General features: G+C 37.2%; 2 protein-coding genes across 2 annotated transcripts in view; one reads left to right on the top strand and one right to left on the bottom strand.

The window, feature by feature from the left end:
- Positions 1-1,689, top strand: part of LOC135711975 (adipokinetic hormone/corazonin-related peptide-like) — a 4,800-nt gene extending 3,111 nt beyond the window's left edge. Inside the window, exons 2-3 of the mRNA XM_065234950.1 lie at positions 1,205-1,397; positions 1,478-1,689. Of these exons, the coding sequence (XP_065091022.1) occupies positions 1,205-1,397; positions 1,478-1,603 (319 nt within the window). The 3' untranslated portion in view covers positions 1,604-1,689. The remainder of the gene's footprint in view (positions 1-1,204; positions 1,398-1,477) is intronic.
- A 71,094-nt stretch (positions 1,690-72,783) lies between these two features.
- On the bottom strand, positions 72,784-137,887 carry HGTX (the record flags this gene model as incomplete). The annotated part of the gene is made up of 2 exons (XM_065234949.1): positions 72,784-73,470; positions 137,700-137,887. Coding segments are annotated over 2 exons (392 nt in total), but the record flags the coding sequence as incomplete, so codon positions are not given.
- Between the last annotated feature and the right edge of the window lie 6,292 nt (positions 137,888-144,179).

Raw genomic sequence — 144,179 nt, 5'->3', positions numbered from 1 at the left:
TATAGATTTCTCTTAGTTTTTTCGACCAAAGAAACTTGAGCAGAAAATGAAGGTTCAACAATAAGATTAGTCAAATATTGACTAAGAAAAATAACAAACCAATCAAAATTTTCATCTGAAGACGTTAAAAGTTTAAAATTTGAAGTAGCCGATTTTTCCTTCTATGAAATATGAGCAGTTTCTTCGAGATTCAATAATTTTCATCTCCAGATATGGCAGTCTCATAACATCTCTGATCACACCTTCCGGGAAGTAAAGCCGTTGGTCCATGTGTTGATGGGCCGATAGGTAGGGTCCAGGTGTGGGAGCTGCATCCCTGGAGTTGGTAGAATTGGTACTCAGTACCCGGCGGCGCCGACTGTGATTGAACCCAGGCCTGCTGGGGTGAGAGGTAATCACGCTTACCACAACACCACCGGCGCCGCTGTGACAGATACGTATTTCGACTACAATGTGCAGTCTTCATCAATGTCATTCCCACTAATGACATTGATACCAAAAATATTTAAGTGGAATTAAATTGAAGATAACATTTTTTTTTTGCTGTTTTATTTAAGCATTCCACTAACAACCCAATTTAATTACTTCATTATGATGGCTATCAAACCTTTGGAAATGTTTCCTTACAAGAGGGTTTTTATAGATTTTTCCCCTTTCCTTCCGAATGCCAATACCTTATTTTTCATGTGGTTTGAAGTGCCTCCTCTTTGATGAGATTGTAATTTTTGGTTTTGCTGTGTATGGGAAAATAAGCAAATTTAGAATCATTCTAGTTTGTTGCTCAAATCCGTCGAATAATAGAGGTAAAGCTTAATAGAACGGAAATTAGATCTAAATCCAGTAAATGACTTAATTCTGTTCAGATTACAATAACATGAATTCACAGTATGTTCCATCTTTACAAATCCTGACGTGGAATGCTAAAGATTTGAATAAAATGCTGAAATATGTGATGAGTGTGAATCATAGGAATTTAGATTATTTTCCGAATGATGTCAGAAATTTATCCAACTGTGCTCTACCATATTACTTTTGAAGCCTAATCTGATCCACTACCTCACGAACACTGAGAAGCATTTTTTTTTTCTTAATTACCGTGATTTTTAGCCGTAGGCTAGTTCATCATTTGAAAACTTCACCTCCCTTAAACGAACATGTCGCCAATATATACAACTTTTTCCATAATTTCCACATATTATTGCAGAAGCCAACTGCTGGAAAAGCTTATCTGCGTCATCGTGCTTTGTGTGGTGCTGACATCGTCGCTTTCGTACGCACAAGTCACCTTCTCGCGCGATTGGAATGCAGGCAAGCGGTCACTGGCGGAAGCGGTCCAACCGACAAGCGAATGTGCTGTCATCTGGCGCTCGATGACGAACTTATGTGCTGCCGTGACGGTAAGTTTAGGAAACTTCAGCGCATTGCCGTTCGTGGGATATTTTTCTAAAATTAATCTCATTCAAATAAATTGTTTCAGAAAAACATTCAACACCTTACGTTGTGTGAGGCTAGAGCACTGATCAAGAATATACAGAATGATGATTCTTCTATGGAAAACAACAGCGGGAATAATCTTCCAATGTTTGCGAATGGGCACCTGTAACTTGAGCATAACTTGTAAAATTTACCACCGAAAAGACGACTGGATGGATTTGAAAATGTCTAAAATAGCATCGACTGTTAGAAAGTCAATAAAGTAGCAAAATTGCTAAAACAACTGGCGGGCATATTTTTAAATGATGACTTATATATAATGCTGACGGATATCTGATTAATTTCAGTCAATGGATCATTGAAGATGCTGAGGTTTTGACAGCACCGTACTGTGGCTACCACAGTATTTTACATTGGTTCGTCCGTATACAGTAGCGCCAAATGAAAGCTGTGGTGGGTTCAAAACTCAGCTATCTAAAATGATCCATTCTATTTACAAAACCTCCTATAGGTTAAACCAAGGTGACTAGATGTAGGTGTTCTAATGTGTCAAATTCATGATTCAGCCATGTTGAATTTTTGTATGGGACAGCGACCGAGTTTGTTTAAAATTTGCTATAAAACCGCATCCGCATCTTCAACAAACACCCCACCCCCCCCCCCCTCCCGCAATCTTATCGACCATATAGTGAAAAAGCTGAATCACAATGTACCCACCATGGGTTTAACAAGTCCCCGTCAAGGTGACAGATAACCTTAGTTTCACGTATCCACTTGCAAATGGATCACTTTAGATGCTCCAGTTTAGAACCCACTACGGCATGCTTTTGGTGCTACTGTATATGAACGATCATATGTAAAATACTGTGGTAGCCACAGCATAGTTCTGTCAAAACCTCAGCATTTTCATTGATCCATTCAAGAGCTAATTTTCATTACGTCGAAAGTAACAAAGGTAAACAAAGTCGAGCTATCAATGTCAATCGATGCTCCTGCTATTACACTATATAGGGGAAATTGATGTAATGTCGGCCTAAATGCCCCTAATTTGGGCCCATGCATAAATTCAGCAATCGACTAAATTTTCAATAGTGACCAAAAATATCCATTAGTACCGTTCCAATAACGCGTTCATCTAGATAAAATTGATAAATAGCAGGTTTTTAGCGATGGGCCCAATCTTAGATCCATAGGCCAACATTAAAAGCATTTCCCCTATTGTTCAAATATAGGTTCACATCCTATTTTTAAATTTATTTACCAGTCAAATTGCTTTTTGAGGTAATCACGTTCCGATCAAAATATTTTTGGATGATACTTAAGTCACCCGATTTCTATGGAGATGCCGTTTGTCTTAAGTAACAGTGCAGAGAAACCTATGAAACGTGTACATTCGTCGTTTCGCTTTATCATTATTAAAGTGAATAAATCGAACAGTGTATTGCTAAGATGATTTCATTTTTTAAAATGTAAGCTAGCATTTTGCTTTGTATGATTAAAACCCTGCTTAATACGTTAAATATTGCTATCGATATGAGATTATATGTGTTTAATTGGAATTAGGAATAACTTTTGGGTCCTCAAAACAAAACTTTATTTTTCTCGGATCAGAGCGAATGTTACTTTCGACATAATGAAAATTTGCCCTTGAAATAGGGGAATTTACGTATTCTCGGCAACCTAAGCAGCGACCTTCTTTCTATAGCCTTTTTCTCTATGGAACGCACACATATGCAGTATTGGTTTGTTTACAATCTTTTGCTGCCAGCTGCTCTAACAATTTCAGTCGAAAGAATTGTCAAAAACTGTTTTGAAACGCTTTTACAAAGCTCCAATCTTCTCTAGTGAGAGCGAGTATTGTCGGCAACCGGTTTTTCTTCGGCAACCGTTCCATTTGAACTGCATGTAAATCTGCTGTTCTATTATCGGCAACTCGAAATCAGCTACAATTTGAAGTGCGTGTGTTGCATTTCAAGAAAACCTTGCTAGATTGCTTTTTCTCAGTGGTAAAAGTATAGTCAAATTGAAGCTGAAAGCATAAAGAATCGTTTGCATACATTCAGCGAAATGTTTTCGTAAGAAAATCCAGTGAAAATAGTGTTTCAATTTGGGTTGCCGAAAATAGTCTGTCATGCCGAAGCCGTCATTTCCCCTAGTAGTTGTAGCCACCAGGGGTCAAATACGAACAATCGTCACTTACCTCGAATAAGTGGTTCCAAACGTAAACAAGCCATAAGATACCTACATGGTTTGCCTACGTTTGGAACGAATTTCATACAAGAATGATCAGTAGGCTGATTTGACAGCACGTCCCCTCCAGGTAGCCACACAACGTAAACAAAGGGAGTGTCCTTCAACGCTGCAATGGTATTTATCTATAATAAACCAACTTTTTGTTTCACCATGTGTCGATGACAAACAACAGGCAATAATGCTATATGAAAAGAGCGAATTTATGACTTTCATGGTGAAATTAAATAAATCCAAACGAATTGAAACCGATTGATGGAGCCATCATGGAGGTTCATTTTCTTATACAATCAAATGGCAATAAAAATACTTTGCTGTTTTCTATTTTATTTTGCTATTGAATATAATCAGCCTTTAGAATAGTCGTGCTATGAAGGCTTGTCATGGACCGTATGAATAAAAAGAGTTTCCTTTCACATTTTTCTATGTTCTTCTGATATGCAATATATCTGGAACTGAACTGAAAATACCCATTAATCACCACACAAATTTCAACGTTGGGAAATTAATCAAACGGTTTGAAAATAGCATCTGCAGCATTTATCAACATGTTTTTTTTTTGCTACTTTCAGGATATATTTTGGAGCAGGATGCAGGTATCAATTATCGCAATATCATGCTAAAATTGTGTATCGATGTTTTATTTAAAACTCCGGCTTGAGGAATATGCCAAACACTTTAGAGGCATTAAGAATTCCATCCGCAAACAATTTTCAAAAATTATTCTATCTTGAGGTGAGTAGCAGTTTTGCTGGGTAAAGACGAAAATGTTGTACATCCATTTAAAATTGAAGAAATAAATAAAATTAAATAAACTAGTCATATGAGGGTCTCTACACAATTAGTCTAGATTACCGAAATTAGTTAAAATTTACTGGGTTTTTGAATTGCGGATCACCCAGTAACCGCCACAGCAATAATTTTCGTTAACAGTTCGGTAACTTAAGTCAAACTGTCAAAAACGACTGTAAGTTCAGTATCCATTCGAGATGTATTTGACTATATTAACTGATTAGCATAGTTAATGTGAGCGTTATTTTGTTGGCATTTGGCTGACTAGGGATTTTTTTTTCTTGGAGAGTACCGTGTAAGCCAGTTAAAAACAATATTTTTGTTTGTGTTAGGAGAGAAATACTCATTTAAATCATCATTAATTGCGCAGAATAAAACACGTTTAACGAATTATATTTTTCTACAGTCAATTATGAATAGTGATATTCATCTAGGAAATAAACACCATCAGTGTTGTCTTCGTATAATTTCCCACGCAAAGGGCTAAGGTTTTAATGTTTACTGTTGGGATTAGATCGCAATATTGAAAAAGAAATATTAAATTTTTTAGCACGTTTTCAATTTCTCCGTCGAGGTTACTCAAATCCGTAATTACAAAACACATTTTTCTCAATTTTTTACTTACACGAAAAAAAAAACAGGGTTGTGGAGTCGGGTCGGAGTCGGTGGCATTTTTGTTAGGTTTGGGGCTCGGAGTCACTGTCAATGGTATTTTATCAGTGTAATAGAAAGAATACCTTTGATTTGAATATCAGATACCTCCAAAATGCCTCCGGTCTAGTCGGTGTGACCCCGCTGCCGTGGAAAAACACTTGCTTCTGGATTTTCACTAAAGCTAAAATGACGGTTGCATAAAAATGACAGCTTAGAATTTAACAATTATTGGTCAGTAAAATAATATACCAGTTTGACGAATGTTCAGTAAACATCTATAATTACTATGTGTACAGTAATTATTACTGACTTTTCGTACAATACAGAAAATTTAGAAATTTCTGACTTTCTCAGTAATTATAAACTCTGTGTTCAGTATTTTACAATAAACGCTACCGAAGTTTGGTATGGATTTACTAAATGTCAGTAATTCCACTTATTTGAACTGAATGTTCAGTTAAAATTTTAATTTACGCCTAAGCCCGGTTGAAAAAAAAATACCGAAAAACTAAATACTGGATTAGTGTGAATGTTCACGCAACAGATGGTAGTAGTATTTTGTGGGTACAAGGTTCCTAAAGATGGGGGAGAATTTATCATAAAATGGTAGCTTTAACAACATTTCGAACATTTTTCCCGCACGGTATCTCTGGAAAGACAGTATAATTATAAAAAAAAAATCAGTAAGGTACACCGGGGCAAGTTGAAACGGTATGTGTATCTCTTAAAGGAAGTGCATATTCAATGTAATTATTTTTGAGAGACATTGTGTACAACCGCAAATTGCTTGATCTCAGTGATTATTCACTTCCGCTAACAGATACACCAACCATTTAAACTTCCCCACGTGTTTCAACTTGTCCCGGTGTGCTTTATCGCTGAAACAGTTTTAACATAATTTATGGGGGTCATTTGTTAATATATTTGACGGGCTTAAATTGGTTTAAAAAATAATGTTTGGGCGTGATTTAAAATTGTTCGATGTATGTATGTTGTGTATGAACGATACTGATTTTTTTTTATATTGAGGTTCTCTTTCAGAAACACCGTGACCCTTAGCATTGTCCTTTAGTTTTCATTTGACTCTCATTTGTAGTCTTTGCATTATCATTGAAATTTATCCGTTAGTCCCCGGTTCATCTCTGATCACGCCTTCCTTCGGAAGGGAAGTAAAACCGTTGGTCCTTGGTCCATGAGTTGATGGGTGGATAGAAGTAGGGCCCAGGTGTGGGGGCTGCATCCCTGACTACTACTAACATTTACTAAGCTTATATTAGCGGTTATAATGTCAGCGTTCAGATAGATTCTGATTCGTAGGAATAGGGAAATAGAGTAAATTAAGACCTGGCAATATTGAAAGTCAAATAATATCAAACTTTTGGCTGATTTTGAATTTAACTTTATAGCAATTATATTTTTTATCTTCTTTTAACTATTACGTTCCAATTGGAACTTGGCGCAAGCTTTAAACTGTTTTTAAAGCACTTTCAAAATTTTTAAATGTGGACTTTCTTAGACAACTACCATTATATTGTATGCTCAAAACAAATTAAAGCCATACATTCTTGGTCCAGATTGCAAATTGAACCCAGCCCCCTTTTATAATTGCTCCTTTACCAACTGATCTTCGGGATCTTTTTATATGAATTTCTCAGAATTCAGAACGAGATAGTGCCCAACTAACAATTTCCAAAATGTACACCCTTTACTCATTTAATTTATACAGCCTCAAGCTGTATTCAAATGTTATTCGATATAAGGCAGCCTTTACTCAGTCTCTATACAAGCCAATCTGCTGAACTAAGTCAGCTACTTATGGCTGTTGGGACGGTTGGGGACAAGCTCTTATTACATATCCATTTACGCTTCCATAGAGCTGTTATCCTGCTGCTTAGTTATCTGAGAAGTTTTTATGGCTCTTATTCAACCTTTTTCCGTTTATACAATAATCAATACACAGCTCTCCCTTAATTATTTAATTTATTGAGTTTATTTTGTTTGGATCCCTTAAGGAATTTAATTTATTGAGTTTATTTACCCTGCACTGGAACCTGGAATCGTACTCGAGATTTGCGCATTAGCAAACCTTGATACTACCGACTCAGCTACTTCAATACTTTGAACTGTTGTAAAAAACTCTACATGCCCTTCTACAACAAGATCGCTGAGTCAAGGCTTTATAATAGTGCAGATGAATCACTTTTCTTGATTAGCTATTCAGCTTTGTAAAGGAGCAGAGTAAAAGCTGAAAAACTGTAAACCTAGTTGACAGTAAACATGCTTCCAAAGTAGCTGTTTCGGATTGGTAGAGAAAAGCGTCCCGATAGCAGGTTGTACCCAGCTTCAAAGCTGTAATATATTAAATACGTAAATTATATCGTTGATCGAGTTCAAATAAATTCATCTTATGATTCCGTGTTCTCCTCTAATCTAACCCGAAACTATCTTCCGAATTTGGAAATTATTTAATCTCGTACTAGTAACAAGCTGTGATAATAGTTTAAATAGATAGTTTAGCATTTTAAATTCACATTATATCGTATGTACTTACTATTAAGTTTATAATTTTAGGTAAAACGTCACCCAGTGTAAAGTTGAAGTAATTGCCATCTATATCCAATTTAGGATAAGTATTTTTTATAGAAAGTAAGATAAACAATAATTTACCTAGTCACTTTGCTTTTACTGGATCGTAAATTTATCTAATTAGCCTGATTAGAATATAATTGAGCGTTACTTTTAAGAATTTAACTTTAATTTCCCTTGGGTTTATTCGTTTATCCACGTTTGTGTTAAACGATTTTTATGCTGCCTGTGACGTTTGAGAGCCACGTCACCCGTTGTACTCTCCCTGACGTTTTCGCTGACAGGTCTTGGGTGATACGGAACTCTGTGGTCAGAGTTTTATCAGTAGTGATGCACCAAATAGTGCGAATATTCGGCTATGTATTCGGAATTTACACAAACATGTTAACTAATATTCGGCCATTTCCCACCACAAGTGGCCGACAAGGCGTTTGAGCAAAATTTGGAGGCTGTATTTGACCAAATATTCGGTGCATTGCTTATTATAATTATAATTCTAGTATACTCTAAACAAAACCAAAAATAGAACTCTAAGGAAATTTGGAGTCTTCCATCACGGTGAACTAATCATGACACATTACTATTATGCTACAATCCTGAAACTACGCTGAATATCTCAATCAATAAGAGAAAGTTTGAGGAGGACTGCATCGAAATATGGATAGTAATTCCATAAAAATGCTAGTGCCGGTGGTGTAGTGGATAGCGTGACTGCTTCTCACCCCAGTAGGTCTGGGTTCAATCCCAGTCGAGGGCACAACATATCAAAAAGTTTAGTTTATTGCATTTCAAGGAAATAAGGTTAGCTCTAACTTTTTATATTCTCATCCAAATGAGCCCAATACTGTACCAATAATTGATAAACGTATGATGAGTCAGTAAAATTCAGAAACGTGTGTTTCTAAATTGTGCATTTAGAGCTGTTTCCTCAAAATGTAACGACATCTGTACGGTCAATTTTTAGATACGTCGTAACCTGATCGGTAAAAATAAAATCGGTAAAAAATATGATACTCCAAAATGTCTGAACCTATGAACTTCTCCTATGATTCTGAACTAGGAAAAATTAAGTCATTGAGCTTATTTTCACACCTCTGAAAAGTGAAATGAGAATAGTTTAAATTGAAAGAACTTCGTTGTTTTATTAATTCTATCATTCTGACAGCTTGTGAGTGCCATGGAGAAAGGATTTACTTCACACTTCATATGTTGGAAATTGTATTACTTCAGAAATGTGTTATTGTTGATTTTGAGAAATAGTACAAACGAAGATGAAAATAAGGATAATAGCATGTTTATGAATCATTGATCCCTAGTACCAGAAGCCATGCCAATAGCATATCTACAAAGATCTACTCATGTTTCTTGTAAAATGTATTTGAATAATTTATCGTGCATACACATAATTTTAGTTCGTTTTGAACAATTTTCTTCATAATCCTATAAAACATCAGAATTGTGAATAGTCAAGGATCATGAATATTTCTCAAAGACTCAGTTCGTGGAATTCCAGTTTGTTTAGGATCTGAAAACACAACATTTCTTAATTTCAATGATGAATGGCATTTGGCCAAACGACAATCGGTCAAATGGCTTTCGGCCAAATAGTCGAACACCACTAAAATGCACCACATTTCTAGGGTACCAATAGATTCAATGTCTCCACGGCAAGTAAAGTTCAAACTATAATAAAGTGCGGCATCTTTCAGCTTGTTTAGTCATAACGCCTTGAAAAAGGACTAGTTTTGGCAAACAAATCGTTATATCGCTCATAAATAGCAATGGATCATATCATCCGAGAAGTTTAAAATGACATATCATATCACTCCGTAATGGCCAAAAACCATTTGGTCGAATGAGTCACTAGGCCGAATGGGTTATTGTATGTATGTAAAGGATACCACTCATTGTTGCAGGGTACAACCATTAGACAGTGGACCGATCAAGTACGATACCTGGTCGTATTAAATTTACCATTGTATGAAGGGCCAAAACTGGAGAGTGGACCAGTAAGCAAGTTTCCAATGATATTCAAACCCGATACAGAACAAGCCATCAAACGAGGGGATGTCCAGTGGGGAGAAGAGACCATCTCCATGTCACGAAATGTTAACAACAAAGAGTTGGCAATTCCACTCTCCCCATCAAAATCGCTTCAAGCAGGCCCTGCCCAAGTAACAATTCAGTAACCATTTAGCATCCACTCTGATTTATGATGGTTTTATAACGGCAATGAACAATCCATTTAGTTTAAATGTTGCATTTTAAAGTGTAAAACATTCCTGCTTAGTAATTCAGATTTTTGCTGTTTTAAAAACCTTTTATAGTCTGGCAAGAAAGTCAAAAACTGTCTTGTTTTAAAAATAAATTTAAAACAGTTATCAATCCCTCCTTAAAACTGTTCTGTAATTCAAGCATAAACGTCATTAGCAGTTGCTTATTAATGTCACGATAAAATACTTTATAAACGTGTTCTATCATTATAAAAGCAACCATAAAACAATTAGGTTTTGCATTAGAGAAAAAAAAACATTTATTATTGCTTTTTAGCCTTTTTAAAGTACATCATTAACTCTCTAATTACTTTGTTTACAAATTGAGCTTAAAAGATGGTTTCTCATAGATAATAAATGCCAAATTTATGGCAAGGAAATCTCGAAGGATAGACGAAGTAGGATGAAAAAATCAAGTCAATTTCAGATAAATTTACTCCTTTAAAAGAACCAGCACACCACCAACGACTGACCATCTGTTGGAGAAGAGTAATGTGAGCGGGTCCCTCGAACTCATAAAACATTGCCTAAAGTTGAAAAAAATACCAGCCTTCTCCAGATTTTGCGATGACAATCGAAATAACAACCGACAGCAAACCACTGAAACTGTTAGTTAGCGGAGATTAGCTGGTTTCCGATCCAAAGCAGCTATTTTATTCGCCGAAAGACTCTTCGAAAATTTCATTCAACCGTACATCTCTGCATCATTGGATGGTGCACTTTTGTAACCATCCGGAAGAAGGGGATCTTTTTCGGGAACGATTGCGCTTCCAGCTGTTCGAAATGCGAAATGTTGTAAAACAGTATCGCAAACTATCTGAGTAACTGCTCCCAATCCATCGGGAGAAAATCGCCTGGAAGAATCCTGGATCTCACAGCGCAACTATCGAAAGATAAACAAACTTTGACGTTTAACTTTTTGCAGGCAACTTTGCCTCCATAAATGCTGCCATAAATCTGAACGGGTTAGGATCAAGCAAAATGGCTTTAGATAAATATAATTCAGCCTGCAAGTTTTCTTCATAAAAGCCATTATTAATTTGTTAAGGAATTCTTGAAAGCAAAACAACTTTTTCACAAATGACCCATGAAAATCAACCTTTATGCCACCGCATGTTACAAATAGTTTGCTTGTTTTTTACAATCTTCGATTTTCAATCTATTTTTCCTTAGATATAACTATATTTTGGTAAATTTAGCAATGAGCAAACATTTAAATGCAAAAATAATAAAAAAAAAATCTCGGCCAAGCTAGATCTGAAGAATATATTTTTTTTTTTCAATGTTAAATAATTAGTCAAATCGACGTTTTACGAGGGTGGACTTAATTTTTTCGATGTTTTCACATACATTTCACATAAAATTTATAATGGCACTTAAAACTAGGCCACTTAATGAGAACTATTGTAATAAATTTGGATATTCAACAAGATTTTTATACCATCAGTTTCTATTTTAATTATTTCGATAAGATTGGATTCATAAATCCTTTTCTATCTTGATTGATGCTTTCCTAGTGGATTCAGCATGCGGCTAGGGGAAATGGCTCGGAAAGGGTTTTTATTGTTGCTAAATAGCTTTTATTGTAGCTTTCAAATGGTTCTCAATGCGTTCGTCATACAACTTTTTGCAGTAAATCACGCTTGAAGAGCTTCGAGAATACACCCTTCAGAACCTTCTCCAGGGTGGGCCAACTAGACATATTCTAGTCTTAATGAGGTTTTGATGGATGCATTAATGACAAAATAGCCTTGATCAGGGTTTTATGATTGTTGTTTTATAGTTGCTTTGTAGTATTTCATAAAACTTAAAATGTTACTTGGGTGATGACCCCATCCCTACCCAATGAATTTATAAATATATAGAATATAATACTACCCATAATTATCTGCTCAATAAGCAAAAACGATCTCTTCAGGTTAATCGAGCATCTTAAAACCACAAATCTCCCCGACAAAATGTAATGAGCAACAGAGATACACGATAACTCTTATAGTTTCTGCGGTTGTTGTTTAATTATAAATATTCGAATGGTACCATGACTACCATAACGACAACAGCGAACTTTGAACTTACTATTTGTCTAGGATATAACACCTTTGCTTGGAACATCCACTGGATCTTCATGTCCACCATCTGTCACTGTCTGCAAACATATCTAATAGCAATTACCTGTGTTGTGATACCTCCCTCAACGAAAACAATTTTTCTTGCATTACCATGACCTTTTGGTCCACCGATTACTTTGAATGAGCGGTCCGTATATCATTGAATCAATGTAGAGATTAGTATGAGATGGTTTTATGTGCAAAATGCGAAAAGAGAATGAGAGAAATACGAAAGGGATTAGTTTCAAGAAGTTACAGTTTCATCGGATTCCCCAACTAACCATACTCTCGCAAGTACACTCAGGTATTTTTTTTTCACGGGGGATACGTACGGTATAAAAGTTGTTTTAAAAACTGTTTTTTTTTCGCTCAGTCCAATAAATATTAATATTTGCCATTTCAATTTATGAAAGTGCTTCATTTTAAAATAGAGTTTATCGACAAGTGGTAATATAACATTGATAATTATAAATTTGTATTTATTATAAATTAATTTGAATGAAATCTTGAGGGATTATTTTTAGAACAGCAGTCGATTTTGGTGCGAAATGCACAATAATCAATCTTATTACATATACAGGAATTGTATACATTGAATGTTTAACAACATGTGATAACAGCGGCTTGGCTATGGAATGCATGTAGCCTTATAGCTTTTCTAATAAGTGGTAATGGCCTCAATAATCAAAGGTAATGAAACCAAGTGAATGAAGAATGCTTGTTACTGAAACCACACACTACTAAAAAGTCATGTGAATTTCGGTTTCCTGAGACCGACACATGTAAGCGGGCCTTTTGACATAAAAATCAGTTGAAAGAAACGTGAAAATCAATTCAATCAAACGTTCTCTTCGTCGACTAGCTGATGCTTTGGTTTGAGAACACTTAATTTTACATGAAATGTTTGTTTACGTTCTATGATTTACGTCCAATATGGATTACGTCTCGTGTAAAAGTAGTTATTTTTAGCCAATTGAACAACGTTAAGTATAAACTTTTCAACTACACAGATAAAAATTCTGAATTTTAATTGTGATGTAAACATTCATTCACGTAGACTTGTATTTCATTTCACGCAACCGAGCAACTTGCAAACAATGTTGTTTATAAAGATGGGCTTTTGTATACAATATTTGCTACATTGCACAATAGGGAAAAATTGACGGAAAAATACATTTAATTGTGTATCACTGAAATTCGCTGGATCAAAAATATAATTCTTATCATTTCTGTAGGTAAACAACTTCCGGGATCGAATGGAAATGGTTTCATCCTGGGGAGAATGCAGGATGTTTGTGTTTTTTGCTTTTTCAACCTAAAAAAAAATTTCCCTTGTGAATAAAAAAGCAAATAAATCACACTTTCTGTATTCTCCCCAGGATGAAACCATTTCCATTCGATTCCGCAAGTTGTTTACCTACAGAAATGATATGAACAATATTTTTGTTTCATCGAGTTTCGGAAATGCTACAAAATAAAATGTAGTTTTCGTTCATTTTTCCCCATTGTGCATTGCATGAAATGTCTCAGAACTTTACATGATTTATAATGTAAACTTATATGATATGTGACGCTCCATTTATGTGCATCATATTGAACAGAAATTTACACTACTTTTTCGAACTGTGTGTCTATATGCGAGATTTCAGACATATTTTAAAGTCTCAGTTCTTAAAATATCTTCTACGCCCATTTTTTAAATTTTCCAGGTTCAATTTTTTTTACCAAGTTAATTAGGATTTTAAAAATTTAAAAGAAATCTAATACCTTCAAAAAAGTAACATTTAAGATTTTGCTATGTTTTCAATATCCCTTCTCAGACAGAAGCTATGAAAATTCGTAAAAAAATCCAAGAAATACTATGCGTTTGTGGCATTCGGCTTAATGACATTAGCCAAATGGGTTATTAAGCCGATAGCCATTAGGCTAAAGAGGTCATTAGGTTGAATTTTTCAGTGAAAGACACAACTTCTTTGGAATAATTTACAACACTCTGGAACTTCGAAAAAGATCCAAAATCTCTGTCTGAGAAAGGGCGTATATTCATGAATTCAACTTGAATTATACAAGAAATGCCTTTCAGGATCTTTGAAAAAATATCAAAACCACACTTTTGAAAACCTAAATCTTTGGGAACAACTTTCTCAATTCTGTGCACTTGAATCATTTTAACAATCTCATTCTACGGTTTTAAACTTATTTTCTTTTTTATTTGAAGATTATAAATAAATTAGGAATCCAAGATTGTAAATCTTTGCACAGAATATTGAAAATGTTTGATGAATTTTAACTTTAAAAATATTTGAGAGATTTTACAAATAGGAACTTTTTCAGATGAGGAATTTTTAGCCTTTGATTTAGTAGATAGTAGATTTCTCCGTCTTTCAAACATGAGCAGCTCATCCGAGTTTCAAGATTTTCATCTGATGATATTTATGGCTTTCTTTTGAAGCTTTTTGACATATAAGGTCTGTTATGGCCTTATTTCTGATGAATCCCACTTTCACTTTAAAAAAAATTAAGAGCACAAATATCAGCTCCAACAATAACAATTTTAAAATGGATTCCATAATATGCTACAAATATCGAGCTGCATTTGAAACGCGTGATGTTGATGTAATTTCCGAGATTTGTACTTTAGAAAATTTGAAGTTATACTGCAAGCCCGTCATCATGTCGGCTATATTTGGATTCCATCAAGTGGTACCTAAAATTGGAACAACGCAGATGTCGTATGACGAAAGGTGAACAACTATAACAATTTCGGCTTAATGACCCATTCGGCCTAGTGACTCATTTGAACCATCACCCAACAGATCAAATCATTGGTTACATTGGTCATACCCAGCCATGTCTCGGAAGCCCCATTAAAATTCAAGTACATGTATGTAGACATTTGCGATCATTTTGAGCGCCGAAAGTCGCATTGGCCAAACCCGGCAGGTTCCGAGTGCTCTCTGACCAAAATCTGCACTGAGTCAAAACGTATCGCCGGAAAAGTTTCATTGAGAAATTACTTTTGTTCCCTGAATGAGGACTAAAGGAGCAATTTTTACGGAATTTAAATAAGTAAGAAGGGTCGGACTTCACCATAGATGTAAATTCATGTTGTTAATTTCTTCATTGTTATAAATTGTATATCACGACATCATGACCAACGATTTGACGAAGCACTTCGCCGTTTGTTAAGTAAACGTCATGTGTAAAATGTTCTCACGTTCCAAAATCTTTACATTTTTTCAAGAATACATACTCAAATTTGCTTGACGTGTCAAGTAGCCAGTCAGTCTGTACTCCTCCCCCAACAGACGCTGCTGCATATCACCATCAGCCAAGACCAATAATTGAATAGTTTCCAAAGTGAAAATATTTATTTTTCCAAGACATTTATTATTTAAGAAAACACAGCGGGCGATAATGATGAATGAGTGTGATGAGCATTAATGATGGTTATATATGCTTTCGAGTCGCAGCGCTACCCGCTACGCATTCAAATTGCCGTCTTCATCCATTCCGAAGGTGCTCCATGGATGATGCAGAAGAGGAATATTTAGTGGATGCTGATGAGCATGATGACTACATATAGTTATCGCATGAAGCTTCAATCTTCGGCAACCGTGAACAATGAACTGCCGGTACTGAGTGATCGCGGCCATAGGATGATGTAGTCAAGTGCCAAACCGAGAAGCAAAACAAGAGATATAAGCAGTGGCCGTGAATCGACAAAAATCAAAGTTTCAAAATCTCATCATCGAATCGCTAGAAGCCGCCGATTTTAACTGGCGAAAGGAACGGGAACGGGAAGGTAACAAACAGAGTATTCAAAATGGCGGCATTTTCCAAAGTTGAAATGACTCTTCATGATTAACCAGTAGTCAATCATCTGTCCGCCTTTTCACGGAAGATCAATCATTGTATACGTGAACAATAATAAATTCGGCCCGGAGCTCTTGGGAATGTACAGTTGAACATCATTTGCATTCGGCATCGCTTTTTAGTTGTGCGGGTTGAGCATTGATTTGAAGTGGTGCTTTGCTGATTTTTTGAGCAATTAATATTTATTTTATATAGCTTTATATGCCGACAAAGGGATTTGCATGATAAATTACGTGTTTGTGTGGGCGTCTCTTATCGATCGAGTGAGAAAGTTTACTATATAGATTATATCTATCAGACACACACTGGTGTGTTCTATTGTGGTATGACATAATAGGAACACATCACAAAAACCAATACCCAACCCGAGGAGTAATTCGATCTGACCGGGATTCGAACCCGTCGCATGCTATACCACATTTTTACTGACAATGCTGATTCTAGTAAAAATCGCACAAAAGGCATTCAAAGACTTATTGTTTACTGTCATTTATTAGGATTTTTAATCGAACAAGAAAACCTCAAATTTCCCTCCAACGGGATTTTTCCCTTCCAACGTTTACTTTTACCAACAGATACCTGCTTCCAAAGATGAGATTATGGCTACCTTTCATCTTTCATTCATCATCAGTCAAAGTTCCCTGGCCAGACATAGGGCGAAGCGAGAATGGAAAAACTTAAGCCTTGCTGTATAGAACCTGGACCTGGAAGACGAGATCAGTTTCATTGACTTTCTACTTTCTGTCGGATAAATATTTGTGTACCAGCCAGCTGCGGAAATTGATTTCGGAAATTCCGGCTTCTCGGTACCTTATTTTTCGACAAATCTTATTTTCTCTATTCTATGCCTGCTGTCGGATGTGATTATCCTTTTTGAGGGCGGTTATTGGATTTGCTATTGATACCATCGGTGTTGAATCGGCTTGTCAGCTCGTGACTCCAAATGAGCTGCAGATTATTCAAATTAGTTGGGTTTTGATTTATTCTCCCGTTCTCGCTCTGTGTCCTATGTTGTTGGTTTGAGCAATAATTCCACGTTCCACTGGTTTGTAATGAAATCAAAACGATTGAGGCACTTGTGGCAACAGGATCACTAACTAAACGAAAATAAACCAAAACTCGGTCAGTGATCCTAAAACAACAATTGCTTCTGGCAGTTTGCTTTGATGTTAGACGAAGCATTTTTTTATCACAGAAAACGATGCTCTAATATTTGAAGTGGCCACTCTTGACGGGAGTAGCGAAATGCTCAAATCATTGAAGGCCGTACAGAACGTGAGAAAATGTACGAATTTGTCGGGATGTCTTTGATGGTTGAACGGCGAATCGGAAATTGTACGCCTACGGAAAATTTTAAGTAAGCGTTGGTTATCTTGATTATGTATGGAATAAATTGTTTGAATAGATTATTTGTGTAACGAACCTTGTTTTCAAAATTTTCATTTAAGTGAGCTCCAGTTTTGCGTGCGTGAAACATGCAAGGATTCAATTGTTAATTATTCCAAGAAAGTACCACCGACAATTAAGAAGCTTAACACAATTTGATATGTTGTGTTATGTTAATATCACCAAAATGTCGTGTGCCACCAAACACCACATCCCGATACCCTGGCTTTAGCGGAACTCGGTAGCTCAGTTCATTATCGTTATTTTTTCTTCACATCACATTCTATGCGTAGAAGATTAAGCTCACACCCAACTAGAAGTAATAAATTAAACTATTGATTTTGTTCAAACGACTTCACAGTGGAAAATATCGGTGACATTCTTTTCAACACAAAGACTTAAGCCGGCTTGCTCTACCGCATGTTGACGATGCATAGTTAATATTTCGTAAATTATGTGTCACAAAATAAGGAATCTCAGCAGTAGGTCAAAATAGTGGCTTTTAGAAAGAGCGTGTTTAAATACTCTTAATGAACCTAATGAAGACAAACAGTTAAGAAAAGTATGATAATGAGAAGCAGCTATTTTTCAAAGGTAATCACATACAATCTATAAAACGTTAGCAGAAAGATGCTGAAAGTTGCTCGTCAAAAATAAAACAAGTTGAACAAAGTAGCTAAGGTTTCACAGACTACATTTTGTATTTTTGTGTTTATATTTTAACCATAGGCAGTAAGCTTATACTTAAAACTCGACACAATATACATGATTCACAGATTACACATTTAGCTGGTTTCTTAAATATAGTCTAAGTCTACTTCGAATCACTTCTGGGGTCATTTTTGAAGAAATTACCTCCGATCATAAATCTGCTTGTAGGCTCGTGCTGCGCTCGGTGCTGCGTGTAGTTTCTAAACCTCAATGGAGGATTAAACACAAAGAGAAACCGGGCTACACACTTAATCTAGCTCGGTAAAATCTCCAACAGCCGATTACCTCGGTATTTACTTTTGCTGATATCTCTGCAAAATATCTGTTTGTTAGCTGATATTTCAGCAAATAGTTATTTGTTAGGTGAGTCTCGGCAATTGTTTTACTGAATTTCAGCAAAATAAATTGCAGAACTACTCGGCTGTTGGAATCGCGTCGAAAAATTTTAAGTGTGTAGTATTGAAGCTGAGCCGATCGTAGAAGAGTGGACTCCTTATCCGTCCGCTCAGTATGTTGGCGATCTTGTGTCTATTACTGACTGTGTCAAGGTCCACCAGACAGCAGAGGGCTTCGTATGCTGGCAATTGTTCTCCAATCCATCCAAGGTTTCTCAAAGTAAATTTCAGGAACTTTTTATGGACTAGCCTTTGTATATGCACTTAATACTGTGGTTGCAAAGCCGAGTTTGAACCTTCCGAGGCTAATGTAGATGCATCAGTCAATTCTTCATTTATCGATATTGAAAGGACCATCGAGATATAGAGGGATCGATATATGGAGAGATCGAGATATAGAACAAGAAAGGCCTACTAGACCTTTTGAAGGGTCCGAGATAACCATCGACAAATAGGAAAAAGTGGTCACCATGGTTGGCAAAGTTCGCGATATTTCACGAAGTTCACGAGTCATAGTGAGATTTGATGAATATTTTCAACACTGGTGGTCACATATCGGGATATTGATCATCAAGATATGGAGAGTTGACTGAGCCTTTAAAGACGTTCAGGGTGATACGGTCTGGAAGCTACCAGCAAACCAGCTATTATGGAAAAGTAAATGTCATGCTTGAAATCGCAATAGTATACGAGATTTACATCCTAGAAAATTTGATGTAGCAGTGTAAGTCAGTTATACTGCCGGTGATTTGTGGGTGCTGTATTGTATCACCTTAAGACAATATCATTTGATTTAAGATAACTTCGTAAAAGTTCAAGAACGTTCAAGTCTCGTAGATCTTCACGAAACATCGTTGAGCATTAATAAACTTTGTAGAAGCTCAGGGAACTGCGTTGAAGTTCAAGATACTTTCTAGAAGAGCAGAAAATTTTGTAGAAGCTCAGCTTGCTTAAATCTCAAATAATTTTGTAGAAGCTCAGCAAAAATTATAAAAATTCAGTAGAACTTCATCAAACTTTATAGAAATATAGCAAATTTCGTAGAAACCCATGGATCCTCGTTGAAGTTCAGGGACTTTACTTTAACTTCAGGGATGTTCGAAAACTTTTCAGGGTTCATCGTAGCAAAGCAGGAAACTTCGTACAAATTCGGGCAATCTCGTAGTGCCTCGGAGGACTTCTTAGAAATTACGGGAACTTTGTAAAAAAAAAATCGGGGAAAATTCACAAATGGTATAAGTCAGGAAATTCCTTAAAAGTTCAGGAAACTTCTTAGAACTTTAAGGTACTTCGCAGAGAATCAATGAAAACTTAAAAGTTCACGGATCTTCAAAGAAGTGCAGCGAACTTCATAGTAGTTCAGCGAAGTTTGAACAAGTGTAGCGGCATTTTGAAAAACTTCGTAAAACTTCACAGAAGTGCAAGGAATGCTGTTGAAAGTTCAGGGATCTCCTTAGAAGATCGGTAATATTTACAAATTGCGTATATGTTCAGGGCATTCCATAGAAGTTCAGGGAATATCGTTATACCCCGTTCACATTACAGCGTATATCACGTGATATACGCTATCTTGCAATGAGCACTCATACATCTAGTTTTCACTGGAAATCCTATGTATGACGCAAGGTTGCAAAGACTCATTTCAGCTAAAATAATGTTTTTCGGAATAATAAAACCAAAAGATGGTATGATGGCATGTTTTACTTGTAACTTACAAGAAGAGGTTACAAAGTATGCGTTGGAAACATAAAACCTGTAAATTTTGCTTTCTATGAGTCACAATCAGCGATTTGCTGATCGCTGAGTGAGTGAGTGAGTGAGTGAGTGAGTTTGTGAAAAATCGCTGATTGTGACTTTCATGAAGTGAAATAAACAGGTTTAATATGTCAAACACATTCTTTGCAACCTCTTCTTGTATCCTACCAATTCAAAATTTGATCATGGCATCTAATTATGTCATAATTTAGAAAAACATTGTTTTAGCTGAAATGAGTCTTTGCAACCTTGTGTATGAGTGCTCATTGCAAGACAGCCTATATTACGTGATATAGGCTGTAATATGAACGGGGTATTAAAGTTCAGCTGAACGGAGCTGAATTCACACAGGTTCGTCACAAATGACTTTCATCTCAAGAACTCGTGTTGTGTTGTTGAAACACACTTAATTCTTTCATAGAGGTCAAGTCGCTCGCACCTTTTAGGTATCCCGGTTGTTCTCAGCATCTGAACGAGAGCTCTTGTTATGAATTGAGTTTATGTGAGAGATTTGCCATAGAAGCGGAAAATAGCCAGTTGAAAGCGAGGTATTGAAACGAATAGACAGGGGTTCGATGAGCTCATCCTTGAAATTATTCAAAAACTTAGTTGAGAATTTGTCAGGTCCTGCTGACTTTGCTGAGTCAAGATCCGACAAACCTTCTCTCACTTTTTCACGAGATTGGTCTAATAAGTCAGCGGCCGCATCGACTGAAGAGTTGATTTCATTTGAGTGATCGTTTCTATACACACTTTTGAAATAGTCAGTATAAAGTTCAGTGGTGTCCTGTCCAAAGGTCTTTTTCCATACTTTTTCACCTAAGGATTTCCAATGTTATTCACGAACTTCCAAAATGATTCTCATTCTGAATCCCAGTGATGTATGCTTGATATGCTTCTCTTTGTAACACTTTGAAAGTCCCCGGTAGTTGTTTGTAAGAGATAATGTTCTCTGAGGTGTCATTCCAGCGCTTTTCCGTTTATATTTGAGGACTTGAATAACTATCGGTGAGAGCCATTATGGGTACTGGTTTTAACAACTCGATCGATCCTTGTAAAAGGGGGAAAACCTTGCAAAGATGCTGAATATCACGAAGTAAATCTACAGAACGTTGAATTATATGCTGAACACTAAACAATAGACAATGCAGAACATTCCAACACTATAGGTCAGGCCTGCCTGGTGATACTTTTTGGCTTTCTTATGTCCCTTCTAGGACTTTATGTAGTCCTCAACTTAGTGTTTTTTGAGCACTTCCACAGTAGTTAATTGAGAGCTTTCTCAGCCTGTACCATTGTTGCATTCTTCGGTTCATGAAGCAATAATATCTACATTATTTTACAAATCTCAGATAATCATGATAGCAGTAGGTACTCTATGCCCAGGAAAGTCGAGAAAAATGTTCAACCAGAAAAATTCCTAAACCGGACCGGGAATCAAATCCAGCCGCCTCCAGCATGGTGTTGGTTTATAGCTACCCCATAGAATCTAGAATAGAACCTCATATGGACTTATTAATCCGTTGGATAAATGATTCCGTTCGATCAACAGTGTAAGTGCTGTGTTTGATTTTAATGTGTCTTAAACTGCTTTTCAGAATAGCTTCCATCCCCGAGCAAAACTCTTCCCTCTTTATTACAGAACATTGAGCAGTTTAAGCAATCCTGATGAATTCTGATGAATGTGGGTGTCTTTGTGAAATACCTGTATGGTAGAGAGAAGGATTAGTAATTTCCATTTAATTCCACTACCTCATTTGCTTATCCTTGACAGATACGCGTATTTCGTCTGCAATGTGAAGACTTCTTCAGTGTCTTGTACTGATACTCGACTGAAGAAAACATCGTGTTTTCCGAATATACACTAACCTAGGTACATTATCACTTAGAAGCTACGTAATTAGCTGCGTCGACGGGAGAAGACCGGATGCAATGTGGACATAGCTGTCTAAGGTGGGAGCGAGAGGTTGAACCCGTTTTTGAGCGGCTGAACAAGTTAGCTCGAGGCAGTAGAGCAGGCGACTGGCGATGATCGCCCGGGCCATTTTGAATTTAATGTTGCGGTTGATGGATCGGTGCGGTCAATGAGGACGCCCAGGACCTTGAATATTTTCCACTGCTGGATGGCAGTGTAGTTGATTTTGATCGGTTGTCCGATCACCCGATGTTGAGAGAAGCAGACATGGCATCTGACGCTCTTCGTGGCGAATAGCTGGAAGCCGGTCTGGCAACATCCGAGACGGCAGCCTGTGCCCTCATCCGGGTATGGGTCGGAGTTTGGTCAACGGAAACCACGAGGGCGTCGTCGGCGTTAACGAAATTGTATACGTTGTGGGGAAGTCGATTGAAGACTCTGTTCATGGCGATCAAAAACAGCGTCACAGTGATGACCGACCCGTGGGAACACCCGTTTTCTCGCAGAAAGGCTGGAACCGCGTATTGTCAACCGTAACGTAGAACGAACGATCGGTGAGGAAGTTTTTCACGAACTGAACAATCGGGCCTCTCGATCCCCAACCGACGAGCTACGTAAAAAAAGAGGGGCCGTCCTGTTAAAGGCCTTCGAGATGTCGAGGGAGACTATTTTGATATGGCTGCCGTTGCTCATAGCTTCCTAGAGGACGTCTCCAAGCGTCGTGAAGTATGCGGAGGTGCCATACCCCTGCCGAAACGCATGTTGTCGGTTATCGAAAGGCAACCTTTCTCGAGGAACTGTTTCAGCCTACGGTAGACCATCCTCTCCATCACTTTGGCCATTCACCGGGTGAGTACCATGGGGCGGTACTTGGATGCCTCGTGGGTGGCTTTGTTGGCTTTCGGGATAGACATGACAAGGCTCTCCTTCCACCTTTCCGGGTAAACACCATTCAGCCAAAGATGGTTGTAGAGCTCCAACAGTTTGACCTTGCTTGGAACGGGGTAGCCAACCTCGTCCGGTCCAACAGATTTGCCTGTACTTCGACTTAGCGCAAATCGGAGTTCCTCCCAGGAAAAAGCCTGGTTGATGCCCGTGGGTCCGGTGGGATATTGAAGTTAGCGATGGAAGTAGAGCACGGCTATGCTCGACGTTTGAAATCGTCGTCATACTCGCTAACGGCGGATAAACCTGCGATGTACTTACCAAGTTCGTCCGTGACAATTTCAGGGTCAGATACCGTGGAACCATAGACCTGCAGGTGCAGTGGAATCATACTCTGAGGACGTTAATCCAATTTAAAAAGTCATCCGGGGACTGCGACTCGTTGATGCTGTCTAGGAAGTTCGTCTAGCTGGATTGCTTGGCACTTCTAACTTCTTTGCCGCATAATATGAAGGGCACCACTACGGAGCATTAGAATTGATCAAGTTTTCCGCAGTTCTATTTATTCAACGCCCTTTGCTGGATGAGGGATAAAGGATTACAGACACGTCATTCTTCCAAAGGGAAGTAAAGCCAACAATCAATACGAAACTAACGATTTTAAATTGGCTCACCACTTTAGTAGCCTATTGGTCCCAAGCAAACGATTAACGTACCCTATTCTAGTTGAAATTCTATTACTACACTATATTTGTTTAGATTCGCTATGAAAGTTTGACAGATAACATCAGGGGTGTGTGGATTCATGCAGAACATGCAGGGGTGAGTGAAATAGCTTGGGACTGCTTGGGACCGTTGTTCTGGTACTGAGTGAGCCAAAAATAATAATGATTTTCTTCGGGACCCAGTGGTCTTAAAGTTACCTCTATGGTAAAGCCCTCCATTTGAATTCCATAGGCTATCAGCTAACTTGTGCACCTCCCCTATTGCTGAGCTTATGTTAATAACGAAGCGTAATGCCATCCGGACGATACATTCTAGTCAAAATTCTAGTACTACACTATGTTTGTTTTGATTCTCTATGAAAGTTTGTCAGATAAAATGACGGGTTCGTGGATTTTCCTATGTTACGAGGGGTGCATCGATTAGCTTGGGACCGAAGAGAGTACCAGAGCTAAGCTAAAAAGTTGAGCACGTTTCTTCGGGACCCTTTGGTCTTGGAGGTATCACAGAGGTAACTCTAAGACCAGATGGTCCCGAAGAAGCGTGCTCAACTTTTTGGCTCAGCCCTGGTACTATCTTCGGTCCCAAGCTAATCGATGCACCCCTCGTAACATAGGAAAATCCACGAACCCGTCATTTTATCTGACAAACTTTCATAGAGAATCAAAACAAACATAGTGTAGTACTAGAATTTTGACTAGAATGGGGTACGTTCATGGATGTACTTGGGACCGATAGGCTAGTCAAGTAGTTAGCCAATTTAAAATCGTTAGTTACCACCAGTTGGTAATACTATATTCTGATTATGGAGTTATTCAGAGATTCATCCGATAAAAAACTCGAAGTAGCAAGGAAAAAATCCAAAATTGTCCATTTGTGGATTCAATCAACTTTAAACTGATTCCGTGCAAACAAATATACTTTCCCACCAGCTGAAATCCTCCATCAACTTTGAAAATCGATCCATCAATCCTTTTGAAAATTGGATTAATCACTAATGCAATTAAACGTGAGAACCACTATTCAGCGGCTCCAAAAACGATTTGTGAAGTTCGACTATCCAAGAAGAAACCAGCGACCCAAAATATTCAAAATAACCTTCATGAATTAATAGCCGGTCGTAGCGGAGGGGCGAACGGACCGACGGACGGAAGACGATTATGTTATAATTGAAATCGAGACCAGAGAGCGAAACGTGTCATGGATTTTTTTTTTTCTTTTCTCTTTTTCGATATGATTTTTTGTTGGTTCTTTACGGTGATTGCATTGGTGCGGGAGCATGATCTGCCCCTTAAGGTGAGAATAAAAAGCACTCATTCAGAGTGCTCTATAAAACGAAACTCGGTGCTCAAGATCGCGCTGACTTGGTTTGGATGTTAATGTTTGGTAGAATCGTTATCGAGTCTGATACTTTTCCAAAAGCTGTTATGGAGACAGTAACAGAAATATCACTTTTAATTATGTCCAAGCGTGTATTCGAGTTGATAGTTGGTGAAACTGACCGATCCGCAGTCGGCGTGCCGTTGGCCATATAAAACCATAAGCTGATGAGAAGGAACCGCACGTGAAACTTGACGGCTGTCGGAATATTTGCTACCGTTTAAAATTGGAACCGCTCGTTGGTGAGTTGACTGGGGTAAATCGAAATTGTCGTATACTTTATATTTCTTGAGTTTCCACCACCTTCCAACAGCAAAACGGACTGCCCGTTGCTTCAATCTTGCGGCAGTTGTTTCCTTATATGAATCATGGTTGTAATCAAATACGCAGTAAACAATGCTTTTCTAAATTTTCTTTAAATGTGGGCTGTTCATCAATCATTTGTGAGAGGTTTTAGATCCCCCTTCCCCCACTTAAACAATCGTATTGAAAAAAAATTTAGACTTTTGCCCTAAACGCTTTACGTGTCATTATTTTGTTGTGTTGTTTTGTTGTTGTTTTTTTTTGCCACTTGGCTCCCTAAAGTAATTATATTTATTTTATGTTTAAGTTATAATTACAAACCATTGGTAAAAATTAAATTTTTCACGATGGACATCAATCCATTAGATACATCCCTGTAACGATCTAAAGTTGACGTTTATCCGACTCCCCGAATGGGTGTCACTCTTCTCCAACAATTCCATGCATGGTTCGCTCGATTAAGATCATAATCTCATAATTTTTTTCGTCGTCACACGTTTGAAATCTTGCTACCGATACCGCCCGATGTGTGAAGATTTTTAGCTTCTCTTCAATTTGTTCAATCTGTTCCGCTCCTGTCAGAAATTCATCCAAGCGTCGGCGTACTTTGAAATGGCAAACATAATCATTTTGAATAGGTATTAAATACCCTGTCGGTTCAATCGAACCGTGATCATTCATACACGACTTTGGTACATCTGCTTGGATTTTGATAAGAGTCTAAACTTGCATCGATGGTGCCGGTGGTGTAGTGGTATGCGTGACTGTTGCTCACCCCAGTACGTCTGGGTTCAATGCCAGCCGAGGTTGTTGGGATTTTGATGAGGCGAATACATCTCTGTGTACGTCTCCCTGCGGCACATTTGTTGATGGGTGCAATATCTACTCAGATGTGGAGCTGGCACCCTGGCATACAATTACTGTCAATGGATGGCGATCGATGTGTGTCGGTTATTGGCACTCGATTGCGGAGCAGAGACTGACATCAAAGAAGAAGACGAATAAGATTAAACATGCTTAAATTTAACTTCCAAGATCTATCAGGTTAGCAAGCAAATGTTGTAAGACGAAATCAAAAACACATCATACGTTATAACCGCGTAGATTTATTCCAATGAATGAAAATAAAACGAAGTGGACAAAACAGTTAATACGGCCCACGATTTGACACGCTCGATTCATTCTTCCACTAAGAAAAGGCGAAAGGATAAGTAAAGAGCAAGAATATATTCGATGATGGCAACCCCGCTCATAAAACAAAACGAACATCGATATAAAAGGTGTAATAAATCAAATAAAATCATATTAAATTCAATCAAAATCAATTTCTGGACATAAAATGAACAAAGTTTATTTCTGGTGTCTGCAGATGACAAGGAATGCTACGAGCTATCAACAACGGATTGATGGATTTGCCTTGTTCCGATTGACTTACAATCAAGAAGATGTGCTGGGTGATTGGAGTACCACTACAAGGCGGAGAAGACGAATGGCGTAAACAACACGACATAATAAGACGATAAAATCGCAGATGAATGCGAAGATGAGAGGCTAACCAGACACGGGTTTTGTTTTTGAGGATAGAGGTAATACACGAGTTATGAATTAATTTTAAGCGATTTTAATCGTCATTAGCTCAATTTATCGATTGCGGATTCACAATCCTTGTTTATGATATGGTTTTGATGACATCAATACCAGCTTAAAAATACAGGTTACCTACATGGGGATAAATGTTGTTGGTGTTCAAATGCCGAATTATGACGAACCAGATGCTTGATTCCCTTTGCTTTGAATATTTAGTTATATGAATTGATTAATGTAAGATAATCAACCGATTGATTATGAACTTCATCGTTTATAAGCACTAGTTACACGCGTCAATATATTGACTATGTTGTTCAATATACACTTAATTTTTGTGATTTTATAAAAAAAAAGTTGCAAATAATGTGGTTGCGATTTGAGATCACACGATCAATTCAACAATTATAAACAGTATTGCCAGTGTCAATATGATCGATGCAGCACAAAAAAAAAACAGACATAACACTGGTAAGAACACGCCTTTAACGGAAAATTTAAATGTTTCTTGGTTAGTAGTACCGCCACCTGTGACGCACACGGTAAATTACCTTGCGTTTGACATTTGCACACTATCGCCATCTGTTGAGTGTACTGCCAGTTACAGTGTACTCAAGGCGTACTGGCCGTGTATTGGCGTTAGCGTCGATGTTTTACAGTGACAAATATTCAATGTGTTATGTTTGTTTGTCTGTGCTTGCAGTATTGTTCTATTCAGTATAAAACCGAATCATTCTCTTTTTAGAAATATTTTGGTTAAATTGTCTATACTAAGGACACACATACTTGAAATAGAATATAAACAGTATTTATTCATCTAGCAGTCATATTTACCCTTTCTCTTGTATAAAATAAGCTTTGTTTTACTTATTTGAATGTAAAGGAGACATGAACAAGTTACCGGTGTAAATTTAATAAATTGTCACGAGACATGGGATTCATGTTAACATGTACACACTAAGAAAAATAAAACTAATTGTTATGTAAAATTATGTGCTCTGGAACAGTAAATATGTAACTCGGGGAAAAATACGCTTCTTTTAACTGAACTTCCCGGGTTTTATTATTGACCTTTATGTTCTGACTGAGTGACTCCCGTATCTGTCTGCCATAGAGATCTGAAATGTTCAAAATTTTAACCCTTCTTTGTGCCAGAAAAAAACTAACATTGCTTGTTCCCTGGGGTCAACTTGATGTTATAATGAAATTTCGAAAAGTAAATTTAGTCTACATTTAGTTAAAACTATTCAAAAATTGGGGGCAAATCTAAGGGACAACATAACTTGGATATAATTGAAAAATCATCTCATGTCATGTTCCGGTGAATATGGGTCGTGAGTCTAGGAACGGCTTGAATCATGTTAAACCCATCATGTGACATCTCAAATCAAACGAGAAAACCAATAAACGGCCATTTAACTTTTCAGTATATTTTTTTCCGGTGATATGGTAACGTCCTCACCTGCCCATATTTTCTAGTTAAGGGAGTTAAAACGACCGGTTGAATTGAAACATGAGACTGAGCTGATACTCTAAGGAAGCCTTAGCGTGAAACTTTAAAGGCTCAAATGTCAGCTTCCACAAAACATACAAATTTGAAATTGCTACTCCTTGTTTGCTGTGCTACTACAAACAGGGAGTAGCAATTTCCAGCTGGTCTAGGATTTTTTGGGTTGAATAATGTATAGACTACCCCAGGCATAGAGTATGATTCATTTTTTTTCTAGAATAAGCTTCTAAAAAGAAAACTTTAAAAAAAAATATAAAAAAAAGCATCCTAAGAAGAATTCCAAAAGAAGCTGAAAACTATGCTTCTTTTGGAAACTCACTTTAGATGCCCATCGCTCCACTCCTCTAAATACAAAAAAAAAATACTGGAATGACAGTAAATATGAGTAGCTATGCAGTAAAAGAGCATTGTTCAGGGTTTAAGAAGTTCCATCGTTTTGATATTAGGATGAAGGATATACACTTTCTTCAGCAAAGATGTTGAGGAATTCAATCAGTTCTCACCCAGAGTTTGCTGAAACCGTGAAATAATGGAACTGTTGTGAAGCCCAGTGAAAATTGGAATGCTAACATTTCTTAATGCTTTTGGAAATGCTTATATATTCATTCAAGGCAGACCAAATAAGATCATACTGTTTGTATCTGACGGACGCAACTTTTTTCATACCTTATGAGCGCAGAACATTTTTTCGTTGCATTTGTAAGTGATATTGTTTTCAAACTATTTTTTAACACGAGGGATGGAGTAATATTTGTTTTCCTTGAAGAGTGCATATATGTATACAGAATCAAACCATGTATTTAGTTGAACCTGGTGGGTGAATTAAATTTCATACTTGATGAGTGCAGAACATTTATCTCAGCACATTTGAAAACGGAATATTGTTCAAGTGCTTGTTCTTGAAGTTGTGATACATTAATTCTAAATGTAAGGCCGCTGCAGGTTGAACCTACGTTATGTTAAGAATGTTTTCAGTGAAACTTTGCTAATATGAGCCCACAGTAATGTCCAACATTTTTCTTCTTCCATTTTGGAGCACAGCTTTTATAACAGAAACGCATGTAAATTGTTATTTCTGCGCGTATTGATTGAAAAAAAAAACTTATTCTGGTTTAGGAGCTGATCAAGCCAACACACAACTTACATTTATTTTACATGTTTGGCTAGAAACGCTCTTTAGTGACATTTAGTTGAAAAAAGTGACTATAGTGTTTTTCAAATAAATAAGTTACTTTTACGTTTAATTAAATTTTGTTAATAGAGCGCTGATGGTTTTTGATCAGCCGGACTTTTCTAAGGCATAAATCTCTGATCACGCCTTTCTTCATAAGGGAAGTAAAGTGGTCCCCGGAGTTGATGGGTCGATAGATAGGATACAGGTGTAGGAGCTGCCTTTCCTGTCGTCGGTAGCATTGATACTCAGTACGGAAAACAAATTAAGGAAAAAAAACAAAAAAGTGCTAATTTCATCTGCACAGGGTAAACATAGTTTTTTTTTTTCTTTATCATAGAGATTTCAGTTTTGGGCTGGTTGATTTCTTTACATACAAAGAAGGACAGACGCAAAGCTCCAGTTTTGATATATTTAGCCACGAAGAATAAGAATAATCTTTCTTAAATGATTGATACCAATGCTATCAATAACTCGCTATTATATTTCAACACTTGCTTTGTTTTATAAAAAAATACCAACACAATGCTTCACGCTTAATACAATGCATCAACCAGGCCAAATGTGTGCTCAATTGATCGGAAAGCTATGTTTTTCTAAATGCCAATTGACATTTGCTTTATGATTATATATTTTTCAAACTCTACCATTCTGCGCCGATTCGGCCCGTTTGCGAAGGGTGGCAGCATCTGACGTCGAAAATATATGTATGATGCGATGGCAAATGTTCACCACCATTTCCCTGCCTATTTGAGCTACGTCTGCGATTGCGACTGAGTGATTCCGGGTCGCGATTTATTTCATATTCATACATTTCGTTTTATTCGACTTGATTTAATACGATTTGTTGTCAATTACTTTTTGGTGCGCTGCTGCTGTTTGCCGAGCCAAGTGATGGATGTCAGTATACAGATTTGAGCCATAGGAGAAGCGGAATTATGTTGACAAAGTTGTTCGGAGAAGCGTTCGATTGGAACACGGCCCATTGGGTTTGGAATTCGATAATCTTTCACATCACATGGTGGCGACCAGCTAAGCAGTTTCACTAGGGCACATGAGTAGTGAATTGACAATCGTCACGTTTTACATTCGTTGAAAACAATATTTAATTTTCGATAAACAGCATATCTGAAGGCGAACAAACAGGACCATAAATCACGTTACACGTACGTACAGGCGCTCAACGGAGCAATGCTTTGTCTGTATGTACTCTTTGGAGAATTGAGATTCAAATATGTGTTGTCTACATATCACACCAAAGGGATACATGGGTACATATTTGGGATCGTGATTGTTTCCAATTGTTTTCTTCTTTCCTGGAATCAACATTATTGAATCGAAGCACTATAGGATTAGAGCTTCCCATGCAAATCTTCATCGGAAAAAAAGAACAATAGTATATGTGCGCACTATCAACGCGACTCCGTGGTGTGGGGAATATGATTTGGATATATTTGTCTGGTGATGGTACTACCGTTACATTGGGAGTGAATGTACAACTCTGTTCCATGGCCATTAGGGAGGGTCAAGTTTGTATTACGGATCACAACCCCTTGCTCCCCTCTGCTCATTCGAACTGTATTGAGGTCCACAACAACAGTGCCAAACTATCAACTTTAAGTGATGAAAATGTGCTACTCGGAAATTTTGTTATGATCCGGATTTACGGGAACTTTAAAGTATGTATGGGAATATGGTTGCATGTCAAAAATTCAAAATTTACTCAATGTTTACAAAATCTGAGAATTCTACTGGGAAAACTATGAAGACTAACTTTGTTGAAAATCACAAATCGGTTAAAACATTGCTTAGCAAATTACCTCTTGTCGGTCGATTGGCTCTTTTGGAGACAATGAATGAAGTCAGCAATTGGTTAGATTCCTGAAGAGTGAAAAGAAAGGTTGGTGATACCTATTTCCAAACCTGGGAGGGATAAAACCCTAACAGGGCTACAGACCAATAACATTGTTGAGATGCATGGGAAAGACACTAGAGTGGATGGTTAATCGTCGTTTGTCAACAGCTAGAGAAGTATGGGTGGATTCATCCTTAGCACACGCATTTCAATGCGGCTATGGATCGGTGACGGTCTGCTATAGATTTATACTTTTTTGCAAAAACGCTTCTGAAAAAATGTGAATATTTGTATGACGTCCCTCAGGAAATGGGTCTTCCAAGTACGTATGCTTAGCTACGTACACATCATTTTTTTTTTAATTTTGCAGGATTTTGCCGAGCTGGAAAGCCAGCAATTCTTCCAGCAAATCTTTTTTGATTGAAGTTTGCTGGAAAACCAGCAATTTTTACTGAAAAAATTTTGGTGGAAATGAACGTTTAGCAATTAAAACGCACTTTTTTCTAACTTTATTAAACAAAATAATGCAAAAAGAATGAGAACTCATAAAAAAAAACTATTTTATTCAGTTCATATCTACCCTTTGGCACTTAACGATCAAATATCTCCAAGATCATCTCTTAGCACTGGATGATAATTTTTACGAAAGCATATTTACCACAGGAATCACCTAAAAAAATATAACATACTAAGATATAATATTTCCTTCAAAGTATTGTTTCCAGCAAAAAAAACTTATTTACCGGGGTTTCAGTAATTAAAAAGCTGTTTGCTGTTGTTTCAGCAAAAATCGATTTGCTGGATCATTTTCAGCAAACCATTTTGCTGGAAGATGAAAATAGAATTTGGTGTGTAGTGAATTTTCTACAGAGCCGTAGATTTCTACTGCTGATCGTAGGCGTAACCTCAAGTCCGAGGTTGCAAGAGAATGGAATCCCGCATAGGTCTCTTATCTCGGTTACACTGTTTCTGCGATGGATTCAGTGTTTGAACGTATTCCCAAGGATACATATATAAGTACATTATTCCGATCGCAGATTATATTACCCTTATCGTATTCGGTAAATACGGCAGGGTGGGTAGGTATAAAACACAGTCATTTACTGGGCAGATGGTGTTGGGTTTATGATTTCCCCTGAGAAGTCAAGGCTCATACATGTCTGCTTTGGTCATCATCATAGGCCGAATCTACCATTTTTCAATATCGATGAGCATGCAATCAAGGCCGTGCGTGAGATGAAACTGCTGGGTTTGAATGTCGATAGCAAACTTCAGTTGTACTGGACCATGGTTGCCAGGGGTTACGGGGTTAAACTGTGGAGTAGAGATGGTATCTCTCTAAAATCCTAGATCCTCAGTACAATGACGCATTTAAAATGTATAGTGAATCGCTGAGATTTTCACATTAATCTTCTCTTTTGGTGGATAACGAAAAGGTGTCTTTGGTTAACATTGTGACCGAAGAACTGGCCATTAAAGTCATGCGGTTGACTCAAAGGGATAACATCCTCGATGAATGGCCCACTGTTTTAAGGCCTAGAGGATGGCAGAATGACTTAAAGGGAGTAAATTTTCCCGCGTTGTGATCACTCTGGTAAAATATAGAAATACTACCAATGGGTGAAGTGGACATCGAGATTCTACATACAGCCTCCATTCGATTTTGGCAACAAGCCCGAAAGCTTACTGTTACCAATTTTATGATTTCATGTATGTTTTGCCATCTCATGTCATGGACGTTATTAAAAATTATTCTGCTATTAAAATTTGTAATCAAAAGAGCAAAACTTCATTATTTTCAAAATCCGTTCGATTTTAGCACGGTGCCAACGGTTTTGTGGTTTTGTTGCCAAAATCAAACCATGCCAAAATCAAACGGATACTTAACAAGTAAAAATAAGACCCAATCTACGAGGTCAGAAAGTTTTAACTCCACTTAGGATTGGCCATACAAGGCTCACTCATGGACCTCCATGCAGTGGCAGTGTAAACGTATAGTAGTTTTAGATATTACCAATCTCGAGCACAACAGAGGGAAGATATGGGTGTTATTGGTTCAATACAGAGCATACTCAACTCAAGTTTCTACGAGTAAGGCCTATATAATCAAATAAAGGCTTAGCAGCAGGGTTGGAATCAGGTTTTTTACTAATGCAACTTCCCATTGAAGACGTTAACAACGTCAGTTCGGTTAGTTAATAACACTGCATGCATCTATTGAAGTGCTGCTGGATATAACATGACTGGTATAGTCTAGAGGTGAGCAAAACAGTTCATTTGGCTAAATGGATCTGCACCGTCCAGCTGACTAACGGGAACCGATTCATTTGAACAGCTTACATTAAAATTATAGATATTTTGACACAAATTCAAAATCCAAAATGAAAAACCGGAATAGAAATAAGTGGTTTTGGTGACCCTAAGCCAATAGAGCTACGGTGGAGCGCTACTTCGTCGTAATCGCCCATTTCCGTTCTATCGATCAGAAAAGATCAATAATATCAATGATTTCACCGTGCACAAATCAAAAATAGGTTTGTTCTGATGCGTTAGTTCATTAGTTACAACATAAATCCTATTAGAGCGCATTATATGAATATTTACGCTCATTGTTCTCAAAACAAGAGAAGCGCTCCTAGCGCATCCCCTTTTTCTCCGTTTATCCGTAGGACGAAGAAAATCTAATGCCATTTCAATGCGTTTGGACGGAATTGATACTCGTAGAACGAATTTAGAATCAAGAAGCAGTATTAGATTTTAAACAATATCTCAACAATTTGTGACTCTTTAGCAAATCCAACGTTACGTATGGAAAGGTGAATAAATATTGAATTAATCTTTGATAAAATTTTTATATTTTTTGTTGAAATCCGTTCCAAAAAGAGAGGTAAAACGTGGGTTGTGCTTAGTAGGACGGAAATTAGATCAAAACCCCTATATAATCTTAAAACTTCATAAAAATTGTAAAAGTAGTCCAAACCATTAAATGCGTACACTGGTAAAATTTCAAAGATTGACACTTGTACGACCTACTATGAGCATGAGCATTATATATATAGTAATTATGAGCATGAGCATTATTTTTATAGTAATTATGAACACTATACATCAACTATACACAAACTATACAAGTGTGACCATGGATGTGCTCATAATGTTTTATAGAAATATTTATTGCTCATACTCATAGTTTGTCATCCAAGTGTATTACACTTATTCTCATGCTGTGCAATCCAGTCTACATTCAGATTTTATATTTTCACACAGATGGCGCTGTTTCACTGGTAGTAAATAATAAAAATTTCCTGATAGAAATTTGAAAAAGTGGAAATAATACACTTTTGATGCATATTCAGGTCAAAACTTGTTTTAACCGCTTTAGTACCAGTCCCCAGAGAGCCAAACAATTCAAATTTGAGAGGGAAAATTCTCTCTCGCGAGCTCAATCTATCAAAATGCCATGTATTCTGATGACACTCGATTTGTGATTTCCCTCTCACAGACTGCAAAATAGAGTACCTGACTGTGCATTACATGTCTGGTACCTCTGTATATGCATTTAGATTAACACACGAGGTCCCTATTTTTTACATATTCTGCACAAAAACAATTTTTGCCCCGTTCCATTCACAAAAAAATGGTGGAAAAATCCTGTCAGGGACAAGACTTAGAAAGTATTTTTTTTGCCAAATATGTATAAAAGGCGGGACTCCGGATGATTGTTTGATTACTGAAAAACACTGATCCTCTAGTTTGAAGTAATCGGGGCTAGGAATTGTTGGTAGATTTTACATGCAGTAATGTACTACGAAAAAGTGATCTACTAACGCTACGGTGTTATCTTGGATTACGCGGTGACTGTTCAATCCATAGGTGGCGTTGTCAGTCCTTTTTTGAAAAGTCTCACTGTAAGCGACGGATTGAATGCTTTCGGCTTGAGATATCAGTGAGCAGATGAGCTGCGGTTCCTTGAAAATAATGTGCGGGTCATCGCTCACTTCAGTGAATCTAGTCTTTGGAACAGCTCGGGAGCGGATCGCCCATCTTTAGTATAGTCATCTCACCACTTAGAACGGTACATAACTCACCCCCGGGTTAGGACGCACTTTTTCATTTCATTTTGAGATTTTCTAGGAATTTTGAATCCAATCCTAGGATTTACCTTGCAGGATTTTGATTTCAGATGCTATGCTAGAAGTGCTGCTTGATAAGATAACAAAACAGTTACGTAAAATCTATGAAAAACACAAATGAAAGTCACCTGGTGCGTTCTACCCAGGGGGTGCGTTGTATACCATTGTCCCCTACTTGACAAGAGGGTAATCTTTTAGGTCTCCAAGACCATAGTGTGACAGGGAAATCGTTACTGGAAGCTATTTGAAAAAGTAGCGGCGCCGGTGGTGTAGTGGTAAGCGTCGTTGCATCTCACCCCAGGTCTTTTGCATTACTACAATTTACCATAAAGAAAAGAAGCAAACGATAATTCCGTTCTATTTAAAAGTCACTTCGTTAGACGGTTCATTCCCATCATGCAGCCATCGATATCGATGCGAACGAAGAAGCGATAAATCTCTCACCGGAACAATTTTTCACTGCTCGCTCTTGATTTTCCCCAATAAATTATCCGCATAATATATATGAAAATCACAATATTCCCCACTATTGGCAATTTTTCTTCGCACAGTGGTGCTGTCAAAGAAGTGTCAGAAATAAGAGTGGAATTTGCATTTGTTGGGTTATACCGGCGTCTAAATTATACCATTGGTTTCAACTGCGTAATGAAAATATGAAACTCCCTGGTACAATCGTCAACCATCAAATGAATGTTAATCCGTATGGCTGTTTCCCAACCAAAGTATTAAAATCAAAAATGATTATAATCACCAAAGACCACCAAAGACTTTTCGTTGATATGATAGATGCCAAATATGTACATCACCATCGTCTGCAGAAGCAGCAGGTAGTGTAATAAACAACCATAAACCCTGAAGGATATATGGCCCTCAAATATTTGCCTGGTTAGGATCTGGTCGTGTAAGAAGACGACTTTTCTGAACGTTGTTGGTGGGGGAAGCGAGATTCAAAAATGATAGCTCTAAATCTATCACCATAAAACTTTAATTACCAATCCATAATCCTCCAGCCTATTATAAGGAATCTACAAATCCATTCCATTTAGTGTTTCCGAACAGCATACCAATAAATAACATGAGACATTCGTCTTCGTCCCGGGCTGTTTTTCCGTCAGCAGCAATAGCCAACGTATTCGAAAGGGCGAACGATGAGCCCGCTTGATTGAATATTGATTGGAAAAAGAGCTTTTACAGCGAACAAACTTTGGACCCAATATCTCGTGCCTTCCATATAATGGGGTAGATGCATAATTTAATAGTTTATTATTATAAGGATTTTATTTTTCAATTTCTTCACGACTTGACGAGGTGTTTTAAGATTTATTGGCCCATACTGAAAGCGTTCGTCGTCATTACGAATCGGAGTCGTACGCGTGATGCTGGAGCATGGAGACTGATTTTGTTCTTTTACCTTGCTTGTACAACGCAGGGAGACGATTATATTTATGGCGTGCAATATTCAAGCATCGTGCATAAACATATTACGATTGGACACTCGAAGGAATTTATTTTTATTCATGAGTCCTTGTTGAAAAAAAAAATTACTAACAAAGAGATGTAACCGTTTAAATATTCTCAATCATCGTTGAATTTAAATATAATAAGATTCGGGAATCCCCTACCACAGCATTGGATCACTTTGACGTTTCTATACATTCCAATGAACTTGTATGGAATATTGTTTGTGACTTAGCAGCTTATTTTATGCGAATAGCACACAAGATGTCGTTAGTGAGCTCCATAGTGATATTTTTACGTCTGTTTGTCTGTGGTAAACTGCACCCTCGGTTCAAAACGGCCCTTTGGTGCTTTCAATGCCTTTTCATAACCTCGATTTTCAAGGTGTGTGTTGCAAACTCGGTTGTTTTGCCTCGAAGATGCATTCAAAAAAAAATTAAACAAAAAGTTCACACTAAATACCAGTAGTTGATTCCACTGCGTCCTAGCAAGAAGTACGGTCGACTTAGTTCGCGCTCCGCTATTTTGGAAGTTTTCTCGCTATTCGCTTGATTTAAATTGTCAGTTTTTTCTCGCTTAGAGTTCCCAGCTAAATCATTAACTAAAAGTGAGTTTTTTTCTGAGAAGAAAGTGTGTTTTCGGCATCATCGGAAGGAAAATTGTTTTTACGATTGCCAATTCGCCAACCATTTTGCGCACCATCGGTGCGTGGTAACGCATACCTGCACACGGATCATCGTCATCGAGTGTCAGCATCTGCCTCCGCATTTACACCGCTCATCTATCATCGTGTGTTCAGCTGAGTGCCGACCCTCACATAAGCACACACCAACGAAGACCGCCCGCACACGCTGATCGAAGATCATCCACGCTGCGCGTCGCTCCGCTGCTGCCGTTTAAACGCTCGGTGGTAGTAGTATAGGATTATCAGATAAGTTTTTGTTCTTGTTTCTCTCTTTCACCCACAGTTAAATTTTAAGTTTGTGTTCTGTGTTTGTAGTTTTTTTTTTGTGTATTGTGTCCGAGTGATTATCGTTTCAGTGGTAGAGCGTTTTTCGCTCCCACTAGTACGGCAAAATGGACATTTTGTCGCAAGACGAAATGGACGTTTTGTCGGAAGATGACACCACTTTGCCACGCGATGGCAAGAAGGGTCGAAAACGTACGTCATCTCTCCCTGGTTCATCGTCTCAGTCTGGCAAAGGACAGGCTCAGGTAAACCCCCGATCGCGAGCCTATCCAGATGACTCGACTGGCCCATGGGTTGTCTACTTTCAGCCCAGAAACAAACCTTTGAATGTAATGCAAATTACTAATGATCTGACGAAGCGATACTCGGCCGTGACTGAAATCACGAAGGTTAGGCACAATAAACTTCGTGTCTCCGTCTCTAACCTGAAGCAGGCTAACGAGATTGCTGCCTCCCAGCTCTTCACGCTCGAGTACAGAGTTTACATCCCAGCTCGTGATGTGGAGATCGAAGGTGTGGTCACCGAAGCGAGTCTGACCCCCGAGATCTTGGAGAAGCAGGCGGTTGGCCGTTTCAAGAACCGTTTGCTTCCTCCGGTGAAGATACTGGATGTCCAAAAACTCGGCTCAGTATCTGTCAGCGAGGGTAAAAAGAGTTTTACCCCCACAGACTCGTTCCGTGTGACCTTTTCTGGTTCAGCCCTTCCTCACTACATCGAGCTGGGAAAACTTCGACTACCTGTGCGCTTGTTCGTTCCCCGGGTCATGAACTGCCAAAACTGTAAGCAGTTGGGACATACGGCCTCCCACTGTGGCAGCAAGGCACGCTGTTCCAAATGCGGAGAGAAGCATGGGAATGACACCTGTGCAGCTACCGCACCAAAATGCGTGTACTGTAAGGGAACTCCTCATGCTATCTCGTCATGCCCGGTGTACAAACAACGCGGGGAGAAATTACAACGCTCACTTAAGGAACGTTCCCGGCAGTCTTTTGCAGAAATGCTTAAGACGGCCACGCCATCGACCAACGACAAAAATCCCTTTTCTCTTTTGTCAGATGACGAGACTGACTCTGACTTGGCTGAGGAGGGAACTTCTTTCTGTCTTTCAGCACGGAAACGAAAACGCATCCGTTCGCGGAAAGTTGAGAATGAAGAACCCCAAATCAGCTTGCCCAAATCAAGGAGTGGTGGAAAAAAGGAAGTTTCTACTCCTCCTGGATTCAGAAGAACTGACTATACCCAGGATTTTCCACCTCTCCCGGGGACATCCAAAACCCCTGATGTCCCATTTTTAAGAACAGAAGCCTCTTCTTCATCTGGGTTGTTTTCATTTGATAAAATTGTGGACGATATTCTCAAGTACCTGAATATTTCTGATCCTCTCAAAAGCATTGTTCTGGCAATGCTTCCTACTGTGAAGACCCTCTTGAAGCAATTGACATTGAAGTGGCCCCTCATTGCAGCAATCATTTCCTTCGATGGATAATTTTCCAAACGAGGTCGGGGATTTGATCACTATTCTACAGTGGAATTGTCGAAGTCTTATTTCTAAGTTAGACTCTTTTAAGTTTTTAGTTCACAATAATGATTGTGATGCATTTGCTCTTTGTGAAACTTGGCTCTCTTCAGATATAGATCTTCCTTTTTATGATTTTAACATTATTCGACTGGATCGTGAGGATTCGCGTGGAGGAGGGGTACTTTTGGGGATCAAAAAGTGCCATTCTTTCTATAGAGTGAATCTTCCACAATTTACAGGTATTGAAGTTGTCGCATGTCAGGCTATTATTAAAGGTAAGAGCCTTTGTATTGCTTCTGTTTATATTCCTCCTAGAGCCGTTGTTAATCGAAAACAACTTTCAGATATATGTTCAGTACTTCCTGCTCCACGGTTGATTATGGGAGATTTGAATTCCCACGGTACAGGCTGGGGGGAACTGTATGATGACAACCGTTCTACTTTTATATATGACCTCTGTGATAACTTCAATATGACAATTCTTAACAATGGAGAAGTAACACGTTTGGCTGGACCATCTTCGAATGGAAGTAAATTAGACCTCACACTTTGCTCTAACTCATTATCGTTGGATTGCACGTGGAATGTGATCCAGGATCCCCACGGTAGTGATCACTTGCCGATCAAAATTTCGATTGTCAGTGGGTTCAATCCGTCGGAATCCGTTAACGTCGCGTACGACCTTACCCGTAATATCGATTGGACAACGTTCAAGACCGCGATAGAGGAAGCCGTGTCGTCGGTAGAAGGGCTTCCACCGTTGGAGGAATATAACTTCCTCTCCAATCTGATCTTGGATAGCGCGCTTCGAGCTCAAACTCGGCCGGTTCCTGGAACGTCTTTGCGTAGGAAACCTCCTTCCCCTTGGTGGGACCACCAATGCACTGAGGTTTATCGTAAAAAGTCCGACGCGTTTAAGCTTTTCCGGAAACGTGGAACACCCGTGTATTTCGAAGCGTACTCGGCTCTTGAACGCGAACTCAAGAGCCTCATCAAAGCCAAGAAACGCGGATACTGGCGGCAATTCGTGGACGGATTATCGCGCGAAACGTCGATGAATACGCTTTGGAACGCGGCGCGAAGGATGCGTAACCGGTCTTCGAACAACGAGAGCGAGGAGTACTCAGATCGTTGGATTCTCAAGTTCGCGCGAAAAGTATGTCCTGATTCCGTGCCGGCACAGATGATTCCTCGCGAAACGACGAATTCTGTAGACGAGATCAGCCAGCCTTTTTCAATGCTGGAACTCTCACTCGCGCTCCTTTCGTGTGGCAATTCGGCTCCGGGGGCTGATAGAATCAAGTTCAACTTGTTGAAGAACCTCCCAGACCTCGCTAAGAGGCGCATGTTGAACTTGTTTTGTCAGTTCCTGGAGCTCAATATTGTTCCGGATGATTGGAGGCAAGTGAGAGTTATAGCCATTAAAAAGCCTGGAAAACCCGCTTCAGATCATAACTCGTATCGTCCCATCGCGATGTTATCGTGCATTCGAAAATTGTTGGAGAAAATGATCCTTTTTCGCTTGGACAAATGGGTTGAGACGAACCACCTACTCTCAGATACTCAATTTGGATTCCGTAGGGGCAAGGGAACGAACGACTGTCTCGCGTTGCTTTCCACAGAAATTCAGTTGGCTTTTGCTAAAAAAGAGCAAATGGCTTCTGTATTCTTGGATATCAAGGGGGCTTTTGATTCAGTATCCGTTGAAGTCCTTTCAGACAAACTCCACGCTTGTGGCCTTTCTCCATTAATAAATAACTTTTTGTACAATTTGCTGTCAGAGAAACATATGAGCTTTTCTCATGGAAACTCTACAGCTTCACGATTTAGCTACATGGGTCTCCCCCAGGGCTCATGTTTAAGCCCCCTTCTGTATAATTTCTACGTCAGAGAAATTGACAATTGTCTAAGTGACAACTGCACGTTGAGACAACTTGCAGATGACGGCGTAGTGTCTATGACAGGGCCCAAAGGGGTCGACCTGCAAGGACCCTTACAGGATACCTTAGACAATTTGTCTACTTGGGCTATTCAGCTAGGTATCGAATTCTCCACGGAGAAAACTGAGTTGGTCGTTTTTTCTAGGAAGCATAGCCCAGCACAACCAAAGCTTCAACTTTTGGGTAAACCGATCACTCATTCTATGTCCTTCAAATATCTTGGGGTCTGGTTCGATTCCAAATGCACCTGGAGATCCCACATTGAGTATCTGAGACGAAAATGCCAACAAAGGATCAATTTTTTTCGAACAATTACCGGAACGTGGTGGGGAGCCCATCCGCAAGATCTTCTAACGTTGTACCGGACAACGATTTTATCGGTTTTAGAATACGGTAGTTTTTGTTTCCAGTCGGCGGCTAAAACTCACATCATCAAACTGGAACGTATCCAGTATCGTTGTCTTCGTATCGCGTTAGGATGCATGCACTCGACTCATACGATGAGTCTAGAAGTGTTGGCGGGCATGTTGCCACTATCGGATCGGTTTTCGGAATTGTCCCTCAGGCTCCTCACCCGTTGCGAAGTTATGAACCCACTGGTAATCGAAAACTTTGAAAAGCTTCTTGAGCTGAACCCTCAAACTCGTTTTATGTCATTGTACTACGTGTACATAACACAGGATGTCAGCCCTTCACAGCATAATCCTCATCGTGTATGCTTCTCCGACTTCGGCAATTCAGTTAGTTTTGATTTATCTATGACGCGGGAGATTCGTGGGATCCCAGAACATCATCGTTCCATGATTGTTCCGTCAATTTACGCTGCAAAGTTTGGCCAAGTTGATTCCGCAAGATCGTTCTTCACAGATGGATCACTAATAGAGTCGTCCGCTGGTTTTGGTATTTTTAACGAATTTCATAGCGCCTCTCGAATGCTTCAAGCTCCTTGTTCCGTATATGTTGCTGAGCTGGCGGCAATACATTATACGCTAGAAACGATCGCCTTACTTGCACCAGATCATTATTTTATTTTTACGGATAGTCTCAGTTCTGTCGAGGCTATTCGCTCTATGAGGCCGGTAAAGCACTCCTCGTATTTTCTCATGAAAATACGAGAGCTTTTAAGTGCTTTATCTTTAAGATCTTTTGTCATCACCTTTGCATGGGTCCCATCTCATTGCTCGATTCCGGGCAATGAGATGGCTGACTCACTTGCTAAGGTGGGCGCTATGGAAGGCGATATTTACGATCGACAAATCGCCTACGATGAATTTTTCTTCATTTATCGTCAACAGTCACTCGTCAGCTGGCAGAATAAGTGGAGTGAAGGGAGTTTGGGACGATGGCTATATTCGATCATCCCTAAGGTGTCGAAGAGTTCTTGGTTCAAGGGGTTGGATGTGGGTCGAGACTTCATTCGTATGATGTCTCGCCTCATGTCCAATCACTATTCGTTAAACGCTCACTTGTTCCGTGTTGGGCTGAAGGACAGCAATCTCTGTGAATGTGGACAAGGTTACCAAGACGCCGATCACATCCTTTGGTCTTGTGCTGAGCATCGCGGAGTCAGATCTGAACTGTACGATTCCCTTCGGGCTCGAGGTAGACAACCTAATGTTCCAGTTCGGGATATTTTGGCTAGACGCGATCTGGAGTTTATGAAACTCATATATGTTTACTTTAAGAATATTAACATTAGATTGTAAGTTTTATTAACCTTGTGTTTAGTTTGTATTTTGTACGTGTGGGTTTTTTTTATGTTTGTTTTCAAGATGAATAGAAATTAGTTCATGTTTTAGGATTAATTAAATATTTGTATCGTAAACCACATTTCAAACCTCCCTCTCCCTTTTCCCATCCAAAAAATTGTAAATCCCCACTAACCTCGAGACAACCGCGAGTATCCGGTCCAGCTCCTTTAACTTTAAATATAAGAAATCAATAATGTATAACAAAAATGATAACTCGGCTCTGTAAAGTTTATTCGATTGAGCCTGTACAAATAAAGTAGTTAATAAAAAAAAAAAAAAATACCAGTAGTTGTTGTTTAAGGACTTTCGTTATTTTATATTTTATATTATTTCGTTATTTATATAATTTATATTGAAGTAAGGGAAATGAATGTAATGTCGGCCTAATTTGGACCTATACATAAATTCTGCAATCGACTAAATTTTCAATAGCGACCAAAAATATCCATGAGTACCATCCCAATGACGCGTTCATGTAGATAAAATTAGTTGAAGATGCTCATTTCAAATAACATACTAAAGTGGTAATTTTTATACGATAATGTCAAGGACAACTTTAGGAAGGTACAAATCGGTTTGATCATCTCTCTTTTATCAAACTCCCCCGTTGGAGAGGGATCGAGAGGGATGGAGAGGGATGGTGAGGGGTCTGATCACGCCTTCCTTCGGAAGGGAAGTAAAGCCGTTGGTCCCCGGTCCAGGAGTTGATGGGTCGATAGGTAGGGTCCTGGTATGGGAGCTGCCTTCCTGACGTCGCACAGTGGGGCAGCGAAGCCATTCGCTTAGCCAAAACTTCTAGCGCCGTTGGTTTGCTTTCTACAGCGATACAATGTTCTACAAAGTTGCTCAATATTAAAAGCGCCATCTTTTTAAAGTTTCATATTAGTTCATTTTTTCGCCACATAGGTGGCGCTCGAGTCTATCTTTTGAACAGAGCATCCTAGCCGAATGGTTTTACAGCAAAGTGTGTGTATTTTGAAGTGTTGAGAAACGTTGTCGAAGACATTGAAACTCTATGACTCACATTAAGCGAGATATCGGGCAATTTGGACAACTAACCTCTAAAATTGCGTTTTTTTTTTTCCTTTTTTCACCTATATACGTCAAATGTATAAGTTTTTTACTCTGATAATTATCAAAATGGTTTGACTCATCCAATAAATACCCATTTTTTTATTTATCATGCTTTATTTTAAAGTTATTAACATAAATGTCAATTACTCAAAATATAGCAAAAAGAAGCAGCCAATTTTTTTACAGTGATTAGTGTAGACCTTGATGGGTAAAAAAACGACCACAGTTCAACAGGCAACTGCAGGCAATTTCATATAACATCATTTGAATATTGCATATACACTTAGAAAAATTGATGTAAATTTAGATGCTCTGAGACTGACATATACGAGCGTCAAATTTGACTTAATATTGAGTCATAACAGACGCAAAATTCAATTCAATCAAACGTAGTATTCGTGGAGTATCGAACTTTTCAGTCCTGAGCAACTTTGTAGAACATTGTATCGCTGTAGAAAGCAAACCAACGGTGCTAGAGGTTTTGACCACGCGAATGGCTTCGCTGCCCCACTGTGCGTCGGTAGCATTGGTACTCAGCACGGAAAAAAAATCAAGAAAAAAAGTTCTGTTCCAATGTTACGTAAAGACGTAATCGAAATAATGATCATTGTGTCAAATTATAATTTAGTGAAGGCATAAGTGCTTTTATGTAGCTTCATGGCTCCGGATTAGAAAGATCGTCAGTTGCAGTGGGCCAAGCAACACACGTCCATCATAATAAGTTGCTGCAACCTGATTGTGACTGAAGTATGGAACCATAACTGTTCAGTGACAAGTGTGCTGCTATGGGGCTAACGGTTATAGCATCAACTCGATCTTAAGTGGTGTGTTGTACCTTAGACAATAATTTTCTTATAACTGAGCAAAAAAAAACTTTGGATCAATCCAGGATGAAGGGAATTTAAAGTCACATCGTCACATGCTTATCGTGTGTTTTGTGAAACTCGTCGTCGTCATCGGTACCGGGTTTTAATGGTTATAACAACACTCGATCGTACATGGTGTGATGTTATATGAGTGGCTTGGTGGACTTAGAGCGACAGTTTTTACTTTCTGAGCAGAACATCATGGGTTTAATCTCATGCCGCTTTACATTCAAGATTCACATTTTTTTTATTCAGCGTTTCTTTTACCAAAACGAGCCTTGATGAATTCCCAAGCTTTTTATCTAACAACAATAACAAGTGATTTCTTGAGGAAGTGCAGAGGATTTATCGGCTTCCAATTAAGCGAATATCACACATTCCTTGGACTTGCATTTGAACGTGGCTGGCGCTGGTATTGCCTTTTATAAAGTTTGAGATTACCAGATTTACACTTTTATGCTGATTCGATGCTGTTGGTTTTCTGTGCAATTTTAGGTGATCTGACAAAAACGCAGTAGCAACGGCTCATGTTAAAATTAGGCCGACTATATGCTAAACAACATACATCTTGAACGGTGAACATAATATCTGAAGTATATGCTACCCATGGAAGCATAACAATCCCATCAAGCAGATTGGAAATCAAGCAGATATGCATGAGATAATTATGCATTAATGGTCAGTATGCAAGTCCATGGTTTAGAATTTTGAAACTATCATCATGTCAAAATATTTCCCATTCTCTACAACTTTTAATCTTCTATTAGATAGTAGATTGCGGATTCATTCAATATTGTCAAAACTCATAATATATCATTCTTCCGTTAAATAGGTTAAAGACACGTAAAACTCGCTTATAAGGAACGCTAATTAACCAAAACCATAAATTAACGATATCCCAAATGGTAGAACTATTCCACAAATTGTTTGGATGATACCCCGAACACGTCATTAAGCAAAATAACCAAACACATTTTAATACGAAGTTTCTTGTTTAACATGATTTCTCGATTAAATTGAAGGTGTCTTAGAAAAAGCTATTCAAATGATTAGTAATTATTCTATGACGAACAACTTAGTTCAGAATTCACTCACTAGCCAGAGCTAGTGTACCATTTAGCTATAAGTTGTTTGCTTAACTTGACATCTCGACTAGAAAAAAGTGATTTAGGTGCATAAGGCCTATTGGACGGTTAAGCAGGTTTCTGTTATCAATGAAGTTATTCAGATGGACAAGACTTATCGCATAATTGGCCACTCAGTGCAGAATTCACTTACCATGCAACACAAGTGGCATTTTTGATTCTAGACTAGATAGGAGGTTGCTGTCGTTAGTAAAGTTATTCAGATGGATAAGACCTTTTGTATACTGGGCAGCTGAAATCAGAATTCTCATATCTGTACCTTATGTACCATTTGACTTCTGATTGCTTGCTTTAACTTGACTGCTCTGCTCTGAATCCCCCCGGGATGATGAAACGTCATCGCGATAGAAAAACAGATGTACAAAGGAAGACAAAAATTGTAAACATTGATTCTAGTTGGAGTTAAACTCGTTTAGTTGCATAGAATAGTTGTTTAGATGCATAGAATAGTTGTTGAATAATAGTATAGGAACTGATGTTATAGAAATATAAACCTTATATTAGGATTAATTCAATAACCGCTCATTTAAAATAAAATGGATTATAAATAATGGAGTTAAATTTCTAAACCATCTCTGTTTTTATTAATATATTATTAAATGGAGCAACAAAAAATATCGCAGTCCTACGTCGTGCTTTGGACACAACTCTAAACTCTTTTTTTAATATAATACATTTTACAACATTTTACAATAGAATATTATAACGACATAGGGTAGGTTTTTCAGTAATAGAAGTGTACCTATAGTTGCGGTATGGGGATTGTGCCGGAATTATGAAGGAAAACGGGGTAAGGTTATTTTTCATCGCTAGCTCCCCTTAAATAAAGCAGATTTGCATATTTCAAACATGACGGAAACATTCAATTTTCCATACGACTTTGACTCCTCTAAACCTATAGTTGCGGTAGTGTTCCTATAATAGTGGAACCCATAAGAATATAATGCGTTCCACTAGTATAGGAACCAAAGTTAGCAAGTACCACAACTATTGGAACAGTGTTCCTATTAATGAAAAATGTATACAATTTTACAACTATAGATTGTCATAAAATAATTGTATGTATATCTTTTGTTTATATTTTAATTAATACATTGTCAAAGTTCTTCCACTACAAGCTCACCCACCATACTAGGGTTAATGAAACTTTGAAAATAAGAAATATATTATTAAGCATAAAAAGTTTCGAGGGATTATTTTCAGCGCAGGAGTCTACTTTCGGTCAAAGTGCGCAATATATACTAATCCTAGAAAATCCATATTTTCCTAAGATTCCTGGAAAAATATAAATGCAAGAATATTTTTTCTTTCACATAATGGAAAAAAAAAAACTTGGAGCTCAATGGTCGATTTTAGCGGTATCTTGTGCCCAACTATCTGCCATAATGACTAAGAAAAAATATTTTTCCACGTAAATTTTCTTAAAAATTGTGGATTTACTTTTTGTTTTTAATATCTCTTTTCAATGTTTGTAGGAAAATGAAACGTTTTTTTTTTTCGGGGCTTAACTTGCGTACATGAAACATTGATTTTTGTTTCATAACACAGTTAATCATATAACCCCCGACTCGTTTCGGCACGTGTTCAAGAGGCCCACAAGTTACACCGTTTGTAATTCTCATAATATAAAACATATTTCAATTCCATCCGTGTGTTCATAAAACGGGTGATGGTGTGAACGTCGGCATCAAAAGCAAATAAAAGAAACACGCCATGCTGTTTGTTTCTTCGCCCTCCTCTTGTTTCCTGATTCCACAGCCTGGTCGATCATCCCAAAGCGCACAGCGCAACATTCAACCATAATGAGATACATACGTTTCGAACAACCGGCGAGTCCTATGGCCATAAATTTAAAATCGACGAGATTATTGAAAATAAAGAAACGTGAAAAGAATTTCTCCGCGAAGGATGGAAGGAGAAAACAATCGGTTTGTTGAAAGTTTCTTTTTTATTCTTTTGTTCTTTTCATTGAGCACATAAATTACCTCCCACCCATTATAGACTGCGTCTGTTTGTGAGTGGGTGCGCGTCTGTACAATCGAAAAACGTTAAAAGCATCATTTGATAGCGAGCCAATCGTTGTTCGTTGTTCTGTCATGTCATGGATGGGGGCATTCACACAAAGCAAGAAAAAAATGCATCGAAAAAAAATGAAGGAAAGAACGGCTTCGTATGACAGGAGACAACAATACTAAGAGGCCATTCAATAATTACGTTAGCACTTAGGGGAGGATGCAGGGAGCGTTGATTTTTTTTTTCTTAATACGTAGGAGGGAGGGGCTTAAAATGTCTTCCGTGAGCATTAAAAACCCATATATAGACCAACAGGAAAGCTACCAATATTACACCCAATAAACTTTAAGTAATAAGTAACTAAGAATCATATACACGCAAAACAAATGGCATGAAGAACATATTTAAGGATGGATTTCATACATACTCAGCATGTTTTCTTACAAGAAAAGTAATGCCTGTTCTTACAATGGAGTGTAGCGTACAAGTAAGTTTTTTTTTTCCACAATGAATATATTCGTACAAAACCTCCATGAGATGATATTTTAGCCGCAGTGTATTCGCGGAAACAAACTTTGTTTATGCAATGAAACATTACAAAACATTATGTAAGGTTTTTATGAAAATCAGTAATATAATTTTGTATTTCCCGGTTGGGTGTACAGCATGAATTCATCAAATTTACTCGAATATTGAAAAGGGAGCATCAATCCAGTACGCAACGTGAATTACAGAAAAATTGAAATGCTCTAACTTAGTCAATTCAATGTATATTACTTATGCGACTTATTTTTAAAATGTTCCCGAAACCTAAAATTCATTCGTTTTTCTGATTCTAAATGGCTTTGAAAGAGATGTACTCGAGTATAAAGCAAACATATTTTGATTTAGAGGTGGCGTCATCGTAAGATCATTATAGGTCGAAGTCCTAGTTGAGGAATTTGTTTCCGGGCACCAGGTCCAATGCATAACGCTAGGTGGATGAGCAAAGCAATTTATGCCTTTAAGGTGTGGCTTTTCCGTGGACAATGTTTATTGAACGATTCTGAAGTATCTGGACAGCTTGAAGTATGTTTCTTCATAGTGTCTGCTTATGTAGAAGCATGGTATTCAGCTACAAATAGCACCGCTACGCGCTACACCCCGGACAGATTTGGAGTTTTCCAAAAGATTGAAACATTTTTCTTCCGTTAATTGAAAAGCATCTGAGGCAGCATTACAGAAGTTGGCCAACCATTTATGGTACTTCTCCGAGGAGTTGATATGATTGGCTCTGAATGAATGAATGGAATTGATCAATGTATGAAAAATTCGCAGATGAAGAAAGACAAGCATTGGCAGAATCCATTAGTCTGAGATTTGGAGAAAATGCATCTAAATGCATATTTATGTGCAGTGGCTACTGATTTTAAAAGTGTGTTATACCAAGTTAATTAAAAAGAAGTGAAAGAATTTTTTAATTTACTTTTAATAGTATTTGACAAAAGTCAAAAATTTACCCTACATGGCACGACTGTCTCAAAGCTCAGATTTCATTCGTATTTATTATTATATCTTCCATTGTCGACATCGTTATCCTACTATATCGCAAAGCCAAAGCATCAATGTCAAAAAATCAATTATCTCAATCGCATAATAACACAACAATGTCAACAACGGCAATAACACGCAGATGTTCGGAAATCAATTATCTCAAAATTGATCCTAATTCATACCCATTGTATTCCTGGTATCCTCTAGATCCAAGAACGGAAATTCCCTACTTCCCGTAAAACGGTAAGTGTCGGAAATCAAAAATTGCTTGGTTTTCTTCTGTCCATTCACCCATAGGCTGAGCGAAAATCAAAAGCAGAGCAAAAAATAAATTCATACTGTTTGCTTTTTGAAAATTTGTTACCATTGTTATCTTTTCTACGGTGAACAGACACATTAGCGCAGTCTGGGTGCATTTGATGCTGAGATTTCTCGTTGAGGTAATTATACCGAGGGGTGGCCTCTGTATGAAATTAATCCTAATTTGTCATTTATCTCATTTTCGTCGTGGCATCAATGTGAATTCTGCTGCAATAAATCATTCAGAAGAATATGGAATGGATCGTGAGGATTTTTTTTTGTATTGGTAGACCCTTGAAGATCCATCCACTAGAAATTTAATCTAGTGGTAGTTTTATAATTTCCGCATGATTCAAATATAAAGTTTTTATAAGACTTAAGATAGCATTTGACTTTTAAAAAGTTGAATTTGTAATAATGTAAATGAAAACTAAAATATATATATCGCATGTCTTACATTGTCCACAACCAGCGCAATCAACTGTGTGTCCCTGTCCTAAAACCTAATCACTGTAGAATAAAAAAATAGATACACAAACGTTAACATCACTCAATTGTTCACTAGCTTCTGGTCAGTTCTTATGATGGAAAAATAAATTAAATCCTAAAACCATCAACCTACACGTCAAATTGTATTCTCAAGAGCACAAATCATCACCCATGAAACGACACAATTTGTGATAAATGGTAGACATATTTAATCGATATAAATCACACCCGAACAAATTAAGTCATTGCCATTTTTGCCTTTCGGGTTACTTTCCATAGCCGATGACTGCGTCTGTACGGCTGCGTGATGACAATGCTTATTCCATTAAATTAAAAGCCATTCCTGTCGAGTATCATCTCCCCCTTCTGCAGGAAACTATCGAGCGATTGGATGGCCAGGCAACCTACTCGCTTTTATTCAATTGATTTGTGCAAGTTTATTGAATTAACAGACAGTGTACTCAATAAATTTAATTTATAATGGAAAATTAATTGATTGAAATGTAGTGTGTTTTTTGACTTTCAGTGGGACGAATCTGTGCGACAAAGTGGTCGCAGGAAAATCGAGCTTCTGAATCATCAAGCCATGTGATCGTAGGATCTATTCAAATGCACACATTCCTTATGATTATAGGTTCTTTTCTCCTTGATCAGGGATGGACCGCTCTTTTGGGACTTTTTCATAAATTTTTAATACAGAATTCCTACGCTAAATCTATTTGATTTTTAACTGTAAAATTTATCGTTAGAATTCAGCTGGATTTCTCCTCACAATTCTCTCTTCAGAACTATCATAAAATTCTCCTTAGCAGTACTGCGTGAAATTCACGACTTTTTTTTCTAAATACCTTCTTTTATATTTAAATGGCAGTTTGTTGAATTTTCGTCAAAGTCTAAAACTACACACTTAGAAATACCTCATTTTACACGTGACGGAATCCATCTTTGATATAAAGGATGACACATAAACAAACATGTCATGTAACATTAAGTGCTTCGATACTAAAAAGTTCGTTACTCGACGAAAAATACGTTTGATTGAGCTAAATTTCACGTCTATTATGCCTCAATTTTGTGTCAAAATTGACGCTCGTATATGTCAGTCTCAGGGCACCATGAATTTTTCCAAGTGTGTATGAATATTTTTGTAAGTCCCATGACAGGAAAATGTCTATATCATCCTAGTCTTGAAATCTTGAAATTATGAGTAAGTCTAAAGATTGAAGATTGCGTCTACAGTTTTTTTTTCTATGTCCGCGATACGGAAATGCTTTTCCTTGGCCTTTTTTTTTTAATTCAAGGATTCCATAAACTTAGATCAATCTTCTTCTTCACTATCCAATAATTGGGTCTAATTACTAAAGCAGCCCGATAAGGTTCGATCTAATGTATGTATTGTATGTAAAGGATGCCACTCATTGTTGCAGGGCACATCCATTAGTCAGTCCACCTCGTATGACTTGATCAAGTACGATACCTGGTTGTATTCAATTTACCATTGTATGAACGGCCAAAAACGGAGGGTGAACCCATAAGCAGAGACACTTACGCATGATTCACGGGAGCAAGAAATATCTCCTACCAATGATTAAAATGTTCCAACCCGATACAATACAGGCCATCATACGAGGGGATGTCCCAATGACTGGGGAGAAGAGCCCTCTTTCAATTCACGAAATGTTAACAATAGCGACACATCTAACTCTCAATTCTAGATGCTTAAAAAATCTCACACTAGCACAATCTTCTTTCATTTCTCACATCTACTTGTATCGTGCATCATCTTTTTGCAGGAAATCTTCAAAATCGTGATAAATCTTCTTTCTATCTACTCAGCGTACGCGCAGATAGCCACAGCAATACACAATATTTCTTGCATCGTAGATAGAGTCGTTCCCCTCGAACAATAGGGAGTTGACAATTCAATTCTTCCCATCCAAATTGCTTCAATCAGGCCCATCCCTACCAAATGATTGTTTATAAGTATATGAAAGTATTTAGAATATAAGAATATAATACTACCCATAATTTACAGCTTAGTAACCTCAAAACCAAAACACAACCAGAGATAAGCGATAATTCATATAGTTTCTGCGGTTGATGGTTAATTTTAAATATACTAATGGTACTGCCAACGACGACTATCATGACGACAATATGGAACTTGGAACGTACCATTTGTTTAGGATATAATACCTTTGCTTGGCACCTCCACTAAATCTTCATGTTCACCATCTGTCACTTTCTGCAAAAATATCTAATAGTAATTACCTGTGTTGTGATATTTCTTTCAACGAAATCTAATTTTCTTGCTTTGCCATGACCATCTGGTCTAAAGTAGCTGGCCCACTGAGCACTCTAAATGAATTAATTGAATCAATGGAAGGATGAGTATGAGATGGTGTTATATGCAAGACGCAAAAAGATTTTTTTTTTGTTTTCTTGATTTGTTTTCCGTCTATCTTGTTTTCCGTGCTGAGCACCAATGCTACCGACGCCAGGGAGGCAGCTCCCACACCTTGACCCTACTACCTATCGACCCATCATAACTCATGAACCGGCGGCCAACGTCTTTACTTCCCTTCCGAAGGAAGGTATGGTCAGAGATGTTATACCTCAGAACATACCGGCGGCGTCGACTGGGATTGAGCCCATGGCTGCTGAGGTGAGAGGTAATCATGCTTACCACTACACCACCGGCACGGCTGGGACATCTGGGTCTCCTTGAATGATTTTACCACACGGGACACGGTCGAATTGTCGATTCCAAACTGGCCTGGATTTTCTACGACCACACCCATAATTTTTTTATCGAAGCACTTCTTGCTTGGAAGCCATCTTGATAACCACTTGACAGATTGTGATGAGATTTTGCACATGTAAACATTACACTCTAAACTAGTTTTTTTCAAAATTTCATCAATTTTTACCCATGCAAAAAAGTTATTCACAAAAGAAAGTGTTACATTTTTTTTCGAGTACAGTCTTTACTATTGTTTGAGAATCAAGGATTGAAAAACTAACACAACATGCATAAGCATGGTATCAATAGATGTTTGAGTGGTTTTTGTGAGCTTAACACTGGAATGATTTTTTGGAGTGCATGAATATGCTTGAGAATCTCAAGCTTGAATTTTGGTTGCTAAATTCACACGCGAGTTTATTCTTGCAGGGAGACTCAATAAATGAGATTTGAGTATGATTTTCCGAACACTGCTTGCATTTTTTTCGAGTACAGTCATTATCATTCAATCAAGCAAAAGAAGAACAGCATCGGACAGATGAAACAATCTCCCATGTATTGGTATTAGTGATTTTTATGATTGAATTTTCAATTTCGAGATATCAACAATGGAAGCCAAAAGTTACAGCTATGATATATCGAGGTTTACTTGGGTACTCGTATGGCTGTTAGAATGGTTAATGGATTACGAAGTGAAGTATTTCTTAAAGCGGTACGTTATATTTCTCAATGTGTTGATTTTATCCTAACGTTGCGTCAATATTATAACACAGACGAACAGACACAACACATTGAAAATTTCTCATTGTAAACACTACCGCCATCTGTCGTATACACTCAACCGATTACTTTATGCGGTGCTACCATCTAATAAACATTTAAATTTATCGTTAAAAGCGATTTCGATGGTCATTTTGAGAGTGTTATGTCTGCTTGTATGTTTCCATATCTTCACTATCGCAACTTCGGGTAATTTGCGAAAGTACTTGCATTTTCTCAGGCACTTTTGATCTAACTGCAATGACTCTCTCATAATCGAAATGTGCCACTACCAAATATACATAATGACGCCCTTTACGCTCTCTGACCAAAGCGCAGGGCCCTATAACTTTCGATCTAATGGCCTAGAACGAAAAATATAAATATTAAGGTTTTTTTTTGCAGTCTTTCCTTTTCACAGTTCGAAATTTCAAGGGCACAAACTTAAATTTCAGACATTGATTGCTTCTCCACAGCAAACAACAAGTACCCAAGCAACACCATTTGTTTCCCAGCGAATAACAACAACCGTAGTGTGACTAAATGAAGGTCTAAATTATGGACAACGCATCACATATAAAACTTCATTGTACCTTAAAAAGCGCAGAAGGTGGAGTCTCTTTGCAACTTATGTTTGTTGCAAAAGGAGTTGCAAATCAGTTCCATGCAACATTCTTTTTTGATGACACATGTTGCAAATGAGGTTTGGACTGACTTAACTGTAATGTTTTACTGACAAATTTAAAACAGAATAGTGATGTTTTCGAATACATGTTAACTACATTATGATTAACCACATTTGTATATGTTTTGGATTATTTGTGTGGTGATGCGGAAAAAGAATACTTATGTTTTTATGTGTACTGAAAAATCAGATATGACAATCGTAGAAGAAGTCATCTGAATAAACATGTGAAATTAATGACTTTAAAAAACTAATTACTAATCCGTTTTTTTTTCAAGCGCATCAAGTTTTATGGTGAATGGAAACATTTTACTACGATTAATTATACGCGCCTTATCGAAGTTTACAAATTGATGCCCAAATTTGCAGCTCAAAAATCAATAGAATTTAAAAAATTTACTTCGCAAAAAAAAATTAAATTGAATCTTTTGGATAAGATTACAGCTGTTATAAGTGTTTCATGTTTTTATGATAATATGGTGTGAATAAATTGAAAAAAAAATCAATATATTTATTTGCGGTGAATTACATATGGCTGCCAATATTCCGACCAGCATTATAATTGTGTACATTGCGGGTCAGAATTTCCAGTACAACAATATTTGTTTGTTTGTGTCTATGATTAATGTTGGGTTTCACTCTAACCGAACAAAATTAGCATGAAGATGAGTTCTTAAAACTCAAAATTTTGTTTAAAAAAAATAATAACCAACGGCAGGGTTGCGGCCATTCTTTTGCTATAAAAAGTTCCGCGTACATCGTACGGGTTAGGCAAAAGATGTGCGTTTGACTTTATACTATCGCATTAATGGCCCTTCGCTCATTTTCAACTTCTATTCAATTTTCATACTGCCGTACTCTAACGGAACTACCCACCTACCCTCTTCTAAAAGATCATTCTCTAGCTAATAAATTATCACACTAAAGCTTCATGTTAGCATTTCCAACCAACTCTATATAAAGTTGTTTTTCAGAATTATGAAATCAATTTATTTATGATATTTTGTACTTCTTCGTTACAAGAACGACCCAAGTAACACATAAAACATCTTTTGAAAAAGAATTAGAACGGATTGTTGTATAAATGTATTATAAGAGATGCAGAAAACATCCTACGTTATATATGAGGTTTAAAGATGTTTTCTTCATACTTCTTCGATTCAACATTTTCCAAAATAGTTTTCTTTTGCTTTTATCTTAAAATGTTATTTGAACGTGCATCTTACTGTTTTAATACCACTTTAAAACTTGTCGTATACAAAATCAATCCAGATTGACGTAAACATTGACGGTGCCATTGAGCCGGACTGTCTCTTCATGCCGTGATTGACAGTTTCTTATGAGGTATTCGGAGGTTTGTTATAAAGAAAGTTGAAAATACTTTTTTATGACATCTCATAAATTAATACAACTGAAAATGTGCAGGTTGTCTTATAAGAAGTTGAAAATACGTTTTAATAACATTCTGGCTATTAGATGTACGCTTTGCTACTAACAAAACGTCTTCATGACGGATCGAAGGCGTGTTGAACGAGAAAATAATTTTCATGCCATTGGCAAGAACATGATAGATACTTATAACAAACCTTTCATCAAGCGGTGTTGGTCTAGTTAGGTAGAAACAAGTCTACCACGCCAAGGACCAGTGATCGAATCCCATGCTCAAGATTTTTTTATTGTTTTTTTTTTGTCGCTGGTTTTTATGATGTTTCCAAAATACATGTTATAAGACCAGTATTTAGTTGTATAAGCTCCGCGTCTTGCGCTTTTTAGGTTGTATAAATGTATTAAATGATGTATATTAAAGTATTAGTGATTCTTTGCGTTAGTCATTACAAAGTATTTTCAACTTCTTTATGACAAGCCGTGTTGCTTGGGGAGTTTTAATTCATGTGTTTGACACATAAAATCTGTCAATTTAGCTAAGTTTACCGGTTTCATGTGTCAAGCACATACTTTACGATTTCTTTTTGTATCTTGCAAGTGTAAAATATCATCATAACATCTGATGATTTAATAGTCCCGAAAAATATTAGTAAGAAATTTCTAGACTTCCACGCTCCCCCTATTCTATTACATAACTTGTGGATGACCCCAAACTATTTGAAAAAGATATAATCCTCAAAAAAATCATTTGTTTCCATAGATAAAAAATTAGCATGTATAAATATGTTTCGAAATGCATCATGCAAAAAGTTGGACTCCCAACAAAACAGAAAGGTGGGTTTCGTATGGTTTTGAGTCCATCTTTTTACGATGCTGTCTGAATAAATTAATTTACACGTAAATGTTCATAAAAAAGAAGAAAATGGAAACTGCAAAGTAGTTGGTTGTGGTACACTGTATGCGGCATTCAAAAACGTCATGAGAAAACTTGAACCATTTATGTAAGTCTATTTATATGCTCATTCATATTGTACTTAGAGAAATCTGGATGAATTTAAGGTAACTAGTGTTTAACACGAACAAATAAATAAATAAATAAATGTAAAAATGCAACTTCAAAAAAATATACCAGCTAGCTGCTGCGTAGCATCAATTTCAGGTTCGTTCAAAAATGCTTGCTTTTTGACCGGTTGATCGATCATAATATTACAGGGCACACACTTTCCAACAATTGGAGTATGGGATCGATATTTCGACGCTTAGATTTATATCTTCAAACGCTCAGGTTTCAAACTTCCATTTTACAGCGCTCTGGCTGTTCGAAAATAGTATCTTTACAAAGACTAAATTTAATATTTTTGATCAGATGGTGTGACACCAGCTCTGGAAGTGTGAATCCCAAAGGAGTCATAGTCTGGAACCGGACTGGAGAAATCTAGATCCTTTTTTGCGGTAATTTCAATAAATGTCCTTATTACCGTAGATTCCAATTAACGTAGATTCGCATCAATTACCATGGTGATTTGACTCATTGTAAGAATGGAGAATCAAAGCAATTTCACTACGTCGATTATACAAACCGTGACTTTTTTCCATCATCAAGCCATCACTCACTCAGCTTTAAAAAAATAACTCGTGATTATAATGCAAAGCCTTCTATCGAAATTCCGAAAAAGTACAAATCAACAACATTACACCATTAGAAAATAGAGTTGATCTTATTGAGTTCTTTATTATTCTGCACCTTTAACGAAAGAAAACGCTCACATATAACCAATATCAAGTAAAAAAATTCTGAATTCTCGATGAACATTTCAAATGGTCCTATCTGCTTTGATCGATTCTCTTCATCGACTTTCTCTTTTCATAACCACTGCTATGCAAACAGATTTCGCGCTAATTCTACCACATAGTTTGATAAAGGAGGTTATTATCTAGCGTCCAAAACGTCAAATACAACAGGGAAAGGTTTTGCAGCTGAGTTATTAGCGAAAGAGAAAGTCGATGAAGAGAATCGATCAAAGCAGATAGGACAATTTGAAATGTTCATCGAGAATTGATTCATTTATACATGTTTGGAATATTTGTGAACATTCTTCATTATAGCAACATGAATTTGGCCGGTAGTGTACGTTTCATCCAGATATAATTTAAGTCACTGAGCTGTTGCAAAAATGTAAAATAGTACGTTACAATAAGGTTGCTATTTTTCAAGACATAATGAAAGTTTATAACAAGTATTTTATGCGTTGCAGATGAATGAATACTTTGCGTTCAACTTTTCCGCTGATTGAAATGCTGCTAGCGAGGGAGCTGCCGCATTCTCGTTCGCCGGTGCTAATATGATAGCTGCAGTCGAGGATCCCTTTGGAATGCGCAACGGATCTGCTGATATTTAGCCTAGGAGCTGGAGGTGGTGAAAATGTGTCACTCGGACCCATCCGGACGGCTTCGCGGCGTCTTTTCCAGTTGTGTTTATCATTATTTGTATAAGCTATTGCTTGAACGATTGAAAATATTTTTGATTTATGGGGTTCAAATAAATTTATTTTGCTTTTGTGGCTATCGTTTTTGCTTTAGTTCATGTTAGTTACCACCATCCTCCGCCGTCCGTGATCTTATCGTCCTCATCGTGATCTTCCTCACCATTGTTAATTGCTAGTCCTATTTCCTGTGCAGCCCATGCATTACGATTTATTTGCCTTTGTCAATGTAGTCCAAAAGTGTTTTACAAAATCAAAGCGACATGACATATTTGAGCCATGGTAGATACTAGATGGTCGCAACAAACCTTTAAAGTGACAACTTGATCCAGTTGGTTGCAAAACGAGGTTTGAAAACTTAAAGATTCATAACGAGATTGCATCACATCTTGGTTCGTTAACTCTTTACTAACATCTCAAAACAGTTGATCAACAGATACAAAAAAACATATCATTCACACTTTGTTGCAACCATGTTTCAAAAAACTTAATGTTTTGTGGAACTCTCGATAAACAAATACAACACAAGTTAGATTTGTTGCTCAAGTGTTTCATACAATATCACGTACCATATAACTTCATACAAATTAAAGTGTAACATGTTTGCTCCTCCCATTTGATGCATAATTTGAGAGGTCATCCAAGCAGTACTTAAGTTTCATTATTGTGACCTAAAGTAAATCAAGCAACATACTTTAAACAGTTTAGTATCAAGATGTATTTCTCGTACCATTTAAGAGATTTCGAGGCAACTCAAAAAAAAAGTAAAATAATTGACGATGTTTTCTGTGTTGCTTGGGTAGTAGTTTCAGCTACTACTACCCCAAGCAACACGGCTTGTCATAAAGAAGTTGAAAATACTTTTCAATGACTTACGTAAAGAATCAATAATACTTTAATATACATCAGTTAATACATTTATATAACCTAAAAAGCGCAAGACGTGGAGTATATAAAACTAATTACTGGTCTTATAACATGTTTTGGAAACATCATAAAAACCAGCAGCAAAAAAAAAACAAAAAACTTCTTAGCTTGACCAACTCCGCTTGATGAGAGTTTTATTATAAGTATCTATCATGCTCTTGCCAATGGCATGAAAATTATATTCTCGTGCAACACGCCTTCGATCCGTCATAAAGACGTATTGTAAGCAGCAAAGCGTACATTTAGCTGCCAGAGTGTTATTTAAAAGTATTTTCAGCTCTTTATAAGACAACCTGCACCTTTTCAGTTTCATTAATTTATGAGATGTCATAAAAAAGTGTTTTCAACTTTCTTCATAACAAACCTCAAAAACCTCATAATAAACTGTCAATCACTGCGTGAAGAGACAGTGCTGCTCAATGGCGCCGTCAATGTTTACGTCAATCTGGAAAGAACAGAATCTCTTCAAGTGTTTTATAAATTCAACTAAGATTGATTTTGGATACGTCATGTTTTATAGTGGTATTTAAACAGTGAGATGCACGTTTAAATAACATTTAAATGAAGTAATGAAATTGGGTTGTTAGCGGAATGCTTTAATAAAACAGCAAAAAAGGTTATCTTCCATTTAATTCCACTTAATTAATTTTGGTATCCATGACAGATACGTATTTCGACTACAATGTGCAGTCTTCATCAGTGTCATTCCCACTAAAGAACTTATCAAAATCATTGTAGTCGAAATACGTATCTGTCATGGATACCAAAATTAATTAAGTGGAATTAAATGGAAGATAACCTTTTTTGCTGTTTTATTAAAGCATTCCGCTAACAACCCAATTTCATTACTTCATTATGATGGCTACCTAGCCTTTGGGATTTTCCTTATTAGAGAGTTGAATAGATTTTTCTCCTTTAGCTTACTTAAATCTTTGGTTTTAATTAGTTAGGTAGGTTCCGATTCAACACATTGTAGTTTCATTTATATACCTGTGATCTTGACTTTTATACCTAGGGGATGAGTACTTAAGGGGGTTAGATTTTGATAAGTTCTTTAGTGGGAATGACACTGATGAAGACTGCACATTGTAGTCGAAATACGTATCTGTCATGGATACCAAAATTAATTAAGTGGAATTAAATGGAAGATAACCTTTTTTGCTGTTTTATAACATTTAAAGATAAAAGCAAAAGAAAACTATTTCGGAAAATGTTGAAATCTAGGTAGTATGAAGAAAACATCTGTAAACCACACATATAACGTGGGATGTTTTCTACATCACTTATAATACATTTATACAACAAGCTGTTCTAATTCTTTTCCAAAAAGATGTTTTATGTGTTACTTGGGACAGCTATTCACAAATACTTCGATATTTTGACTTATAAAATTTCGAAGTGTAAAGCGAAAACGTACGCTACATGGAATCTCCTAAATTTCTGAAAATTTTGAGTTGAAGCTTGAAGATTTTTCAAGAATCCTTCTCTCTTTCTTGATGCAGCTCCACAATCATCAGGATTCAAGAATTATTAACTTAAAAAAAAATGTGTTACCACTGACTATCCCCCTCCACCCCTTTGATAGGATCAAGGATCACAATGTTTGAACTTTTCCAGGAAGAATCGCTCATCGAATGTCTGTAGACAAGCGATGGACCTCAGAATCTCGAGTTCCCGGAGGACTCTTCAGGATCATCGTTAGGATCTTGTTTTGGATCTTTTGCAGTTTGAGGTGATTGCATTTAGCATAACCGTATTATATATATTATATAAAGATTGGAATACCGTATTGGATTACGGAAAGGATAGTGCTTTTTGGATTGTCTTCCCCTAAATATACTGAGCATTCTACGGCAAAGAACAAGAAAATAAAACGGCGACAATGTTTACATAATTTCCACAAGCCTAACAAAGGGAACTTCCCTACTCTCACTAAATATGGCCGTTTTGAGTGATTGCTGTCGAGCGAAATGGATGATGAATTAGGGTGTAATTAAATCCTAAACAACGTGTCTCAAATCTCACCCCACCACACCACACCGGTGATGTTGTGCTATATCCTGTTTTGTGTATTAGATCACGTGGCTGGATTGGTTGAAAGAGGTGCGTATGCTGAAAATCCAACGCAATACAGTGTTGGGTGTTTGGTAAGTACTTCGATGCGATGATGGCGCGCGTTGGCAAGGGATTACTTATTTGGTGTCGGCCATGAGCGAAACAACGTTTGCACAACACAGGAGAGCAAGATGTCTCTCGAGTGAATATCGTAAGCCGCAATTTTCTGGAAATTAATTGGATACGTTACAAAAGTACACATCAATCTCCGGATGAGGGTAAATTTAGACTTAAATGAGCTTGACAAACGGCCTAAGGGTGAATAGAAGCCAATTATTTTCTGTTTAAAAATCGATTATAATTTAAATGAACGACGGATTTGTTTTCACTGACACGTATTTGACAGGAGGTGGGTAACTTTAAGGACATGCGGTGGATTTCGGAATTTGGTTATTATAGACTGAATCTCGAATGGTAATTTATTTTTTTTTATAAGCTTCGATGTTTTATTATATTCATCCAAAGGTTTCTATGTACTTAATTCTAGGTTAGAACAAAAAAAAAACATCTTTTCCGCTGCTAAACCTACTTAACATAAATATTAATAAAAGTAGAACAGAACCTCTCGTCACCCAAACCGTTCGGATCGGATTAGGCACAATTGATTTTAAATTGATATTTAATATTTTTTCAAAACGGCTTCAGAAAAGTTTTATTGTGTTTGTGCCGCTTCCAAGACCTCGGTACGTATGTTGAGGTAGCTTTTTTGTGTTCATCGCCGTTTGCGGTTTTATGTTTCTTTACTTTTCCCCGCCAGCTACCGTCGTTGGTCTGTTGGCCATTGTTTGATCGTCAATCATTTACTAGCATGGCAGCAATCGGCGTGATAGAACACACCGAGAAACAGATACACAGATCCTCCAGCTCTCCACACCGGTAAGTCTTAGGCATAATGGAAGGTGGAATGTTTGCACTGTTCAAATATTTGCCGTTTGGTCGCGGTAGCTGTCACAAAGAGTGGTCATGATACTCAAACACTTTAAATTCCATCACGTTTTCAGCTCGTTGTGGTCAGATTACCACTTGAGCACTGGCTAGCCATATGCTGGCCGTTGATTGCAATTAGATAAACATCGATTGATAGAGAGCTTGCCGATTCAGATAATTTTGGAATGGTAAACTGGAGTAGATCTCTTGAAACGATTAATTAAACCGTACTTCTACTTGCCTAGAAATAAAATGCTCGTTTTAAAATAATAAATTGATTGAGACAGAAAAAAAGCTACCGATGAATTAATGTATCCGGTGATGTGAAATTATCATTCAAACCCACCCGAAAGCTCAATCCTGTTATCCTTCATATGCGTATTGTTAGCAAAGTTTGACAAACAAACTTTTTTTTATCAGTTTTCTGATGTTCCTCGTGATTAACCAAACCGCATTTCGATGATTTTTTAAATGTTTAGAAAGCCGGCGCCGGTGGTGTAGTGGTAAGCGTGACTGCTTTCTAACACCCCAATGGGCCTGGGTTCAATCCCAGCCGAGGTCAGTGGGATTTTTCTGAGGCATAAAAATCTCTGGTCACGTCTTCCTTCGGAAGGGAAGTAAAGCCGTTGGTCCCGGCCCATGTGTGTTGTGAATGGGTGCGATATCCTACGCAGGTGTGGAAGCTGCCTTCCTGCACATTCGGTTGCCGTCAATGGATGGCAATCGATGTCCGTCGGTGATTGGCACTAGATTGCGGAACAGAGACCGACGTTAAATAAAGGAAGTAAATGTTTAGATGTTGAGTGTCCTGCAACCATGACAGCCAGTATGTGTAGCCTAGTCAGTAAAGCCACGGTATTACCAAGCCGGAGGCGACGGGTTTGATTCCCGGTCCGGTCAAAGGAATGTTCTCGACTTCCCTGGGCATGAGTATGATTGGGCTTGCCAAACAATATACAAATTCATGCATTGATTGGCATCGAAAGGTCTCAATTAATAACTGTGGAAGTGCTTGTAGAACACTAAGTTGAGATCACGCAATTAGCTAATATGCGATAAACAATAAGCTTGAAACGCGAAAAACAAGAAGAAGACAACGTCAATAAGAACACACAGTATGAATATTTGCACCCATGCTTCTCAAATACAAAATAAGCACTCCAATCGAATCAAATCTTCCTGCTTTCTTTAGTATGCCGAAGTGAATTCAATGACTTTCCTATGTGTTGGACACAGCAAAAAATTAATTTTAATATAACATCCAAGAGGATGCACTTCAATCATGTCGAAAATCTCATGTAATTTTTTCGGCCGCAAAAATAAACAAATGCAGTAAAAGCAGCGTAATGTCAGTTCATGCACAGTATTAATAATAATTTTGTTATATTTGGCAAGTAATATTACACCATATTTTTGACACGATTGAAGTGCATCGACTTTGATGTGATATCAAAATTATTTTCTTGCTGTGCAGTGACATAATTTTAATAACCAGCTAATTTATTAAAAAAATCCCCATTTTACTTCTTTCATACACAGCAAAAAAATAATTTTATTATTACATCCAAGAGGATGCACTTCAATTATGTCGAAAATCTCATGTAATTTTTATTGCCACAAAAATAAACAACTGCCGTAAAAGCAACGTAATATGAGTTGATGCATCACAAATTCACAAAGCAATCAATTTTACGGATGATCGCGATCTTCCGGCGAACCATCTGGTGACCACTCGGAGCCAATGACCAGCTAATATTTTCAACCACATCTCATATATATGCAGAGAAAAATCAAGGCCTACTTTGATCAAATCTACGAAGCAATAAATTTAACGGATGCTCCAGATCTTCTGGTGGGAAATCTGGTGGCCACTAAGAAGCAATATATTAATGTATATTAAAAATCACAATTTTACTACAATCCATAGTATCAGAACAAATCAAGGCATACTTTGATAAAATTCACACAGCAATCAATTTTACGGATGTTCTGGGTCTACTGGTGGACCATTTGGTAACTACTGGGAGCCAATGTCCAGCTAATATATAAAAAATCACCATATTCTTCATTTCATGCAGAGAATAATCAAGGTCTACTTTGATAAAAAAAATACACAATAAGCCAGATTAAGGTTGATCCAAGTCACCGGATGGTCTTTCGGTGGACACTCAGTATTTAGAACCAGGTGGTGGGTTGGTTTTGTGAAAATTTCAGCCAATTTCATGGTGAAACAAAAAAGTTATACCCATGCAAACATTGTTATTCGTAAAAATAAAAACCGCATAAGCGCGTTGCCTGAACAAAGCTGGAGATCAAATTGAAATCAAAATTTGCTGTTATGATGTAAATTATTTTGAAAACTACAATTGATCTAATTTTGGTTGACTTTAACCGTTAAGTCACAGCAAAAATGAGAGCAAAATTTAACACTGTTCAAGCAAACGGAACACTAATCCTGCTTTCAATGAAATCAATTTGATTACTGATTTTGCATTCATCATGTTTATCTGAATACGGGCCTGGCGTAAATGGTTAGCATACATGCATCCAGCATACAGCATCACGCTGAAAGAGTTGAGCTCAAATCTGACCCCGGGCAAGTCACGAATGACCTAAAATGTGTTAAACAAAACAAATAATCAATAATCATTAGTTCAACGACAGATGGACTTAAATTAAATTTTAAACAAGACGTTAACAGTAGAACTTCAAGTTAAATTGCTTTAATTCACATCCCATCTTGAGCGAGGATGTTCCCAATACTCCAAAGATTCTACATTATGTACACGAAGAAAATCGAGCAATTACAGCGCCACCTTGAGCCATAAATGTTGAAAGTGGCTCGTTTCCCCATACATTTTGTCGATTTTCCCCATACAAACTTCAAGCCATTTGAGCGAGGGGTTCCTGTCAACCACATGACTTCAAATTTTGACAGGGTGTTTCTGACACCCCCGCTCCTACCAGTCAGAAGGTAACGTTTGAAATTCCAGACTTTGACTTTTTCATATAACAATTAAATTAAACACTCTAGCGAGCACTCAAGTATAATAAAATTACGGAGTGTGAGCATCTGAAAACGTAAATGAGTTTACAATCCCTTCCTATAATTTACAAGTACAACATAATATTATAAATCACGTTATAATATAATATGCCATAATTTCAAAAAACAATTTTTATGCGATGTTAGTGAACGTAGATTACCATGCAGTGTTGTTCGTTAGCAAATGTGTTGACATTCATTTGGTATAAAAAATGTTTTGCAGATTCCTGAAATTAATAGATGTTATGATGACATTTTACGTATGTAAGTTACAAACATAGATTGTAAAGTATGTGTTTGACACATGGAAATTCATGTAGACCTTTGTCTAATATTCCTTCCCTTATCCCACCTGTTTGCAAGGACTTTGCCAGCGCCATTATTTATCTATAACATATGGAGTCACTGAAACTTCTTCATTGATAATGACAGTTATACTTTCAGCTCCATTCGGTTGATTTATTGTGCAATTTCACTGATTCTGATCCATGACGGAATAGCAACCATTGCACACTGGGCCAGGAATGCAATCTGTAATAACTCCCAAACGAAGCATTTCCGCGACTTGGTGTCTTGGGCAAAGTTTCTCAGCATAATAAGGACCATCTATTGACATAAAAATACTTCAAATCTCTTCCGCGCAAATCTCTTCTCTCTGGCGCCCCAATCTAACTTCTTTCTCTGACGTTTTGGAGACTTGATGCCTTGAATAAAGTTTTTTATCTTGACTAAATAAAAAAATATTTTTAAGACTTAAAATTTCCGCAGCCTACTGGTTCCGAGTTATATGGAGTTAAAGAAAAAAAAAAGTCGAAAATATAGATTTTTCCTTCTGTTTCAGATTTTTGCTTACAACCATATAATGTTATATTTTTCTCTTATGCAAAAGCATTAAATAAATAACTTTTGTGAAGAAAGATACTAGTTTAAGCTTAAAATTTTAAAGATATTGTTGAAAAAACGAAAAAAAAAACAACAATGAAGTAATGAAATTGGGTTGTTAGCGGAATGCTTAAATAAAACATCAAAAAAGGTTATCTTCCATTTAATTCCACTTAATTAATTTTTGGTATCCATGACAGATACGTATTTCGACCATAATGTGCAGTCTTCATCAGTGTCATTACCACTAAAGAACTTATTCAAAATCTAACCCCCTTAAGTACTCATCCCCTAGGTAAAAAAAGTCAAGATCACAGGTATAAAAATGAAACTACAATGTGTTGAATCGGAACCTTCCTAACTAATCAAAACCAAAGATTTAAATTTAATACCTTCCAAAACGCAAAAAAGTCGCAATCTGATATTTTCAGCAAAAATTAAACAACATAATATCAAAATTTGAGAGAGGTAAATTTTGGTTTATTTTAGGTTTCTTTATTTTAGTGGAACACGTTTGTTTTCTCAATAACTTTTTTAATGCATTGAAATGGCGTTTTGAAGACTTGACGACTTAGGCAATGTTGTTTATCTTGATAAAATAAACAACTCTTCCCAAGAAGTCAAAACTCCACAGCCTACTGTTTTCGAGTTACCATTTATTGTTTAAATGCAGAGGTGTTATCTGAATAGGGTGAATGCGGAAATGATGTACAGTATATAAAATGCAACTTTAACATGTATCTTTTTGTTACACGCCCACCAAACCGGACCGCGCGTGTTGTACAGGTGACGACCGACGGCAAAATTAACATTATTGCTATTATCGTCGATGATGAACAAAGAAAGAATGGTTTTGCAGCGAGTAACGGTGTTCTCATTACCGTATCCTCCCGCTAATCCGACAAATTTGTGGACGGACTGATCCGAAAATCCGTCTGTCAAATCCATACAAATCAATGTGTAAAAAAAGCTCCATAAGAGACCGTGATGTTGGAGCTGGAGTGTATACGCATCTAGTACTGCAAATATAAAATTTGAGGTACTAGCTTAAAACAGCACAACGTTAGTACAATGGTGTAACTTGTACGTCTGTCGAATGTCTCGTTTACTTTACTTACCCCGTAAGAGAAACACGGGAAAGTAAACATTTTTTATTCATACGGCTCATGCCTTCATCGCAAATCTATGCTTAAAGTAATCATCTGAAGGCTGATCAAATTCAAGAGGAAATTATAACTGAAGACACCAAAGTATTTTTATTACCATTCGATGATATCAGAAGATGAAACTCAATCCATCCGTTCAATTTGTATGGATTTATTTCATTTCACTATGAAAATCATAAATTCGCTCTTTTCATATGGCATTCTTGCCCGTTGTTTGACATCGAGACATAGTGAAAAAAAAAGGTTTCCTATAAATAAATACGGTTGTGGTGGTGAAGGACAATCCCTTTGCTTACGTTATATGGCGACATCTACTATTTGAAAGTGGGTATGTGAAACTAAGGTTATCTGTCACCTTGCCGGGGACTTTGTCCACGCTAAGCTAAGCTAAGTTTGACACTGTCTTCTATAAAAAGATGTTTTCGGCAGTATTTGACGAATAATCTTTATTACACTTTAGTCGCAAGAGCTAGCCTTGTAATAAAACTAAGATAGGATAGATAACAACTTCAGCCTACTCGTCCATTTTGGGCCTATCGAGCAGAAAACATCACATATATCTATGATTTCGGCATTAACGAGTCAATTATATCTTTGGTACGACACTTTAGCTCTAAAGCTACAACATCAAGTCTTTATGAACGCAAAGTATAAATATTTGAACACCTTTTTCCCGAAAACAAAAGAAGCGCTCCGACCGAATCCATTTTTCCATTCCATTTTTATTTTCAGCCGTAAGCCGAAGCTAATCCAATAATGTTTTAATGTGTTAGGAGGGATTTATAATCCGTAGGCTGAATTTGGAATTAAGAATTAGTGCTAAATTTTTAACAATATCTCAACAATTATTCTTCTTCTTCCTCGCATTTCAAGCTTATTGCGTATGACATATTAGCTTTTTGCGTGCTCTCAACTTAGTGTTCTAGATGCACTTCCACAGTTATTAATTGAGAGCATCCGATGCTTGTACCACTTTTGCATTAGTATAATTGTGTGGAAAGTACAATTAAACTCGTCAGAGAGTAGTAAGTAGACGAAACAAGTCGAAGTGGCATTCGCCTCCGATCCTCGGGCGCGTGCGAATAGGAAGGATGGAATTGCGTAATATTTTGCACACTCATCGCCATACTCAGAACCACACGCTCCCAACGATCATACCACTGTGTGGTGGTGTTTGGTCGTCGAAATTAGTAGCAGCAGTAGCAGCAGTAGCAGTGCTTTCGGCGTGTGGCGTTGAAAATTGTTCTCCAGTAACAACGAAAGGCTGTCTGCAAGCAGCGAACTGCAGAGCCCACATAAGCAACCATTAAAGAAGGAAGAAGCTGCACCGCTATGCTATGGATCGGAATCAGTAGCTCTTTGTGAGTCGCTGCGGGTCGGTCATCTATGCCAAGCGTGGCACCCTCGCTCAAAACGACATACAGCTCGACAGCCTCATCCGTGTTGAACACCCAGCTCAGAATTACTCAACCATCACTACAAAACGGTCCTTTTCAGGGCCACCAAAAATTTGTTAAAGAGTATTATTTGGACATTGATAAAGGTCATCAGTTCCCGCAAGCAGCTAGCTATCAAGGCTCAACCTATCTATAGAAGGTGTGGAATTGTAGGCACGATTCGTTTCTTTCGTTTAATCAATCACCCTTGTAGTGACGTCGAAAAGATTGTTTCAATCGGCGCTTACATATGCAATTTAATGTGGATTATAGAATTTTTTGCATGTTACCAAAATATATGAATGGTTTGCCACTAAATGTTGAGATAATTTATTGATTATTGAATCATCACACTGTATACCATGAAAAAGCAGCCTGTTTGTGAGTTTTTGCCTGTTTTCAAGTAAGGAGTTATCATAAAAAACAAATCGTTAGCAGGTATCTCCCGGCGCCTTAACAAATAAATAAAATCAAACAAAATCATCAAGCAGAACTAGCTAGGATTTGTTTTACTTCATATTTCACAAAATTGCTTTCGAGTGTTAAGACATCGTCTCCCGCAAAGTTTACATTTTTCCCTCTACCAACACATACATCAGGGCTAGATAGATTTCCACAGGATCTAAAGAATCCACGCAATTTCAAGAAACCAAAATGCACAGCATTACGAAAAGAGGTCAGGTTTCGACCAATAGCAGATAGATTTTAATTCTAAACAAGCCAAACGATTGCAAATTTATCTAACAATCTGCTAAAATGAACACTTAGTTAATTTTCAATAGGTCACTATTGAAAAATATCAAATGTTCAACTGTTACAACGGTGATCAAAATTATCACTGAATGTCTGAAAACAGTGCATTCCCTAACACAGACTTAAAAATCGAATTCGATGCGGTCTCACTGAACGGTGCTCATTCAATCACCGTAAGTGGTGGTGTCCAGTCCAGCAGCAGCAGTAGTAGCAGCAGCAGTAGCAGCAGCAGCAGCAGCAGCAGCAGGAGTGCTTTCAACAACAACAACAACAACAACAACGAAAGGCTGCCTGCAAGTAGCGAGCTGCAGAGTTCATATGAGCAACCATAGAGAAGGAAGAAGAAGTCTCACCGCTAGGATCGGAATCAGTAGCTCGTCGTGCTCAGCTCAGCATTACTCAACCATCACTAAAAACGGTCCTTTTCAGGACCACCATAAATTTGTTAAGAGTATTATTTGGACATCAAGGTCATCAGTTCCCGCAATCAGCTAGCTATCAAGGCTCAACCTGTCTATAGAAGGTGTGGAATTGTAGGCCTAAATGTATTGGTGAGATTAATCATCATCCGACAATTTTCCAGAACAAGCTGGTAGGAAGTGTTAAAAATCAATATAGAATTTGAGAGAAGTGGGAATAATTAGCTTTGGGTGAATATTCAGTCCCCAGCAAGCCAATAAAATCAAATTTGTGAGAAAATTAGCTCTCACGAGTTCAATCTCTCGAAGTCCCTCCTTTTTTACATATTCTGCACAAATGATACATTCCGCCCCGCCCCATTCATATAATTCGGAAGGAAATCCTGTGAGGGGTGAATTGAATACACTTTAATACCAAAATGCACAAAACTTAAAAATTCGTAAATAACAAAAAAATCAAATACACCTTTTAAAGTCGGGTAGATGAATCGAAAATACTCAAGTTGAAATAAATACTACAAATCTGATACATTTACAAATAAAAAACGGAAGGAGTTAAGATAATTGATGATTGATCAATTAAAAGAACTAAATGTTCACATTTGTTCCATCCACTAGCGGTCCTACGTGAAGCTTCCATTCGTGCCCCTTGGCACAGACCCTTCTACTTTTTTTTGTGTAAAAAATGGGCTCAAAAAAAAAAGGTAAAGTGTGAGCTGTGCTTGGTTGGACCAAAATTAAATCAAAACCCTATGCACAAAAATAAATGTTCAAAGCAGAATCATATCTTCGACGTTAGACTACAAGATAGTTTTTGTTGCAATCACTTTCCTTGACTAGTTAATTCAGTTTTGTAAAGAAGCATAATAAAGTTGTAAAACGGCAAATATAAACCTAATTGACTGTAAAAATGCGCTAACATAGTTTGTTAGCTGAGTGCAGGTTGTTTAGTTGTTGAAAAAGCATTTTTGATGTTTATGTTATTCAGCAAGACTGGTTGGTTGTGTACAATTGATGGTTTGAGTAATTGAGTTAACACTTTATTAGCTTTGTTTTGCAGGTACAAGTTGAAACTTGATTAATATGTGCATATAAGTAACATTTGCATTTATTGACTGCGACTGACAAGTTGAATAATGGTTGTGAAAAAGCTGGGTAAACGCTCTCCAAACCTATTTTGCTAGTTACTGCTTGTAGCTGTATCTGCAGCTTTTTTCAGCTACTTTACAGCACATCGCTGAAAAACTTGACTAAAAAGCTGAAAATTTTAGTTGGGTAACGTACCTGTGTAGGGGTGCCAGTTAAACAAATTCTAAATAAGTGCCCTTCATTTAAAATTTTAGCTATCAAAAAGAAAAAGTGTTCTACAGTATTTAAATGTCGAACATGTTGGTTTACCGATAGTAATTACATTTTTTTAACGAAAATCATGGACGTTGACAGAATTATTATCTCGAAAAAGATTACAGATTACATGAAATTTGACTTTTATGCTAATAGCGGCAGTAAGTGTCCAGTGAAAACTATTTGCATACAAGAACCCTCTCTTTGCGCTCAGCGACATGAGAACATATCAGTGCTAAAAGATAACTATAAATTTTCCATACCTACCTACTGAGCCAAACAAACGTATGCCACATGTGTCACGTGACGCGTAGGGGTGAACTCGTTCATGTTTGCATATAACAGGAGAGGGTGTCATAACGGAGAATTGAATCAGCGACGTTGTCATGCTCATCAATTTTTCATAAAATAGCTGACATTGCTTTGATGAAGTGTCAACAGCACGTGGCTGACCCAATGCTCTGCCTCATTGCTCATTTTTGTCATCGTTAGGTACGGTTCTTTCACACACTGGCAAAACACAGGCTTTACTGTTTCATTGTTTGTTTCATTTCTTTATTAAACTTATACAAGTTTTACAGATGGTTTCGTGTTAGCTTTTTGATTTATTAATTTATCATGAAGTACTAATAATTGGATATTAATCACTATGACTTAAGGAAATTTATTTAAATACTGAGAATTCAAACTTTTTACATCGCTGAATGCGTTTTCTTTGCGTCCATCTATAATTATTTCCCATTGAAATCATCTTTACATCAAACGGTCGGTCTTATTTTACTCAACAATACTAATTACGCTTGCTATAGTGGTTCCTCTGGTAATAAATAATTATTTTATATAAACTTACGCTGGAATGTATTGAAGTCTGATTTTTTTTTTGCTAAAAAATGAGCAGAGTACCATTCCAAAAGCATCCTTATCTCACTGTGCAAAAGGATTTAGATCAGTAGCCACAACGTCATTTAAAAACGTCATTTAATACAGTTTTAATTACTATGGATCACATCTTTAAAACCACATTCATTCAGATCTCCTAGCGCTCGATTTTGTTTCACACTTCACTTTACCTATTCAATTCTTGACGTACTCTAAAATTAGTTTCAGTTAAATTAATGTATAGTAAATTCGATTTTTGCTCTTTAATTTCATCTGCGAATTCATGAGTTTATGCTCAGCTTGTTAGTTGGCCTCGTGTAAAATGCCTTTTTATATTAATTCTCATAAATTTATACAGTGGGTTCACTCCGGTTCGACGAGAGTCACTACCGGTAACTAGATCTGGGAATGTCAGAGGTTCATATAACTCCAGAAAATTATTGTTGTAAAAGGCGCTACTGTAAAAGATTCTCTTTTCTATAACGTTGAAAAAAAAAACAAAATGTTCCAATCCTCTGATCACAGCAATGGAAAGTTCAAACTCAACAAGCTATTCAGCAGCAAACCCGTCCCTTATACTAATGCCTCATATCATCCTCCATCCTGCAGCGCTTCCGACTGCTGCTGCCGGTATCGACCAGGTCTAAACTTTCCGAGTCCGAGTCCATTGGTTCACTGCAGTCTCCATCACCATCGCCTAGCTCTTCCTGTTTCCGCTTGGCGGTTGCCATTTCGGCCGCATGTTTCTTGCGCCATTTGGTACGCCGATTCTGGAACCACACCTGGAACGGAACAGAGATAAAAATCAGTTAACACTCGTTAATTGCAGTTGAATGGCAGTTCTGAGCCCAGCCGAGGGGCCGTAATTATCATTGCTCAAGCAGCAATTTCGGGGCGGCCAACTGACACCAACGAACGAATGGCAGCGCAGGAGGGGAAACGTTTTTCCAAGCCAGTTGATGGCGGTGAATCTTGTCATAAGATGGGACACGCGTTAAGTACACAAACGCACACAGTCTTTTTTATAGCTCCATTATGGGCGTTTAATTACGCGCATAAACTGCTGCTGAAACACGCCCGAACAGACTCGTTTCAAGGATAAGCAGAGTCATTTTCCTGCTGCTTGCAAGCTGAGGAAGTCTGTAAGTTTTCAGCAGTGTTGCCAGTTTGTAAAAGTTTGGTTTTAATTAATTATTCACAAACTTTCAGAAACACACAAAAAACAATTTCGATGAAATCCCGGTGCAAGCATAGAAAATAAAGTATTATGTTAAGTAAATAAAAAATCACAATGTTTATAATAAATCAAAAAAGATTGAGTAGACATTTCCGGAAGTGCCGTTCAATCCACAAAACTTATATTCAACGAATTTGGCTGGCCTTCCTCAGGCAACTGCTCACAACGAGGTTTTCAAATACATGCGGCCTTGAACGTGCCAAAATCGTACGACGGAGACATCATCTTTATCGTGGCCATCATCATTATCATCGAAAAGTTTAATCCGATTACCAAGCAGCTTTAATTTAGAATTCTACAAGCTGAATAACCATAAACCGGAACGAAATGGAGGGCAACAGACGCGGCCAATGTGAGGTATATACATAAAAACCTCGAGGAAATAATGATTTTTAAGTGCTTTATTATGATAGCCAAAATTAGGTTGTGGAAATCACGCGAGATGCTGATGCTGCCCCGGCCCGGTAGAATTAAATGAGAAATAAACAAAAATCGAAATCGGTTGGAACGCGGCACAAGGCCCAAGAAAGGCGCGCATATCCTTATGCCGGGTCTGCTCGCTTTGGCACTCTTTGTTTATGCCAGTTTCCTATGACAAAACGATTGAAAGTGCGAAAGAGAAACACTGGGAAGGTCATAAATAACGAGCTTATAAAAACTAAAGAAGAGATTTATGATGGTGAGCGAGAAGGTTGAAAGATGAAAAAACAAACAGAATTACACAATAAAAACACAACCAGTGAGCAGGTTAGAGCAGTGTCTTGTTTGGCGGTTGACTTGGCTTATTCGAAGAATGTTGGGAAATGCACTGTTTCAAGTAATTTGGATGCAGTAAACGTAAGATGCAATTTCCAGATGTGTGATAGTCGCCAAAAAATATAATCTAGAAAGCTTTAGTAAATCTACGTGCATTGGGGAGCGTTCATTAATTATGTTACGCAACACTTGCCTAAAATCTACCCCTTTCTCCCCTATATATATATTGTATGCGATCACAGTACACGCTATTTCAAAACTACTCAAATTTGGGTAGAATCCAGTCAGATCAGTCAAAACTGAACCTACCGAAAAATGGGTAGACTGTGTTGGAAGTTACAAGTTGACAAATGAACAACATCGACATTGGTGGATTCTACCCAAATTTGGGTAGTTTTGAAATAGCGTGATAATCGGCCGCATACACGGCGAATGATAACGACCCAATTTTGAGTTTATTTTATTCATAAATCACATAAGGTGCAGGAACTCAGCGATGAGTAAATTTACCTAATGTTTTTCCAGGTATCTCCACGTTTGTCCAGTAATAAATCCCAAATATGAGAAAAGTAAAGATTGGATTCACTCAGTCTATTGCTACTTGTCTATTTTAAAATTTACTCATCGCTGAGTTCCTGCTATTTCTGCGATTTGAGTAAACTAAACTCAAATTTTGGACGTTCTCATTTGCCGTGTATACGCTATCAAATAGAGATTGCTAATGTGTTATTGTGTCAGTGATTTGTTTTCATCAGAAAAAAAAATTCCGCTATGAAGTTTTTTTCCTGATGAAAGCATTTTGCGTATACGTATACGTGACGTAGTATGCGTACGATAAACCTCAGCAATCTCTATACAGTTGAAGATGATAATTTCAAGTAACAGGCTAAAGTGATAATTTTTATACGATAGATGAAAGTATAGAGTTGATAGTTCAGTTAGAGTACGGCAGTGTGAAAATTTTATATATAGAGTAGAAAGCGAGCAAGGACAACTTTGAGGAAGGTACGAATCGGGTTGATCATCTATCTTTACCAAACTCCCACCACTGGCAAAAAGTGATGATCACCGATGACCCCAGCGTAGTGGTTAGCATCCATACCTCCCACGCCAAAGTCACGAGTTCAAATCTCACCCCCGGACAAGTCATGAATGACCCAAGAGCGTTAATGTGAAATGCTGTAATAAAAATAAATAAATAAAATAAGATACATATTTCGGAGAACAGGTGGCTAGGAAAAAAGATACGTTTCATTCGTTTTTCCAATAGCGCAATTTTATTTGAAAATCAATGGTTTTTCCGTGTCATTTTTGTTCCATGTACGTAGGTATCACAGAGTTGCAATTCAAAACCATAGACTAGATTTTTACGTCAAAGTATGACTTAGGTGGATAAACATATTCAATTCTCCTTCGTTACTTTATTTAACGCCGGGCTCTGTTCCGCTCAGTGTTGCCAGATATACCGATTTATCGGTATTTATACCGATTTCCAAACTATATACCGATATACAGATAAGGTTCCTCAGAATACCGATTTGTAAAATTTTATACCGATTTATACCGTTTTTTTTTTTAAAAATCAAAATTATTATTGCCTGCCCGGGCTCGAATTTCGGAGAAAATTTTTGTGAGAGACTTGTATCTTTTTGAATACCTCATATTTTTTGAGCCTTCAAAATTCTAAACAATCATCTCTAACATGCCTTATGCTTGATACTCTTTCGACTAATGTTTGCATTTTCTCACCGTTTTTGATAAATAGTCAATGGCTCTTTCCGATAATTCCTAGGCAATCGAGAAATATTTTTTAAACTTTATTTTACTTCCGGAAGTTTTTATTAATTTTTAAACTTCCTAAAGTTTTGTCCAGTTTTGTGTTTCCCTGGAATTTTCTTCCACCTTACCTTGGAAGCTTCTTCAGCCTTCGCTCGAATGATTCTTTCATCTTCTCCCGCCAGTTTTTTTTACTTTCCCGGAGCTTCAAGGATGCTATCATATTTTTATTGTGGACCCACACTAGCTGCAGGCACATTTAAGAAGTTCTGAAACTTCAGAAAAGTCCGGACTTTTGTGTAAGTTTCGATAAATTAAAGATTCATTAACTTCTCTTAAAATTAAAAAAACCCGGAAAGTTCAGAATTGTCCAGCGAACTTCAATGAACTTAAGGGGAAGCTCACTGCTCCGAAAAAAATAATTACGTTTTGATTTTTCTAAAAATATTGGAAAAAGATATCAAAATTCTAAGAAAATCACATATTTTTTTAATTTTTCAAAGAAAATTCACGTGCAAAAACATTTTTTATAAGTCTTTATGGCATAAAGTTGGACTCAAAAAACCACAAAACATCGACTTTTCGGTTTTGCTGAGAGTCCATTTTTTTTTTTCATGATGAGATAGAAAAAAAATTTTACATGTAATTTTTGACAAAAATCTAAGGAACAAACTGATTTGCTTTGATTTTTGATATTTTTTCCCAATATTTTTAAAGAAATAAAAATGTACCGAAAATATTTTTTTTATTTTCGGGCCGGTAAGCTTCCCCTTAAGGAAACATCATAAATATTTTGGAAACTTCACAAGTCCAAAGAACTTCAGGGAAATTTAATGGTTTTCAGGAACTTTAGTGAAGTCAGAGAACATCAGGGCAGATCAATTAATTTCAATGAAATTGCTGAAATTATAAAAATGAAAATTGTGAGAGCACTTAAGAGATTTCCTAATTTCCAAGAAAGTCCAGAGAACTCCAAAACAGCTCCTAATTTCAGGAAAATTACAAGAACTTTTAAGGAATTTCGAGGAATTATGAAATATTCCATTCCTGCATTTCAGGAATGTTCCGAAAAGTTCAGGTAAACTTCGGAGTCTTCAGGGATGTTTTTTTGAATATCAGAAAAAAAAATTCCGGATCATTAGAACATCCCCTAGGAATCTTTTTCATTCGGAATAATGTCCTTGTTTCTTACGGCTGTTCTGTAAGCATTCTGGCTTCCGACTTTCTTCAGATGTTTCTTCCAATTTACCTTAGGAAGTTTCTGCCAGCATCTCCAGGAAATTTCTTTCGTCTTCTCCAGGAAGTTCAATTAATTCTCCCGGAAATTTCTTTGGTCTTCTTCTGAAAGTTTGACCATAAGCCAAAGGTTTTTTGTTCGACTTCTATTGGAAGGTTTTTCCAAGCTTCTTCTGGCTTTCCCTGGAAATGGGTACTTCTGGAAATTTACTGCCGGTTTCCGAAACTTTTCTGGCTTCCTTTGGATGTGATATCCGATTATTTTTCCGATAATTTATTTAAATTTACGCCACAAGTTTCTAAATTCGTGTCTTGGAAGTTTCCCGGAGGTTTTCCCAGCTTTTCTCGAACTTCATCCAAGAGAGCTTCATTCGTCTTTCTCTGGATGTTCTTTCAGCTCCTTTGAGAAGCTAATTCAAACATTCCCCGGGGTTTTCATCCGGAATTTTTCGATCACAGTTCAAAAGCTGAAATTTTGCTTTGATTAACAGCATTCTCAGTCTTAAAACACTGCACGACTACGATGTAATCTACCCTAAAAAGCCTGAATTTATATAAATTAGGCTCTTTAATCAGCCCGACATTTCGGCCATAGGTTGTGGCTTTTTTCAAGGGAAAATATTGTTTGTCGTTATTGTCAATGGTTTAGTCGTTTTCCATATTTTGGTTTCATTTAAAGATATTTAATTGAAGAAAAAAACACTACTTGGTCACAATTTTGATCACCACTTGAGAACAACGATAATTTTAAAAATTATATTAAAAAAAAATAAAAAGTGCTTTAAGACTGAGAAAGCCGTCATACAAAGCAATTCCCTTCAAATCCCAGGCGTCATCATCGTTAAAATTTTCGCTTTCAAAAACCGGCTATAATATAAAATTAAATTAATAGTAAATACCGATAAATACCGATTTTTTAATACCCTTGATACCGATATTCTTTAAAAAAATCTGGCAACGCTGGTTCCGCTATCTAATGCCAATCACCGACCGGCATTGATTGTCATCCATTGACGGCCATTGAATGTACAGGAAGGCAGTTTCTACACCTGCGTAGGATATCGCAGTCGGAACCAACAACTTTACTTCCCTTCCAAAGGGAGGCGTGACCAGAGATTTTATGCCTCAGAAAAATCCCACCGACCTCGGCTGGGATTGAACCCAGACCCATTGGGGTGAGAAAGCAGTCACGCTAACCACTACATGGCCGACGCCGGCGGATAAACATCGATAGAACGGTTTTTGCATATTGGTGGTACCTGTATGAGTAAATTGGGCGACCATTATTTTAGTAATTTCAGTAGTAAAGTTACCACGCTGAGAAGCAGCCGCCATGAAAATTTTTCCTTTGCTCATTTACAACTTCTATATACAATTTTCACACTACCGTTCTCTAACGTAACTGTCAATTCTATACTTTCATCACCATAAAGGGTGTCCCACAACAAATTGCATCACGGAAAAAACGCTGTAAAAAATTACCTAGTTGATCGATCCTTTACAAACTTTCAGACAATAAAATATAATCCATTAGTAATCTTTTGACATATTTATTTCATTCAACTTCAAAACCGTAACCGTATGCTCGTACCTTACGCTTAACTATACTAATAAGATTCTGTATCTGACTGCAACTTCTTCTGTACGGAAACCCACTTTTTCTTGATGCCTTCCTCAGATTTGACCTCCTTGGGATGCTTGTGTAGTGCCTGCTTCATAATAGCCCAGTATTTTTCGATGGGCTTTAGTTCCGGTGTGTTGGAAGGGGGGGGGGAGGGGGAGGTTCATGTCCTTAGTGACCCCGTTGGCTTTGTACCACTCCCCGTTTACAGTCTGGTAGTCACGAACGGCGCACTCCGTTTGCCACATGAGCAGATCGCTTGCCATGTATTTCTTGGCAAACTTTAAAAGTGTCTGCTTCCTTACTTCCTCCGGAACATCAAACTTGTCCAGCACAAGAACAATGTGAACAGTAGCCCTGAAAACTGCCGGAAGTCCGCCTTGACGTAAGTCCCATCATCCATGATGAGATAATGAGGCTTCGTCAGCATCTGAGTGTACAATTTCCGGGCCCGTCACTTTCCCACCGTATTTTGCCGTTCGTCACGGCTTGGAGCCTTTTGCACTTTGTACGTATGCTGTCCCTCCCGGACCTTGGCTCTCTGAACGAAAGACTTGGACAGATTCAACTTTTTGGCCACATCCCTGACCGAAGCATTGGAATTCCGCTCAAACGCTTCACGACACGCTTGTGATCCTGATCACTAATAGAACATCCATTCTGATCGCATTTCTCCTTGCGTTCAATGCTCAGAGTTTTGTAGTAACGTTTAATCACACGACTCACCGTTGACCAGGGCTGAAAAGCACCTCAGAGCGTTGGCAAAGCAACTTTGTGCATGCATCTCACAACACTCGTCAAAGAGTGTGTGGTTCTCCCATTTACTTCGCACACTCTTTTCCACATGATCTACGAGAAAGCGATCCACACAATGAGCGGTACACTCCGTGCGGCGCAGGGAGCGAATATAATACAACAAGCGCTTATGTCTTCTTTGAATTCTTTGCAGACTTTGCTCACCACGACTGCATGCATAGGAGATGAAGATGAGCATAACGAAGAAGAATTTTGTCTTTTAGCTGGGTTTCCCATTTGCAACCCTAAATTAATTGCATTGAGCTTTCGTTATGTCTGGGTGTGTATCTGTCTTCTCTTCTCCGCTGCTTTACATTTGCGCAGGGTGAAAGATAAGTAAACTTTGTGTTGGCTTGATTCTCACTTTGTTTATTTCAGAAAATCAGTACATTGCGCACGTTGAGTGATCAGATGACAGCCCTGCCGTTGACTGCACGATGTCGAGTTGTTTTCCGATGTCCTGATGAGAGAGTTGAGAATTTTCCAGGTGCTTGCGCAAAATCAATTCGCGACGTTGCTTTTCGGGTGACGCCATTTTTTCCAACTTTGGAAAAACTGACAGCGATAAAAGTACAGTGTAAACAATACACTCTAAACTACTTCTAGCCAAATTTTCAAAATAAAATACAGCGTTTTTTCCGTGATGTAATTTGATGTGGGACACCCTTTATCTATCATATAAATGTTCACCTGAAGTCTGATATTGGCATTGATATTATAGGATTTATTTTTTAGAACACCTAGCACATGTTTTCATAATTAACATAATACGTTGACCTCTACAACTAACAAACAAAACATAGGAAAAGGTCATGTTCCGTAATGTACAGTAATTATCATTAAATTAAATCCAGAATTACTCAATACATCACACCTTGCCCAACATGCCTCCAGATGCACTGGCCAATGTTCCGTACCTTCATCGAAAGGGTAATTTGTATGCAGACAATACACCCCCGTTCCATGGTCTGAAATGACCATTGTGGTTGTGGAATATGTTTTAATTTACTAGCAGTAACACATGTAATAATATCGCTATAATGATACCATAGAACTGAATCCGTTTATCTCTCCATCTATTTGCCATCGTCCTGCACTGAACCATCGGAAAGCATCGTAGAAGAAGAATAAAAAAAATCTAAGCCAACCAACACATGTGACTCCCAGTCCGGAAGACAAGCCAAAAACAACACTCACGCCACCCCGCAACAAATGGAGAACGGAACGGAATGCGAATAAGGAGCCACTGATTTATATTAATTTAATCTTTTCTCACTCTTTGCTGCTCAACCGTCTACGGTACAATCTCCAACTCTTCATCCTCAAAGCTCCATCCCGGACCATATGTGGCTTCTGCACAGAATGTTGAATTCTTTTCCAGACTGGCCGAAATCCTCCCCTCCCCTTTGTCCTTTGCCAAAATCATCGTCTGCTTCCTTAATGATATTAAATACAGTGTAATTAATTCAGTCAGATGAGCATTCGGTTTCGGGCGCGTGAAGCAAACAACCGAGCAAGACAGAAACAGCATAATTATTACTTTTAAATGTGTGTTTATTAATGAAGGATCATTAATTATCATCAAACAGGATTAATGCGGCGGCCCGACAGCGACAAACCGGCAAGGCTTTCTCTTTCGAAAGTGCGTGCAACAACCGAGAACGATGGAAAAACTGCGTGCTAAAGTGTTTTTCCAAATTGGAGCTATCATCATTCCGACCTCACCCCCATCCCAGGCAGCCTTCCTTCGATTCCCGTTTCGGATGGTGGAGGGTGGTAAAAAGTGGAACAATCGAGTTTTAATCCTCATAATTATTCATCAATTTCAAAAACTGTCAGCTGTAATTAGCTCTCATACCCCGGAAATTAACCCCTTCCGACCATAAGTACTTCGGGCAGAGGTGGAAGGCGGAAGGAGAAACAATAATTATTCACGGGAATTTTGTTCGTGGGTCTTGTTCACCATAGGTCACAGGACTTGCTTCAGTGTGACACAAATTGTTTAAAATTATTATAATTTGAATAGCTTGTTGTCGGAATTTTTGCGAAATAATTGTATTTTTTTTTTATTGAATTCCAATTTGATGAACCTGTTTTTGTGAGAGGTATTTATATCCTGCAGCCATGTCTACAGCCAACCCTGTTTTTGTTTGTACGGGTGTCATATTAAAACATACTTAATATAATAATTCAAATTATCGATACGAATGGTTTGAAAAACTTAATGCGAGTTGGTTTGTGTGGCACTGAAAATTGATCTAACTCCTTGCAGTTCTTATTTATGAACGACGTTTCTCCTAGGAGAAAATGAAATAACAGGATGGAGGGACTCGGGCGCCGGTTTAACAAATGTTGATGAAGTTTTAGAGGTCGCGCAATTGTGTATGGGAATTATTATGGAAGAATTTAAAAAAAAAACCCTCTATTGTTTGTGCAACTGTCCACTAAGTGTCTGCAACGTAGGAAAAGGTCCTACTCGTGCGCAATCACTTATCTTGCCCTAAGTTTAATTCTACTGGTGTAAGTTGATTTTTTTAAATATTTTGTTGCTATGACAATGACTTTTCATGCAAATCTCTTACAAAATCTTGGGGTTGGGTGCAGAGGCTACCCTTTTGAAATGGATGCTATTTTAAATATATGGTCAATTTTTCCTCAATCTGCTCGCAAACAACACAAACAACTGTTGCTGGTTTCTATTTGCCTGGTGTCTTGCGGAGAACCACAGAGCTCATTATTCAACACTATAAGAAGTTGAATCTTGCGGTTACCAACACCGTAACCGTGATTAGTTTCTAATCATGAATGCAAACTTAGTTCATCTTTGCTATTTACTCACTTAATTGTTGCTCATTTATTTGCACAACTGTTTCAAATCGATCCGGTTGTTTGTTTTCTGTCCACAAAATGTCCCCATTAAAGGGCAGTCAATCATTTTGTTCGTAATCATTTTCGATACAGTTAACCTGAAGCTTTAGAATGTTACACGGCAGTCGCATTCGATTCGATTTTCCATTTTTCTTCCCATATCATACATATTTATTGTCTTCTGAGCCGAAGCGAGTGTATTTGTTCATACCGGGCAAAAGGAAAGCAGACGTATAATCTACACGTATATTTATTACCACCCAATAACATGAAAATAACACCCCCAATTCTTTTGCTCCCCCTCCCACGCTCTTTCACAACCGATGTGATCCCTTAAACGAATGAAGCACCCTTGTTCTACACACAGAAACACCATCATACCGTTGTTATACAAAGAAAAGTCTGTGCGCATGTAAAACACACAGTCTTACAAAATCCTCCCAAACGATCCAACACCCTGTCGACATCCGTCTTTGCGTTGGGGATCGTTGCTTTTCTCCGTTTCCCACTCCTGGTTGGCTAACAGCTGAAATATATTTTTCCATGCTTTCTTCTCTCTAGTGCGCACACGGCCACTCCATCACATCTATGTAGGCTGTTGGAGCTGGGTTGGATGGGTGGTGTGGTGCAGAATCTTCCTCCCCCTGCATCCAATGACTTTCGTGCTGGCATTAGGGGCGCGTTCTATGATGTGATAAGAATGAAGCTCACGTGGAAGAAAGCTGAGAATTTCGTCCCCCATTTTCTTCTCGTTTGGCAGCAATGCCGTCTGCGTCTTCTTTGTTGAGTGGCGGTCGCAGCACACGTGGTTGGGGAAGGAGAGGCGAGAAATATGTACGAGGCTCATCGTCGTTGTTCATGATGATGATGATTTGGGTGGAAAAGAATATAGAGACATTTTTTCTGTGCTTTTAGGTTTTGGGTAATGCCCTGAATGGAGTATGAGCGGCTGTGTTTGCGCGGGATGTGGGTGTCGATGGGCTGCGTACTTTGCTAACAGGCGGTAGATAAATCCGTTTTCATCGTCTTGCTTGTATATGTTCTTACTCGGTTGATTGTGGGGGTACGTCGTTGGATTGTTTGAAAAATGTTGCCATGAATCTGCGAAAATTTTACACCTGTTCCTGTCAGAGATGAACAGGAGCACGCTAAATCAGTCGGTTTGATTTTCTATTGCCCTCGACGCTGTAGAACATGTTGGGATTCGCATAAATAGCATCACTCGAAGTAGCATTCTATGCTTATGAGTTCAAATATTTCAGATTAAGAAATCTGAATGTTGGTGATGTGATAAAGCACTTTTAATCAAATTTCGAGATTTATTGTTAACAGCTCAATAATTGAGTCAGTTAACTTTTACAAAACCAACACTATCAGGCTAAATGTCTGCTCTATTATGTAGGGGTAAAACGTGCCAGCACGATATTTCGATCAATAGACACTTTGATTGTTAAATCCTATGCCAATCTGAAGTCTGCTCAATAACAAGAAAAGAGGTTCCGAACATTTGTTCGCAAAAGCTGATATGCTCTTTTCTGTTGTTGGTCGTGATATGCTCGATTAGTTCCACTATTTGACAGCTCAATTGGTTCCCGAAATTCTATCCGCTAGACTATAGTCGTGCTTATCGCTTATCGCTTATCGTGCCATTAACGGGCTTGGTTGTTACTTGGGTAGGCAATTTTGACCGTGCGGTTTAGTAACTCCTAAACATCCGTTGACATTTAAATTACTATTAATTTAAACAGGAGTTACCAGGGGTCTGGCAACCCTATATCAATCCTATACGTTTGACAGTAGGCAACATCACGGGCCTTATTTAAATACGGCCCGCCTGACGTATACATGGTGGAAAGGAACGGAAAATCGTGTTATAAGCAGAAAGACATGAGCAGATGATAGCATCAAAAACATGGCTGCCAGCCCGGCCCCTGGGAGTTACAGATAGTGTGAACCTTAATAAAGTGGTCTAAACACAACCTAAATTATACTGCCCGCAATAATAACGAACGCATGGCACATAAATGTATTCAACCTACATAACATACAGCAAAATGCATAACACTTACAAGGGGTGTATGTTACCCCAGTGGCGCATATAACCCAGCAACAAATTAAAAACGCTATTTTGAGAAAATTTTGTAAAATGATTTTCTCGGTGATGAATGCACATAAATATGCATCATTTTTCGAAAACATCAAGAAGATTATTCAGATGCGCTGAAATAGAATTATTATTTTTGATTAAAAAGTATTGAAAATCGATAATTTCCTCAGGGGGGACGTATTACCCAATGTTCCTCTTCATCGCACGACTTTTTTTTGCGTTCTTTTTTCTGCTCTCTAGCTCTCGAACAAATCTAGCGTCTACCCAAGTAACCACCAAGCCCGTTGATAGCTCTGTACACACTAAGATTTTGGTTCCGTGTTCGGTAAATTCTACCGAAATCTGAACAGCTGAACTGTTCGGTAAAATTTATGCAATTCTATTCAATTGATTTTCAGCTACTTTGAAACTAAATCTCCACTAAAATGACAAGATTTGATCATTTAAACAAGGTTGAACATGTTTTAAAATTATTTTTCAATTTCAATAGCCTTTAAAATGAAGGTCAAAGTTTTACCGAACATTCAACTGTTCTGATTTCGGTAAAATTTACCGAACACGGAACCAAAATCTTAGTGTGTAAGAGCTCTTTTTGCAATATAAGACTGATATACGGTTTCAGTTTTTAAATTAGCCTTATATCAGCATTATATTGCACTTTTTGCATTGGTAAGCTTGATGGTTACTTGGGTAAAAGCACACTGTACAGGTACCTACACATTTAGATATATTCATGTAAATTTAGGTGCTCTGAAACTGATATATACTAGCGACAATTTTGACATAAAATTCCGTCATCACAGACGAGAAATACAGCTCAATCAAACGTAATTTTCGCCGAGAAACAAACTTTTCAATCTCAGAGCACTTATTTTCAAATGATATGTGTGTATCCGTCTCATCCTTTGTTTTTGTTTATTAACTTATTTGATAAGACTCAATCGAATTATCTTTACAGACCCAATGTTCCGTATCACTATACACTATAGTCAAAAGGAACAGCACAATAATCACTTTATCTAGCTAATCCACTATCCAATAAGCCTCCTCCATCAGAACGGGATTCGCTTTCAGTGGATTCATTGTATGGCAGTACCGCCAACGGGGCAGAGCAGTTCCGTTGCAACAATGGACGCCATACATGGCCATAACTCACACACAAACACACACACACACACACACACACACACACACACACACACACACACACACACACACACACACACACACACACACACACACACACACACACACACACACACACACACACACACACACACACACACACACACACACACACACACACACACACACACACATTTTAATTGTGATGTAAACATTCATTCTTCTTCTTCTTCCACAGTTATTAATTGAGAGCTTTCGATGCCAATACCAATGCATGAATTTGTATATTGTGTGGCAAGCACAATGATACTCTATATGCCCAGGGAAGTCGAGAAAATTTCCAACCCGAAAGATTCCCTCGACCGGACCGGGAGTCGAACCCGCCGCCTCCGGCTTGGTAATACCGTGCCTTTACTGACTAGGCTATGAGGCCCATTCATTCACGTAAACTTATATTTCATTTCAGATAAAGGAGTAACTTGTAACTTTGCAACTTTTTAATAAATGTGTCAGAACTTTACACGATTTATAAAGTAAACTTATATGATATGTGACGTTTATGTGCATAATATTTAAAATAAATTTACACTTATTTTTCAAACTGTTTAGTAACTGAAATTTACACTACTTTTCGAACTGTGTAGTAAGTAAAGGCATGGTATTACAAAGCCGAAGGTGGCGGGTTCAATTTCCGGTCCAGCCGAGAAAATCTTTCGGGTTTGAAATTTTCCCGATTTCCCTGGATATAGAGTATCATTGTGATTGCTACACAAAATACAAATTTATGCATTAGTGTTGGAATAGAAAGCTCTCAATTAATAAGCCTAGAAGAAAAAAAAAAGAACCAAGATTTGCCGGAATACCAGAAAATACTTAGCTATTACCCAAGTACCCCAACATTTTTGTAAATAATGTATTCCCCAACGCAATGGACACTGGCAAACACGTAGAAGCTCTATATACTGACTTCAATAAAGCATTTGCCGAGCATGAGCATGAGCATGACTGTAACTTTACAGAGAACCAATAGACGATGCTTGGGACTAGTAATCATCTTCAATGTGTAAAAACTGGTGATCTCAAACTAGGCGATACCAGCACCGGCCGTTCTCGATCGCAAGTCAAAATACAATCACCATGGCAGCACCAGCACAACCCTAAATAAATTTTGTAAAATTTTGAAATGAAACTAAAGGAAAAATATACACAACCACATAAAAGCACATAATTAGGGAACATGGAACTCTTCCTAATGTAAAAGCCACCACCATAAAACCTCAATCGAACTTTTTGAATCACAACACATTATAAACAGCGACAATTATAACCGAAACAGAAACCGATCCGAAAAACTTCAAACGTCTAACCTGCAAAATCGATTAATCACAAACTAATCAGCGGAATACGCGTAATAATCTGAACGTTAACTGTTGTCACACTGTTTAGAACAATAGCTTCGGAAAAACATAACAAACTTTTGTAAACAACCCACTGAAATCGTACAACACGAACGTTTTACGGTTGGTAAGATTGGTCCGTCCCGCTCAAGATCTATAAGTTTTTTTTTAATCTTTATTTTAGAGATTTTAAGCCTTAGGCTAGTTCATCTATTAAGATCTATAAGTTACGAATTTCTAAGTACAATAGTTCCCTGCGATAAATTTTAATGTCTGCTCCCCCACAAGACTCAACAATTTTCTTGTACTTGGGTGCACACCTTACTGACAGCATCACCTCTCCTATGTTCCAATCAAAACCGAAAAATAGACCACGCGCGATCAAGGTCATCCCTGCAGCAAACAAACGGGTTATCTCTAACTGAAACAAGCGACTTCTTTGAAGCATTTGTCCGAATCGGCATACCATTTTTACTCTTAAAATTGCAAAAAATAATAATGGAGTCTGGACTTTTGTATTGGCTCGAATTATACTTAACGCAACGCAAACCTATAGTTCGTTCTCCAGAACCCATTTCGGTCACCTTTGGGGTGCCCAGGGTTCTCATTTAGGCCAAATTATTTTTATTTTGTAAGTAAACGACATTTCCTACACACGTAAAAAATAAAAGTTCTTGTATATGCAGACGACATGAATATTTTAGAAAAAAAAAACAATATTTTTAAATCAACATGATTTGATAAGAGTCTGTCATTGAAAATAAGCCTTTTAATTTTTAATTTATTTAGCATACGGAAATTGGGGCAAAACTGGTCAAAATGGCAGTTTGCACATATTTGCGCAAGATGAATCCATTTTAATTGGAGTTTAATGATGTTTTTCTATTGAAATCTAAATAAGGATTATTTTTATCATCATGATTAAAAGTTTTGAGAGGTACAGAAAATTTAGGATTTTTAGGCGAAAATCACCTAAAACCTCAGCTTTCACTATACAGCGCAAGATGAAACCAGTTCTATTCGGTTTTTGAGATTTTTTTCTGTGAGAAGGAATAATTTAATCAAGGTTCTTCAGCGGGAACAGTAGTAGTTGAATTTTGAGACATTTTTGCATTTTTATCGCCATTGTGGGTTGTTTTATGAGTAAAACTAAGAAGCAGTTCCAGGAAAAGTACCGAAAAAAATTGAATTTTGACCTTCTTCGATTCATAGCAAAAAAACGGCGCCCATGGTGTAGTGGTAAGCGTGATTACCTCTAACCCCAGCAGGCCTGGGTTCAATCCCAGTCGGCGCCGCCGGGATGTTCTGAGGCATAACATCTCTGATCACGCCTTCCTTCGGATGGGAAGTAAAGCCGTTGGTCCCCGGTTCATGAGTTGATGGGTCGATAGGTAGGGTCCAGGTGTGGGAGCTGCCTTCCTGGCACGTCGGTAGCATTGGTGCTCAGCACGGAAAACAAGATCGACGGAAAAAAAAAAACAAACCAAAGGGATTCATAGCAATCTTTGGGTAAATGCTTTTTATAGGCAATGATTCACATTTTTGCTAAAAGTTGGCCATTTTGGATTTTGTAAAATTAATTTCAAAATGGCGTCTTTGAAATTTTTTAACAAAGTTGTAGAGAAAAAAAAATGTCATTCTAGAAACAATAAACAAAAAATGTTTTTAATCATTTAAGTAAAAATATGAAAAAAATCAGAGTTGGTTGGAAAGGCTATCTAACATGAAGCTTTAGTGTGGTAATTTATTAGCTAGAGAATGGTCTTAGAAGAGGGTATGTAGATAGTTCCGTTAGAGTACGGCAGTTTGAAAATTGAATAGACCATTAATGCGACAGTACAAATACAAACGCACGCTTCTTTGCCTAACCCGTACGATGTACGCGGAGATTTGAAGTATGTCTTCAAATCTACAGGCAAAAAAGTTTGCGCTTTGACTTACTCATATACTGTCTCCAACTGTGGAATAGTACTAGCGACGTTTAATAACTACCTAAAGCACCACGTTGCCGAACGCATTTCCAGTCGATGGTGTGTTATAATGCAATTCTTATTTACCTAACTATTGTGTTTTTTCTCTCGTCATAACCAACTTAGTCATCTCAGAGAGAAAGCAGTAGGGTGATTGTTGCGTGCTGTAGCATCATCAGCATTATTGACAGGCACTGGTGAAAATTTCAGAGTGGTGTCTCTTACCATTTATGATAACAGAAAAATGAATGGCCCGTTACATGCCATTCCAAGAGAATCATAAAACAAACAAGAAAACGATACTTTTTATAGCTTTTTTATGGTGACGTGCAACTGGACGTTAAATTTCCGGTCATAGCTTAGACACTTTTCTGAAATGTTCATCAGTATTACATATTTTTCCTGTTTTTCCATGACATTTTCCTTCATCGTGAATTATTTCAGGTTATGTTATTTATGGATTACTGAGAAAATATTCTTATGATTTAACTACACAATGTTAGTTTTACGACGTTTCATTCATGAGTTATTCATTTTCAAACTACGTGATGTCCGGGAAAATCAGGAGATTCCATCTAGGATTTTCCGCAAAAATTATCCACCCTGATTTTTATCATTAATTGTTATTGTTTATAAACAGGGTGTGTGTGAGAAAATTTCCGTTCCTCCGACCTGTTCGATAATAGTATAAAACAGAATCCCCATTACTATTAATATTCTTATTGACGCTTTAAATTGCATGTTTCATCCACCTTTATTCAGGTTTGTAAAGAAATCCGTCGACATCACTAAATTTATTGAGATCAAACACATGCTTATGCTTACAATGGTCAACGGTAATGTTGCAACGTTGCCATGCAAACGAGTTCTACGATGAGATGTTACATATGCGGAGTAGCATCTGAAGATTTTAATAATCTAGAGATTATAAAAGAAATTAATCCAAATGCATTAAACATTGATCTCTCGGTGTTACATGCTAGGATCCGTATCTTTGAAAGTATGGTTATGTTTCGTGTAAACTGCCTTTAATAAATTGAGGCTGCTGTTGCAAGAGGATAAATATATCGTGAAGCAAAGTAAAACTTGAATACAAGATTATTCTATACAAAAACTAGACCTTCTTGTGGATGTACTCAAACCAGGATTTGTAAATACGAATGATGGTAATACCAATCGGCATTTTTTTCTCAGAACAAACTATTTAAGCAGGTTGATTGCAATCTACTCTATCGCTTCAAAGTTATTTTGGAGGTTCTATCTAGTGGCCATAAAATTGACATTAACAAATTTTCTATTTACACAAAAGATACCGCCGAACTGCATGTGGAACTATATCCGAAGCATAATATTGTAGTAACATTATAAAGTTGTCAACACATGTTTAGTAGCAGTTTTAGGACTTTTTCCCGGTATAACAAAAATGAGAAAAAAAAGTGGTGATAGGTTACCGTTAGTATACAAATTTACACCCATGCACGGTACTGGTGATTGTTTTTTTTTCATTGAAAATATGCCTTGGTCTTAGTATCATTATAAAGGTGTCAAAACATGTTCGGTAGCAGTGTAACAAAAAAAAAGGGAAAAAAAGTGATTGACAGTTACCCTAGTAAACCAAAGTTGCACCAATTTACGGTACTGTTTTTTTTTCCTTTGATTTGTTTTCCGTCGATCTTGTTTTCCGTGCTGAACACCAATGCTACCGACGCTAGGAAGGCAGCTTCCACACCTGGACCCTATCTATCGACCCATCAACTCATGAACCGGGGACCAACGGCTTTACTTCCCTTCCGAAGGAAGGCGTGATCAGAGATGTTATGCCTCAGAACATCCCGGCGGCGCTGACTGGGATTGAACCCAGGCCTGCTGGGATGAGAGGTAATCACGCTTACCACCACGGTACTGTTAACTGGTATAATTCTTAAATAATACCATGCAAATGATGATAGCATTTATATGCACAGAAAAAAAAAGTAGTTGAATATTACATCCAAACAGCTGCACAGAGGTCATTCCGCTGGTGGTGTAATATTACGTTGCACGATGTATACCGATTTTGCGAACAAAATTACATCTGTTAATGTAATATTGTATGTGATTTCTGCTATTACATCATTATTTCATACATCAGCTTGAATTACGTTGATCGATAATACATTTTTTTTTTTTGCTGTGTGGCCATAGTGCCGTTTTATAGGTGTCAAAATATCATTCGTAGCAGTTATAAGACTATTTTTCAGTGTAACAAAGAGGAGAAAAAGTGGTAGAAAGTAACATATTTCTCTTCAACTTTGTATCAGACGTCATTTTGATCAGAAGTGCCGTTTCCATACAAAAATTGGTTGATCAATTTAAAAGAAGCCTTTTTGAAAATTTTAAAAGATCCAAAATGGCCTAATTTTATTCTAAATGTGAATCATTGCTCATAACAAACGATTATGCAAAGTTTCATGCAAATCGGAGAAGGTCGAGTTTTTTTTTTCTTCGATTCATCATTTGGCATGGAACTGCTTAAAGGTAAATAAAGGTTATATATTGCAAGTGATATGAGGTAGTTGTATGTGCTTGCCAGTTTATTTTCAAAATACGTTTAAACAGATTTTTTATAATTGTTCGCAACTTAAACGAGATGTTTATTTACTTATGAAATCTATAAACAACTAAAATTGAAATTGAAACTTTGCATACAAATACTCACTACTTACATGCAATGTAATGAATGTAATAAATTCAATAAAATGATAAAACTTGGGTATATTGCAGAGCAGAAAAAGGTAAGGTTTTTCAGATCTCAGAAAAAATACAAACTTCCAAATTACTCGCCATCTACCCTAGCACATTGCACATCAATTGTGTCCATCACCGAGTATGGTTAACAAAAAAAAATCGCCAATTTCCATTCCATCTCTAACCGAATGTTCATCTCTATCTTTCTCTTGTAAATTTTGTTTTCATTTCAATTGAATCATTTTTATTGCATTTTTATGCATATAACGACGCGATATACGTTCGGTTATGGTACCGTTTCGATTGCGGATTGCTCTCTCACAGCATTCCTCTGCTACAAATCGAATTTACGATCCTGTGCCAAGGGCACCGCGCAAGAGCTTTTGCATTTTCCATTTTGTGCAAAAATGGTTAGCCGTGGAGAAGTGAACCAAATGAAAGCGATATGGGCACTCATCCTATATCGCATCTCCGAGTGTAAGTGGGCTGGTATAATTGATGTCGGTGGTGGTGGTGGTGGTGGTGGGAGGCAGGCTGTATGTGCCAGTGGAGGATTCGGCTCTTGCGGATTTTGTGAAACATAGACAAACCATCACGAGGATGCGATGAGCATTCTTTATTGCAACACGAAAGCATGGGGATTGATATTGCAGCATCGCATCCGTGGATGCCAAATGAAAAAAAATGGGGCAGGGGGAGGAGTTTGTGTTGAAGATGAGACCCGAAAACGAACAAGAAAAAAAAATGGACGACGCGGAATTAATTGATTGATTGTTTCGAATAAATTGCTTTACCCGACGACCGGCATCCAGCGGATGCAATTGGTTGTGGGGTACTCATGTTTCTGTTTTTATGGCATAAAGGATCAATTGTTTTTAAAAGGCTTTTTGTTGATGGATAATTGGAAATAAGGGAAGGCTAGAATATTAGAAATTCTTCATAAGATACCGAAGAAAATTGAAATTATCAGGCTCCAAGCAGTGAGGGATAAAACTGAATGAAGATAAACCGTAGACGTTATGAGTGAAAACAACAATTAAAACAAAACATCACGCAAAAAGATGTCGCATCATTACACTTTTCTTCCCTACGCTGAGCGAATGGTTTCTTTTTTCTTCTTTGGGACAGATTTTTCATTCCCATGGGGATTACTCCCCCAATGGCCGACGGTAGGGAATAATTAAACTTAATTTTGCTTTAATTAAAATTGTAATTTGCGCACGTTTTCATCCTCGTGGAGTCAGGTTGCTCTTGAGATTTCTCTGTACAATGAAAACTGTTGAAAGTAAATTATACCGAAATACATTTAAAAACAATTCAACCATTTGGAAATCCAGCACGGAAGTTAATGTAATGTTTGACGTCTGAGTACATTTGCCTAATTGGTATGACAAAATTTAGAACGATCCTATCGCCACAATTGCCAACGTGCTTAGGGTATCCATCTTCGGATAATGAAAGCACTTTATCCAGCATCCAATCTTTTAAGAAACATACCCATTACCTAACTATAGTTGTACTTAGACTAAACACAGTTCTACTGAGCTTGGGTCCAAACAAAGCTAAAACTAGTTCCGAGCTGCCTTCGCAAACTATTTGCAGATCTGGACAACTTTTTACTATCTTTTTACTACCACTCTTTCATCTAGGTTGATTAAAGTAATAAAAATCGTAAAACCTAGAACAACGGCAGCACAGCAACAACAAACTCAGTTTTCATCCCTTCCTGGCCTGGCCAATTCCAAAAGGATGATGAGCGTTGACATTGCGCTTCATCAACATCAACAGCGTTAGAAGTCGTACGTCATATGGTGGGTCCTTGGCTTCCGCTCCATGTTCAATTATACTGGGAAACTTCTTTCACCCCAAAAGTATTAGACGGCCGGGAGAGCCATGTGCCATTTTTGTCGTAAAATTATTTTCACTCTCCCCACGAGCATACTTGCTGGTGTACCCCACAAGCTGACATGTACTAGTTCAAAGAAAATGCGTAGCAACATCTTACCATCCTGAAGATGATCCCCCTGTCTGAATAAACCATCCCATAGGGCCATGGTCTTAGCTCAAGCAGGGCAAAAGGACGAACTATATGTTCTTCAATGCGAAACAAGAGCCATCACTCATCAAAAACATCACTGCTTTCTCATGCCTCATATCCTAACGCATTGGGATACTGTAGTGCGTTATTCTTAATTAAATTAAACAGCTTTCCACCAATTTTACGAACACTGAAGGGTGGGATTCAGAATTTCATCTCTACAATTGCCAAAAATTTCACATGGTCGTCTGCATGTGATAACTAATGAATTGAAAAAAAAAAAATGATAAATTGCTTCGTCGGTCGATTTCTGCTTTACTAGAAGTGTTTGTGAGTGCAGTTTAAACTTTAACTTTCTAGAATACAGTTGTAGAGCCATCGATAAATAAATGATATGTAAGAAAGCGTTTCATTCATTCCCTTTATAATCTAGCTCTCGCGAAGACGTTATCATTTTCGAACCAATTTGAACTGTCAAAATCGAACCAGTATTTACTGTTAGTATAAGAAGAAAACAGATAGGAGGTATTGAAATCTGAGTGAAAAGTCAACCTATTTTTTCGGAAAAAAAAAACTTCATGATTATGAGACAAATAGGGGAAATGGCTCTAATGTTGGCCTATGGATCTAAGATTGGACCTATTTCTAAAAATCTGCTATTTATCAATTTTATCTAGATGAACGCATCATTGCGACGGTACAAATGGCTATTTTTGGTCGCTATTGAAAATTTAGTCTTTTACTGAGTTTATTGATGGGCCCAAATTAGAGGCATTTAGGCCGACATTACATCCATTTCCCTTACGTATTTTCTGTTTTTTCTTTTATTATTTTTATGTATCAACTATCTAATCAAAACAAACAAAATGATCAGCTGGGAAAATCTTAGATCATCATAGATTTGAAATTGAATCGTCTTTTCTTAATTTTCAACTTCTGCAAGTTTTTCAAACCATAAATTGAATTCATGATATTTAGACAAATCGACTGGAACTTTGAAAAGTATCGAGAATATAACTCCATTTCTATAGGACCAGCTGATTTATACCTTCCATACAATGAAAAGAAGATAATTTCAAACCATTTCATATTATGTATATATTTGTGAAAGGTTTTTGACGCATAGTTAACACGTGTGTGCGTGAATTTGCTAAGCATCAACATATGTTTGAAACACAATGTCAATTTTTTATATTTGAATTTTTATAAAATTTTACGTTCAATATGCCGAAAAGGACAGTGATTCCGGAGAAAGAAAAAAGGACAAATCGAAGCCTTTCATCAAGATTGGAATCAGAAAAATGAATCGTCGGATTAGTCGATTCCTCCAAGTGGTCATTAACTAATTAGTTAATTCGGAATTATATGGGAAAGCCAAACGGAATCCCGCAAATCAAAGCTTTCCAGTAGAGATAAACGTGAAATAATTAGAATAGCTTCGAATTCCTCTAAACCATTGGTTCAAATCAAGCAGACATTGAATTTGAAAGTTTCCCGGAAGACAATTCGTCAAGTGTTGGTGAAAAGTCCTCATAGTAAAAGGGCTAAAAAGGTGAAAGCTCCTAATCTTACACCTTCCTATATCGAAATACGATTGAATTTTGCAAAAACGAACATGAACTGGCAATGGGACACGGTAAGTTTGTAATCATAAGTTCAACCTTGATGGTCCTGATGGATTCAATGAATACTGGCGCGATTTAAGGAAGGAGGAACAATATTTCACCACTTGTAACTTTGGCGATGGTTCATGCATGGTGTGGGCAAAATTTTGTACAACCGAAAAGCTCAAAATAGCTTTCACGTCGTTCAAAATGCATAGTAAGGACTTATGCCGTTTTTGTGTAAATACCGTCACAAAAAGTTCTTTTTCTAGAAAGACAACGCCGCTATTGACACAAGCAAAGAAACCAAACAGTGGATCGAGGACCAGATCGTATATTTCATTAGATTTTCTAGAAAATCTATTTTGGCGTTTTTGTCATAAATATACACAAATCTGAATTCAAAGAATCCTTATTTATTAAGCACATTAACTAGCAATGCTTTGGGAAGTTATTTGAGGGGTTCACTAATAATTGGCATCTTGCAGTAAATTTTTGAAATATTTTACCGCCTACATTTCGAAGTGAAAGATACACTAGTAGCGTTTTTGATCTAATTTCCGTCCTACTAAGCACAACCCGCGCTTTACCTCTCTGTTCTGAACGAGTTTAAACAAAAAATAGAATATTTCTGTCAATGGTGGCCTCTAAATTTATTCACCTTTCCATACGTACCTTTGGATTTAATAAAGAGTCACAAATTGTGGAGATATAGTTTAAAAACTAATACTGCTTCTTGATTCTAAATCCGTCTTACGAGTTTCAATTTCGTCCAAACGCATTGAAACGCCATTAGATTTTCTTCGTCCTACGGATAAACGTAGAGAAGGGGATTCGATAGGAGCGCTTCTTTTGTTTTGAGTACAATGAGCGTAAATATTCATACAATGAGCTCTAACAGGATTTATGTTGTAGCTAATGAACTAACGGAACACCCCTATTATTGATTTGTGCTCGGTGAAATCATTGATATTATTGATCTTTACTGATCGGTAGAACGTAAATGGGCGATTGCGACGAAGTAGTGCTCTGCCCTATGACAAACTATTAGCATGAGCAATATTTGTAAAATAAATTGTGAGCACATCCATTGTCACACTTGTATAGCTTGTGTATAGTTGTTGTATAGTGCTCATAATTATTAAACAAATAATACTCATGCTCATAGTAGGTCATACAAGTGTATTCGCGACATTACATGTACAAAATATCATTATAACATCTAATGATTTCATAATTCCGAAAATCATTTTTTTTATAGCAAGTGGAAGGAAGCAACCCTATTTCGTCGTAATCACCCATTTCCGTTCTATCGAGTATCATTCACCGTGCATAAATCATTAATACGCTTGTTTCTGTGTTAGCTACACCCAACCGGTGGATGTAAGATTCGCTTACAATTATGTGGGATTCATCATCAGAGGATGTAAGTGGAGACCGCATGAACCGAGGATGCGATATACCTAGCTGCGGTTCGATGTAAGAAAATTGGAGACCGAAAAATGTGGAGTGTATTAGTGAGTGAAATTAATTATGTCGAAAAAAAATAGAAAAAAGGTTGCCGACTGGACCCGAACCACGGACGTTGAGACTATCAGACCTCTGCTTTCTCCACTGCTCTCTCCATGCTTCAGAATATGGTTAGCCTAAAAGCAAACATGAAGCGCTCATTTTCTCGCATGCTCGACTTCGTATGCTTTTTCTGCTGGAGAGATTCGAGATAACTGTGTGCGTCGTTCTACAATGTTCTACAATGTGCGTCGTTCTACAAGCTTACTGGTATAGTCGAAAGTGCAGATAGAACACGAAATAAAAAAAAAAAGACAAAAAACCATTACATCTCCTGCATGGTTAATTTCTAACATTTGTTGCGATGTTCATGAACAGAGGATGATAGGAAACAGAACTAACATTCATTGTAATAGATTTTTAGTTTGCGTGTACGCAAGAAAATTTTTATTTTGTTTGCTAATCATAAAAAATATGTGTGATACTTTTGATTATCATTATGCATATATTGAAATTGAAGAGTACCAACATGGAACATAATACACAGGGAATGAAAATCAAAAGCAAGCAGGGAATGAAACATAAACAAAGTGATCAAAATAAAACAAAAATGGTGCCGGTGCATGATCAAAACACACTTCCGGAAAAAGTTTTGTAAGAATTAAGCTATCGAGTAAAATTTGCTTGAGCTGTTCACAGATAACTAGTAAATGTATTAAATGTAATACTAATAAACACATGCATTATGACTTGCAGAATTATCTGTCATAATCAGATGCACAAAGTTGTTCTGTTTGGCTATGGTAAGTCTCCGATTTGAGCAATATCTAGCAATGGTTGAATTTTTGAGTATTTTCTTTGGTTTTCCCATGCATTTTTCCATAGTTACTTTAAAACTCTCTAGCAAAGCAGGTAACGAGATCAAATTATAACCCCCGGCAAGCCACAATTGGCCCAAACTGTGTTAAAGTGAACAAATCACAAATTTACCTATACACACGATTAAGAAATAAATTAATCTCATTCTGAATGTTTTTTATCTGATAATATCGGTAATATAATGAAATAGGTTCTTTTTTCCTTTATTAACGAGACTTTCAGCCTTAGGCTGGTTCATCTCTAGATGAAATTGGTCTATTAGCTGGTGGTTGTTTAATTAATTTTAGTTCGTGATTTTTCTTTGAACTTTTGTAAGCAAGAAATATATTTTTCAAACAAACATAATGAAACGAATGGCTAGTTTGAAAGATGATTTGGACGTCATGATTCTAGCCAAATTTAATTTACATCATTTGTAATTTGAAACAACTGCTATTGACAGTACCTCGTACAGTTCACTTCTCTAGCAAACCTAGTCTACCCTACTTGTTTACCCATAATTTATCCTATACTACTTTTAATTGCTTGCACCCGCCCTATCAATCTGATCCGATGGCAAACTCACTCCACACCCAATCGCCGACGCGGAGGCTGTAGACGGCGTAAGCATGATTATATTGATGAGGTGTTGAAACGTTTTTAGGGTGTTAATTGTAACATATGTGCCATCGGTCGTAAATACGTCAATATGAATGCACGATCTCGGTCCCGATGAAAGCAGAAGTGTGTGTCGGTCAATTCTTCGATGTATCGAGTTCCATGCGACGGAGGCCTACATTTTGAGCAGCACATAATTTATAGTCATAATCCTAGCCCTCTGTAAGTGATCCGACAACGCTGCATGCTCCAGTCTACGACTGCCAAGAGTCACGTGGTGTGCGACTTCTCCTGATTTCAATCGAGCGGGAAAAATTAGGTATCGTGCGTTACTGGTCAATGAAAACAAATTGGCTAAGCAGAGCTGACGGTTGGTCGTTTACGAACGAACCTAGTAGCCGTAATAACGTCTTTAAATAAATAATTAGGCCAGGATTTGTCGCGCATAAAATACGAAAGTTTACGATCAATATCGAAACAATAAACAGCTACTCGTAAAATTTATTATACTTATGATCACCGTTGTGTAGTACACAACACGGACATGGCTCCTCTTGTGGGGGTAGTGGGGTCCAGTTCAGCAGTGCATCGGGAAAGGCAGCCACAAACCTAAACACAAGTAGGTAGCTACAAAACACCCAGAAGTGTGTGGCAGCCGTCGTCGTTGACTGAAACGACCAACAAGAGGAAGCGAAAAATCAATAATAATGATTCGTCTGCTCTGGTAGCAGCAGTTTTCCCTTCATCGTTTCTCAAAAAAAGCCTGTGGAAACATCTGATGCTCGGGAGCGGAAGCTGTTCACTTGGTAGGTATTAGAATTTGTAAATTGTATATTAAAACTTTCAATAATTATTGCCTCATATCCGTCCGTTCCGCACCGATCCCAGAGGAGCGTTGTGTTTATAGCTTTGAGGATTATGGTGATTATAGACAAGGCTATAGAGTGAAAACAGAAAACATTACACTCGGTTGGGATTCCCTTGGACGGTGGGCGGAGTGTTTTTTTTCTCCTTTAGGATATTTGTTGCTGATATTCGTTTTAGATGAGGGTGTTTATTGTAACATATGCGTTCATAATTCAATAATAATTCAACAAAGTTATTTGGCATGAATCTACATAAGTTTATTGTGTTAAAAGTATTGCATCTCATCTTTCGTCCGGAAAGTATCATCTTGCGCTTTTACTTAAGATGATTTCATTCCAGCAATAAAAAAAATGAAAAGTTGTAAACCTTCTTACCCTTGTAACTAAATTATCATTTTGATTAAATTTGCTACTGATTCTGAGACAGAGATTTTTTTCTGCCCAACCGTGCAAATTAATTTTCTACCTTTTTTTCTTGATTGATATCAAACTGCGTGGAAAAAATAGTAGGATGAACCGCGCTACTGACAGCACAGTGAAAGGGTTTCTTTTTATGTTATCTTTTTTTCTCGCTGGCGTCATCTACTTTTTGGGAGTCATAATTAAGAGAGATTAAAAAATTACGACAACTGCCGCAGCTTGCCGGCTGTGTATGCTGTGAATAAGTAAAAAACATAAACTTTTTTTTTCATCTTGCCCGGGGCAGATTTTAATTCGTGACAAACTGCAGGAGACCATTTTTTCCTACAATTTTAGAAGCAATTTACGGTGGTAGATTATAATGCGCCCGCTGATGTTATCTTACTATATTTTCTTATCGGTTATTTGACGATTAGAGGGCTAGGCAATTTAATTAATATCAACAATTCTCAACTGTACTTTAAATTCTTAAGGATTCATGTTTCCTAGAAACATTCGCAACTTGTTTCATTTATTATGAAGGATCTAGCATAATAAGCCTGTTCAAAAGATGAATTTGTTTAAATAACACTCTCTGAAAATTTAACACCATAGTTTAAGCATCACATGATTTTTCCAATTCGAATGTGAATTTTCGGTCAACATAGATAATTTTATTTGGAAATTTTGCACGGCAAAAATTTTTGCTTGGAAATATACAAAAAAATCTATAAAGCATCCTGCTATTCAATGAATAAAAGCTAAAATTTTCATGTTCATGCAAATAAATATCTATTCTTTGCTTTCTTTAACTGGAAATAAATTCTTACTTAGGGGCTGTTCATGAACTACGTAGCTAGTTTATGGGGGGGGGTTTGGCAATTATCCACGGCCCATACAAATTTTAAAAAAATGTATGGATAATTGTCTACGCAGGGGGAGGGGGGTCAAGAATAAAAAAAAATTGTCTACGTAGTGAATGAACAGCCCCTTATGGAATTTTTCACACAGAGTTAATACCAGCTTCATCAAAGCCTTTGTTATTGTGTTATTGTGCGGGAAGTAATCCACCTTTGGGAACATCCATATATGACATAGCTTTTTTAAACAACCTCCCTCCCCCCTTGGAGCTTATTTTGATATACCTAATACATGGCCGGTCACAAATTCTGAACCCCCACCCACCCTAAAATACTACGTAATTTATGCATGTTCCCAGTCCAGATGTTATAGCGTTTAGGTTTTTTCGAAGAAGTTTCTTGAAATTTTATTCTACACATTTAGAAATAAGCATATACAATTTTATTAAGGTGGTATTACACTTAGGAAAACTAACTTTTTGCAATCACAAGATACAGTGGTGGACAAAACAATAAGACAACCTGTAATTTAAACATGAAAACCTTCCTATAACCGTCAATTAAAGAAGCAAAGCAAAACTATTTGGCAAGCACTCTTACTAATATGTGGTTTTACAACACCAGCTGATTGATAAATTAAGCCACCTCATACGTACGTAAAATCAAAAATCATTTAGCTCATGGAAAAATCTTTGGACATACAAATAAGAGCACTTGGTAGTTGTTACAAGAAGGTCATTTATTTTTACTTTTACTTTGAAAATGATAGAGCAATATGGAATGTGTACTGCATTGTCCACATGTCGAAAGGCAAATCGTTGCAGGGCTAAAATAACTGGGTAAATTGCAACGAGAAATCACCAATATCTTCGGAAAATCGAAAACTTTCCTAAGGAACTACTGCTCTAACAGGTAGTTGTTCAGATTTGGAATTCCGATAATTTACCTGCAGAGTTCTGTCAGTTAAATAATTTTGAACAAATTGCATATTATAGAGTAGAAAATTAAGCTCCTTCAATTTAGCGTCGAATACTTTTCTATGTCTAGAAGAGCAACTCCAGTTGAGCAACCTTCAGATTTGTTTAAACGAATTAAATTGATAGCTCTTAAGAGTTGATGACCAGTTGAATGCCCATCGCGAAATCCAAACTGATCACCTAAAAAAATTGAGTTCGTATTGATGTGAAGCATCATTCACATCATTCAAAATTATCTTTTCAAAAAGTTTACTTATTGAAGAAAGCAAACTTATTGGATGGTAGCTAGAAGCTTCAGCTGGATTTTTTATTCGGCTTCAAAATTGGAACAACTTTTGCATCTATCTATTTATCAGGAAAGTATGCCATATGTTGAAACATCTGTTAAATAATTTTTCTCAATAGGACTAGTAAGACTCAAACTAAAATTATGGGGACTTTCGAATTGCTAAGCAAAATTCTGCGCTTTTTCCAAATTTGTGATCAACATTTTGCCACCTTCTTTAAGGGGAAGTTTACCCCCCCCCCCCCCCCGAAATTTTTTTCGGTCCGTTTTTGAAAAATAATCAAAAATCCAAGAAAATCTGTTTTTTAAAAGATTTTTCAGAAAATTTACATGTAATTTTTTTTTATGAAAAAAATTGGAGCTTCAACAAAACCGAAAGGTTGATTTCTTGTGGGTTTTCAAGTCCAACTTATATGTCATGTTAACTTACAAAAAATGCTTTTGCACGTGAATTTTCATTAGAAAATTAGAAAAACTGTGATTTTTAAGATTTTTTAAGGTCCTTTCCCAATATTGATGATTTTAACTTTATGCTGTAATTTAAATAATTACATCATAAGTAAAAAATAAATAAAAAAGCTGTAAAAATCAACAGTACAGGATCATCTATACAAATACGGACAGGAACAATTGACATAGATCCAAGCACCGAAAACGGATTCACTAGGAACATGGAACTGCAAGTCTCTCAATTTCTTGGGAAGTAACCACATTATTTCCGACTTAGGAAATATGGGACGTTCAAGAAACTGGAGACAAACAGTCACGAACCGAGTTAGTTGGCGGAACATTGCCTTGCAGGCCAAATCCTGAGGGACATCGGGCCAGCAAAAGTAAAAGTTGGTTATCACGGTAAGAAATTGAGTACCTTTCGCTCTGGCTTCCTAAGTTAATGGAGAATACTCAATTTTGAGTAATCCTGATCAAGAATCCATTGAGAGAAAAATATCTAAAGATCAATCGAATACAATTATGGGGCACGAACGAAAGCAATGGAGCACACAAAAAATTCTGCATCGACGACAGCGCAGATTGCTACGATTATTATCTAAAATTAAGTTAAAAGTACCTAACGCTGAGAACATGACAGTTGAGCACTTTTAACTGAAAATTTTGTTAAGTTTTACTTTGAATCACAGCGTGTTTTATTTAAATAAAATATATCGAAAAATATTTCGACATATTCTTCGTTAGTTATTTTATGCAACGCATAAAAAAACATGCTTAATCCACCTACCAGTGAAAACTGCCATTTTCGTATAGTGTTAAATAGCTTCATTTCATATTCAGTCACTCATATTTTGATTGGCATTCATTTGTACAAATACGCAAATAATTGCTTTCTGCGATTTCACGCAATAAAGTGGTACAACCATTTACGACTTCCGTTGTGAATTCGCATTTTGATTGCAGTTTTGCCATACTTGCTATTTAAATTGAAATAAAAGGGAATTCACCTTTAGTTTTATGTGACTTAAATTTACAGCAAACTCAAATGTGATCAAGTGTGTACATTCTTATGCGATCTATGGTTATCTGGGAAATTGATTGACTTACCTTCAACACCAAAATTCTAGAAATAAACTTCATGCACCCTCAAAATCAACCAAAATCACATCAGCAAATGTCACAAACGTGTGGTATAAATAATCAGAGAAACACATCACAAGTGTACAACCAAATCCTAATGATATCAACCTTATCTGATCATATCCTTCTCTGCGGACTGGTTTACGCCTTCGCAGAACGGATGCTAATTTAGCGATTCATGATGGCCGCTCTTGGTCCATAAGACCAGCTTCGATGGCGTCAACGTCAAAATATCTCCGAATACTAACGACAACAGATAATGAATTGAATGACCGTTTCGAATTGCAATTGACGGCGACGTTCCCGCGTGTTCGTTACCCATCATCATAGTCGTCGTCGTCGTCGTCGGTCGGTGATGAACCAGACGGTCACGGATCCTACGACCCGGAATGGAAACCATTTGAAACAAGCAGTTGATATCGGCTCATATTAGGTCCCACTGATTTTATCATCACTTGCTCTCGGGCTAATTAATACGCCACGGTGTCGTCATAAAAAGATACGACTCTGTTGCACCCCCGGGACGGTTGCGGGCTGGTGGAGGGGACAAGCATGCGGTCGGTGCCGCAATTAGGAAGTGTCGTGCACGCATAATGATCTACGGATGCGTTTCTCCAAGTAGACTTCCAAGTTGACCACGAACGACTGCGGAGATTTGCCGCACGAAAACCACCACCGTCGTCGTGGCCAAGCAAGAGTTTATACACGGCCATTAATATTCATGGCTTGATAGACTTATCATTGGCACACCACGGCGGGACTCACATTCGAGAATCTATATTGGCCGGTGGCGCGCATAAACATCAATGAACTCTAAATATACCTCTCACTATCTAAACACACCACTATGCATGGAGCGCTAGGGTAGTGCGATCTGCAGCCAAGAGTGAGAATATTTGCGAACAAATGATGGTGCACTATACTCCGAAGCAGAATTGTTTCAACTTAATTAAACTATGGAGAACGAGATTGCATTCGGGACACTTCTGTGGCCTGATGTGAGCATTTTGGCAGCGGCGACTCGTCTAGCATTGTAGCGCAGTAAATTCATGCAAATAGTTTAATCGTTATTTATTAGTTGCATGATTTCTTTATCCTTCACAAATATTCGTCACTATATGGGCGGAGGACGTGTGTATGTGCCGTAAATGGTGACTGCACTGCAAGAATGTGATGCTTATGTATTAGTTTGCAGAGCAGCTCAGAATAATGCTATCCATTTTTGTTTTGATCGTAGAGATGCCCACGACTTGATTTTCATCTAATAAATAGGTCTTATTCTTATTTAGGCACTTATTTCAATAACTCCAATCGGAAATGGTTATTGAGAATCAAGCAAAGAATTTATATGCTCTGACCATCCCTAATGCAGCCATTCAAAGTAATAACGAAATAAACCAAAAGTGTGAATATGTAATTGAAGCTACTTCATGCAAGCAAAAGTCAGAACGATATATGAAATCCAACTTTGCAACATCATTCTCATGTGACAAATGCAATACATATACCAAACGAAGGCATACATTTGGTTGAATTGCGTTGCAGCATCCCGATGGTCCTGCTGCCGAAACTATTTACATAAACGCTTATAATCTGATAAAATATATTTGACTCGTTTAGCACGAGCGCCCTTGCACTTTGTCAATCTGCGATATTAGACTGGCAGTTGAACTTGAATAGTGACTTTCATAAAATCTGCCTATAAATTGCATTGAAAATAATTCAACGTACTGATAAAAATAAACAATATTTATCACGTTTTAATTCAATTGACTTCTCATCTAATTTGATAAAGAACCTTGAAAAATCACTCCAGAAACGCCACAGGACCACTTTCACACCCCACACCGAAAGTTGAACGGGCATCCCATTCATCTTAATTTAATAAAGGGATCATTTAGCTAAATTAAATCTCTTAACATTGTATTCACCCCTAAAGTGGATCATGATCGTTCAGCGTAATATAAATACAGTTTGTATCGGGTGGGACCCCTCTCCGAAGGCAAAAAGGGAACGGAAAACGATGATGCATGATTATTTTGGCTAGGCTAGGGCCACCATCACCGCCGTTAGGATTTCCGTTCCCTCTCTGCCGAAAGGATGCGCATGTGAAGGAAGGGAAACACTGTTTGACCGTACGCACAATTACCACCCCATTTTTACGCTTTGCCACAGGAAGGAAACAATCACACTCTGTAACTGTTGGTACATTGAGAGAGGGGTGCTGGGCAAAAAGTCAGCATGAAACAGCCGGAAAAATGAGCAGTCAACGGATGGTTGATATGTTCTGTGTTTAGGTGTCTTGAATGGTGAAAATTTGCTGGAGTTTGCTGAATTTGCAAGTATCTCTTCATGTAAGATAGTTAACCTCAATAACTCAGAAAACATATTTGAAATTAATTCCCAATTTTCTGTACTCAAAGGCATCGGCCATCTGAAGTATATAAATATGCTGGCAAAAATCCTCTAAAGTAATTGGATGTAAAATTCAAATCACAAAATTATATGGATCTAAATATCTGAAATTAGACCAAACCTAACAAAGACCCAAAAAAATACCTGTAGCAAAGAAAGCACAGTTTAGCATTGATTTTATTAAATATTGCTTAAAGAGTTTGATCGCACATAAAAATCTCTTTTTGTCTGTGTGTTATAGTCATATAAACATATTTTAGGACTTTCGTGACATGTCTGGAAATGATACTTGAACCCGATACCCGATTCAAAATCCTGAATATATCTCCCTGTGGTAAGATCGCTTTGGAATATATTACTTATATAAAGTGAAACAAACAGCCCCCGTGTATCTAGACAGAAAACCTTAGTTTCACGTACCCACTTACAAATTGTAGATGTCTCCACTAGACTGGCCCACAAAAATAAATGTTCTAATTTTCCACAGGCCAAAAGCTAGATGTGTGCCTTTAGGTGAGAAAACCATTCTCTGAAAGTTTCAGCTCATTTGGTTCTAAGATGAGCTGGCACTTTTAGTTTGAATGTTGTATGGGGAATTTGGATCAAATACATGAACAAATTACACTCTTACACTCTATCAATCATAACAAAGTTTCCTTATTCTCGATTTGTTTCACATTTTTAAAACTTGTAGTAACAACTTTGCTGAAGATTGCATCATGAATCCAGTTAGTTTTATTGAGATATTCGCGTTTGAATGTGTATGAGCAGTTTTTATATGAAAATTTCAACCAAATTTCCTATATGAACATGCAACCACAAGCACAAGCCCGTGTAACGTCAAAAACAGCTGAAACATTCAGAGTGGTTATCTCACCTACTGACACGAATCTGGTTGTTGGCTATCAATGTTGACTGATTCTGAATCTGTTCAACAATGTTCTATGGGTGAGGCTATGGGATCATGAAACTTTTCATTTGGCGGTTGTTGCGCGATACCCGAGCAAAGTCAGATATCAAAATACTATCAAAATGATATCTAATTTAGCTTTTGAAATCACGCTTTTTTTTAATTTAGGTTGAATCCATATTTTGATATTATTTTGATATTTCAAAAATATATAATTAAAAATTGAATTTGATATTTTATAAAAAGAGCATCCACATTTATCACCGAAATCAAACCTAAATTTATTTTTTTTATTTTTTCTTCTTGTGAGTCAATCAGGATGCTTGCTGTTTTCTTTATGAACATCACAAAGACAATTATGATTTCAACAGTGTTGTTTTACATCATTTATTGATATGAATCTACCTGCGAATTGAATTTACAAATCGATATAAAATCGATTTCGTCCTGTTTGTCTGTAATACTTATACTAATACATTGTCGAATATTGTAATTTATCTTTCGTAGACTTAGTCGATTACTTAGATCATATTTAAACATGTTGTCATTAATCTCATTAAGTATCAGTTGTCTCCTAAAAAAATAAATATCGTCATTCATGTCTGTTAAAATTTGTTCGATGCGAAGGAACTGATCATTCTTAATAATATAAGAGTCATCGTAGACTAATTTTTACATGATTCGTATGTACTATATTGAGTATAATTCCACTAGAATTTGTCATGACAACGAAACTCTAAATTTAAAAACATCACATCGTCTATTTCTATGCTATTTGATCTAATAAACTTCAACCGTTCGTCATGTTTTAACTTTTGTTATTTGTCTATAATGTAAAAAGCGATTAATAATATACTTTCTTGTAATTTGTACCACTGGATGATTATTTGCAGTTCTGTACTTTAATATGGCACCATTCACACTTTATTGACAACATTTTTTATTTGAATCTAGATATCAACCAATAGATTTCAAAACATTCAGATTACTAGTTTTGATATCATGATATCAAAATAATAACTAATTTATTTTTTATTTTTTTTGTTTTCCTATCATAGTTAAAAATAACATGTTGATTACTTATTTTGTTTATTATTAACGAAATGACTAATATAAAAACGCATACATGGATTTGTATCAAAAAAACATGATTTCTCATCTTTTCAATATCCTTCATATACCATTTAGATCTCATGATTACTGTTAACTCGACCACACAGTAGGCAAAATATGTTATCACGAACGCCAATATTAAAATATCAAATATAGTTTTCATTTTGGTTTCATTCTCTACTCGGGTATTCTCATCAGTTTTTTTTTTCTTCCTTTGGTTTGCTTTTCGTCGTTCTTGTTTTCCGTGCTGAGCACCAATGCTACCGACGCCAGTGAGGCAGCTCCCACACCTAGACCCTACCTATAGACCCATCAACTCATGAACCGGGGACCAACAGCTTTACTTCCCTTCCGATGGAAAGCGTGATCAGAAATGTTATGCCTCAGAACATCCCGGCGGCGCCGACTGGGTATTACCATTAGTTATTACCGAGAAATACGACTTAGTTCCCAAAATCCGTGACAGCAGCAGTTTTATATCTTTTCAGGTTCAAGCAGAACGATGTACAACCAAATGGTACTCGATTATGACGACTGGGTTAGGGAAAATCGTTTATTTCATGAAAACAGAGATAAAATTATCATTTGTACATTTTAATTTTTTTTGTGGTAAATTGAAAAAAAAATATTTTAGCAGATTCGTAATGTAATATCCTATCGATTGGTGTATTTGGATTTTATTTTCATCTATAAATGACATAGTTACAAGCGTTCAAAATCTAACACTATTTCACTACACATATTTATTGATTTGTACCCCGGTAAAGTCGACAAAGACGTAGTTCTACGTCAAAAAAGATAACAAGTATACCAAATATATAAGTTGTTTGTATCCTCTTATAAACAGCAAATCCAAACTTTGCCTGACGAATAAACTTCTAATATTTAAACAAGTTTTAGACCGGCCATGCTTTACGCTGTGCCAATATGGTCTAGTTGTTGCACTACCAGGAAAAAAAAACACTTCAAAGGATTCAGAACAAAGTTCTGAAGATGATTTTGAAGTTGCCTCCCTAGGATTAATAATTTCCATAAAATTCCACTACCTTATTTGCTTATCTTTGACAGATACGCGTATTTCGTCTACAATGTGTTGATTTCTTCGGTGTCTTGTACTAATACTTGAAGTCGAGTACTAGTACAAGACACTGAAGAAGTCTGCACATTGTAAACAAAATACGCGTATCTGTCAAAGATAAGCAAATAAGTTAGTGGAATTAAATGGAAATTACTAATCCTTCTCTCTCTCTCTTATATTAAACAGTAACTACTCACTCTTTTCCCTACGTTCTAGTCCAAACTGCTTCAAACTAGAGAAATAGGATTGTTTTGTAATCAAAGGAACGCATCATCGTCCTTTTACTTTGTATGCCGAGTTGTTAGTGACAAGACTCGGCTTTGTCCAGCGAGGATTAACTTGAAACAAGGGAAAATGAGTTAGGTAGTTATTTTTCATCTACATGTTTCCTGTTCTCTAGTTTGAAGTTGTTAGACTAAGATTCTGATGTATGGTCAATATCGGTGTTGATTTTGTTGCAAAGGAATCCGTTTTTGACTGACAAAGGGGTGCGCCTTTTGAGGGTGTTCCAACACTCCAACGGGTATAAAGAGCGGAACCTTACAATTAGAGTCGGATTCTTGCGATAAACGCAAGAATGACAACTGTTTCAAAACCGAATACTTCATCATTTCTCAAAAGTGATAGAGTAATACGACATGCACTAAACTAAGGATACGGGATATACCACAACAGATCAAATATCTGGTCGGATTTATGTCCCGGAAACGCAGTATTTCACTTTGTACGCCATCACTAGAAAAACTTGAAGTATTTTTATGTTAACATATTTGCAAACGTTAAATGAGTGCTTTTAGAAATGCAATCAACTTTTTAAACAACCACTACTAACGAAGTTTGAATAACACAATAACAACAATCTAAATTCATGAATCCAGCTGGTTATCTATTCATCAATGTAAGCCTGCTTATCAAAAGTTTCAATCTGCAGCTTATTTAACTGAAATATCAGCTCACTTTTAATTCCATTCGAATGAAATGAAAAATAAACAGCGACTCATCTCCGCTGGGAATGTATTTCGTTTAATCAAACTTTGAAAACTTTTTATTAGTTTCGAAAACAAAATTTCTCAATGATGACAGCATGGCAACCACACTGTCAATAATCACCACGGAGGGAATTTGCCTTATTTTCAGCATTCAAACCACATAAAAAAGATAATCCATGTATGTCACAGTTCTCTAGCGAGACAAACCGAGCAACAAAGCCCAACCTTTTATCCACGGATAGGAAACCCTGTAATCGGATGGGGATCGACTTTAATGCGCTGATGACAATACCAACGAAAAGCGACGGACGGGCGGATGAACGACGGCAACGACAATAAAAATAATTGAGGGCGGTTCCGCTATTGCTCCTAAACTCCCAAACATTGCCCGTCTCCTGTTCTGCCTATCGCGTGGATAGACGCATTCACGACTCTCGTGTGTTTTAAAACGCGTTAAACCATTTAAAAGCCCTCCTGATGTAAATAAAAGACAGAAGTTTGAAATTACGAGCGACCACCACCGTCTCGTGCCGCTTTTGGGATCGCGGTTTGGTGGCCAGAAGAACAACGGCGAAGGGACGATTTATTTGCGGTCTGATAGTCTCGGATCAATTTGTATAAAGAAGTGCGAAAAAACGGGGGGTCGTGACTGTGTGCGTAGCTTAGGCAGGGGACTGGTGCTTTGAATTGTGCTACCCAGTAATGTAGAAGGGGAGGGTGATTTAATGAATCCGATACCGTAGTCATCACCCCCGGATCTAACCATTTGTTTCATCATTTGAAATTTAAAAAACAAAACTCCAAGATTTTAGAATAAGATCCCTGCCTACGTCATTGTTGTCATTCTAGAATATAAAGTGAACAAAACGTGCCTCCTAAAATATATGGGCATTTTAACACGTGTTAGCACAATTTAAAAATAATTCTTTCGCAATCATTATCATCAGGATGAAGATAACAAAAAAAATGCTAGCTTTGAAATAAGTTCACTTTTCATCATGTGAATCAGCCCATTTTCGATTCTAGAATAACCGTATCGAAAATGAACAAAAGCCTTTTAATGTTTCGGAGAAATTCACAAATGGACAAACCACTAAGCTATCAACAAATTTCTCTTAGGGCCACGAACAATTGCTCACTGAAACAAAAAATAAACGAAAAAATGGATTCCCCTGCCATCGAGAGCAGAGCATGAAAGTGCCATCCTTCATTAAACAGTATAAAAGCACCATAAATCCCCGGTCCTGGGACGCACTATCTGAGCAGCACCCCCAACCTGCCCCATGACCCCGCAACCGATACCGATTTTCCTTCTTCCTTGATCAGCAGAAAACAAGCATCGCTTATTGGATATTGATTCAATTTTCCCCGAAGCTTTTTTATTGCTTTGCCGCATCGATTACCTCGTCCGAAGGAATGATTATGATTGCTTTTGTCATAATTTCTTCGTTTTCGCACACACACTCCGAGATCGAGTTTGCAACTTTAGGTTGCCACTGCTGCTGCTGCTTCTGCCGATGGGGAGGTACATTATAGGGCTCTATCTCACTGAGGAGCAGCAAATCGGGGGAAGAATAAAGATTAAATTCCACTACGAGCTGCCTTCTTATTGGCAAAATTTCGCTTTCTTTTATTGATTCGATCAAAATCGTATTTTTGGTCATGACAATTTATGGAGCTGACAAACGGTTATTATTTTGTGCGGCTGAGTTTTGTGGACGTTGCCGGAAAGGAAACGAAACGGATGGGTATGCGGCCATTCAGCATATTTTTTTAGTACAGATGTATAGATTTATAATTTTTTTTTTTACTGAAAATTTTATAGTCACAAGGATTAAAAAACAATCAAATAATATAGCTAACAAGGAAAAAAAAACTAGCGCCCAAGTAGAGTGTTTGAAAATTATCCGAATGTATCTGTTAAGAACTCAAATACGAGCGTGCTAAGGATTTCTGCATTGGCGTATTGTTTATCCGTGTGACACGCTTTGAAAATAATTGGTTGACATATTCTTTAAGTAAATTATTAGAGATTTTTTCAAAGAATTATACCAAATTGAAGCAATATTAAACAAAAACTGAATTAATGTACCTGTGGTAATATCTGACCCTTCTTACAAAATATAGTTCCGTTGGAAATTCTCAAACCTTCATTAAAGGAATAAAAGTCAAGCCATTTATAAATTATATCAATGTGGGTCCGGTTTTCACTAGTCAAGAATGTAATTTAATGTGTGAAATGATCGATTTGATCGTATCCTCGAGGATCTCCGGAACATACGGTCAATGTGGTCCCGGACACTCAATAGGCTACGCTGAACATATCCATCCTTTTGTGGTTTAAGGCATGACCCACTTATTTAGTAATGGAACAACATCATTTGGGTCTATTTCAGATTTGAATTAACGGATTTGAAAACGGTTTTCACACAAGTGCATACTATTCCACTGTTTTGACGATTTTATCCCACCAATTTTTCATCTGACTGCACCTCTTAATTTCAGATTCTTCTTCATAATTACCCAGTATTTTTCAATAAACCTGGACTGGGGACAATTGGGTGGATTGAGGATTTTCGGAGCAAACTGGACTCCATTGTCATTGTACCATTTATTTATTTATTTGTCGTCAATCAGTGTAGACCGTTTTACAATTGTTTTCTTAAGTGCTATTTTTACAATTTTGTCTTTGTTTATATTTTTTATAATATGTCTTAAGAAAAAGTTAAAACATTACTTCTAGTTGACGTTATGCGACGAATTAAAATATTGCTTTAATTTAGTTTTTGTCATTGTAAAGTCAATGTTATCGCAGTGCTTATTATATGTATCCATCATTTGGTTCAAGGGTCCAAATTTGGCATAATTCGTACGATGACGATTTGTAGCAAATATATTTCTGTTTCGTAAATGCCTAGATGGTGTATATAAATTTAAGGATGACAATAGTTCTATTGAATCAATTCGATGTGATACGATATCGTTTACGAAAGAAATCATAGCAAATTCACGACGTTCTTTTAATGTTTGGATATTTATGAGCATACACCGAGCTGTGTAAGATGGCAGAGGAAATACAGTCCAACCTAACTTGCGGAGTGCATACAATAGAAACTGCTTTTGAACGGACTCTATTCTTTCTTCGTGTGTGATTGAAAAAGGTGACCAAACTATGCTGCAATATTCTAATATCGACCTTACATAAGCAATGTACAATGTTTTTATCGTATACGGATCGTGAAAGTTATAGCAGAAACGTTTTATGAAACCAAGCATGTTGTTAGCTCTGTTAATAATTGTGTTATAATGATCGGTGAAAGTAAGTTTTGAGTCTAAAATAACACCTAGATCCCTGACTCTATCACACTTTTCTACGATCTGGTTTCCTAAAGTGACTGTTATATCGGGTAGCTGGTATTGTTGTGCTGTAGTGCCAACTCACAAGATGCGGCCAAAATGTGACCGGATCTTCATGTGGCTGAATCAAGGGCAGAATTCGCTTCTGGAGACATTTGGTTTCGTAAACCTCCAAGTTCATGATTTTATCAGTGACGAAAACCTGTCTTCTGGCCGCAGCTGCAAATTCCTTGCCAGATCATATATTTGCGTGCGAATTTATCTGCAAAAACAGATTTTAATCTGCCAGGGACACCTAATCGAGCTGTCCGAAGTCGCCTTTTACATAGGTTTCATCAGCCATAAGTATGCACCCACCGGACAGCTTTCGAGCACGGGTTCTAGCTACGGTATTCTGCTTGAGTGATCGATTTGGTTGCCTACTAGCGTAGCATACAAAATTTAAAAGTTTGTGTATGGACAATTGTCTACGCAGGGAGAGGAGGGTCTAGAATGCAAAAAAATAGTCTACGTAGTTTACAAGCAGCCCGTTAGGTGACCAGCGAGATCACCTGCCATGACATTTTTAAACCTTTTGAACCTTAGAGCACTTCTTTCCGTTTCTATGTAGTTGAACGTATTTATGTAAAGGCAGCAGGTTGATAACTACAAACAATGACACCTTTCACAGAAATACATACTAAACGTTGAAGCTATGCCGCAGATACACTTGGATAACAAACTATGAGCATGAGCATTATTTGTATAATAAATTATGAGCACATCCATGGTCACATTTGTATCGTTTGTGTATAATTGTTGTATAGTGCTCATAATTATTATACAAATAATGCTCATGCTCATAGTAGCTCATACAAGTGTATCCGCGGCATTACTGCTGGTGTATTGCTCTTCCATCTTCTGGAAAGTTCTTCTGACAGTATCCACATGTTCAACAGGAGACAGTAAACACCATCGCCTTCTCGAAGTCCTTTGCGTGTTATTTATCTTCACACAGTACTGTGCACCATCCATGGTATCCTTCATCAGTCTGATCAATTTCCGTGGAAAACCATTCATATCCATAATCTTCGATAGCTCATCGCGGACAAAAGTATCGTAAGCGGCCTTAAAATCTATGAACAGGAGGTGCGCAAGGACTTGATTTTCGCGACGCTTTAACGATTGTCCGTCGCTCCGTTCCTCTGACTAAAAAAAACATGGGCAGTAAGGTACATCTGAATTGCTACACAGTAAAGGTGAAATTTTCCATGGTTTATGGGTACATATTCCTTTATTTATTTATATTCCATTGTTTAAGGGTACAAAATCCTATATTTATGGGTAGATGTTAATTAAATAAATTGATATTTATAGAGCTGAAACTGCTTGCAGTTTTGACGACCATCTTGTATCGTAATTTCCTTTTTAACGTTACTCCCAAATATTAATTAAAAATACTCCAACGCGTAGTTGATCCGTTGAACTACTGAAATATTTAAACATTTCTTGCACAGTTCCAAAGAAATAAATCATTGTAGGCTGGCTGCGTAAACTCTTATAGGATTTTGACTATATAGCAAGCAGTACAAGTACAGCAGTGTTAATTTATGGAAGTCAACCGTGGATTTGAGCGCCCCTGACAGGGGCCACTTTTGACACTCCCTCATTATGCCCCTGCGTACAATTTGGCACAACGGTTGCCGAGAAACACGTTTCTCTATACTTATGAGCGTAATATATTTACATTGCCTACGCTTTAAAAAAAAAATATATCATCAGCGCGCCGACTCCAAATCATCTAATGTTAGATATATATCATAAGATTCATTTGGTAATTTTGCTACTCTTCGTATTTTTAATTTAAATTCAATTCTTGAAACCATTTCCCATCCGCTCCCGGACCAGAAATTTGTGGCATCGCGAGTGAAAATTTTAATTTCTGATTATTTACGCGGTGATGAGAACGGCGCTGATCTATTGCCAGGGTTTTGCGATGTGCATTGCTTTTGTGCACGGAGTTACTTGAAAAAGAAAAGTGAAGAAAAGTGATATTTGGTTGTTGTGTGGTTGGAGTGGAGGGAAAAAAAATATGCGTTGAAGCATAGGGAATGCGCTCCCGGGAGAAGTGATTTGGTGAGTACGTTCCAGTTGAAGATTGTTGACAAGTGTATTTGTGGTGATGCAAATTATGGTTTAGATGACGCATGGCTTCAAACATTTTGTGTATCCAAATAAAACATATTACATACTATATACGTACAGGGCATCGTCTACTGACCATTGCCGCGGGTATATCGTGGGAGTCCCAGGTACCCGGTTCAAGCTTTAGTTGGCGGCGGTGGCTCTTCTTGACCTTCTACGCCCTGAGTAGTTAGTGTGAATAAGGGCGTCTATGTGATGTTTTGCTGTACCTGTTGTGGACATTTAGTGCATCCTGTTCCCTTAACTTGTTGAGGACACCCTGTCTTGCCTCAAAAGTTACCCTTTTTGAAGTACTAGTCTTCACAACATAAAGGGCACCATTACGGAGCATGAGATTTGATCAAATTATTCGCAGTTCTACTTGTCCAACGCCCCCGGCTGGGTGAGGGATAGAGGATGACACACACACACACACAATTCTTGAAACCATTTCCCATCCAAATGTGATTTAAAGTAAGTGGGAGTCATAATTAAAGTGGGCTATGTCAATTGGATCTGTTTTGATTCGAATCCGAGATTAAATATCTTGGCGTGATTATTGATGACAAACTTAAGTTCAACTCTCACATTGACAATGTCATCAAGAAAATTGCCAAGAAGTATGGAATTCTATGTCGATTGAAAAACGATTTAACTATTGCCAGTAAAATACAGCTATACAAATCAATCGTCTCTCCTCATCTAGAATTTTGCCCATCCATTTTATTTCTGTCCAACGAAACACAAATATTGAGATTACAGCGCTTGCAAAATAAAATAATGCGTTTGATTTTGCGATGCAATAGATTCACTTCCTCAACTTTGATGCTAGATGCCTTACAATGGTTGTCGGTGAAGCAAAGAATTGTATATTTGACTATGGTGTTCATTTTTAAAGTTGTTAACGGTTTGCTGCCTCGATATTTGTGTGATCGAATCGAAAGAGGAAGTGATTATCATAGATATAATACTAAAAACACGGATGAAATAAGAACACCACATTTCTTGACTTGTGCTTCACAGAATACACTATATTTTAAAGGAATAAATGTTTTCAATTCGATGCCCAGACATATCAAACGTTCAGCAGCACTTACAGAATTTAAAAGACACTGCATTTCACACGTTAAAACTGTCTTTTGAACGGTTATCCAGTGATTTTTTTTTATGAATTGACAAATTATGTATCTTGATGAAGTTATTTTTAACGGATTTTGTATGGATAGCTGTTATAACGACTTTTTAATAATTATTGTAGCACTGCAAAAACTAATTTGTTCACCACGATGGTGATGATGGATTTTTGATATTTGATTTAATAGTAGTAGTAAAAAAATATTTTTCAGTAGTCTACAAAGGTTTGAGCCTCGCGCGCCTATTACGGATATAGAGGACTGAATTTAAAATGTGATAAAATGCAATTTTGAAACTTATTTGGAAGATACTTTGAGTTAGTAGTAAGTTTTCTGGCAAATGTTGGGGGTTCGTGAGCATTCCTGACATTGCTGAAAATTATGATAGCATCAGATTGCGGGGTTGCTAGGGCAAACATACTTTTGAACATAAAAACCAATAAATGATCCATAAAATATTGGAAAACGTTCCATAAAAAACATTCAAATGTTCCATAAAACTTCGGAGAAAATCCTTAAAAAAGTGTGAATGATCCATAAAAAATATCAATATGATCCACATTTAATGTAAAATTTAGCAACACAATTGTAAAAATGTACCGCTAAATTTCTAAGGAATGAGCATTGAAATTGTATGAATTACCCATAAACATATTGCAATTGATCCATAATACATTCAGCAGTGAACCTTAAACTAAAGAAAGTGATCCATAGAAAATCATGTTTGCGCACTTAAAAATATAGCCATGTTCGTATTAATGAAAGCAACTTCCTCAGAGCAGTCTCGTTTTGGACAGTTTGAAGCTGAAATAGGTTTTACTAAACTAATATAAAATCAAAACCAATCTTAATGCTTATAAGGTGGCAAAAGGAACCAAGAAGTCTGTCTTAAATAAACCACCTAGCAGAAATAATAGAGTGAGGAGTGATGCCGTAACCGAATCTGGAAAAGGAAGTACCAATGTGGTCAGCCTGGAAAAATCCCTAGACCAGTTGCTGCAGGAGAAAAGCGCAAATAAGAAAGCGCTGGAGGAAGAGAAATTCCTCCATGAAAAGCGATAGGAGGCTGAGCGGGAGATTTTCAAACCGAGAGTTATCTTCCGTCACTCTTTCAACAAAGATTTGGCTTGATTTAGTATTTAGGGATTCAATTATTATTTTAGTTAAGCACGCAAACGATGTAGAATGAGCTACTTACTAGTTACTTAGGGTAAATCATGTATATAGCGTTTAGGAACAAATTGTAGGTTACCAGATTTTAGGATCAAACTGTAGTATCTAGATTAAGCAAATATAGGGTTATTAAATTCAATATTTGCACGCATTCCACCTCCAACTAACCTACTTCAGTAGCTACATAGAGGTAACTTTAAGACCAGAAGGTCCCGAAGAAATGTGCTCAACTTTTTGGCTAAGCTCTGGTACTATCTTCGGTCCCAAGCTTATCGATGCACCCCTATAAAACACGAGAAAATCCACGAACCCCTCATTTTATCTGTCAAACTTTCATAGCGAATCAAAACAAACATTGTGTAGTACTATAATTTTGACTAGAATGAGGTACGTTAATCGATTTGCTTGGGACCAATAGGCAAGTCAAGTAGTGAGCCAATTTAAAATCGTTAGTTTCGTATTGATTGTTGGTAGCTAGTTCACTACAAATAACTACAATTTAATTAAACGATAGGTATATTAACAAATTTAGGCAATTAAAATAATTTAGCTGTAAAACGTTTTTTAAATGGTTTGGAATTGTATCTTCTTTTCCTCTTTTTTTCTCGTTCATACTCCGACCTATCTAAGGTTTGGTTCAACGGAACTGTGAGTTCACAGTTCCGTTGAACCAAACCTGACGTCTGTCATTTCTGACAGCGACCGTTACCGTATAGCTCTCTGAATCCCCCACAGGGTTGTCACTGGACTTGGCGGTACAGTGTTATCCCGATATTTCGAACAGCCATGATCCATAAGTTAGACGTATATTATTTACGTTTTGGACACTGTATTATTAATTTTGATCCATAAACCATCAAAAATTGCTCCATTACTGCTTAACTACTTAGATTTACTGTCCTGCCGTGTTTTTAGGTAGATGTGCGGAGCGATGGTCAAGCGTCTAGAATTAGCTTCCAAAAGAAGCTTCTATAATAATCTTCTTAAGAAAAAATGAAAAAAAAAATGTTAATTTTATGGATCATACCTAGGGTAGGTGTTCCAGTTGTTGGTAGACGTGCTTATTTTGGTGTGTTCCAATTATAGTCTATATCTCGGTCTATATACATATGTTTTTTTTTAATTTGATCAATAACTCTTGGAAAATTGCTACATTACTGCGTAGCTACTCAGATTTACTGTTCTGCCCGTGTTTTTTTTTGTCAGAAGAGCAGAACGATGGGCGAGCGTCTAGAATAAGCTTCTTAAAAAGTTTCTAAATGAAGCTTCCATAGGAAAAATCTTAAGAATATTATTATAGAATCTTCTTTTGGAAGCTAATTCCAGACGCTTGCCCATCGCTTCGCACATCTACCTTAAATACACGGGCAGGACAGTAAATCTAAGTAGATAAGCAGTGGAGCAATTTTTCAAGGTTTATGGATCAAAATTTGAAAAAATAGTGTCCTAAACATGAATAATATACGTCTAACTTATGGATCATGCCTATATTTTTAAGTGTGCAAACTTGATTTTTTATGGATCACTTTCTTTAGTTTAAGGTTCATTGCTGAATGTTTTATGGATCAATTGCAATATGTTTATGGGTAATTCGTACAATTCCAATTCTCATTATTTAGAAATTTAGTGGTACATTTTTACAATTGTGTTGCTAAATTTCACATAAAATATTGATAATATTGATATTTCTTATGGATCATCCACACTTTTTTAGGGGTTTTCTCCGATGTTTTATGGATCATTTGGATGTTTTTAATGGAACGTTTTTCAATATTTTATGGATCGTTTTATCAATTCTAAAGGTGCAAACTTAGGGCTGCCGGTTGCTAGTGTAATAGGATGCTTTGTTGATTGTTCATTAACTCTGGATCTCTTGTAATACTTATGAATATTTTAGGTAGACAAAAAGGCGAACTAAGACGTGGACGCCTAAGCTTTTTCACATTTATATCGCTGTGAAGCAACTGTAAACTCTAGAGGGAATTTATGTCTGTAAATGTAACCAGTTCGATTTTGTTTGCTAACATGGTTTAAATGTTTACATTTAATTATCTTAAAGATAAATCGTCCAGCTCAAACCTTTGTAGGGGTAAGAGGTGGGACCATCATGATCATCGGTAATTTCAGAAATGAGGGTTAATTCTTCCAGTGACGTCAAACATAATTTTACCAATATTTCGTAAACTCTTTCAAAGCCAATGACAAATCTTAGCACTGCTCAGCACACAGTCAATACCTGAGCAAGTCCAGCGAGATTTTTTATGACAGTCCCGCAAGTTAAGTCACCACGCTTGATTTTGGGTCTATCAAATATGTAGCTTAGCAAAATAAATTCTCGATTGATTTATATTATCTGAAATATTTCCCTCGTCCATTTTCAACTTCTATATAAATTTTCACAATGATGTACACTAACGGAACCAGTGTCTGTTTTATCAATTACCATCACACGGAAAGAGCAGCGCTTCAACCCAGTGTAAATGAATTGCGTTTCCCTTTTTCGGTCTCCAATTTTCTTGAATTGGACCGCAGCTAGGTATATCGCATCCTCGGTTCATGCGGTCTCCACTAACATACTCAGATGATGAATCCTACATAATTGTAAGCGAATCTTACATCCCCGGTTGGGTGTAGTTGGTATATCTGTTAAGGTTATCTTCATTTTTGACTAAGTTGAGTGTAGAAGAAATGATTTTTATCACTGAACGGAACTAGGGTAAACGCACTTATAGTGGAGGTACGTTAGTGCAATGTGTTCTTATAGTGGCTTATATAGACTCCATAAGCCACTATAGGAATACATTTCGTTTACCCTACGAATAAATTCAATTTTTTTTCCCACTTTCTCTAGCTAAGACCACCAGCACCAGTGCGTTGCAATTTTAGTTAGCAACCAGGTGTCGAACCGATCGTTGCTATCACGATTGATTTATGTTCTTAGCTTTCGTCCTGGACGTTGCTAAATCTATCGTTGAACTTCAAGCTAAAACTGTTCGCAAAGCTTCGTGATTATCGTACATCCGTAAAATTAGCCAATTCGTAAAAAATATTATAGACCTCTGTGATTTTTTTAAATCACTTGTTGTGAAGCTATATTAATGAATTTGGATTTGAGACCAGCATGTGCCCTCCACGAAACGGTCGTTCGGAAGGACTGAAATATCCTTAAAAGTTATAAATATTCTGAAGCTCCACTGTTTTTTTTTAAATGCACTCGTTTTGATGCTGCATGAATTAGTTTGGATTTAAAACTAGCATGGGCAATTTGCTGGGCTCCGAAATGTTAAGAATATCCGTAATAGTGGTAAATTCATAACAAAATATGGCAGAGCTCCTTGAATTTTAAATAACTCTTTGTGGTGATGCTACATACGTGAATTTAATTTTATTTGATTTTTAAATCAAGATTTCAAGCTAAATAACCACTTCACTGTTTGACACAAAACTAACAAGAGGCGCTAGGACCACCTTTAGTGATGTTCTGGAGGACCGTCCTGTATAGCCACCAGAGTGCACATCCTGGTCTCAAATTCAAATTTATCCATACAGCATCACAACAAGTTGTTTAAAAAATCGCGGAGCTCTAGATTATTTTTTTACAAATTGACTAGTTTTACCGCTTCGCTGTCCCTGGTTCCAGATTCAAACTCATTCATAGTGATTTTGATCAATTTTCAAATAAAAAACAAACATGACATTTCATAAATAGCAACGCATGGGTCGGTCGCTATCGCGTTACGCAATTTGATAACCCGCTGTTCAGCGAGAGGCAGTTTGTTATTTCCCGCTCTTGAATAGCAACCTCCGGTGTAGTTGCTGCGTTATGGTGGAGGTTGCCAAAATTGCTTTAGCAACGCATTGGTGCGGGTGGTCTAATAGGGAACATTAGACTGGCCCACATTTATAGTGTAGAATTTTTTAACATTTTTTTCAACGAGCCAACCCCCAAATTTGTGCCATAAGGTGAGAAAACCACTCTCTGAATATTTCAGCTCATTCGAATGCTAAACGAGCTGGCGCTTTTGGCTTAAAGTTTAGATGAGGTTTTTTTTCAAAATGTATAGAGAAATAGCATCCCTTCACTTTTTGGTGCATAGAACTGGTTCAGCAAACTCGTTTGAACTCAAAATTTTAGCACATGTAGTTTAATATATAAGAAACAACTTTGTTGAAGACAGCATCATGATTCAAGTTAGGATTATGGAGATATTCATTCTTGAATTTATATGTGCATTTTGTTCGTATATTGCAACAAAATACTGCCAGCTAATGATACGTATCAACTAGATTACCACTGAAAATAAATATTCATATGTTTCATAGGCCAACATCCAGATTCGTGTCAGTAGGTGAGATAACTTTTCTCTGAATGTTTCAGCAGTTTTTTTTATTTTACACAGACTGGTTCTTTTGGGTTAATGTTTATATAGAGGATTTGGTTGAAATTTTCATATACAAAATGCTCATATACATTCGAAAGCGAATATCTGAAAACTAACTAACCGGATCCATGATACAGTCTTCAGCAAAGCTATTACTCAAGTTTTGAAAATCTTAATCAACTCGAGAATTAGGAAACTTTTTTATGATCGATTGAGTGTAAGAGTGTAATGTTTTCAAATATTTTATCCAAAATCCCCATACAAAATTCAAACTAAAAGCGCCAGCTCATCCTACAACCAAATGAGCTAAAAATTTCAGAGAATAGTTTTCTCACCTAAAGGCAAAAATTGGCCCATGGAAAATTAGTATTTTTATTTTTGTGAGCTAGTCTAAGGGAAAATGCATAAATTATGTAATGTAAACGTACCAATAGTGGAGGTACATTAGTGCAATGTGTTCCTATTTATTTTAATTGATTTTTAAAATATGATATTGTCCCGACGGTTCATCTTTATATTCCGCACCTGTCAAGGTTTTGTAACTTCAGTTGCTTATTGCTATTTGAACCAAAAAATAGCGTTGTCTTGAAATTAGGGAAGTATATTCTTCAAAAAATGTTATTTTAAATTTATAAATGATGATTTTAAAATTATGTAAAATTCATCTGAATAGATAATTATTGAACGGCGCCGGTGGTGTAGTGGTAAGCGTGATTACCTCTCACCCCAGCAGGCCTGAGTTCAATCCCAGTCGGCGCCGCCGGGATGTTCGGAGGCATAACATCTCTGAGGGAAGTAAAGCCGTTGGTCCCCGGTTCATGAGTTGATGGGTCGATAGGTAAGGTCCAGGTGTGGGAGCTGCCTTCCTGGCACGTCGGTAGCATTGGTGCTCAGCATGGAAAACAAGATCGACGGAAAAAAACAAACCAAAGGAAAAAAAAGATAATTATTGTTCAGAAACATCACATGTTATCTAATAAGGCATTGGAATCCAGATAAATTAGATATTTAGCTGTTTATAATATTGTAAAACTTTAATTGTAGTTTTAATTTTTTAAATATATCGAACCCCTTAATTTTATTTTAAACAATTTACCGACAATGAATTGATCACCTCACGAAACTAACAGAACCAGGAAACAGGACTGCACTTCAACCGAATAGAAGTAGGTACCTGTGAAACATAACTGTCATATTGCTACCATTTCTCGGAAAAATATGTTTTATTGTTCAAAGCACCAGTAAAAATAAACTGCCGTGATACGATTCAGATACAGCTAAAATGCAAATAAAATTCCTCTTCACATATGCCTCTGACACAGCAAAAACACGGGTATAATTTTCCCAACACCATATTTGCCACTTTCCACCACCAGGCACTTGATTCTTAATTAAATCCCCTACACAATCCGAGCAACACTACACCCGAAGATGAGACACCGGGATTATTCCACTCGAACCATGGTTCTACATATCGTTTTGTCTCTGTTTAATTTAATTAGTCTACTATATACGGTCTTAATTGTTTTAACGATATTACAAAAGCTTGGCAGTCATATTCTTGTGTTCGCCTTCCTGCCTAGAAATAGCTGAAGTGGTTTTCCTCCTCCAATCTACTTTCCTTATTATTTAGGTACTGCTTTTATTTACATAAATGGAAATAATCCTTTTAAACTGTGCTACCAATCCAACTGTTAGCTCCGTTGGAATCCTTTTCTCTATTCATCCTGCAAATAAATACATTCATACGAACATATCCTGGAATACAACACAGTCATAATGAAAACATAGCAAAGAAACAATTGGATTAAAAAGTTGTTTTGCTTTTATTTCGAACAAACACCGAACAATGCTAGCGAGGCAATGTCATTCTATTCTGTTCAATGGCAATGCATCGAATTCTTTGTCGGACAGTTATTTGCGGAAAGGTTCCTTGAACCTATACATACAAGCACGGGAGAGAGCGAACTCTCAAAAAGAGAGCGCGCAGCCGTTCTCCCATCTGCAATCTGGAAAATGCAACTACCAATACTTCCGTGGAACCAATTTAATACTTGCTAGTGTGTGTCAGAAAACAGCCAAGCAGGAAGACGACGGTCCTTCTCCCACCCTCTACTCGATCCCCTTACACATGTAGCTCTGAATTAAGAGGGTATTTAGAGTAAATGATATGTTTAAACGTTTCCTTCCGCGTTTTACCCCCTAAGTGTAGCAAAAGGCACGGATGGGTGGTGAACGAGAACGGCTCGCTTTATCTGGTGAAATCTTCTGTTATCCCCAATTACCTACGGGGCTGCCCGGGTCGCGACGAGTGGGTGGTGTGGAAGCGCGAAAAAAGGGGAAAAGACACACGCGCTCCAAGGATAATCATTTCAAAACAAGTCTTCTTGGTCGTTGGCAAGAAGGAATCCGTGCTGTTCATCGTCCCTTTTTCTGCACCGAATGTCGCACGATGAGGATGACAGTGTGCGCTCTTATCACAAGAGCAAATTGAGATCATTACATTGTTTGTGTGTTTTGATCTGGGACACGCGTTAGCGAATGGTTTCATCGATTTATTTACAGTCGCTTGCACGGAAAATGGGGTGAACGATTGTAGAAGGTTGATATTTTCACGGATTGCTCACTTCTGTCACCACAAAGCGGATGAAAAGTAGAACAATTTTCTGTTGAAGCGGGTGATGGTAAGGAAACTAAAAACCTAGTTGGAAATTCTAATTTAAACATTAGGGAGTGTGTTTCAAATCTCTGCAACTACTAGAAAGGGTCCTGAATTCTTTGCAAAATTGAAAATTCACCAAATTCCTATTCAAAAATTTCAAAACTCACCAACATTTTGAAAATTTTCAGGAAGAAACTATTAGTATTTTTTTATATTTTTACAAAGACTAGTATACATAGTGCTTGGAAAACCAACTTTTTTTTTTATAAAACTGACATTTTCTTTTATGATAGATGTTCAAAGTAAAAAAATTAATAAACTGCGAAACCTGTTCCGCAAACAATTTTTTTTCTTTAAGTCCTATCATATATATAGGCATCTTCTACCTAGCGCTGAGATTTTTTAAATGTAAATAAACAGAAAACATGATAATAAACAACATTTGAAAATAATATGGCCTAAAACTTTACACTAGTTTTATTTAATTCACTAACAAAGTGTATTTAAAATTAACGAAACAGTCTATAGTAAAACATACCCGGTTCAAGTACGTGAATGATTAGGTCTATACTGCCGTGAGATGACAATGTGACGTAAATGCATTTAGTAAATTGTTCAGAAAACAGATATATTATTAATGATTAAGAAAATTTTCAAAAATATTGTTGATCTTTTACATGATTTGAAAGAAGATACAAATATGTACCTTGGTGTTTGAAATAGCATCTATTTTTTCAACACTTATGTATGACGGGCATAACTTATTTGCAGAAACCCAGATAGAAACAGTGAAATTTTTTTCACTGTTTCTCGAATTTAAGTCACCTTGAAGCATGTTGCATGTTGCATGTCAAATTGTGTACAAGTTTGAAGTGTTTTTTGGATGTTATTTAAGATGTAGAACTCGAATATGGCGAAAAGCGTAAAATTGACCATGGTGGCATTTACGTCACTTTGTCATCTGACAGCAGTATAGGGAAGGTGCGCTGTCATTTAACGGATCGAGGAAAATTATAAAACTGTAAAAAAAAAGGTGTGTTCACTGCATGTTTTAGGTTAAGTTTGAATCAATAGTTTGAAGCTACTTTATTTTTATTTTTGGTAATTTTGTTCCGATTAGAAAGGTGATTTTTTGATTATGAAAAATGTGGTCTCCGATAAATTGTAACAAACATCATCAATATTTCGGACAACTTTCAAATAAAAATGTTCAATTGCTGTGGAAAAAACGGTGTAAAAGTATGTTTTATTATTACTTTCACAAGCACTGCAAAAGAATGCAGGTTTATACAAATTAGGAGTACTTTTAAACCATGAATTATTTGTGTATTTTGATGCGGTGAGGAATTTATGTCGAGTTTGGTGTAGTATAAGTGCTTTAATAAAGGATCTCAAGGACGATTAAGCACTGAATCTCTCATTGGAAGCGTAGTTTTAGCTGTTAAAAATCTAGAAGAGGGATGTCAGTATTCCAGGTCAACGTTGTACCTTTTTCTCGGAACAGCAGCCTCTTTAAACTGTTTGAAACGGATTTTTAAGCATTATGACATAAGCAGATGGATTAAAATATTTGTTTTCCTAAAAAGGTAATTTTACCTGCTAAAAGTAATAAAAAAAACAGCATGTTACAAATGCTAAAAAAAAATACAATGGGTGATAACTAAAAAATGAGAATAGCTTCAACTCTCTCACTCCAAACCACAAATATCCACAAAAAGAGACAGCTTATGGAAATCAATGCTCTCTCTCTCTCCACAAAACTATAAAAAAAATTATTTTGTTTTTACATTCAAAATGGCATCAAAACAAAAGGCATTTCGTGAGCGCATTGTACAGTTCTTTAAAACACGAAAATCGTGGGAAAAAGTTTACAATAGACAATTTTAAATCAGAGAATGTACAAATTTCTACTGTTTATCGTATTCTGGCATCCTTGATAACAGTTCGGAAGAGCGGTAGTGGAAAAGCAGCCAAAATAATGAATAAAAAAGGATTTCGATCGCTACACAATACGTTCAACAACAAAGATTCGACAAGTCAGTGGGACGACGTGAAAAATTTCAAGTACACGCAATCTCACATCTGTATTCCTATAGTTTGTTGAAAGAAATCAAGGGCTCCAGAATATGTACACCGATCAACAAGTTTCAAACGTGAAATCGCAATGCCGTTGGATGACAAGAAATTACTCACGAAAACGTCTCGTTTTGGATGATGAAAGTTACTTTCCGCTCTCAAAATTTCACATTCCTAGAAATGATCGATATTATTCCGATAATAGTTGTACAACATCTCCAAATGTAAGATTCAGAAATTGATACTGTGGATAGTCATATCGGAAATTCTAAGCCTTGGTTCAAGCCTAGCGGTTTGGCTCTCAATAAAGAAGTGTACCAAAATCAATGTTTGAAGAAAATAGTGATTCCATTTCTTCAAAAATATCATGCAGACGGAAACTGCGTGTTTTCGCCGGATAAAGCATCGTCGCATTATGGTAATAAAACACTAACCTTATTGGAAAATCAAAATAGCCCATATGTACCAAAATACTACACTCCAACAAACTTGCCACAGTGTCGCCCAATAGAAGAGTTTTTTGAAAATATGAGTTCGTTGGTGTACAAAAACAATTAGAGGGCCAAGAATTGTAATAAGCTCATGAACCGCATCAAAAGTTGCTTTCATAAAATCGATTTAAATGCTGTACAACGCTCATGTTCTCACAGCATAACAAAGCTACGCCAAACAGCTAATAACGGACCTTATTCAAATGTTCATTGATTTTTGTTGTTGTTGTTAAAACGTGTCGTAGCTTCATTTGAAATAAATCACTTTTTCTTTTCTCAAACATGTGTTTTTTCATGAGCCCAAATGAAAATTCTAATTTTTTAGTTATCCCCCGTTATTATAGCATCCAAGGGGCAATGAAATCAATCATTAATCATTCAAAATTATCGCTTAAAAAAGACACAAATCATCGAGTAAAAACATACCAAGTAAATCGAAAACCTAAAAAAATTAGTTTTTTTTTGTTGAAAAAGGTATAGCTTAACAGAATATCGCTGTTAACAATAAAAAATAATTCAAATTATTGATGAAAATTCTAAATTTATGTGAAATAAAATTGAGCTTTCGTGGAGCCCTTTTGTATATGTTTTATTTTTTATTTTCCTCCAAACCAAAGAAGATGTCTCCACCGCAGAACAGCAGTCCCGTATGAGAAGGTTATGGAATTATGAAAGATACAACAAATTAGAGACCAAGGTTAGTGCATAGAGGTGTTCTAATATGTCAAATCCACGATTCAGTGTTGTTGGATTTTTGTATGAAGGAGCGACCGAGTTTGTTCATAATTTCTACTAAAACTGCAAAATTCTCGACCATGAAATTATGCTTTTTTTACCCCGAATTTCGACTATTCCTCACCCACAAAAATCCTAATAATCATAACATTTTCGTCATTTAGCAATCATATTATAATGAAAGACAATAGCTAACCTCGTTGAGAATGTGAGGATTTCTTAAAATTTTAGCTGAAATCATATGATTTGCCAAATTTAATTAACTCAAATAGCAATTTTGTTTCGAGTTTCAAGTGGTGGATAGTGATCAAATGCTCGAATGGAGTGATACAAGCTAATTCAAGCATAATGTGTGCGACCTAGTACCAGCCACATACAAACAAATAAACCATCAAAATAGTGATTTTGCAAGTGGGGCGACACTATCTATTTTTTTTTTGCTTTGCTGTTGTGTGATGCGTGCGTCCTTAATAGATAGAGAGAAGATTGATGAGGATTTTGAAGCGATGTGAGTAGATGAATTTTGATGCAAGAGATGAAAAAAGATTTTTTTGTAGATTGATTCGCTAGCGTGAGATTTTTCGACCATCTAAAAATGGGAATAAGATGGGTCGCACTTCTCGTGATTTTGTGTCAATTGTCAAAATGTCGGAAACCTGTCTCGTTGATCTAGTTAAAATAATTTCAAAATACTATTGTATTTCAAAGTTCGATAGGCAGTAAATGTCATTGCAAACTGCCTGAAAAAGGGGTTCATTAGTTCGAAAACACCAACGGCAACGGATTGATACTGTTGAATATTTCAAGCCGTGTAGTTTATCTTTGGATTTTTCTAAATTTATGATTATCAAACGATTTGTCTTATATTGTCAAAATGTGTCGGAGAATACGATAACCACGAAGAACAAGGCGTTCAACAAAGCTTTCATTGCTGCATCCACATCATACGTAACCAGTTATCCAAGCTCCTTCAGCCCTGCAATCCAATTTTCAAACCACAGAAGAATTTACAACCCCTTACTGTTTACAGCTCAGGCCTATTCCCGCTGAGTCCAAGTTACAAACCCAAATTCGGTGTGGTATTGCACATTGCTACCCGGTGTAATTACTACTGATGGATTCCGGTTGCTCAACACTCTCACCTTTATAGCTCCAATCCCGAAGATGGCTTTGAGCGTCCCCGGAGGTATACTTTAAGTTTCAAACTGACCAAAACCATTTAAAAATTTCCAACTTTTTATTACATTTTATTGCACGTCTCGCTCATCAACTCGACAAACAAGGTTCTTCCACCAAAAATGTGAAAAAAAAGTTCATCAATAATGGAATTGATTGGATCGGATTGATATATGATGAAAGCTGTAAATAATAAAGTGGTGACTATAAGAGACCTGAATCACCATGTCAAATCTTATCTAGGTGGTGGTAAAACAAAAATCGCAATCCAACTAGTCGAAACACTAATGAACGAAAAGGCGTTCAAGTCTGTGGATTTGTATACCAAATATTTGAATATTGATCGATGCCAAAACAAGATACTGTTTGGCTGTATTTGCACATAACTAACTAATTTCAATCTGTCAAACGTGGATGTCAAAGTATGAGAACAAAAACATGATTGCTTCTCAAAGAACAGGTTGCGAGTTGTAAAAATATATTGCATTATACCTCATGTCGAAGATTTGCATATTAATTGCATTTAAACTCAAGATACAAATCCCCGGCTAATCAACACACCAAATAGAAGATAGAGAAGAAATGCTATAAAAATTGTCTCCTATTTGTTACGCTGAACAAACTAAAAATGGAAACATACCTACCATGTTTCCCTCAAACTCACATATTTCAGGAGCAAAACTAGCTTGTTTCCACTATTAGCCCAAATCGGTGTGGCTTTTAATGGGGTTTTGATTGAATCTATTAGGAGCAATTTCCCGACATCGGTAATCGCCCGACAACACTGGAACGAATCGCGATTATAAAACGGTTGAAGAATTAACTCCGATCGCTCTCTTGTCTCTCCCTTTCCGACAACGCGACGGCAGACGGCACGGAAGCCACAATCTGTGACTAACGCACAACGAGGAATGTGCTACCTTCTTTTTCATCGGGGTCGACGGTGGCTATGCGAATGAAACCCGAAATATGGTACACTGACGCATTTGGATGCATCATACCGCCGCTCTTGCCTCTTTCGGGAATTAGAATGGCATTTAGCAAATTTGTTTCTGTCATATGGTTAAATATACCGGGAATGGGGTGACGAAGAGATTACGGTGACATATTAGAAGAGGATTGAGGTTGGTTGAGACGCGATCCTAAGGATTGATAATTCCAAGGGGTCATTAGCATTACAATGAGTTGCACAACACGGTTTAGCAGCTATTACGCCGTTCATTTGAGAGTAAGTTTGACACAGACAGGCGACGGATGGTATAAGATAAGCATTCGGAAATTGGCGTTTGATGATGATCCTAGGGATGACTTATTTTCACTCATACGCTTTTAGTGTACTTAAATTTATAGTTATTCCGATAATTAGCTCAGATCAGCAAGTTCAATATAAAACACAAATCAGAAAAAAGACACCTATTAATACGGTATGACATTTTGTTGAAGGAATTAACTGACAAACGAGCTAGAAACTGACGACGAGACTAAGCTCAGCATCAGATTCAATATTAGGGTATCTTATAGTTTTTACATCAATAAAATACGAGAAATTCAGGCTATCTACATCATCTCATCGTCTGAGGGCTATTTTTGCCATTATTTTAATAAATTAAATATTTCAATATTCTCAGATCTTCATCCGTTATGCTGAATGATGTCTGAAACTTGGTATTTAGAAAGTGGTATAGATCATAGAGCCACCATGTGGGTGCCTTGACCTGAATTTAGATTGACCAGATTGAGTTTTTTATGAGCCCCTTCATCTGCCTCTGCTGCAATATCCTGACATATTCCGATTCAGTGCTTACTATAAATAATAAAAACTTACTAGAAAAATAGAATAAAAGCTTTTGGAAAAATATTGAATACTTTCCATAATCCACAAAAAATTTAACACTAAAAGTATGAAATGTTTTGATTTTTTTGCATTTTAATATAAAATCACAAAAGTTTTGGATGCGGTATTATGATATCATGTATGAGAATATAACCTAAGAATTGCAGAATTATGATTGGTCTATACGATAAGTATATTATGGTATGTATCAGTAGACGATATAGGAAAGACGTAATTTATGGGAGACCCATTTCATTACTGATGACGAGTGGAACAAGTGGCTTATAATGGTGGTCAAATCATATGGATTTTTTAATTTTTACTAATTAATTAGTATGCTTTAGTGCAATAATATGTATTACAGAACATATTAATAACCTCAGATTTTTTCGATTTTATGCTAATATCCACCGTAAAAAAAAAGTACCTACTTTCACTTGAACACTTGAACAAAGAAAACAGATGGGTACACACAAATAACATAATATAATCTAATCTAATTAATACAAACGCAGCCAGTACAAGAAAGCATCCTGGAAAATGATTAGGTTAGATCTCTTCTAATCATTTTTCTTATCATATTGATGTTGTCAGCATATCTGAGATATTACACAAACATCTAAACGGCCGGTCCTACTGCGTTGCATTTGCCGCAAAGATGATTCTTTGAAATGATTCGTGTTTCATTCATTCAAACAACAAAGCATTTCTTGAATCTCCAGGGGTGGAAGGATGCGTGGATATATCGTACCAAACGCTCCGAGTTATATAAATGTGAGTCAATATATAATATGTCATGTAATAAAAAGTATATAAATGATGATAATGGAAAGGTCTCACCATATGAATCCAATGTATCCAGTATTCCTGTCCAGTTGATTGTAAGCTACTGGTATAAAAACAATACAAAACTGAACGTTCGTAGCATCTAAGTACTTCTTTGAACAGTTGACGAATTATCACATGGATTTCACTATATCATACACAGAACATCATTTATCAGTGCGAACACTACACACCTATTATTCGGCCATTCCGCTCCCATGAAATACCTAACTTCCAATGGAATCAAAAAACATCCAATGAAATACCGGTCATAAATGCACTTGGACAAAACCTGCTTTCGGCCACAAAAATAAAAACTATTCTTGAAAAAACTTATAGATTTTCAAAACTGACAGATTAAATTTGGAAAACCGCGACCAAAACATAATGCGGTAAATGGATCTAATGTTGGCCTATGGATCTAAGATTGGGCCCATCGCTAAAAACCTTCTATTTATCAATTTTATCTAGATGAACGCGTCATTGGGACGATACTAATGGATATTTTTGGTCACTATTGAAAATTTAATCGATTGCTGAATTTTTGTGTGGGCCCAAATTAGTCATTTCCCTTATACGAGCAATTTTAAAGCAGAAAGTTTTTCGTGTCCGTTTTGAAGCAGAGCACACTTCGATCAAGAAAATCTGGTTACATAGGCATATAATAAAAGCCTAACAATGCCAAACTATGCACCAATTTTGATTTGTTATTGATTTGGAAAGCGTTCATTCAATTAAAATAGACGATTGTGAAACATTTAATAAAAAGCGCTCTCTTGCCTCACCATTGAAGCAAAAATACGGCGTCGGATTCCTTTTACTGAATCAACATTTTAGGACAAATTTCATGATTTTTAAAATAGGTGTCCATAAAGGATACTTTTAACTAATCATGATTGTATTACTTCATGCGTGATGTTAACGAATAACATAGTTTGAGATGCTTAACGTCAAATATCAGATCTATAGTGGAAATTTTATACGATAGATGAGGAGATAAAGTATAGAGTTGATACTCAACTAAAACTTTTTGCGATGTAAACGCTTTACTCATTTCATTTATACAGCCTCAAGCTGTATTCAAATGTACAGGGTGGTGCCTTGAACATATTCGAAGTTGATTAAATCTTATTGCCGAAATCAGCCGATCACGTGCATGCTTGCATTGACTTATGGATGTTTGACAGCTTAAAAGAACGCATTGTAAATCTTAATGCTTATTCAACCAAGAAAAGGCTTATTCAGCTAAAAAAGCATAATATTAATCACTTTCATCATACAAATTTCCAAACTTTACATCCGTTACTTAATAACATCCCTATCTCGATCGTCACTTAAATATAAAGAAATATGTTCTATGAACGTTGCTTAGGAAAATCTGCTGAAAATGCATTTGATACTGTTTGTGCCTGTAACTTCAAACCGTTTGGTTGAATCTTCAAAGAGAAAAATAGGAAATCATTCAAACTTCTATGCACTTGCTCAAAAACATAGGCCACCCATGCAGCAACACGACAAACAAATGAAAAAGGCTTGTACAAATGCTTGGAATTTTTTTTTACGAAATAAATAAATTTTAACAACTCAGAATTGATTTTAAAAGTTTCTGATTAACTTCCACTTTTTCAACAATTCAGATTTTTGATTAACTTCCACTTTTTCAACAATTCAGATTTTCAACAATTCAGATTAATCAAATTAAAAAAAAAAACAATATCAATTGTATAATGCAGCGTATATTTTTTCATTTTTTTTTTAAATGAATGATACCATTTCGATACAATCAATAGTTTTTGAGATACGTTTTTTCCCAACATAGTGACCATGAAAATACATACGCCTTTTCAAAGTATGGCGCTTGAGCCAAAATGGTCTAAATAACTAAACAGCAAAAACACTTGTTGAAAATTACATTAAAACTGTTGTACACATGGGTTTCCATGGGTTATCAGAGACGAACCAGTCAACGGCTGAAAGTCTCTATAATAAAGAAATCAATCATCAATCCATGGGTTGTGCAATATTACATTAATTACATGATTACATCCAAAGTTCAAAATTTGTACAAATAGTTGATGTTTTTCGATGTTGGTCACTTTTGAAATGTCCATTGTGTCCATTTCAGAAAATTTAGCACTTTAAATAAGCTTTCAAATAAACATAAGTTTAATTCTTCTTTTCCTTTATTTAACGTCGGTCTCTGTTCCGCAATCTAGTGCCAATCAACGACGGACATCGATTGCCATCCATTGACGGCAACCGAATGTGCAGGAAGGCAGCTTCCACACCTGCGTAGGATATCGCACCCATTCACAACAACACTCATGAGCCGGGACCAACGGTTTTACTTCCCTTCCGAAGGAAGACGTGACCAGAGATTTTTATGCCTCAGAAAAATCCCACCGACCTCGGCTGGGGATTGAACCCAGACCCATTGGGGTGTTAGAAAGCAGTCACGCTTACCACTACATCACCGGCGCCGACGATAAACATAAGTTTAAAAATCTTGAATTTTTTTTTATATTGATATTTTTTTCCTTTATTTAACGACGGTCTCTGTTACGCAATCTAGTGCCAATCACCGACGGACATCGATTGCCATCCATTGACGGCAATCGAATATGCAGGAAGGCAGCTTCCACACCTGCGTAGGATATCGCACCCATTCAACACACACGAAGGAAGACGTGACCAGAGATTTTTATACCTCAGAAAAAGACCACCGACCTCGGCTGGGATTGAATCCAGACCCATTGTGGTGAGAAAGCAACCACCGGTGCCGGCTAATATTGATATTTTTAACATCTGTTTTAATATTTTAATCGAAAATTTGTGATTTTTTTATGAGGCCTTTTCTGAAAAGGTAATCCAATTCCCTACAACTTTGTCTGAGACTTCATTCAGATGAACCGTTTTCATGCTATGATATATTGAAAAACAACGAATATGTCATTTTAAGAAATTAGGTGTGCGTCAAAATGGTTGAATTAGGTGTGCGTCAAAATGGTTGAATTCTGGTACAAACTTGATTCATTGCCCATAGTGAACAATTATGCGAAGTTTCCTAATCAATTCGAATCGTATCGATCATATTTTTAAGAACAAATAATGAAACTAACATACTAGAAATGAAAAATCACTTTTTTGTATGTTTTTTTTATTCTAGTTATTTTACTCAAACTACAACTTCATATCTGCCATCAACTTAACGTTTGAAATTTGTAAAATGAGTGCATTCTATGCCTATAATATGTATTGTTTTTACTATAGTTTACTGTGTGGCAAGCACTATCAAACTCGATGCCCATGGAGATGAAGAAAATGTCCTATCCGAAAATATGTTAGACCAGATGATGAATTGAAATCACGGTCTCAAGTATGATCTCTGATGCACCTTTATATACTTGGATATCAGAGGATCTCAAAGTAAAAATGCAAGATTTACCAACACAACGATAAAAGAAGCGAACCAGTCCATCTTGTTCTTCCTGATCTAACCTGTCGTAATCCCATTGAATAAATCACAACTGATAGAAAATTTCAATACTCAACATCTCTCTTGGGAATCCTTGTTCTTTTACGACCACCCGTCAATCAAAAGTGCTAAAATCTCCATCCGAAAAATATCCTCACCTAATTACCCAATTTGTAAACAGTCATCTCCCGGGAAAGCCCTCTAAGATACGCTAAGCCCATAGGAATTCAATAGTGCTTGGCATAGAAGCACCCCTTCCAGAAGCCGATAAAAAAAATTGTGTCGCAAAAAACCGAATCCAAAGCGAGGGTGCAGTGAAAACCGTTTAATTCAATTGACCACCGTATCCAGGCCAGACCGGGCAATGTTGTGAGCCGACCCAACCAAACACACGCAATCTATCGATAGGTACGTAAGGGAGAACAGCCCATAATGCACCCCTGGGGTAAAATGCCCACTTATAGAAAAACAGCGATAACTTTTCCTCAGATGCATTTTCCGGGTAACGGATTGTGTTTGTTTTCAACTGGAGGTTTCGCAAATGATTCTTGATCATAAAATCATATATTGACCTACTGATTCCCTTAAAAAATAGCATTTTGTGCAAAATATGATACAGTTGTTAAAATCGTCGACTTCAAATTAAGCTTTTAACAGCATATATCGCAAAAATTGAACTAATTCACTTTTCGTATATTTTTTAGATGTTTTACTTAATGAATCACAGTTTAACACTCTATTGCGACCTTATTTCTGATGTAACATAAAGGAATAATCATCAGGCGTCAAATCACCATGAATCAGGCGTTTTGCCCCGCTATCATATTGGAACCAATTTATAAAATACCTTGAAAATCATGAAAATGCATCGTTCTGTAGTTCGAAATCACTTGATCTTCGTAGAAAACATGGTAATGAACCAAACACCATTACTTTCTTCTTGATTTTAGCTTCCATACGCCAGCAATTGACGATTTTGCTTAAACGGTGCGTTTTGCACCATCCTACCCTACGGCCATTCACCCACCGGCCGCCGTCCCGTGTTCGGTGCGGTGAATACTGGCAAAGGAAAACGACCGAATTCGCTTGTCTACAACGATCAAAATCTCATCCATTATATCCTCCTTCACTGGTCGTCACCGCCACCGCCATCAATGCTAGCAGATGACCGAGAACCTCCCGTATCTTGCACATGTGGCACGGATGCGGTTCACTAGGAGGGGCCGGGTGTTACAAAAGTGCAAACGTTGAAAAGGCTTTCGAACACCTCGTTTTTCATTCCATGCCTGCCTCTTGAGTGTGTGGCCGGGTGTGTGTAACCGATTCGGTCCCTTAAATCCCCACTATGGTTTAAGCAGACGTGAGTGTGACCAAAAGTGTATACATTGATCAATGAAATGAATAATCGATTTTTGTCGAATTTTATACGTGATTCGAACTTAAACCATGTTGCAATCTGAAAACTACGAAATTTTTACCAATTCATTCATTCAACAACCACTGTGCGCAGAGAGTGGTACCATGATCGATGTCAAGGATTTAAACTGGAATGCAATCCGATGTAAGGAAATCCTTTCTATAATAATTTCAATAGAAAAGGGGGAAAACTGTAAGATGCTTTTCACAATGCGTGGTTTGTGGGTAACACCCACTTTTCCTTTTTATGTCATATGTTCCCGAAAGGAGGGCCCATCAGGAAAACCTGTTACTTCGGAATTTTCGGCAGGTTGAATTATGCTCAGTGGTCGTTGTTAGCCGCCAAGTTATGATTTTTATGAGGTAATATCTGTCCACAGCCTCTTACCTTGACCTGAGACTCCGTCATCCCCAGTGCGTACGCTAGCTTTGCTCGTTCTGGACCCGCCAGATATTTGGTCTGTTCGAAGGTTTTCTCCAAGGCGAAGATTTGTTGCCCACTGAAGGTCGGCCGGGTGTGTTTCTTTTTGCCATCCTTGTCCTGGTTGTGATGCGATTGTGATAGACTAGCTGACACTGAAAGAAGGACAAAAGCAAAAAAAATGATATTAGTTACTATATATAGCAAGAATATCCTGCAGAGGCGGATGACGTCCAGGCAAAGGACAATGTGTTATGTGATTTTAACAAGCCCTCACGACATCAGATAATTACAAGCTATCATCCAGCCCACTGGGACCTGACTGGAGATTCCACAACACATGCCCAATGTTGCCTTCCAAGTGTAGCTGAGGCTACTGGAAGCATAGGGAGGCTGTTACGTTTCTTGTTGTAACATTGTATTTTATGTCATTATTATTTCTCATTCGGTTTTATGTGAGCTTTTCCTAGCAGTGGAGACCGAACCAACAGCAAGAGCGAATAAGAACGCCGTAAAACCAGATGACATTTAAGTACGTGTTTCGCATTTTAACAGACCGCCTTCGCTTGAGGGCGGCTACCATCCGGGTGACTGACAGTGGAAAACAAGTTGTAAATGGCATTGCAAGGTGATGGCTTGATACTGTATGTGGGATGTATTCGATTGGTGAATTGCAAACTAACACAGCGTCGATTGAGTAACAATTACCCGTGCTTTCAGATTTTAACAATTGACTTGCGAAACGAACGGCTCTAACTAAGATCATAAGCGAGGTGAAGGAGAATCAAATGAAATCATGTTGAACAAAAAATAATGAGCATCAGCATGAGCATTACTGACCGCCAGCGGTTGCTACTTCGTTATTGCCAGATTACCTGTGGTTACATTGAGAACCAACACATGATACTATCATCCTTAATGTGCACAACCTGGTGATCTAAAACTTTATAACAGGCAATACCAGCACCGACTTCTTTTGAATGTAGATCAATTTACCCTTTACTACCCAAGCCCGCCTTTTGGTTTGGGTTTATTCAATAAGCTGGGACCAAACAATTGGATAATTTAACAAATGTTGTGCCAATGATTGGAAAGATACTATTTACTAATCTACCATCTACATGAACATTTGAAATAAATTGGACACAAAATTATTCTGTGAAGTTATGTTGAAAAAAATATGTTCCATGATTATCCGTAAAAACAAATTCATTGAAAAAATGATCTTAACTTCATAAAGAAATTTCCATCGTAATGACATTTAGACTAAACAGATTTTTCAGAAATTTTTGCCAGAATTTGCTCTTGATTTCTAAATTCAGGTGGCCAAGTTTGGCGAAAAATAGTGCAAACGCACGTGAAAAAAAATGAAAAAAAAAATAAAAAAAGCTGCTCTTGACAAACTTGGATGCATTTCGAAAGAAAGCATACAGGATATAATAAAAATGGGCAGTGGAGGATTAAGAAATGGAAAGGAATGTCTTGACGTGATAATCGCTTTGTTGGAAGCCGAGAAATCCCTTGCACTTCCTCGAGAAATAACTGGAATCCCCAAGTAACATGGAAAGTTTTACCAAGATGTTACCAAGATACAACCAAAATTGTAACTTAGGATGTTGAATAAAAGGTTTGGGTATGAAACAGGGTTCATTTTTCAAAATGATACGGTGAATTGAAGTGATGTGTTCATGTTAATAAAGATAGCGACTAACGAGTTTTGAATGTGAGGGGGCCTGAAATTAAAGCCATGGTGTTCTGCAAAGTAAGCAAAAATTATTGCTTTAAAGCCACCGAGCGCCTGATATTACATCACACCATTTATGATCGGCACCGACGACGATGACGACAAGTTTCAAAAACACATGATGAGCAAGAGATGGAACTCTAATGTATGTATGTATGTAAAGGAAACCACTCATTGTTGTAGGCACAACCATTAGACAGTGGACTGTCCACCTCGTACGACTTGATCAAGTACAACACCTGATTGTTTTCAATTTACCATTGTATGAAGGGCCAAAACGGAGGGCGAACCTGTAAGCAGATACACTTACGCTTAGTTCGCGGGATCAAAGAGAATCTCCTTCCAACAATAAAATCCTACAACCCGGTAATGTACAAACCATCGCACTAGAGGATGTCCCAATGAGTGGGGAAGAAGAGCCCACGATTCACGATCTGTTAACGACAGGAAGTTGGTAATTCCACTCTCCCCATCCAAATCGCTTCAATCGGGTGCCCTGGTTGTACCGTCCCATACCCAGCATATAATGTGTCATATAATAATGGAATGAATGTTAAGAGAACAATAAAGGAAATATCTCACCCGATATGTTACAAAGGAATCCATAACTTCACGGCGATTTGAAGAGCTCCCATAGATTAGAGGACGATTTATATTCTTCTGCAGTTAAACAAAAACTATCATCTCTGAAAGACTCTCGATAGAACTACACGAAGAAAGCGTGACATTCGAACACTCACTGTGAAGTAATTACGATACCGGCCTCCCAGGAGACAATGCAATTCGCAGGCACACTTACAACCGCTGGTTACAAAAAAAACACACCCATGCAAAGAAACGGATGCAATGAACGTCACTCTCGCGAAAGCACACCCGTCGTCGACGAATGGCAAAAAAAAAATCGGTGGGCAATTTGGTATACGGAATTTCCACTGAAAATCAACCGGGAATGCACAAATTTCACCACTCCCAACTGCGAAACACGTTCAAAAGCACTTTTGGAATACTTTTGATCGAAAACACTTAATTTGTTTTCAAAAATACCAACATCATAAACTGAAATTGAAATTATCACTCGCGATGTCACAAATTTCTGGTCCAGGAGAAAAAATCAAACAACGCAGATAGCGCCAAATCTTCTGATGCTTGCAAACATGATGAATCATGTTTTCTTTCTCGATTCTAAAACTTCTCGAAAAGCGAGAAAACCACCAATCACACACGTATAACCGTCCGGGAGGCAGAGTGCCAGCGCTGATCAGGCAAATGCAGTCGAAAACTATCAAAACGAACGCACGCAAGAGATGGAATTCTAATACACCTTAACATAAAGGTTCCTAGAATTAATCCCACGATTTTCTGCTAACTAAGCAAAAACGGCTGTAGGCAGCCAATTCCCTCATATCACAACACACCACTTATGATCGAGTTGAAGCTATAACCTTTCAAATCCGACGATAATTCCCCTTACACTAGAGTTAGCCATTGTGACCGACGATCTTTTAAACCCAGAGACATGAAGCTATGAAAAGTACTTAAACCATCCCTAAATTCGATTTATTACGCGATTTAGTCCTTACGTAAGATGAGAAAAGAACTTATTAAGCCACCGTTTTTTTTTGTGCCTCGTACTTTACGAGAAACCTAGTTGAGTGACATCAGACCGATGCAAACTACACTGACCAATCACCAGCATTTAACAAGATCAATCACGCTATCAGCATTGCTAGATTGGAACTGCTAGGAATTAATGGATGTCTACTATCTTGGTTCCAGTCGTATCTTATCGAGCGCCAACCCATCCATTGTGTCTATTGAGCATTACAATTCGATCACTTTCCCAGCAACTACAGGTATTCCTAAAGGAAGTCACCCCGGGCCACTAATTTTCCTAATTTATTTCATCGATGTGAACCTTGTACTAGAAACACCCCATTTGTCTTTGGCTGATGCTGATGCTGATGTTGATGCTATGTTTCTACAAATACAGATGAATAGATTCAGTGACTGGTTTGACTATGCCCGCATGACAGTAATCCTAACAAGTGCTGGATAATCTCCTACTCTCCCAAAAAAGAGCCCGTAGAGTTCAATAACATTCTCCTTTGTATTTCAATTGAACGAATAAGTCACGTGAACTCACAACTGGCGTTCAAAAAGAACATGGTAGACAAAACCCCCCGATCTTTGGGGATTATCTTTAGAATACCTAATAATTTAACTGGCGTATACTGCCTTCAATTGTTATACTGTTCCCTAGTACGATCTACATTAGAATATGGTGTATTTGTTATAATAATGGAGTTGAGCGAATCGAGTCGTTTCAACAAAGATTAATTCGCTATCAACTTCAGCGATTACCGTGGCGTGATCCTTGTAGACTGCCCCCCAACGTTGTTCATTAATACACCTAGAACCTCTCAACGCTCGTCGCGATACTCTAAGAGCTATGACGTATGTGATGAACTAGCCTACGGCTAAAAATCACAAAAATAAAGAAAAAAAAAAAAATCTAAGAGCTATGTTTGTTGCTGACGTTCTACAGAATTACTATGGGGAATCATGGAGTTTAACTTACATTGCTCTTACTTTGGTTGTAATTGCCCAAACGATGACAAAATGTGGTAAGTGGTTGTAATGACTACGATTGAATAGCCTGTTATCATTGTGATGAAATTGGTGCTGTTGTCTTGCACATGTTCAATTCTGAATCTTAACTGTCATGTAAAATTTCTTCTCGTTTAATTTTAAACAATAGTTGGCATAAACAACTAAATTTCTTATAAGTTTGTAAAAAACATTGGTGATTTATACGATATTGCGCTTAAATTTACATTAAATATTGTTTAAAAATACGTCAAATCTAGGGTTAATAACGTGTGCGCTATAATTCTCATTCTCCGTGGTCCGGCCCCCCTCCTCACCCTGCGGTTCGCATTACGTGACACAAATTAATCGCATAGCAATCATCTAGACTGTTTTACAATAGTGTTCAAACTAACTTTAGTGTGCCACCGACACATGGAACAATGTGAACGTTTTACAACGCTTTCACAATATTGCACAATCGTTCAAACCACCAGTTCTTTTTTCCAATTTCTTTTTCAAGTCCTTACCCATAAACATCCTAACAATATGTGCGCACAAAATATGTAGCACACATCGGTTTCATTAAATAAAGTTACTTACTGTTATGGAGGCGAACATTAACCCACCACCACTACCACCACATCTTTCCCTTGCCCCAAACTAAATCAGATTTTCTACTTTCGCTGGGTGTGTTTGTGTTTTGCCATTTCTTTCGCCATGTTTATTTATGTCATCAAGCGTAGCGAGCAAATCTCGTATATCGTAACCGTTTGATATTGTTATTATTGTATGACATCTATTTGCTGCTCCGGTTTTATTTGTTCAACAAGCAGCAACTTTCACCCGAGGCATCAAAGATCCTTTTATCTGATGATAAGAAAGGCGTCATTAGTTTTCCGCTCCACTGCACTCTCGGACTGCTCTAACCGGTAACATTTTCCTCGGGCAGCTGTCATCAGTGAAGCAGTAGAAGCAACATAGCATTATTATTGCGCACTTATTATCATTGTTATTGTTATAGCCATGGTACTTTGTCGTTCAGAGGCCATACAAAAGCGTTAAAAAACATGTTGGAAAATTATTTCAAAGAAACAGCAGTTAGTATCTAAACCTTTTTAAATTATAGAATCTTGGGACTGAATGCGCGGACTTCAATCAGGGTTGCTGGAGGTAAAAAAATTTTCGGCGAAAAAATCATAAACCACATGGCATCTTATATGTTAATTGGATTGGGAAGGATGAAATGATACCCTATCTAAGTATTTAACCACTGCTTTTAGGTGACATAAGTATTTTTTTCTGGTAAGGGTATGCGATATATTGAGTTATTCCGTTTATTTTGCATTGAAACGGAATTCCGCAAAATTTAGCGAAATATTTCGCTCTTTCGCTTGTTTTTTGCTTCATTTCGTTTCACTTAGAGCAGACGATTTTGAGTTTTATGTTTCATTGATAGCGGAATGTAACGGAATTCCGCGGAATGTAACGGAATTCCGCGGAATTTCGTCTGTTTGCAATGTCCCCATTTTAAAAATTTATTAAAACGAAAAAGTTCATAACAAATGTTGAACTCTAAACCTGGTGGATATATGCCACACCAATAGATTTTTTCCTTAATTAATACAATGCAGTGCTTGCTAAATTTTGTCAGCTCCTCTCTACGTCATATTTTTCTTTTTTATTTCTTTCTTATAACTATATGTTTTACAATCGCTGTTAAGATGGATGTTTTTGTTATGCTTTAATCCAATCAAACCATTGGAAAAGTGAAATAATTTTAAATATAAATGTGAAAGGTTATCCTATTCAGGAAAGCAGTGTTTAAATTTGTGTGTCTGATTTCATCACGCTTACTTACATTATTATAATAAGTTTTTCCTTTTTTGTAATAGTTATGCGAATTTCGAACTTCTTCTTCTACTATAAATGCAAGCGAAGTTATTGCTACATTGAAAATCGTTAGAAGTGATATGTACATACATGAGCATTATCAGTTTCTCACGATTCCCATGAAAAAGCGGTACAATCCTTTCTTAAATAGGAATCGAGAAAAACTGCACATGCTTATGCGTTTATGCATTAGTGGGGATAGCAATTAATGTTACTCGACATTT

This window comes from Ochlerotatus camptorhynchus, unplaced genomic scaffold (genome assembly GCF_037179485.1).
Source record: "Ochlerotatus camptorhynchus isolate MF236.1 unplaced genomic scaffold, CSIRO-AGI_Acam_v1.1 ptg000448l, whole genome shotgun sequence".
NCBI classification, from domain to species: Eukaryota; Metazoa; Arthropoda; class Insecta; order Diptera; family Culicidae; genus Ochlerotatus; species Ochlerotatus camptorhynchus.
The sequence above is the reverse complement of the archived record's forward strand: the minus strand, read 5'-3'. Positions and strand labels throughout refer to the sequence as shown.